Here is a 125,318-nt window from a genome sequence, read left to right on the forward strand (position 1 = left end):
AAAACTGAGTTTTATCAGCTTGATATATTTCTGGTCCAGAGGTCAGGCAACAACTTCAGTTGTTCTTTGTGTTCTCTTCCTCCTAAGTTATGTTCCCTAATGAATCTGGTGGAAGCAACACAGCTGGTCTTCACTTACATTAATAAAATGTAGTATAAAATAAAATGAAACCACCTTGTACTCAATGTATAATAATTTAACTGGTTATGAAAAAGTAGTAATTTGGAATGTATCATGAAGACTGCTGAAGTAAAAAATAAAAGTTCCCAATGAAATTTGGAGCATGGCTAAAATAGCTGGCAATTTTGCACAAGAGTGGTTTATGCAATGAATACTCTAGCATTAAACTCAACCACCTCAGATTTTCAACTGGGTCTTACTTGATTAATTTTTTATTAATTTTTATTAAACAAAGTGGAATTTTGGTCTTTTTAAAGTGAATGATGAAATAAGATACTTCCTTTTTGTTTCATGCCAGGAATAGCTTTACCCCATATCCTTAGGGATTTCTGCTGAAGATCCTGTGCTTATCAGGAGAAAGTGATGAGGTGGTGAAAAGGGACGAAGCTGAAGGGCTGAGGCTGTAGAGTCAGGTAAAATGATGCTCCATGTCACCTATCAGTGTCCAGAGCTCACTTCCTTGGATGTTAGTCTCACCAATATTCTGCTCTGCTATTTCCAGGCATTCTTAAACTTAGGACCCCTGCATGTGAGAGGAAGTGCTGCTTTGCTGCCAGTAGCAAGGGTTTTCTTACAATCCTTTGGGCTCCAGACATGCCATACCAAGGGACTCTGCAGTGATATTCATCTCCTCCTCCTGTGAAGGGTGCTCTGTATAATTGTGTAACATACTAGCTTGACTCATGTCAAGCTTTCAATTAAGTAATTTCCTATCATAGCTCTGGATTTTAGCCCTGTTGAGTAAGAGCAGCTCTGTCGGCCAAGTAATAGCAATTTATATCATGGTGGTTCAACTTTTTCTTGGCCTGGAATTTCTATTCTGTCTTCTCCAGTTTATACCCAGTCTTTGCTGATTTGAACATTACTCACAATCCTGTGTTCATCAGTCTGAAACTCACCTTTAAATCCATTGCTCCAATGCCATGGCAAGGGGTGGGAATGTTAGCCCCCATCAGTAAATGATGAGTTACTACTACTGTATGTAAATTTTATGCTATTCAGATAGCAAATGCAACAATTTGTATCACTTGTAAGATGGAGCACTGGAGTGCTGTTGTTTGTTTGTTTTTTTTTTTTTCTTTAGCCCTGTAATGACTCGTGCCTTTTTCATGCCAATAAAATTATTGCTGTTTACTCTGCAAGCCCCACAAGCTGAAAAAGTAACACTGCAAACATAGCTCTGACTCAGCCTGAGGCTTTGTGTCCATTTCCAGCAGGCTGGTAGGTTTGCACATTTCTTGCTGAGCTTTGTTTTCAACTTCTCTGAGAAAGAAAGGAACAGGGGAGGGAAAAAACATCCTAAAAATATCCTTTTCAAAGCTCTTTTACCTCAGAGTAATTTGACCCACCACATTGCCCCAGCTGAATGGGGCATGCTGATCCCATGCTGACAATGCCCTGTCAAGAGACTACAGGGATGTGACGCTGTTGGCACCAAGATGTGACACTCAGCATGCAGAAATTTCAACATTTTGCCACTTTGTCAATGTTCTCCATTCTTAACCTTAACAGAAATTTCCACCACCTCTGCTTCATCTTTGTGTAGGAGATAATAGCACAAAGAGCCAACTTGCATAATTACCATTAAATGTGAATACTCATTTATTTTGTTCTTTTAGCTTGTTCTAAAGCACTCATTAGAGGGGCTCTGTGACTCAATAAATAAGTCATAAAATCATAACCCAAAAAACTTCAATTTTTGTATGTACCTATAGAAAGTAGAAATGAAAATAAGTTGTTGTGTTACCTATATTTAATAATTTTTAAGCATCAATTGCACTAAGATGTGCAATTGATACTTTGTACATTTGTCATATTACTGTTGCAGACTCCCTTTTTTTTCCAGCTCCCTCCTACACATTTCATTATTTTAAGTCTTAAATCCTGGCAGTGAGAGTTAACTCTTTGGTACAGCTCTATTACTCCAAGGACAAACAGACCACATCCACGAAAACTGGAAAATGAGTGCAAAATAATTAGGTAGAAGAATACTATCAAAGATGAGTAAAATAATAGGGCCAAAACTTGCGTGAGTAAGCTACTACAGAATTTTTTCTGCTGTAGACAAGTCCAGAGCCAGCTGGCTCTGTCTGGTAGAATTGTAATTGTAATAGGAACCAGAATAATAATAATAACAGGGAAAAAAAAATCTTTCTGGTATAGTGGTCAAACCTCTAACTCTCTGTTTTCCCTGAGAAATTAAAGGGAATGGTGTACCTCTTTGTGCTGCTTGAGTTCAGGGAAGTAATGTCTCTGTTGTGGGGAAAATGGACCTTTTTTTCCCAAGCATATGACACAGATATTAGGGCTGGGCTTTTATTAAGTTTTCTAGTTACAGAGATTATTTTTTTAAAAATCACATGATGAATGGAAAAGTTAAACATGATAAAGAAAATATTCAACCAATGGAGCTCCATATACAACAGGCAGTATTGGATGTCTCAGTATTCCATCTTAAAATAGAGGGTCTGATAATATTCTCCTGACTGATTTCAGTAAACTTGTGGAGCTCTTGTAAGGTTGAAATAGTCATACAATTGCCATTTGGGATCAGTCTCATTGTTTCACCTCTGTGGCAGCCCTATTTTTCACATTATGTCATCTCCTTTGCCTTCTACATGGTTGGATTCTGTCATCTGTTCTTCCACCTCTCTCCTCCTGTTCTCCTCCCTTTGTCTCTTGGCGAGGCTTGTCTCCCACCCAGAATATTCTGTGATTCTATGAAACAAGCTGCTTTTATTTTTGCCATTGCCATTCCTTGTTGCATTTTGGTAGCTCTGAGCGAGATATTATTTACCTGGACAGTTAGTTTTATGTTTCCTTGGAAACAATAGCTGAAAACACAGAAGAATGTGACAAACTTACTAGTATCACTTTTACAGTATTTATATTTAAAGTAGATCTGGAAATACACCTTTACAGGAGGCAGTGTAATTAAAATTATTTCTGTTCTAATCTCCTGATTTTGGTTGGCTGTATTAAGACTCTTTCCCAGACATTGTACTGGGGAAGGCTGTGAGAAGATCAGAGTAAAGAATGATAAAACAATTCTTATCTTCACTTCCTGCACCTGCTGTTGTGCACATGTGGAATGTGTTATGGAGATTTGTTTACCAAAGGGTGATTTCTTAATTGGCCAATGGTGATGGTGTTTTAATTGAAGGACCAATTAGGTAAAACTTACTGTCTGTAAGGGTGATGGGTTTCTGATTAAGAGAAATATGCTAAAACAATTGAACATGGAGTCAATGCTAATTATTACCTGGCTGGGATGCTGTGCTACAACAAGAACCCAATAACAGGACCTTTCCAAGAGAGCCTACTCAGAGTGAGTGTTAAAACCTGAAAGTTTAAGCTTTGTCTTAAATCTTTCTGCCTTCATCCTCTGTGACCAATATAACAAGAGATCAAAGGTCTCTCAAGCTATTGTTCATGAAAAAATATAGAGAAGGTTGTGACTGCTGTTTTAGGTTGCCTACAATGAATTTCTCTTTCAAGAACAAAGAAGTATATCTTTCTACCTGGCTTAAGGTGGTGTGAGGTTTTTTGTGGTGAATTTTGGTTTAGCTTTTATTGTTGGCTTTCTCTTCCATCAGTCATTCAGGAATAGCGTGTGATGCCGTCTGTGTTCCATGGGGCAAAGAAAGCTGGGCGTGCTGTCAGTGTGGGCTAGGGTCCAGTTTGTAGTGTGCAGGGGAGATGGCATTTGTTCTGAGGTCTGCTGGGCCAGTGGATGCACATGTGCACTGCTGGGGATGGCAGCACTGGAGTCACCTCTGAGTCTCTTCTTGCCTCTTTCACGGTGGAACCTCTGGCGACTGGAGAGCAGGCTCTCAGTGCTGTAAGGGAAAACTTTGCAGCTGTATGACTATAGAAAATTGTAACCTGTTGCCCACTGAAATAATTTGCAAAGCTACTGTGATGTTATCCTGCTTTTAATAGTTGTTTTGACATAGGTATCTCTTTTGTCTTTAACTCTGAATTTTTGAAACCATTTGTGCAGAATTAGTATGTCACCTTTACCTCAGATATCCCAGTGCCAGATTACTACACTCACCTGGAAAGTGTCAGGATGTACCCTCTGATTAGTTAAACTTGATGGCTCAGAGTGCTTTAGCAAATGAAGTTTTCCTTTGGAAGTGAGTGGGAAACACACCTGAGATTTTCATTATCTGTGATATCAGATGAAAGCTCAATGCTCAAGAGTCTGGAGGTGGAAGAAGATCATGCTATGCTTGTCATCATCTTGACAAATATTCTTTGCCAAACATTTCCCAGCCCCTTATCTGGAGGTAGGAAGACAAAGACAGAATATCTCTGTTCCTGAAAATAACCAATGAAATACAATAGATTTGCACAGCTGAGCTGAACAAATGGTTTCAAAATTATATCCCTTCCAACAATGCAGGAGAAAGTGCTTTGGAAACATAGTGTGAAAATGAGTCAAATCTACATTAAGAATTTGAAGAAAAGAAAAATAAAGGGGATTATAGCCTATAGACCATTTTTTTTCTGGGACCTGATTCACTGATGAACAGAAATCTTAGTTCCATGCAGGGGTGTATTTTCTACCTTTCAATGTGAAGACTAATTATGTGTTTGTCCTGGGTAGACATTTTACAGTCAGTTTTGGAATGCTTCTGTTGGCTTTTCTGGTCAGTGTGTGTGTTTTAGTGTGATGGTTTTGTTTTTATTTTGCTTCACTTCATTTTTGTTTAACAAAAAAGCATTCTACAATTGTGCTTTCTGATGTAAATGAAAGGACTTTGTGGGGCTGGATGTGGCCTTTGCTTTTCCCCTGTTTGAGGACAAAAGCTGACCACATATATAAGGCTTTGCAATTTGCAAAATTAATATATAAAAAAAGTGATAGCAGATGTTCATCAAGATAAAATGATGCTAAGGAAAGCTGTGGGTTGAACACCAGAGCATCTAAAAATAGATATGATCAGTAGTAATGCTGTTTAAGAAACAAACAAAACAATTACATTGAATTTAATCTATCATAATTATTATATATTATAATTTTTGAATATTATCAAATTTTAAATGCTTTCTAAGTAATTGGTCTGTGGCAAGGCAAGAGTATGACAAATTGTAAAATGGCTGACTTTAAACTTTCATAAAATCATCAAAAAAACCTCAAAAAATATTACAAACCTGAAAAATAGAATGAGAAGTTCTAACTTCATAATCAACTTTTTCAGTCATACAGCCCTGGAAAAATCTTCCATGAAGTATTTCACCCTGGTTTATAATAAGCCTTTCATTTGTTCAAGTGAAAAATCATAAATGATGATGGATTATCAATTCATGGAGAAGAAGGAAGGTTCTTGGGGGATTAATTAGTAGCTAAAGTTAACCTGTGTTGCCTAAATAAGATTAACTTAGAATAAGTTATTTTCTGCTCTATTGGGATTGTCTCTAAGGAGATGGGATTGTAATAGCAAATATCACTTGCTATCATGCCTGGATGTCTGGTCAGGATATCCACTGTTCTATGCAACTTACTGGAAAATTATTCTTCCTTTTCTGGTTCAAGTTTTCTACTGAGTCGCACTGTGAAATTAATTGATAATCTCAAACTCTATTACATAGGGCTATTACCAAGTGAATTTTTTGATTGAAAGATTCAGCTGAGGCATTTGGAACACCATTAGTTCATGCTTTTGGTTGTGAAGAAATTGGTACTTGTAGTCTTAGAGGATTTTGACATGGATATACATCTTTTGCATTTTAATGACACATAAATAATGCATATGTAAAAACAACAGCAGCAATAAAACCTAAACCAATCAAACAAAACAACCCAATACCAAAGCAAACAGCAAAATAGTAACTCTGAAGGCTTCAGCTAAGTTAGTAAAAGTAAGGTCAACCTGGGCAAGTCCAGTTTGTTAAAAGCAAAAGAAACAAGATTCAGAGTTACCTGTTGTAAACCTGGTCTTTCAAATTATTTATTTGGTTCAAAAAGTAGCTCATTACTTAGCTTTCTCTTTGGCTTCCTTGATTTTTATTCCAGCTTTAGTGTGTTCTGCATGAGAATGATCTGGCCTTTTCCTCTTACTCATTTTTGTGTGTGTGTGAAGAGCAGTTAACCTTGATGAGTTATAAAACTTCCCTCCTTTGGAAAGGTGGACAGTAACTTCATGTAGATGATATTCCATTGAAATAGGAAGCACCAGACAGAATAATTCATGTGCCAAGTAGGCAGAGCAAAACTTATGTCCTTAGATGACTTTTTCCTGACTTGTCTGCTAACTGTTATTTCTGAGGAAAGGCTAATGCAGGCAAGCAGGTCTTGCTCACAGATGTGAAACTAGTTGGATTATTCCAGTCCCTCCACTGGGAGCTGTAGAATAGCAGGTTGATTGCAGGAAGAATTTTTTACCGTTCCCATTCAAGCTTTAAAATTGGCATAGAAAATACTTTAATCACCATTCCTATTCTCTAGCTCTTGTGCGTGTGTAGGGTTTTTAATTTTCATTCTTTATTTTATTTTGTGTTTTTCTCAGCAAAGACAGCAAAACAATGTTTGGGGTTTCAGAATTTAGGCACAAATGATTCTTTGTCTCTATTTAGCACTACAGGTTATAACCTGTTTACAGTTCTACAGCTGTAACAGTGAGAGGCCAGCAGTTCACATCAGATAAGAAAACAGTCTTCATAAGGGAAAAATTTGTGGAAACTCTAGGAGAAATAATTGCTAGATTGGTGTTTAAATTGGTTCCCAAAGATTCCTGGTTTGAACAAATTTACCAAGCAATCACAGATGCTGTGATTAAAAACATCAGTGGACTCTCAGTGGCAGCTCAGCAGAAGTGGGAGGAGCAGAAGTTCCACAGAGATGTGGAGTGAGATGAGATTAATATGAACTCTGGATCAACTGAGATTTAGCTTCTGTATGCAATCAAGTTTTACAGCCACTATTTGCAGTTTTACAGCCCATATGTTTATGAGCTGAAGAATTGTCAGGAGTTGAACATCTCACCTTGGCTTCACTTTGTGTTTCCCTGGCTCCCCATTTCCACCCAGTTGTATTCATTTCCCATGACCATCACACCTCTCAGCCACATCTAGCCCCTAGCAAGTCTTGCCAGTGTAATTTTTCATTGTATTTGTTGCTCTGAGTTCTTTCCATCCCATTTCTCCCGTGTTTGTTGTACTGGGAGCACTTAAATATTATCTGCTACTCTCTCTGTGAAACCTCACACCATAGAGTTCTGTTTGTGGTTGATGCCTTGCCACTCTTGGAGTAGAAATGAAAAGTAACAAAAGCAGCAAAAATGTAGTTGGATTTGAATAGAAGTTTATATTTAATGAGAACTACAGAGACAATGTAGTTAAGTGGATGTGAGAGGGGAAAAATGGGATAAAATGTCTCTTTACTGTGCCAATCATGCCCTTTCTGTCTAAACAAAATACACCAGCTCTTCCAAAATACTTGTCTCTTAGTTCTAAATTTTTAAACTACTTTTCATAGCTATGCTTTATCAGATAAATATTCTCTTTATGAGCTTTTTAGTTTTCTAATGTTATTGTTACTTTTCTGAGAATGTATTTTCTATGGTAATGTTCAAGTACTTCTGTTGAGACTGTAAAAGTAAAGCATCTCTTGCTGCTTTTCCATTTTGAACTTCGGCCTGACACAACTGTAGATTATTTCTACTTTTGTTGCTGGGAGATTTATTTCTGTTTTTCTACCCCAACTGCATAGTGCTTCACACCTCTCCAAGGCTGCAGCTCTAAAATGTGTAGATTCAACCTGGAGAAAATTTTCTCAGAGCAAGAGCAGCCTCAGGTGTGAACAAAACAAAAGGGCACACAAAATCAGAGAGATGCTCAAGCATTTATGTACACTTTGCCTGTGTTTCTTTCTGTTTTAAGCATCAGTGACCCCAGTCACTCAGGCACTGTTTGCTGAGTGAGTGTTGGTGTGTGCCACAGGTGGTACTGATATGGATTTTTTTATAATTCACTGCATCAGAGGGAAGTAAAGGCAAGATACTTGATTAGACTATGAGTATGCCTTTTTTTTTCTTTTTTTTAATCCACCTCTGTGAAGGGGAGCTGCAAAGGGAAGCACGACAGTAGACAAGGGAGATTGCCAGCTGGCTTCCACCAGTGCCCCAGACAAATTCAGCCTGGCCTTGAAGACTGAAATAACCTGCCTGCCTACTACCACTAGACTGGAACGCGAATATTTATATTAAAAGTAGGTCAAGACCTCAGTGAGGACATGAGAGAAGCTCTGCTGGCTCTGTAAATCTATTAAGTAGGCTTATATTTCTGCTTAAATAATTTTGAAATTCTAAATTAATCATGGGTATTCTGAGATTTGTTGATGAAATTTTGCTTTCCTCCTCTTGCTGTTTCTGACATCAATTATGGAATCCCAGATCAGTGTCTGGACACCTCTCTGGGAACAAAATAGGAGCTGCAGACAAGTTGTGACAGAGTTAATGACTCCTCACACAGCTGCCATTCCCCAAGGTCATTTCAATATGCTGTGTTTGACTCTGTGGTAACAAGTCAGGATTTCCAGACTAGACAGATGAACCCCAAATTTCTTCTTTTCTCTTCACCTGCCTTTTCAAGGCTCAGATTCATTTACTGTGGAACCTTTACTTGCTTGGTTCATCCCTTGTCTTTGTCTGGAGATTCTGCCATAAATTGTTATGGTACAGAAGGTGTGTTCTTACCTCCTTGGCTGCAATGCTTTAACCCTGTGCTCTGCAGAGTCCATACCACTATGGTATGCACATGGTGGACCATGGTGCATTTTAGAATAGAATTAGGCTGTGATAGAATGGGGATCTTGCACTGAGAGATGAGCAAACACATTCTCTGAATTAAAAAAAAATACAATTTTCTTTTTAAAAAAGAAAATAAAATTTAAAAGTGTATCTCCTTTATCATGCTAAACTAGTTGCCATGCCGAATAAACCTTCTTGGTAATTATTCTGGAGTAGTCATTTTGGTTTCAATCAAAGCTGTTATTCTGGGATAACTATTCTGATAAGATTCCAAGTGTAGACAAGTGTTAATAAATACAAGTCTGTCATTTTGTTCACAGAAGTTACACTTCCACAATCAGTGTTCTGTTTGCCTTCTTGGCTGCTTTTTTCCATGTCATTATTGGTGTCATCCAAAAAGGCTTTTTGTACTTAATTTGCCATGGTCTTTTGCAGACCTGTTGTGCAAATGTTATGAAAACTTCCCTCAATTTTTGGAAGGGAAAAGAGTTAAATGATAATAGTGAAACTAAAAGCAAATGAAACAAACAAAATACCCAAACACAAAGGAGTTCAGTGATATCTTCATTCCTAGAATATAGATATTCTGCGATAATTAAAATACCATCTAGAATTTGACTTACACGTAGAAAAACTATTCTTGAAGTGTTTTCTACAGCTTTAGTGATCACATAATGGCAACAGATGGTTGAGATGTTTTTTAAAAGCTCTTTTGAAACAAAAAATGTAATTTTAGTTCTGTGACTTAATTCTTCAGTATCAAGTGTAATATTTCAAATTGCTGAAAATGGACGGTTTTTCTATTTTTCCCAGTTTTTCCTTTATTGGTTTTTCCTTACATACGTGTGTTTTCCCCTTTTGAATTGTCTCCTAGAATGTAAGTTTCTAACTGCTGTCTTTCTACCTCCAGTGTGGTGTGGCTGTGGTGCAGAAAATGAAGCATTTATATTGTGACTTTAAAGAGGTGACGCAGGGAGATTGATCTGAGTGTGTGTGTGTGTGTATATATCTATATATATATTTGATATTGATCCATATTTTTGATATATTTGCCTGTTTGTTGGTATTTCCCACAAAAAAGGAAGGGGGGGAACCCTGAAATTTCTCCCTTGTTTGCTTTGCCTGCTTTTCAAGAAAGAGAGAACATAATTTGAAACCAACAGTTCTTCTAGATTAACACTTTCTTCCTTCTCATAAGAGCTGAGCCAAAGAGCCTCAGCTGAGCTTCAGAATCAGGCTGTGAGCAGAAGCAAGCATGGAGTGAAAATTCACTCTTCTTAAATAAAATCTTTCAGATGCTTTCCAAACTGTGAATGTGTTACAGGAGTTGTCAGTCTCAATATGACCATGTTTCTTTTAAACACAATCACATAAAAGTTTTACTGATCTTGGATAACATTAGGGTTTTTTTTTTTTTTGTTACTGAGTTTAAAGGAAGAAAAATCACAGCAATCACGACAAAAGAAAAAGCTCCAGAATCTTTGTTAATGAAGATGAATGTATGGATTTGCTAAAACAGCTGAATTCCAATCAAGACAGTAATCATGGTATATAAAGGGCTCTTTTTCAGGAAGCTGATTAGTCAATCAAAATGCAAGTAATTTACAATCTGCATAATATTTTGAAGTATTTGGTTTATAGATGATTCTAGCAAAGTTCCCCTAAAACATTCACCGTTTGCATTTGAAAGCATGTGGTTTGTAAAAGGATTAGTGAACCAAAGCAGTGTGACGTGATTTGTCTGGTAGAGGGCAAGCTGTTTCTTTGAGCCTTTGTGTAACTTCTGTGTGGACAGATCTTTTTAGCTCACAGGCTTGTGCCTGTTCTTTCACATAAAATTGTATTCACTGTGCTTGGAGTCCTTGGCTCACAGTGCTCCTGGGAGCCCTCAGCAGACCCAACTGGGAAATCTCTTTAGGTCCTGAGTCCATCTATGGGAATAAATTAATTTCTTTTCCAATCCTATCACCACCCCTAGGTCTGTTGTGGGATGAAGAAAAAGGCAGTTACTCAAAACAGATTTTAATCAATCTACACATGTGTCCAAAGCTGGTGTGAAAAACACATTTTATAGCATGAGGGACAATTTATGTTGTTGCATTTGCAAGAAAAGACAACTAAATCTGTGTTTGTTATGCTGGAGGAACAGGCTGCTCTGTTTTATAATAATGTGGTAGTGAAGGTGACTACCTGACAAGTGGGAGATTTGAAATAATGTTCTTCCACTGCCTGGGAGGATGCCCTAGCTTCCTGTTAGACCTGTCCTGTCTTGTACAAAAAAAAGTAAATATGCAATCAGATGGAACAAGAAAAGAATGGCTTTCCAGCCTGCCGGCAAGGATGTGCTCTTCAGCTAGGACACAGAGCTTTTATTCTCTGCTCCAGTAATTTTATTACTTATTTCATTTTTTCTCTACAGACCTTGGCTTGGGTACAGGAGAAACATTTCTCATTAAACTATATTGTGTATGTTTGGAGAAGGTAAGCAAGCATAAAGGCAAAGCTTTGATACTGAAAGGATATTTTGCCAGGACACCTCACTGCATTCCTGCAGTCAGGGCATTTCCAGGATAAGGAAGGTGTGGGGCAAAATCCAGCCAAACACAGGAAGGGACTGAGCTTGTACCTCTATCCATAATGCATGACTGCCTCACTCAGTGACCTCCATGCACCTGGGGTAGCACTGTTCCTGGTGTCCTCTCTGGAAAAAGCCTCCCCATGTGTTTGGAAAGCTTGCCACTGGCAGTGATCAGGGCAGGATTATGGTGAGCAAGGGTTGGCTGCTCCAAATTGACCACTGCCTATTTGTCTGTGGAGTAAATTAATTTATCATACAATTGGAACAGTACCAGTATAATCCCTTGTATGTTGTTCCCTACTTGCTTTATTTCACTAAATTAGGTGCACTTTGTCCCTGTGTTCTCCTGCCAGGGTCGTGACTGTGTGCAATGGGCACTTCCCTGCTGCTGCAGGGGTTTCTCCCTGTGCCTGAAAGTCAGGGTTGTCAACAAAGCCCATTTGTTTGTCTCTTGTCCTGGAAACCTGGTTTGTGCATCTCTGCAGCAGCTTGGTGGCAGGAGATGAAGTAGATTAAGTTAAACAAGCAACATAAACTGGATCAAGGCCATTATTTACCTGTATAGGCTTTGTGTTGACTTTAAAAAAGAAATAATATTTAAACTGGAGTTTAACTTGTTTAGCATGTCAGTAGTTGTAATACAAAAGACAAGTTATCTCATGTGCATTTTGTGGTTTGAAGCACATAAGTTGGAAGCTAATGAAGGGGGTGAGTTGCCAGTTTAACAGGATGGACACTAAACAAGCAGCCAGGCTGCCTCTGAGGAGCACTATCTGCTCTTGAATGCTCTCCCAAGTCCTGTGCGTAGGCACCAAATGTTCTCCTTTACATCAGCTCTATTACTCACTAGGCAATAATTTAAATGATGCATAAGTGCACATGTATATAAAACAGAAGCAAAGCATGAAAAGTAATAAAAAAATTTTTCTTCTTCAAAAATACCTCTAACATGAGCTAACTTCAGCGTTTTCAGAAGTGCCAGCTTCTCTTCATTCCATCTCATTGTACAGATCACTGCTTGAAGGCTTTTGAAAATTGGCTCTAGTGGTTCATTCTTGATGTTGTCTTCTTTCTTACTAACAATCAGTTCACATAATGCTGGAAATTACTGCCAGCAAAGTACCTGAAACCCTTGCCTACTTCTGCTGGAAAGAGAACATGATCAGACTCCCCTATACTGTGGGCAATATCAATAATTTCCATGCTGCACATGTTGTAATTATTTACTTGTGTTAGTATGGTGGAGAGAGGCACTAAAAGGAGCCAAAGTTTGGGGAAACTTATATAATCCCACTAATGAATGCTGGCATCGTGAATCAAACCCCACATTTGCCTGAGTCACCTGGGAATTTTGCCATTGAGTTCTGTCAGGCTGGAATTTCTGTCAGTACTTGAAATTAGAGAAAATTTGTTTGAGGCTTTGTTTTAGCAAAGGATCTCTTTTTATAAAATAACAAATCCTATTATAAATTCTTGTGAAGATTGGCAATTGTTATTCTAAATATAACTGATTGCTTAAACAGAAAACGCAGGCTAATGAGCAGATAAATGAGCATGAACAGTTTATTTGGACAGTGCCATCTAGTTGTTGTAAAATGTAGCGTGTTTTTCTTTAAAATGTAATTACTATTGCAAATTACAGCTCTATAAAAAAACCTTCAGTGTAATTTAAGGTTGTTCTCACCCATTATCCAAGTGCTTATTTCTCTGAAAAAAGACTATTAATGTAAAGTAATGACTGTCTTAATTAATGGAATTTGTGGACCTGGCTGTCATGTGATTTTCCTGTGGTCCTCTGCATTGGGAAGACTTTATTTACAATGTAAAAGGTAATCTATGGAAAGATCTAATGGCCTTCTGTTTTTTTTCAGCATGTCTCCCCACCTCTTTCTAAATCTCCCCAGTAATCTCTCCTCACCACAGTTTTCAGTGATAAAAATTGACCAAACCTAACTTATGTGGATATTCTTAGTATATCTGTGTCCAGACCAGTCAAGATCAATGAACAATGTAGATTTTTCAGTTGCACATTAAGAGGCCCAATATCAATGACTTCTAGGGAATTGTTTTTTTAAACTTCATTGGTATTTCATGCTACTTTGACACTTGCTTTTTTATATACCTTATTCTTGATTTGAATATTGAGCAAATATTTAATATAGTGATTACTGGCTGCCAAAGGCTGCAGTCCTCTCTATTTATAATAACTGAGCACTCATGCTTGTCTGAATATGGTGCCAAAGAAAGATTAGGAACACAACAGCTATTTATTGGGAAAGTAAGCCCTGTGCTGGTGGAACAAATATTCTGGAAAATGTCAATATTATTGAATGTATTGGAAGACTGAGGCCTCTAAATTTTGCTCACTGTTTATTTTCTATTTTCATTGTAATCGGATGCTTTCTGAACATTGCCTTATGGTTGAGACTCTTACACAGAATAAGTCTGAAATCAAGAGATTGGTATTTAGCAACATCATTAGATCATCTTCACATTCCTCACTTTCTAAAGTATCTACCTCACACTTCTATAAACCCCTTAATTAAAAAAAAAAAGGCAAAGAATAATCACCATCTATTCATCCATTGTAGCCATCCTTTTTCCCCCTACATTACAGATTGAACAATTTTTCTTGGAGTAAAAACTTCAGGTTAAAAAGTTTCAGCTATAACCTTTAGTATTCAAGGGAGTAATTGAGCAGAAAGATTTCTGGGATAATAACTGCTTAAATGAAAACTTCTTGCTCTTAAAAGCTCTTGGTGTACTGTGTGGGCTTGGAGCAGAGGACCCTGCAGTTCCCTAAGGCTGTCTCTGAGAGCAGCCAGCCATGGATGTGTCAGGAGCTCGCTTCCAGCCAGTTATAAAAGTTATGATTTGAGTATGAATATGATAGAAGGCAGACTGAAAAATGGGACTAGTGGTGAGATGAATTCAACCCTGAGTTGGAAGGAACAGCAAAGATCATAAAAGTCCAGCTTCTGGCCCTGCACAGCACAGCCCCCAGAATCATACCATACATCTGAATGTTGTCCAAAAGTTCCCTCAACTCTGGCAGACTTGGTGCTGCTCTTCCCTGTGGACCCTGTTCCAGCATCCAGCCATGCTCTGGGAAAAGAAATTTGTCATAGCATCTAATCTAAACCTCCCTTGACACATCTCACTGCTTTTATATAATGTGGGTTTGTTTGTTTGGGTATTTTGGGGATGGTGCTTTTTTTGTTGGGTTTTTTAAGGAACCTGAATCACAGTATCGTGCTGGGAAAGGAAATCCATATGCTAAGAAATTAAATCATTTTACAGCAATTTTATTCACACAGTTTAAGGTTGAAATATTCTTCCCCGAAAACAGTCAATCTCTGTTTTGCAGGGCTGTTGTGTATAAGTGATACAGGTTTCATCTCTTGCTTGGCCTTGGGGTCTTGGAGCTCAGGGCTGAAAAGGTTGTTCCTAGGACATCCCACTGAGAATCAGAGGGGAGTGCAAGAGTCAGCAGACATCCCTACATGAGACTGCTGCAGTGAGCTCTGCAGCAACAGTTATCCCTTCAGCCAAGAGAGCATCTGCACATGTGAATGACACTGGGAGAACAATGATGCTCTAATCTTTAATTCCTCCTCCCTAGGGGAAGCAGTAAATCATGAGCAATATTGTCGTGCTCACAGAACTCCTAATGAAGCTGCAAGTATGCAGACAAAACTGCTATTGCCATAGTTTGGTTTCTTTTTGGTGGTTTATTTTTACTAAGCAAGCCTCTGCCACTTCCTTTATATTCACACTATTCCTCTCCCAGTATAGAACTCTCTCTGTAATGTAATTCTACCCTTCCTGGTTCTGAAATATTGCTTTTATACGCACTTAATTTGTAGTGAGAGTTCCTGGTACTTGTTTAAGCTGCATGGTCAGAATTGAGATGTTTTGCAGGCTTTTAGAAGAGCCCAGAACTTACTGGGATGAATAAAATAATTAGTCTGCGGTAAAGCTTTAAAAGTAAGAGTAGTTTCATTGATGTTAATCAGTTGGAAGAAGTCTGGGACAAAGAATTGTTGTGCACAACTATTTTATAAGTACAAACAGTACTTTTTTAGTACAGATAGAAAAGTATAGGAGCAGTTATGGTTTGAACCAAGTCACTTCGGTGTCTACAAGATGAATATATTGCAGTATTCAGTCTTCAGTGCTTAAGAAGGTAATTGTTCCTATGCTGTAATGGCTTTTAGATAAAGCATAAATCTCCAGTGGCATTGCCCAAGAGTGTCATAACTGATTTCTCAGCTTTCTCTGATGAGATGCAGTCATAGCATCATTTAAAAAAAAATCTGAAGTATAAATTTTGTTGTGAACTAGGGGCAACCTTACGTTGAACAATGTTTTCTTCACACATCAGAATTTGCCAGCTGAAAGCTATTCACAGTGTAATTTTTTTTAGTCTTATGCAGAACTTGTATAGGAGGACATAAAAAAGAAGCTACGTTGTCATAGCTGAAGCATATGCAGAGAAATCTAGTTGCTTTACCACAACGTGCATAATAACAGCTGATGCTGCAGAGTGTGTGGGTTCCACAGAGGCATCAGTTGATAAATTCTGAATCTGATTTTCTATTTTTAGTTATTAATTGATTTATCCTACAGGGAAGTAGCGATGATGATATTTTTTCTTGCAGTTATTAAAAATACAGAAATGTCAAACTGTCTTTCAGCAGGATTCAAAACTTCTCAGTACGTTAATTTTTCATTATTGACATGAAGATTGCCAAGCTGGGGAGGGATTCAAGGTAGGGCATAACTTTTTTAGGCATTATTCTTTCCCAGAACTGTTTTTGATAAGGAACATGATAACCCAGAATATATTATAGTTCCAGGCTCTGCGTGCCTATTTCAATTTCAGATGCAGTTTCTGTTCCTAAATCATTCAGGCAATTTAAAAAATCTTATTTTCCATGAGGAATACCAAAAGAATGACTACATACAAGGCCGTGTTTCACCTGGGAGTTGAGGCTGCTTCTAAACCTTTCGAGATGAGACTAGACAAAGTGTCTGAAAAAAGGAATGTTCGAAGTATGAATAATTCATTTCTTGTTGCAAATGAATGAGCATTCATCGTTCTATTTTAATTGACAAAATTTGTTTTCAATACAAGGCACTAAGAATGTGCTTGACAAAATTTGTTCTTGGCTGCAAGGTGAGCGAGCCGTGCAGTCAGAGCTGGGTTTCTGCTGGCCCCAGTGCCCATGCTGTCAGCTGGCCCTGCAGATGGCACAGAGCTCCAGATGATGCCAGGCTGCCTTCTGAAGTGGAAAGTGTAATTGCTGTGTTAACAATGCATAATGTTGGGTTTAATGTTGCTACTAAAGCAAGGGAAGTGGAATTATGCTTCACTAAAATCTCTCTCAAGGAAAGGCAAGTTTTTAATGCAGGCAGAACAGCTTCACTGCCATCCTTAAAAACTTTCAAGTGTTTCAAAAAGTGTATTTTCTTCTTATTCCTATCCAGCAGCACAAGCAATCATGCCCAATGAACCGAAGCAGGTTCTCATCAATTCTCCAACATTTTCATTTCCTGTTTTAAGTGTCAGTTTTGCACAGAGCCATCTGAATGGCTGCTGAAGGAATAAAGGTGGCAGGGGAATGTGAAGCATGGTTCCAACTGAGACACATCCAAAACCACTTTAAACCATTCTGAAGTACTGACAGCATGACCCAAGACTGAAAAGATGACCCATGACTGCTACTAGCTTCTGTCACCCAAGGAATTTCTAAATTCTTTTCTAATCTGCTCAGCAATTTTTTAAGTCTTTACATGTAGAGCAATGCATTTCTAAGCTAATGCAGTATTTTATAACTATTTAATTTATATATAATAAAAATATAAACTATATAACTTATTTATTACTGTAATTTCTATCTTACATGTGCATATGATGAACACACATAAATAGATACATCTACATTTCAAAATCTCATGGACTTGTTTCATAAAAAAACCTAAATGTTCCTCTGAGACAGTTTTCAAATCATTATATGTTATTAAGAATATCCTCACTGAAAAAGCTTAGCAAGGTTTTTGAAAGTAAGAACTGCCTTTAGATTTTTTGGATTTTGAAGTCTTAAAAAATTTTAATGAAGTGCATATTGTGCATATGGAAAAACAAATGTATTTGGGGAAGCCTCTTGGTTTATGACATCATGTCTACATATTTTGATATTTAGGGCTTAAATAGGATAAATATTGAAAATAATAATTATCTGTCTAAGGCAGTAGTGTCTATAGCTCAGTGAAGAGAACAGTGGATAGAACCTCAGATGGCAACATCTCCTCAGTGCTAATGGAAGTAGCCCAGGCAATTCTTGGTTATTAATTTGCTAGCACTTGTTGCCTATTAGAAAAGCTGAATGCAGTTTTATGTTCCTCCTCTCCAGAAAAAGGCAGACAGGTACCTTTGAATTTACCGAAGTAGAAGGAAGATGGGCAATAATTTAAATTTCATCTACCTACTGAAAGCTCTTAACTAATGTGGATGTATGCTAAGTTAATGTGGCATGTTTGCTACATTAATAATAACTATGATGATGAACATGTTATGGAGATGGGTTTCAATAGTCAGGACTCAGCCTGATTCATGCCTTCATATCTGTGTTTGCTTGTTTTTCTGCACACAGCAGTGAGACAGGGCTGCCCAGCTGGTAACTGGCCAGCTGAGTGCCTACAGATGTGTGCAGGACTGATGCCTGAGAGCCAGCACCAAACTATGCTACCACTGAAGTTACATTTCCAAATACATGGAGTTTCTGAAAACTTTCTGGACTCATTCTACCAAGCCATGGTCCTTCATGGACTACCTGTCCTGGAGTCCAGAAGACACAGATTTTGAAAGTGACTGCACCATATGAATAACCAGGGTCAAAGTGTTGCTTCTCTTGTTTTTCTTTCAGGCGACTGAAATTGTGTGCAGTGTTTTGTTCCTAAAATAATACTTGGTGTAAATTATAAGTAATGAATCTTTACCACAGTTGTATTTTCAAGTACATAAATTCTTTACACTGACTTATGGGAACTATGCCTCTCATGGTTATGAACCTGTCTTGAACTAGACCTTGTTGGTCAGATATGTTTATCTTTTAGTGTTGTGGGTGCTTGTCCTGAAATGGCGAGCAGAAAGCTGCCTGATTTCAGGAATATCCTTAAGATTCTCTTCTTACCAGCTCCTCAATTTTATTGATTTGTGTTTGCTTTCTGAATTTTTCTCACTGCAGCACCTTCCAAAACTGTCACTATTCAGTGTGCAGGGTAAACTGCATAGACAGAACTAAAATTCTGGGCAGGAGGTGATGAGCACAACTGACCTTCAGCTTACCAGACATTTTTACAGCACTTTACTTTTTCATATGGGTTTTGGAAGTGCTTTTGGAGACTATTTTCAAGTTGAAATGGCACAATGAGAAAAAACATAAAATAATTCTGAATATTATATTTCTAATAGAGTTTTATGGCCAATTTCAAACAGTAGCTGCTCAGTGCCAGGAGCTCTATTCCTCAGCATATTGTCTATTATCTGAACTTACCACTGCCTCTAGATACATAAAAAACAGTGAGCTGTAAAGCAACCCAGTGGATATTCATGAATCATTAACAACATGAGTATGAAGAGGATACTTTAAAATTCTTATTTTGAAATGCAATGAGGGTGAACTTGGCACATCCAGGGTAACCTAACGTGGGCAGCCCGATGTATCCCACTCTTGGGGAAACACTGATTATTTTAAACTTTGAACATGCTCGGTATGTGAAAACATTTCCTCCTTTTGTCATTACTCTCTTCTTCCTCCTAGTGGCCTTTCAAACAGACCATAATCTTAAATACATCCAGAAAAAAACCCCAGAAATCTGCAAGTAGAGAGTTTGTATAGAAGATTCTACATATCTACCTAGAAGTATCTAGGCTTTGGTATAAAAGGACTAGTTTATGTTGCAGAAATAAAAATCAGTAATCACGGAAATATTTAATAACTAGTGTAGTTAAAAATAATTTATAATCCTGTTTAGTTGATTGAACAGATCAGTTTGCATTGATCCACATAATTTTTTTTCCCTTGTCCTTCTCTCAAAAAGTATTAGGGGCTGCACTTAGGAGGTTTGAAGTAAGAAGGCCCCTAATACTTGTGCTTTAAGTAGGAAATGAATTGCATTTTCAAGCCAAGCTATAAATCTTGAAACCTCAATATAAAAGCATTTATGATGTATCCATGGGGCAGAACAGATGTTGCCTTATGAGGCATGTATTGAATATCTCTGGCAGTGAGGCAGTGGCAGCATCACTCTGGCAAATGCTGCATAGCCTCAGGAGTTAATAACTATTATCAGTGCAAAGCTGAAACCCTGTACAAAGGGGCATTTTAACTTTTGCGTAATTTTCAGCACAGTTTCTAGCACAATACAAGAATGCAAAGGATAAATTCCCAAAGCCTGGCTCACTCATACGTATCTCAGGGTAATTCAGTGTTTGTCTAAACAAAAGGCTACAGGCATTAGTGACTTTTCTCTTGTGCTTCTCTCCTCTGGGTGACATCTGACAGGCTTGGGCATCATTTGCATTTAACTTCTGCAGCTGACTGAAAAACAAAACTGAAAAGAATGCCAATGCTTGTTAGTGCAATACATTTAAACCATGCTGTGTTTCCTTAGCTCTGCTGCACTTGAGCAAATTCATTTGGGATGCTTGTTTGTCAAGATCTATCCTGTGTGCCTATAAATTAGGAAGAAATGAAGATCATTGTTTTCTTTGGCCAGAAAATAATCTCTTTAGAATGTTTCATGTCCTTGTGCTCCATGTGTCAAGATCTGCAAAAATAATTGTTGTATTTTGCTTAATTATACTGAGATACTTTTGTAAATTCACCTCAATACATCTACTTCAACATTTTCAGTATTTCCAATTTGCACAAAACTCCTATTCAGATTAATTCAATAGAAACTCCTGCTGATCAGTTCAATACAAATAAGCATTTCCTTACTCATGAGAGAACTACCTATTTTTTATTTGGAATTGAATATTTGTGTGTTTATGTATATGTATTTTTCCCCAGCTGCTTCTTTGCTACTAAATCCTCTGATTTATGACAGTCTCATAATGGCTCTGTTTTCCCTACATAAAACAGAAAATGCTGTTTACTTTCATCCTTGATGACTCTTATTGAAATAAACACGTATAGACATTGCCGAAGACAAGGGAAAATGATGTTCTGTAAACGCAGTGACCCCAATAATTGCCCTAGTAGCTGACAGGCAGGCACAGTATGAAGGAAGCAGAATATGCCCTTGAATGTAATAATAACATATATTGCTAACATATTTTGAGGTCTAGTTCAAAGATCCAGTCAATCTCCAACTTTCCACTGGGTGCTGTGCTGACTAGAACAGTGCTGTATAAACCAGCACAGATGAAATGATATTCCATGTTTTCTTTGTAGAATAGGCCCTGTTCCACCTTGAATATTTTGGGAGTTCAATCATAACAGAATGTGACATTAATGAGTAGCAGGACTTTTGTCAGATACTGCTGCAAGCTGTGGAGTTTCAGAGGAATCTAAATGTGCACTCTATTTCAAAGGCTAAGAAGTGCATCAACTATGGAAGTACAGACTTAACGCTCCAGAAAACTTTTTTTTCCAAGGCCTTCAGTGGGCAAGGTAGTTAAAGATTGAGGTAGTTAAAGATTCTTTTTTTCCTCAAACAGAGAATTTTCCATTAAGCTTGGTTTTCATGTGAAAATACTAAGAAATTGTTCATTTCAATAACAGGAAGCACAGATATGTTCTTAGAAACTGGTTTTTATCACTTAATGGAAACTGTGATTCAGTGTGCTGTCAGATTAGAAGTAAAAAATGTTTTTTTCCAGACTGCACCTTCTAGAAATGCTTGTTGGCCAAACTTATCTGGAGTTAGATTTTTCCAGCTGCTTAATGTCTGTTAGAACTGTGTGTGCATGCTGTTTCCAAGATCTTAATTATTTAGTATTTTATAAGGAAGATGAGTTCTCTGGATTTCAGATCCAGTTCACTTCTAAACTGATTTGTAAACTTCTCCATGCATTCTTGACCAAGTTGCTCCATCCCAGTGTTTTGATTGTGGAGAAGGAAGTGATATGTGTTTCATTTAGAAAAGTCTCAATGCCCATGACAGATGCTGGCAGAGAAAGTGCAATTTTATTTTTTTCCACAGGTGAAATTAGTCTGTAGTCAGGGACTATGAAGATTTCAGTCTCTCTAATTAATATTGGTAATTGCATTACCCTTCATTCTCTGAAATCATACTTACTACATGCATTTTCAAAAAAAAATTTGTTTGTTATGACATTTCTAAGGCAAGATATCTCAATGCTTTCCGTTTTTCACTTCAATATCATTGATTTTTGGTCTTGTCTGTGTACAAAGTGCACTGCATATTGCTTAGAACACCCACCTGTCTTTGCAGTCTATAGATGTGTACTTTGACTGCCCCATACTATTGATACCTTATAATGAAGCTGTGTCTCCTGGAGAATGCTGTGTACAAACTGGTTAAGCAGAGCTGTGCTAAGAGCACGGTCTGAAGAGGTCACCTAATATGCTGCAAAAATCCATATATGTGCAGCTGTTTTGATAGGGATGTGATTTCATAAGCTGTCCTGCTCCCTGAGCTGAAGCAGGGGTTATCTGGCTGATGGGACTTGTGCAGGGGGACTGAGATTTACAGTGGGTGAAGGTCTGCAGAGGAACCTGCAGCGTTGTGCTGTTGAGAAAGCAAAGGCTACAGAGAACTTCTAGAAAATGTCTCATGAATAAAGGTTGCAGGAATTGATGCCGAATTTGTGCAGAGACAAAGAGGCTATTTTGGCCTATGGCACTACAGTTTTCAGACAAGTGAAAGGTAAGAAGGGATTAAACCTCTCTCTCTCTATGTACAAATAATGAGCAGGTGTTTGAATTACAGCAGGAGTAATTTTATTAGGCCCTGAGAAAAGCTCTAAGGAGCAAAAGGGAAAGTGCTTCATTTACCAGCCAAGGGAGACTGTTAAATCACAATGTCTAACATGTTCTTGAAGATCATCATCGTGCATCCATCTGGAATGGCACGGTGCTATTGATTTCTGTTTTATGACAGAGAGACAGAGTTACCTTCTGTCTCCTATGGAGGTGGAAAAAACTAGGCAGGTTAAAATTTCACAGTGAAAATAGCTGCAGTATGGTGAAAATGGAAGAAAGCAGCTATGAAGAAATGGGCAAATCTGCAAATGTGTGATGTGCTAAATCAGGAGGCCCTCGTGGCATCTGGATCTTTTTGTAAACCACACACTAGATCTGATACTGAGGCAACAAAGCAGTGAACAGAGTATTCCTGTGGACGTGCACAAATGAAACCAGGTAAAAACGCCCCAGATGTTGCAGTTATGCCAAGCAGCACACATCCTGGATTTGTATTATAGAAAAAGCCCTGCAGAGTTCCATCAGATGCCTGAAAACTTGAAGGCTGAAATGGTGGCATTTGATAATCTGCTGCAGAGCTGCATTAATTGTCTTAGCACCAAAGCTGTGGGGGGAAAAAAGGCTCAGACCTGGACCCTGGTGCAGCAGTCAGAGAAGGGCTGGCTGGGAATGGCCACAGTGCTGGTCTGGAAAAGGGAGCACAGTGACTGCAGCACATTGGACAGGCCTTTGACCAAGCTGCCAGGGTGCTGAGAAGTTGTGCGTGCAAACTGCCCAGGGAGTTGTGCTAATTACTGTGCTACATTTACTGCTACAATGATGGCCATTAATAAGGATATCCTCTGTATGCAGGCTCTTCCCTAAATACAAAAGGAAACCAACCCCCATTTTCAGGATTTCATTCCACTAGTATTCAAAAAGCAAATGATTTCTCAACTTTCAATGGCTAAATTCTTCTAAGAAAGATCAAATGCTTTGGCAGAAATGGACCTTAAAATTGGCTCAGATTTTAGTGTTCTCCCTATTGATAAATCCTGCATATGCTGCTGGAAAGGGACTTCTATAGCATAACTCTCTAGCCATGTATATCTGCTGCATCTTGAGATAAATACAGAATCTGTTTATCTATATAATAATACAGGATGACTATAAAAAAAATCTTTCTCTAATCCTCTGCTCAAAAATGCTGAACAGGTTTAAACATTCTAACAAGGATTTCATGTTGTCAATAACAAAATCAATAATAAAAAGAGATTTAGATTTTGGATAAGGACAGCCTTTCATAAGGGAACCTAATTGGCACTGGTGCTTTATCTGGAACTGGTGGAGAAGAACTAAGCAGCACAGTCTGCAGAATTTCACATATTAAAATGCCCAAATACAGATTAAACTGGGAAATCTACCAATGATTTTACTTTGCTTCAGGTAAGATTTGATCTGTGAAGATTTGCAACACAGTTGTTTCCCTGGAATTATTGTATTTTTTTGCAAGTATTATTGACCAGCTAAATATACAATGTTCACGAGACTGAATTAAGAATGTCCCAAAGAATCTTTAAGTCCTTACTTGAAACTGACAGTGAACAATGGTACGTCTCTATAGTTACCATTATCAGTAGTTAATTTTTTTCACACTTTCACTACTCATTTCCTATGATAAATCAGGAGGAAATGCACTCCAGTAACCCCCTGATGTTAATAATTGCAATGCCAGTGACAAGTTTTTATATTTGGAAAAAATTGCTGCAAGAAGAAAATGGTAATTACTGCAGAAAATCCAGAAATGCTTATACTTGATGGGCACTCTGATTTGTGAGATAACTAATTTGCTAACCACACACAATACAGCTACAGCAACTTTCTAAAATTGTTTTGTCATTGTAATTATACCTTGTGCCAGCAGTTCTAAGCAAAACTTGCTATTAGCTTAATTGAGGAAAGAAATGAAGTGAAAAAATATCTGATTTAGAGGTCCAAAAACTACTGCAGGTGCAGAGCAAACCCAGGAAATAGGTCCCTGGAGAACACCGGCATCAACTCTTGATCCTGGAGCACTAAAGATAAATACTGCCAATTACTCTGAAGTGCTTCAGGAATGGATGTACTCAATGTGTTTGCCTACTTTTGAAACAGTGGAGTGAATTCAGCTATATAATATGTTACTGAATCTTTTACCAAGTCGGTGTCCTTGTTCAGGCTTAGCTGGGAGCTGTGGGGTGCATTTACTTTGTTATGCAGCAGAGAAGGGACTGGAGCCCTGGGGCTGAGTGACAAACACAGGGGCCAGGGCTGACCCTCGTGTCTCTAGAGTCACTCTGGCAGTGCTGTGACAGCCCCTCCCTCCCACCCTCAATCCCTCCCGGAGAAAAGGCCAATACCTCAATTGGGTGCCATTATTCCTGGCGGGGTAGCTGCTGTCATGCAGAGTGTGACACTGGACCATACTGATTTATAGAGCACAAGAAAGGGAAAAAATGTTTTTTTCAGGTGTAAGTTCAGTGAGCAGAACCCCACATGATTTTACAGCAGTGCTCTCTGCACAGGATATTTCTGTCAGACTTCACCAGCAGCATCTTGCAGAGCAGCACAGTTTACAGTGCTAAAGGTCCCTCTTGTGAGCAAAGCTGCCTCCCCAGCAAGGCTCATATGGCTTGCTTTGGGCAAAAGGAACTCCTGCCCTTTACTTAGCATTATTTATAAGTTGTGGTGGGGGAAAAAGAGATTCTGCTTTTTTTAAACGTCATAAACTCTGGGGGGGTTTATTTCATTATTTTGCTGCTTATTCTTCAGTGTCTAGGGTAAAGCTGATTCTCTTGGCTTCCAGTCTGCCTGCTTATCCACTCTCACTTGAAGGAAATTAATGGGAGGTATCTTTGAAACTATGTGAATTGATCTGAGAATCAGCAACTCAAATTCAAAATATTTGTTTAGTCTTGAAAGTCATTAATTTCTCCTAGAATGCTGTCAAGATTTTTAAGCTAATGAAACATATTCTATTGTCCTGGAAAATACTGTTTTGTCTATTGAGGGAAGAAAGTGGTGATTTTTTCCCAATTTGATTGGTTTTTTTGTTATTAATTTACATTGTTAGTCAGTGTTATTAGAAAACTACAGAATAGAAGGTGAATATCCACACAGGATGAGACCTACATCTCACTGGAAAATGTTCAGATACATTTGCAGTTCTTGTTCCAGGAATTTATCAGCAGTTACCAAAATATGAAGTATTTAAAACCTTATATATGCCTGAGGGAAAGTAATTTAATCATAAACACGTGGCTTTAAGATTTGCCCTGCTGATATCTGTGACCAGGTTAAAATTAATGATGTAATCTGGCCTCAGGTAATCTGCATTTTAAATAGCTTGCTGAAACAAAATTTCCAAGGTCAAAGATGTAATGCCAGTTTCACTCACATGATTTGTCATGCTACAGTGCTACCAGAGTGAGGCTTAAAATGCTTATTAACAGTCATTATTCAGTGTGTTTAGCCGCAAGTGTGTTTATCACTTGTAGCGGTAAATTTATATTTACAGACAATTTTGGGGGACAGCTATCAGTCCCAGTGGCACAGAAAGTAATGTTTCCTATTTCAGCTGGTGGTAATAGCAAGGACCATTTCTAGTAAAATACTTTTTCTTCCCCAAGTTTTAGCAATTGTGACTTTAAGGGACTTAAATTCTTGAAAGAACTTATTTTTAACTGGGAAAATGCCATCTCTTCTTTTTACCTTTTAGTTTGACATCTGCTGTCCAAATGATGCCATAAGTAGGATTTTGGGTTAAAATATGGCCCATTCCTTGCATGAAATTGCAGGGTTTTTATCAAGGGCAACACTTGGAAAGTCAAGGGGAATAGTTAATTAGAATAATGGTTCTACCTGATTCTTAAGGATTATAGGATATGATTCTTTCTGGGCCAAATTGATAGCCTTGCCCCTTACTGATGTGTGTCTTTGCTTAAGTAAAAGCAGATGTATAAATAACTGTGAGCATACTGAAGTACAGTCTTATTCCATTAGTCATTAAGGGTATAAAACAGAAACTTTAATTGGTCTTGATTTTTTAAAAAGAAAATCTAAGTAATTAAATTTGCTATTTTAATCTTAAAATACTGCCATACATACAGAAATCTCCAACTACAGCTTAGCAATGCAGTACTGTACTCAGTACTGTGCTATACTCTGTACTCGGGTTTTGGCTGACCAATCTTAAAGGCATTAAAATACTGGATTTTACTTTTTCTTACATCATTATTAAAATGGACTATTATCTAATGCTGAGTGCTAATAGCTATTCCAGATAATTTATTGATCTGATTTCATTATTGACATGCTAGAATAGGAATTTTTTCATGCTGTGTGACTCAGCAAAATAATTTTATCTCTTCTGGAGATCAAAACTTAAAAGAACTTAGATTTACAATGGTGCAGAACTCATTCCATCTTGAAATTGTCAGGATTTATAGTGTTGTTGTTTGGTTGGTGGGGTTTTTTTCTTTTTACTAATTGCTGAAAGGAGTATGTGCTTGATTTGTTTGTTTTTTTCCTAAAAGGTTTCAAACGATTTTAAAGATGAATTTGAATTAAGTAACATCTATTTTAAAAGGGTATCTGAGCTTTTTAAAGCAGCTGTAGCTATAAAAGCATCTATAGTTCTTGAAGGTCCTGGGAATCTCTTCTGAAGCAAAGCTGTTCTCTGCACAGCCAGGAAAGCTTTGAAATTTGGAAAATATTTATAAAAGTCTCATTCAACCTCTGAATGCTAAATCTATTTCTAATTGTACTTCTTCTGCCATAAAGATACTAAATTCTTTGCTTTATTATGCATATTTATAAGCTTTGTTTAAAAAAGAAATCATAAATCAGGGATAAAGCTCCCTTTAGAATAGCAGGACAAGTGGATTAAATCTTCCACAGATGTTCAGTATATTAATAATTGTTCAACATGAGTTTCTCTATAAAATAAATATATTTCATTTTAGTAGTAATATTCTTTTCAATTTCATCGTGTACCTGGGTCCTACATGTTATCCAGACTGCATGTTCCCATACCGTGAATGTACAGAGCAGTGCCACGAAAGCCAAAGAACAAGAAGTAAAAAGTCTACCTACACCCAGAAACTTATAATGGTGTATAATCCTATGAAATTGGTGATTAATGAGTACTGGTTTAGGATACAGCATTCCAACTACTAGTGAATTTTATTTTTTATATGTTCATTTTCGAAAGCAGAAGTTTCCAAAAGCTGTTTAATGCTCTGTTTAAGAAGAATGACAAAATTTCATCTTGAAAATGAGGTGGTTAAATAGATGTTAACAAATTGATTAAACTCAATTAACAGATGGAACATGGTAGGTTAAATGGGCAGTATTTGGACTTGCAGATATGCAAGTCTTGCCTTAATTATCGGACAAGGAATGCAAGGCATTATTTTCCTTTTTTTTTGGATTATAAAAGATATATACACATATATTAATAATTGCATACAGTATATAAAAGTGTATTTGATTTAGGTTTGAGTTTTGCTTGCTTGCTTTGGTGAGAGCCACAAAACTAAGAAGGAAATCTCGGGCAGATATTTGTTAACATCAATATCTCTTTTACTCTCTGTAGAGATTTTGTCTAGCAAAGCTAAAGAGGCAAATTTTCTCTGCAATGCCAGTGACATTTCTACTGAAAGCCTTCACTTAATGAAAAGCTAATATCTCCTCCTTAGCCTTAGTAAACAAAGATGCAAATTGAATATTCTATATAAGCAGTTTAATTTAGTTAAACATTTGAAGTTGAGGTATAGCAGAATCAATAAAACATTTACTGAAATTGACCCCACTTCTATAATTGTTTTTTAGCAGTTGTGTTTTCTAGTGTTAGATTTTTCCTGATATTTTCCCAGTAGTCTTCCATCTGGGTAAAACACATTATACAAAGCCTAGTATTTTGTGTGAATTCTTCTGTAATAATAATTTACAACATATTGGTCTAGATCTTCCTGTTTTGATGCCAGTGGAAGGGTTCCATTAATTCAACTAAGATAAAATATGCCCATTTAGAAAACAACCATGTGCTGGCTTTTGAAACTTTGATGTAAAATTTTATTTAAAAAAAAAGTTAAAAATTACTTTCATAACCAATAATACATCACTACAATTCTCATATTTTTGTGGCATTAAGAATTGAATGGCCAGAGCAGCTGGGACAATTTTTTTATTTTAGCTAATCTTCCACTTTCCCTTTTATCTTGGGAGATGAGTTGGCAGTGGTGGATGTTCAGATGTTGTTTATTGAATCATTATCAGTTATGTTTATGTTGGTCACAGGTTATATATTTCTATCTGGGCATTTTAATGAGTCTTTTATAAGTATATTTAAATGGTGATCAGAGTTGCTAGCAGCATTGGTTATCCATGTTTACAAACTGCAAAGGAGCTGTCTATTAAGCAGTTTAAATGTTTGCCAGCCAAGGATGTCCAAGCGTGCACCTGGAAGCTCGGGAGAAGTGGAGCACAACCTGGTTTTGCCCTGCATAGCAGAGATGGATGAGAAAGGAGTTGAACTTCTGAAACTCCACACTGTTACTAACCCTGAGCAGTGTCACCTCTTAGCTACTGCTCAAAATAGAGCATTCAGACCTTGGGTCCCCTCCAGCCTGGAGATCTGCCAAGAAAATGTCTGTTCTGCTTTGAGCCTGTTGATAACTCCTAGTGAAAATATAAAATATTTACCTTTTCCTTTTAAAAATATAATTGAGTTTGAGAAAAAATAGCTTTGTATCTGCTAGTGGTACTTGCTGATGTTGCCCGCTTTTGTGAACAGTCTTCTAGAATTAGAACAGATTTGATAAAACCTTTAAATGGAATATAAATTGGATTCCATTGGAATCTAATTGCTCAGAATAGGAACAAAATGGTGAAATGATTTGCTTCTAATCTGGCTGAATGTCAGTGTAAAAGGAGATGTAATACTCTGTTGGAGATGCACACACATGCAAGCACATATACGTTATTTATATAAAATCTGTACGTGCATACATAGTCTGTGTTTGTCTATTTAGGTGTGTATATACACTCACTTTTTTGCTAGTATCCTTCAATGTGCCATTATAATTTTATTTTTATTGATGAACACAGATATGATGACAAGCTTGTATGTAAATTAGTTTTGGCTTTTAAAAGTTTATTGAATTTATTCAAATACTGTGTAAAAAATATTTCCAGTGCATGATAAACAATCATTACTCTTATCTCCCCATAACACAGGCATTGATGGATTTTTGATTTATGAGAAAACTTAATCCTTACTAAAATCCTTATCAGAAGCCATACTGAGTATGCAATATAATTGTGTGTGGGATTAATGTGTAGTTGTGTAATACATATTATTACATTGCTAAAATTCAAGTTTCTCAGTGTGAATCCACTACTTGGGAGTTTGAGTCCATGAATAAATGTATGTCTCTGTTATTTATGGCAAATATTTGAAGAGTGCTGGCAGGGGAGTAAGTACAAACATCAAATGACACCACTTCATCTTTGTTACTCCATAAAAGCAGATCTCATATCATGCAGTGGATGCTGTAAATGTCTCCCAGTGGCTTCCTCCACTTCCCCTCGTTTACTTATCCCCCTTGGCCTCTAGATGTTGTAAAACTGCCCATGTAAGGCCTCAGAATTTTCTGGAGGTGGCAAACTTGGTCTGTGCAGCGTGGGATGGAGAAGCTGCAGAGAATGGCAGGCTTGGGCTGCGGTGGCAGGGACAGGACCTGGACCACCCTGACCTGACCCCTTAACTGGGAAAGTGCTTCAACTCCATCTGCAGTCTGTCCACTGCAAAATAACAACAGAAATGACAGGGTTTTTTCTGCTCTGCAATAGAAGGGTTCAGCAGAAATACTTGTCTTTTTAGTAAGGGTCATAGCTAAAGTTCCTCTGAAAAGGAGAGTTAAAAGGAGCATGAGGCATAATCACTGTCACTAAGACTAAAGGTTAATTCATTACATTGAAGAGATTCGTTCATAAACAGAAAAAAGAGACACATAATTCCCCTAGATTAAGCCCTCATATACAATTCCTGTTCAACATTAAGGTTTCCACTGTCACTTTCTAATGCTTTATTAAAAATGCTCCACCTTTAGAGACTGTAAAGTTTCTTTAAAAAATTGGAAAAAATATCTGAAAATTCTTGTACAGTATCAACTGTCTTGTAAGCTCATCTTCTTGGATCCTGAGGAGTTACAAATGTTTGAATTTCTCATACATGTTTCTGGAGTCCTTTTGTTTTCTATACTTAATGACAATTTATCATGTGTCAGAACTTGACTGTTTCCTTGCTTGGCTTTGTGATTGAATTCAGCACCATAAATAAGCCTCCCTAATTCCATCTGTTTGTATTGCTCCTGCTTCCTGGTTAGATTTCATCCTTTGCAACTCAGGTGACAGACTGCAGTTATCGCCTGATCCTAAAATTCTTGTTAATCCACTCAGCTCCAGCAGAGCAGGCTTAAACTCTGTTCTGGGCAAGGCTTGTCAGAAGGGGAATTTTGCCAAAATACTTCAAGCTCCTTGGAGTATTGCTCCTGTACTTCAGGAGAAATGTTTGCAAGGAATGCCCTTGCACACTGGTGACTGCAAAGGGTTGTTCAAGATCTCATTCCTGTGGCTGCCTGTTCTGCTACTCATTGTGGCTCTCCTTGTGCCTGGATGCAGAATGGAAAATGCCAAGTGCTTCTGACACATCTGTGCACTGCTGCCTGCATCTGGCCACAGAGCCTCACCTTTCTCTCTTTTTATCTTCCACTGACAAAGCTCCTCATTAGAAGCTGTTTCCTGAGCTTCACAAATAGCACTGAAATCAGAGAGTTTCTATTAAAACAGTTCTTCCACTCCCTTTTCACGTCTTATAATTGCTTTCTTCTTTGTTACATCTCCTGTTTTAGTAATGTACATTAGTGTTTCTGTTTCATAAGGGAAATAGGTCAAAAGAACTGTGCTAAACAGGCACCCTAAATGTAAATTTTTAGAAGCAGATCTGCCTTTACCACAAATTGGCTTTTTCATTCTTCAACTGAAAACAATATTTTTCAGCAGAAAAATAACTTTGTGCTTCAGCACAGATAACTCGTTCAACCTATGGTATCGGCCAGCCTATAGATTACTACCTTAGGCTGAAAACCTACTAATCTTGCTGAAGAACTGAGACTGTGTATTATAAGACCCTTTATTTTCTCTTCACAAAGCTATTTCTGCTTGTTACAAGTTAAATGAAAAGAGCTGCATGTCTCAAATTATGCATTCCAAGAGAATTTTCAAAACACAATTAATTTTAATATTTCTCATGCAATTTTCTGTCAAAAAAAAAGATTGATGGTGCTTTGTTTCTCCTCTTTTCACTATAATTTTGACAGTGAAATATCAGTGTATATTAAGGAGTCCATTAGATACCTGATTTGAAAGAATATAATTCTTATTCAGACTATGACCAGGGAAGATGTAGCCTATCTATTTCACGTTAAATGAAGCAAATCCAAAATGTGACAATATGACAGATATATCTAAAAAAAAGAAAAGGAACCCCAATATGTTGCCATGATACATTTCTTTAAACAAAGGTTCTTAAGTATCTGTCCATTATTGCAATGCAGTTTGTAAGGCACCAACAGCTCAATTTAGACCTTTAAGTGATATTTGTAAGGGTTTTCTTATTTGGATCTCTGCTGATTAACTCTGGAGCAGAGGTAACACTTGACAGCAGCACTGACTGCCTGAGGTGTGTGACACAAAGTGTGTGTCTAAGAGCCATCACTGCAGCAAATCCTCAGCATTTATCAATTATCAGCAATGATATTAATAAATCAAATGCAAAAATACTTGAACAGCAGCTGTTGTGAATGCATTATTTTCCCTTCTCATTTTTCCTAATGCAGTGTTTGAAATCCACCAAGACCATTTGTTCAAGCTCCTCTGCAGATGTTGTGTATTCTTCCCACTTTTCTTTGCCTGAATATGAGTGTATCAGCAGCAAGATATTCTGTTTACTGTTGCCACTAGTAACCTAAGAGATTTGCAAAACCTTGTTTTCCTAGTTCCTGCTCTGTCACTACAGCAAAACCCCAAGCATGTTTTTTGCTGAGATGACAACATAATTCTTGACATGGCAAAAGCTGAGGATGCCTAAGCTATTGAACAGTCTTGACCCATCTCTGAATCTTCGTATCTACTCATCAAAATAATTAACAGGTTTTTGTCATGATCAGTGAAAATTGTCTAGATTTCAAGAGCGTTCTTGCTCAAACCTGCCAAAAAACACATATTGTGAAGAGTTTTCCCAAAATTGAAATTTCATGTCAACAAGGGATGGAGTTTAGTCCTGTTAGTATTTCCTTTAATAAAAGGAAAGCCTTGCACTGCTTTCCAGGTTAAGGACTAAGGTCCATTAATTCAGAAACAAAAAGCAGCTCATTTTCACAGTAGGGTTGGAGAGTGCCCTAAACCCCTTTTATTTGCTTTATGCTGGCCCTGGAGGCCCAAGAGAACTCCCAGCTGGGAGTGGTGGCTGCAGTCTGTAGCTCCCTGCTGGGAAAGGAACTGGGAGTGTGCTTTAAGCAGCTGTACCACAGCTACCAAGAAGTGCAGAAATGAGATAGGAGATGCTTTTCACTCTTTGAAAGATGCACAAGGGGCAACTCCAACTCTTGAAATCCTGGAAATGTTTCTTAGGCAGAAGAGTAGCACAGTAGTAGGTAAAAAATGTCCCTCTTAATTCAGTATGCATCTTTAAAGCCAGATGTATATTTCTAAACTATAATTTCACTTTCAGTTATTAAATGCAATAAAATTCTAATGACAAAGCAAAAACTCCGCTAAAAATCTTACATGAATTTGCAAAATTTAACCTCGTGGTTCCTTTTCCTTTGATTGTGAAATTAAGACATTCTTCCCATACATCTTGTAAATTCTGTAAAGCCACTTTTATTCATTGCATTTTGCAGCTATTTTCTACCAGATTTGCCCTCTTGATTTTTGCAATATGATAAGGGAGTGGCTTGCATTAGAGAAAAATTTAAACACTTTAATGGTACCAAGTAAAAAAAAAAAAAAAACTATGAAATTGTTATAGCCTAACAGTATTTCAGCTGGTTTTCAAACTGTTCAGCATTTCTGAGCTGGATGTTCTTCTTAATTTAAAAATTATATAGACTTATAAAACGTGTCTTCCCTGCACATTATTGGAATAATGTGAAATATGCTCATGGAAAAAATTAAATCATTTCCCTCAAAAATTGCCTATCTAGAGGCATAACTGGGATTTCAAATCTAAGATGTCTGATGTGGTACAGTGAAACAATGTCAGAAAATGTACATCTTGAACAGGATTTATGAAAGACAGAGAGTTTTATAAGAGATATATGAAACTTAATAAATTATTCTTCCCTATGGGCCCAGTATCATCTGTACTGGCATCATCCTATTATTATTCAGAATTGCTTGCAGTAATACCTCTGGCAAATAGATTTCGTGATGCAGCTGCAGCCTGTGTTATGTGGATAAATGGCATTTTGTTTTGTTTGCAGCCTCCCAGGTCATTTAACATGGTCCCTGAAATTTTAACAGGCAGTTGAGCAGTGGTAATAGAATAATATTTACAAATTCAGTAAGTAAACATGGTATCTCATTACATTTGATCTGTTCCTCTGTCCCAGCTCAATATTCACTGACATTGTGACTGGAAAGCAAAGAGCCTTCATCCTGGCAGATAGAATGCTGCATGCCCCCTGAGCCTTGCTCCAAAATCACTGCTTGGGTTACACTTAAAGCATCTGTTGAACAGTGATAATTGTATTTGTTATTGCTCATGTGAACGACACAATGCTTCCTTATTCATTTTAGAAACCTTTGTTTTGTTTTGTCCAGAAAAAGTTTTTCAAAATTTTCAGTAGCTTGCCAAAAATGGCTGAAATGTTCACCTTATATAAACTATGTTTAATGTTGAGGAGACAAATTGCAAGAGACTGTAACTTGACACTTATCAAAATTGTAGTTATACCAGATAACATTATATTAGCAATTCTGGGGTTCACAGGAAGTTTTACCTGACTACAAAAAGCAAAGTTCTTTGAAACATCCTCTCCCCATTTCAGTACTGATTCTGTCTTATATTTTTCTTGCTCTCTTCCTGATAGTATAGGCATAACTGTATTTTTCTCTTTGCCTGGTACATATTTGGTTTTTCTTTCAGTTTTTACCTTCACCCAAATTTCCAGTATGTGCATCTCATGTAATGCTTAGGAAACTGAGAAACTGCACATTGTATTTGTAGAAAGAGGAGCCAGTTGAACAGAATTTAGAAGGATTCCTCTCTAAATGTTTTAAAAGAAAGAACTCTTTTTTTCTAACATATGCTTTAATTTCAGCAGTTTTCTGTTTGCTCCTATAGAAATTAGCATATATGTAATTTATCTTATTTTACTGATTGCATACTAATTTTGCCTCAGATATTGGCTGACACAAAGTCTCTCTGCAGCCTTTAGCACTGAAGCAGAGGTTTGTGTTTGGCAAGTCTGAGACAGCAGCACCCTGTTGGTCCCCTCTGTGTTTCTACCAAATTCTGAGCGATGCCATTTTGCACTGTAAAGGTCAACAGCAAGAGATAATCACAGACTTCTGAGGTTTCTTATTTTCTGGTGTTTTCACCTAGAAATAGGGTAAAGCATGGAAGACTGTGGGGTTTTGGGAAAATTTCTGATGGATAAATTCTCTCTTACAGCTAGATTGTGCTGCTTCTCTGGTAATGTTACTCTGTTAACAAAATGCAGAAAAAATTGCTATAAGCCATTTAATGAAAGATTTTTTTCCTTCACTTTGCACAGTGAGCTTTTTTTAAAGTAATATGTTCACAATAAAATGGCTTTGTGCATTCTTATGAATAATTTACCACAAAATGCATACAATAGACTGGCAGTCATATCAGTACCTTCATGTAGTACAGGAGTGCAGGAAGAAACTGTTGAAGGAGAGGTAATCAAAAACTTGTTATTGTTACTGACTAATGGTAATACAATATAGTTAATGGAAAGTAACATTAAATATTTATATTATTTAAAAATTATTATCAACTGCTAAAAACTAAAGTTTTGATAGAAACATTTAGTCTTCCATCTACTTGGGCTGCAATGAAATTCTGTGACACTGCCCTACAAACTGTAGAGTAATATGAAAATACCTAAAACAAGCTTAATTTTCAGAAAGAGTCTAGTTGCAGCAGGATGGCAATTCAGCAATTCAGACTGTCTCTCCACCAAAGGAATTTTTCAATGTGAATCCAAGCTGTGAGCTATGAAGATTGCCTGTAGAGTAGATCAAATTTCTGTCACACATCTTAGAATATTTCTGCTCTTTCCTATTTTCATTCTAGAAATTGGAATATTTTACATGGTGGGTCTCTCCGTAAAGCTAAAAGGAGAGGGAGGAGTTTCCTGAATATCCTGTTTGTTCTCTAGCATGTGCAGCTTTGCTGTGCCATGTCCCTGAAGGCAAACACTCAGTGCTCCAAAGGCAGCAGAGACAGCTTTCAGCACAAGCTATTACACCTCTTTCACATAGAAGGCCAGGAAAAGAAGCTGCTGAAGCTGCAGCAGAGAAATTATAACTTACTTAGTCAAAAACAGGTTTCAGGAGGAAAAAATGAACACAATTGAGCTCTACGAAGAGAAGCCTGCATATATGTGGAGTGGCAGTGCAGAAATAACGCAAAAAACCAAGTCCTAACAGGAGCCGGTGGAAATGGAAGGCTTTGTGGATATTTTGGCCCTAAGACCAACCTTTTCTCATCTGAAATCAGCAAGGACAACTTTGAAAAGGATACTGATTCTTCTGTGTCACAGAGTGTGTATCCTACCCCCAGGCTTCTTAGAGCACTCTGCTGTGCAATGCTGAAATCAGAGGGGAGGTTCTCCGAGGCACTGACTCGTGAGAATGGGAATGCTAATAGCTGGGCATCTTTTTTAAGTGTGAGGTGCTATAATATTTGCATCAGAGTTGAATTTCTATACACAAAATAATAAAAGAGCCAATGCATCTAAAGTTGACAGTTTCTATGTTTTTGGTAGTTTTAGTGGCTATAAATACTGTTTTGGAAAATATTGTTGGGAACATCAGTTATTCTACCAATGTGGCATTTGTTTTGGTCTTTTCTGGAGACATCTGTGTATAAAAGTAGAAAGGAAAAAAATCTGTGGAAAGGGAAAAGGTGAAAATTAATTTGAAGTGTGGATGAAGCTGACCCTATGGAATAAAAAAAGCAAGCAGTAAGTAAAATGTTTAGGCAAGCTTTTCAGAGCTCATTATTTGCCTAAAGGCACTCAAGCACCTGAAAATCCCCCTAGTTAGCTCTCTACATCTTCAGGCAGATAATGACCCTGCAAAAGCAAAGCTTTTCCCACCCATACTTGTACTGCACAGTCAGCATGTGCAAAGTGCATGTGGAAGACAAGAAGTGAGATGTTCTTTTTTTTAGAGTAAATTGTGATTGACTACATTTCCTAGCAAACCTAGCGTGATATATTCTATTCAAGATCTTATCTAAGACAATGTTTTAGTGATAGATATTTGGTTTAGTATGGTTACTGAAGAGCATCAATTCATTGCACTGTGCATAATTTCACAAGTAAATGCTTGTAAAAACCACATTCAGGAAGTAGTTAAATGTTTGTCTCTTGTGAAACTTTTTGAACAGTGGTGAGGGAATAAACTCCTATTTGCTACCTATAAGTTCCTGCTGTCATAACAACTTCATGGTAGCTGCTTTGTAGCATTCTTTCTTGCATTTCAGCATTTCTAACACTCAAATTTATTCATAATTAAGTAATTTTCCCCCACTGAGCTTGCATTCTGCAGTAAGAGTAGCTCTATATCTAGGCTTTTGACAGAATGACCTGCTTTTAATTCATCCCTCTGTTATTTTCAATAGTTTAATCAATATTTTAAAAATCTGAATGGGCTTTGAATTCTGTTTTAAATAGAAAAGCTTGTCTTCTTCAATAAGGAAAAAAACCCCAAATATTAAAAAACCCACAGAAATACTACTGTTACATAAACCAGTAATATTCATCTACAAATATACCATTACTGTTTCCAGAAAGAAAATAAACTATGCTAGCTATAGGTGTTATTACTCCCAGTTTGCATGTTTCTGGTTTTCAGGCAGCTCTGGAACAACAAAATCATGGAGTATTCTGGCACAATGGGCATTTTTGTTACCTCTGTTTCAGCATATGCAAAACATTACTGAACTGAATGTGCTACTACAGAGCAAGTGGGGAAAAGAAATAATTGACATCAGAAATGTAGCAACAAGCCTAGGTTGTTCTGTAGGGTTTGTGTTTACAAAAAAATAGCAGTAAATGCCCAGAGCAGATCTGTCAAATGTTATTAAGCATCTTTATTTACTCTGTTTCTCCATGCTTGGATTTTTCCAGAGCAGTTGGCAAATGATTGATGTCTGTGCGTTGCTCATTTAGTTCAGAAGATCCAGATACACCAAAGCTCCTTGAAGTCTCATTCAAAGTTTAAGCAGAAAGCAGAACTCTCCAGCATGAGCTTTTTAAATAGCATTTTTTTTCATGTCATTCATGTGCCATTTTCTCTTTGTTATTTATTCCAAATTCCCATGCTGTGACCAGTCCTCAGCTTAGTAAATACCAGTCAGTCATGGCACCTGACATCTCCCAAAACATCTTTGTTAGAGGGTAGACTCTGAATGCCCCAACCCTGGCAGGGGATAAGACCTTGAGCACCCTGGTCTGGTGGGAGAAGTTCCTGCCTGTGGAGGGGGTGGGATAGGCTGGGACTGGATGAACTTTTAGGTCCATTCCAAATCCTTGATACTCAATGACTCCATGAACTTGGTAGAAATAATCCCATTAAAATTAAGGGCTTCTCAGCTATTCTCAAAAGTAATGTATTAAGAAAAATGAAAGCTTTCTTAGGTTTGTCTCCAGTTCTTAGATGAATTTTGACTTTACAAGGAAACCATTCTGGTCCCTCTGAGACCATTGTATTTTCCAAGCATGCTTTACAGAAACTGCACAGTTCTGCTTCAGGCATGTCACTGTTTTATAGGATATATCGGAAGCTCTTTGGAGAAAAGAATGAATTGAGCAGTGGATTTTGAACAGGGAAACTATATTACATGGGAGATTGAACAAGGTCTCGAAGATGTATGATATTTCTTGTGGCTTTAAAGTCTTTAAAGCTATAGAATGTATTTAAATGTGTGTTACAATTTAAATTTAATATTTAAAAGTGCAGTTTAACTCTGTAATGGGTGCCATGCAAAAATCATTGAGTGAATTATTTACTCATAATTATAATGTTGCAGTACATAATAGCAGCATAACATGGTACATGCCCTATGGGCTTGCTTGAATGCTTTGTGGTACTGAAGCACAGCAAAAAGGAACCATTCTCTGACAGGTAAAGCCAGGAGAAAATGACACCTCTCTGGTCGTGTTTAAACTGTATTTTGGGATAATGTAGCATGTGACCTACATCTTCATTTCACTGAGAAAATTCACAGTGATAGAAGAGGTAAGTAGTTAGTATAATGATTTTTTTGCCTTGGGGCCTCTGATAGTCATATGAATTTAAATCCATGTAGTATTTTAATCTAAGTAGATAATTAAAAGGTAAAGTATTATGGAGGCCGTAAAAAAAACCCGCTAATACTAGATTTGAATGTCAACAGGCTTAGTTTTGCAAGATAGAAATTAGTAAGTATTTTAGAAAGATCCTGTAATGGTGAAAGAATGGGTTTCTAGCTATTGAGTTTCAGGCACATGACCAAGTAGTTAAGTTCTGATTTTTGTTGCCTTGTTCCCAGATCTGTTGGTTTCTCACAGCTTTGCTTAAATTGTTGGTGTATCCACTTCATAACCAGGATAGCAAAAATTATCATAATTGTATTTTCTGCACAAAGAAATACTCGTTTTTCAGGTGAAGAATGAGCAGTCAGATAGCAAGTAGCAAGTACATTCTCAATATTTTAAATGTCAGATGCTGTCCTAAGATGACTTGGGAAGAATGTATTCTAAAATCCTTTATGCCAGCTCATAAAATGTCATTAGGAGAACAACATACTCATGTTACTGCTAGGTTTTCTGGGAATTCTATTCCAGTAATGAACACTTTAAAGTATATGAAGAGTTGTGGAACAGAAGTGTTTGACAATTCAATTAAGTGGAATACTGATCTCTAATTAGTATTTAATTAGAAACTGAATGCAGATTAGGAAAAGATTCCCAAACAATATTTGCTGCTTCCAGTAAGCCTAGTGGTTTGTGAGCTCCTTGCACCTGAAGGCAATGAAATAAAATTTTGTGTATCCCATGCAACAAGTTTGGTTTATCTCCTGAATTATCTACTATGATGTTTATTTTTGGTCATGTGAGTGGTGGTATATAGGCATTTAACACAATTTCTTAAAAGATATTCACTAAAACAAAAAAAACTCTGAGTAATTATTTTTCCCCTTCACCTGCTAAACAATAAAAGCTCATGTATAATTTATAACTATAGAGGGAGAAAACAAAACTAAATTTGAAGGTCCCCTTTCCAATTTTTTTTAAAAAAAACATAGTTTTGACTAATTCAAAACAATTCCATGGTTTATAGTAGGTAATACCTGTAACCTAAGGGTTATTTTTTTTCCCAAATTAACAGTTAGAACTCAATAGTCAAACTTCCTATTCTTTTAGAGATATTATCCTGCTCTTGCCAGTTTCCCATTAAAGAAGTGTCCATGCCTCAAAATGATTTGTGGTCAATTCATTGTCCACAATTAATCTGTGGACAATGACAAAGAAATTGTCATGAGTATAGGTAGAGATCTAAAATCTGTAGTACCTTTTTAAATTTTATGCTATTCTAAGACTGTTTCCACAGACAATATGATAAGTTCAGAAATTTGATCTCACCTGTAAAATCAGGGCTTCTGGAGAGCATATTGTGGATACTGAAACTGAACTGAAGGAAGGGAAATACTTGCTTATTTGAAATCTTTCATCATTTTCCAAGTAAATGAATACTGACACTGTTCAATATCTGCTTCATCTAGGGCAATGAATCAGTAAAGCTTTCTAGTTGGTACAGAGAAAAATTTTAACTTCATTTTGGAATCCAGTTTTTTTTTTTTTTTAATCAACACTTATATAATTTTTCAAGTGACCAGTATTTTGGCCAAGTATTTCCAGTAGGAATTGGGAACCTGAAATAGAGGTAGATTAGAAAAAAGTGCCTCAGCAGGTCCAACGGTAACTGCAACAGTGGGCAAATATAATCTCCAATTCCTTTAAGTTTTGCTCTTTTAGTATCACCGTTGAAGGAATAATCAGAGTGAGTTGAGGTGTTTTAAATCAATGTGTACTTCTGACCTCGAGTGAATTCTCTTACCTTGGAATTCTCTTTAATTATGCATTTCCTTGATTTATTCTCTTGACTTCTGTAAATACCTGCTCGATAGCTACACTGCTATTAAGCAACTTGCACATCTTATAAAACCCAGCATGTTTGCAGTTAGCTTGTTTTTGCAAATTATGATGTGTAATGGTAAAATTTATCACTTTGGTAACAGGAGGAGTTTTGTTTCTTCAGAGAGAGAAACAACTGATTGCCTGAATTTTTGAGATCAGATTCTTTTTAGTAACCTTCACCTTGTTAAACAACTAATGAAGGGAACCAGACAGAAATGACAATGTATATATAACATGTTGTTTCTATGGCTCTAAGTGCAATTAGGCATAGGGATACCTTGCCTAAGAAAGATAAACTTCATTATTAGGGGCTTTAAAAAACAAGATTAACAAAAATCTGTCAGGAACAACGCAAATAAAACTCATGCAACAGTTTCTTACTGTTGCCTGCAATTCTGTAATTCTGTGATTAAATGACTAATAGATCAATGGGAGTAACTGAAAACCTAGTTCTTCAATACACTAAAAGGTTTTGCTTTACATAACGACAAGAATACATTTTTTCTATAAATTATAGTGAAATAAATTATACTTTACTTGCAATATTAGTAACTATGTTTTTTTCTTCTTACTGCAAAGAGTACTGTAGTTCTTCATTTCTTCAAAAGCCCTAGGTTTTATGCTCTAATCAGAAGTAATAGGGACATTTGCAATTTCCTGTGGAGAAAAATCTCTAATAGTCTGTTCTGCTGACATTCTGGTGGAAAATATTCTGGCTTCATCAGATTTGTAATGCATGAAAGACATGAATTGATGCAGCCCATAACAGACAGAAGAGAAAACTGCAGGAAAGAGCAGTGTCTGATACAGTTAATGTGTGAAAGAATTTTTGGAAGTGTGTCCTCAAGGGATTGTTTTCTCCCCTCCCTTTTGGCATCACGCAGAACTGTCCCGGTGCTCTGGTTTGTGCTTGGACCAGCTCACTCAGGAGGATCTGTGGATTTGTGGCTGCTCCACTGCCTGGGACTACTGGTCAAAAGCAGAATTTCATGAGCGATGAGAAGGTCTGAGTAATGTTCTTGTTTAGCAGTTCAACTCTGCCCTTCAGTGTCCCTGTGCTCTGCAGTGCTAAATGCTGTGACTCCTGCTATGCACAAACCAGAAGAAATGGTCAGTCAGAAATAGTCTCCTTCAGTGGGTTTCTTATGTGAGGAAATTAGCAACTCTGCTTTTTTAGTGCACTGAACCACTCATTCAGAACAGCATTTACTGACAATCTCTTTGAGTCACAGCTTAACACCCTTTAATTAACATATGTAACCAAAGGTATTGTTAGCAACCATATAAAAATGTACAGCTCACTTGTTATGTAGGAATTGAGAAAAACTGAACCAATGTGGGAACCTTATAATATATAACCTTATTGTAATCCAGAGGTGACAGGGAGATCCATATCTCTCTATTACATGTAATATGATCTCTCTGGAGGGAGGGAGGGAGGAAGGAAATGGCTTCTACAGTCTTTTGAAATACAATAGGCAGTAAACCTGGATGCTGGGAATGATTCAGTGCATGTGTTAGAGTGTGTGTGTGGGAAGTCTGAAATTATGAGCAGATTGACAGTTGTATGCACAGTAATTCCCTTCTGACAGATAGCCAGAATGCTAATAGTGACAGGCATGCACGAAGAAATACGTGAAGAATGGGCCAAGAAAATATTCTTTTGCTGGATCTGATCCCTGTAACCAGGCAAGCTTTGTGAGTTACTTCCTCTATAATTAAAGCATTCACCGATTCAAATTTTTCTCCAACAGCTCTGGAATGTTTTCATTTCCTTTAAAATTAGTCTTTTTCAACATCAATTTTATGATTAATTTTTAATATATGCCCTATGAAATATATCTGGGTATGAACTTTCAAGGCTCGTGAATTGCTGGGCCAGAATTGGCAACACTAAAATAATGTTCTTTCATTTGGCCACAAAATCTTTATATCCTAGTTGTCACCCGTTTAAAGAGATGATTTAAAAGCAGTCAATTGGCCTTTAAATGCCTTCAGAGATCCCACATAATTACATAGATGCCAAGCTCTACCCACAGGCAATCTGCAAAATTTCCTAGCACTCATAAATTGCCTTCATCTAGACTAAAAAAGAAACTATTATCCTTGTTAATGAATCTGATTTCATAATGACCTGGATCTCATGATAAATAAGTATTAACTACCCTTTCTTGCTAATATTTAAAATGAGAAAATTTTTGAAATATTTAAGATCTTAATAGAATTTATCTGTTAATGTAATTTATTTGAAATGGATGCCAAATTTATATTATAAATGGCTCTTTATCATTTGGGAAGGAATTCTTGGGCAATGAGGAGGGCAGTAAAGACACATTATGCCAAGTGATTTCATTAGCTTTGTATGGAGCAGATGGGCTTTTCTATTACAGGAATATCTGTGGAGAATGTTTTGAAACCTCCTGCAAGAACACTTGCTCTAAATTTCCTATTTCTTCTTACGTGCTTTTTTGGATCAATGGGTGAGATGTTGCCAGATTTACTGTTAGTTTAGAAGCCTCTTTTATCTGCAGGGTTGATGAATGATGGTTATCACTAACAGTTTCAAGGAATTAAGTTTTTTGCTGATTAGTAAGGAGTAAAGCTCAGTCCTCATTCCCAAAGTGAGCAGGACTGAAAGAGGCAGCAGAGAAGGTATTTGGCACAGTGCCTGAGATGTGCAGAAAGTCTTCTGCACTAGTTTGTTAATATAAAAGCACTTAAACATATGTGCATTTGCAAAACCTAAATATTTTAAATCATGGCTATGGAAAGAAAGACTTCATCTAAGACCCCTATAGGTACATTTTCCACATGTTTGTGTATCTTGCTAAGAAACTGTGTAGTATAGAACAAGTACAAATCATACCATGCCTCTCTGATTTATCATTGCTGAACAAACACATTAGAGGACTGCGTATTGCCAACTGTGCCTTGGGGTTTGAGTTTTTGTTCCCAAATGATGTGGGGATTCTGGTTGGTTGGGTATTTTTACTAAAATACAGTAAGTGAACAGAAAGGGAAAACAGTCACTATATGTTTGTTCAGTTGAAAGTTTCAAGTTACTGGAAGAAATGATACAGCTAGTATATTTTTCATAAAAGTAAACCAGGATAAGATTTTTTTCAGCCCCTCAGTATTTTTAAAATATCCTTTCCTAATAATTTTTAAACATTCTCTTTTAATACTTCTACATTGTGGGAGTTATTTAGTCACCTATTCATATGTAAATTTAAAAGACCTGTGAATTATATACCCAAGATATCAATCAGTAACCCGTGGATTATGGCTTTTTTGGTAACTTTTTTCCCAAGAGCTGGATTCTCTTTGGATGTAGAGCTGTCCAACAGGCATTTCAGATTTGTCAATGTATTCTGGTTGGTTCTCAAGAGCTGTGTTAGGGCTCTGCTGATTCTCTGGTCTTTGAAGAGTTCAGATCTTGGGAAAAGTCAGAGCTGCTCCTAAGATTTCAGGGGTTTGCCTTTGTTTGGCTGGTGTTATGTTTTTTATGAATATGTGCTTGTTCCTTCCCAATAAGCAGATAACAATATTCAATTCAACCATGTGGCACATTACAGAGCACTCTTTATTCTGCTTATTCACCTCAAGTTGCCCAAACTGATCATGGCATTAAGCTAAAGGAGTTTCCTCTGTTCTAGTCTTTCACATAAGAGCTAGATGTTGAGACTTGTGATTAACCATGATTTCATCCATGAATCTCAATATCCTGTGTTACCAGGCCAAAACAAAAACTTTTTTTTCTTTTACTTCTTGGCTGTCTGCATAAGCCTTTGTATAGAGATTGACATAACTTGTGGTTTTGGGAGAAATACAAATAATTTAATTGCAACATTTCTATAACTTGTAGGAAGTAAAGCTTGGTTATGTAACCTACTTTCCACATCCCCAACCCCAGAATAAATAGAAACAATAAACATATTGTGTTTTCTGAAACTCAAGGCTTCTAATGTCCATTCCTCCAGAAACAGAGGCATTCAGGACACACAAATAAGCTCCAAGCCTTTTTCTGAGTTCACGAGGTCTCATGGGTTCCTGTAATAATACAGTGCACATGGAATTCAAGCAGGTTAAATTGTCTCCTGGAGCAGCTCTGCTCATTTCCCTGAGCTGCTGTGGCATGGGGGCACTCCTCCTTTCTGATCCTGTGGCTGCTCCAAGGCTGGTCACCCTTGGACTGGTGTTACCTGCAGGCAGCACAGGAGAACTGATAGAACTTCTAAGAGTTTTGGGTGAGTTAACATAGGAAACAGAGAGAATTGTGTGATTTAGGATTGTTTTGAAGGACTTGCCTGTGGATGATGTGTAATATAGTTACACATTAGCCCTTCTGCTGTTGTCTCCCACGTGGATCGATTGCTTGAGCTTATTCTTGTAAATAATTCTTTAAATTCAGCTTAAAATAACACTTTTGTCATTTCTTACATAAATTTATAGTTTTCTCTTTGGTTGCTGCCCCCAAAAACATCTGATTACCAGTGTTCACTGCAATCTCTGTGGGAATAAAATCACAACCAGCATTGTGCTCTGAGTTCGTTCTCTTGATTACTGTCTTTGACTTCTGATTGCAAATGAGCTTTTAACATTAAAACCATACAAAAGAAATTAGAAAAATGTCAGGGTCAGATCTACTAGTCTTTCCTGAGGGACTGCAGGATTGACAGAAATACTCAGTACAGCTGATGAAGTGAGAAAAATAATAGCTCATCTTTGAGCTCTGAGCTGTAAACCTTCAGCAGTGCTCACATTTACTAGAGTTGTTTGTTAAAGCATCTCTTATCTCTGATCTGTCTCTCAAATGCAGTTTAATCACATTTATCTACTTAATATTTTAGAAAGAGAAGTTCTGAACCTTAGGGAAAAGTGATACACTGACTTTTATTTGGCAGTTCAGTATATTGCAAAGGACATTGCATTTCATGGAAAACCAACCCAGGGACATCAACAAGTGCCTCTGAGTGTTAATTTAATGCTTCGGAGCTTCTCTGTAAGAGAAACTTTTCTAGCACAGTGTTTTGATTCATTAACAACAATTCCATGAGTGTCTCATCAAAATCCCCCTTCCCAAATTAAATTGCCTTGCAAGTCATTAACATTTTTACTTGATTTTTAAAAAGTGCTTTAAATGTATAGTGTGGTTTTCAGGTCTTGCAAATCTCTCTACTAATAATTCTCAGAAAATACTTTAAAATCTGCTGACAGAACTGGGCTTCTCTCAAAACAGTATGAAATAGCATCCCCTTCCTGCCTCCCTATCATAAAATCCATTTTGACCAGACATTTCTGAAGTTTCTATCTCTCATTCTGACCATGAATCTTTTGTCCTGATAATGTCTATTATTTTGGTTTGCCCTGAGACTAAAGTTGAATTACTATTGCCTGGGCAAATTCCTCTGGGGATGATTTAGAAATCTTCACAAAATCAAACTAATTTCAGAATGATCATTTAATTAAGCTCCTCAACATTTATTCACTTGGAATAATTCCCAGATAATAAAATATAGTGAAACAGATAATTTTGCCAGAATAGTTTTCTTTTGCTGAGTGTCAAAATATGAGTGTAGCTTCTTATTACTGGAGTATCTCTAACATGATAGTACAGATCACTGTAAATGAGCTTTGTTTTGAAAGTTCAGTGATTTACAAGCAATATTTGGGGTCAGACTTCCTGTGGAGGGCAGAGGTCTCTAAGAAAAGCAGCCTGTTGCCCGTGAAAAATATGTTCAAACTACATATGGCTCACTGTGGGTGTGTATGGGATCTGTAGGCCATGTAGTGATTCATGCTTTATATACAAGTACTAGTCATAATAACAAAGCACAAAAGGAAAACAAATTATTCAATTGCAGCCTTTTCATATTAACTTCAGTTGCCGCTGTTAACAAATGATTCAGTCTAGCAATATATATGCAAATGGAGGTGGGATTAAGGAACACATATATTGAGAAGGACTATGCTTGCTTAAGGAATTAGGCTTCAACTGAGTTTCCCAAGCATGAAGAAGATGAAGTCCAAATGATTCAGCTCCTCTTAAATTCAGGACCTCTTGGTTAAACACACCAGAGTGGATGGCAGCCTTCCTGACTCTGCACTTCCCAAGCAAGAGAGAAGCCAGCTGCTCCTCCCTTGCTGTAAATTCCTGTGTGGGAGGCAGGGGACCACCAGTAAGGGGGCAGCCCTTTCTGTGTAATGTGGGACAAACTCTATTTTTCTGGCTATTTTTTTCCCCAGCAACTGTTGCCTCTTGTGCATGCAAAAGGCTCCTCTGATTCTGCAAGTGGAGTGTGCTGGGGTAGTGCTTTGGAGGAGCTGGATTTTACTTTCTTCGCCTCTCAGGGGTTTTTGTGGCCCACGTAGCTGACAAATGCTCAGACAGGCATTCCCAGATGTGTCTTGCTTCCTTTGCCACGTGCATGGAAATATGATGTGCATAAAGACTTGGCACAGTCAGGGTAAGATCAGAAGGCAGCCAGCTGTGTTACTCAGGAGGTACCACAGCAACGCTGCAGAATTCAAATGTTTGAGCAAGCAGGAGTAATATTAAGGAATCATGGAGAAGAGCAAAAGGTAGCTCTTGTTCCTTCCTGTCAGGCTTGGCACAAATGAGTCCTTGCACTCAGAATATGGGATGGAATTGAGGGGATGAGTGGAGCAGAGCCTGCTGGTGCTGCTGGGCTGGCTGGGTGCTGCTGGGCTGGCTGGGTGCTGCTGGGCTGGCTGGGTGCTCTGCTGCTTTGCTCCAGCTGGGATGGAGCTGGGCTGGCCAAAAGCAGAGCGAGCTCTGCTCTCCTCTGCTGGCCTGAGAGGGGCCTGGGGCATTGGAGCATCCATCTGGTTTTCAGAATGAGCTTCTGGGAAAAGGGCATAACAGAGAAATCTTTGCACTTGTAGGCTGTTGTAACTTTGTGACATTCTTAAATTTATGTATGTTCTCTAATTTTTCCTTTATGGAAAAAGCAGTAAGTGCAAAGTTAGTTACTCTTACCTCTGTAAATTTCTGCCATGAGCCATTCTCTCAATTTTTGCCTCTCATTTCGAGGAGTACATTATTTTGCTATTGGTTGGGTTTTTTTCCAGTTGTGTTTCTTTGAATGAGCTATTCTAGCTTTGCAGTGAAGCTCTAATACATTGAACAAATGTATGCCCTCAGTATTGTGTGAATTTGATGAGAGTGCCTGACAAAAAACCAACCACGTCTTACATGGATTTAAGACAGGGACAATCATGTAACTCTCTGTCACTGGCTCTGCCAACCACTCACATTTTTTACTTTCCAAAGCAGCAGTTAGTAAGGTTGTCTGAACAGAGTAGGACAGAAATGGTGTATGGTATGCCTCAAATTTCTCAACATTTTAATCTATACCAGAAAAAATTGAGTTGGAAGCAGAAGTGTTCCCCTATTTTCTAAATTAAAGCTGTAGAATGTTGCATACTTGCTGTTTTAGTAGTGCACCTTCTTCAGATGGAAGCCAACAATGTGTTCTGCACTGAAAAACCATGCCTTATTCACCTTAATCACATTGCAGCAGGTTCAGATTGTGCCTGAAAATATTTTCCAATCAAAAGAGCCAGGATGATTTTTAAAAAATGCTGATATTCTTCTGAAAGCTGTCAGCATCAGAATAGCAACAGTTGGGCCCTTTCCATCTGTACTTTTTGTTGCTGGATTAATTTTAGATGTGCTGCATATGGATTATGCATAAAATGTTGCCCCCCTGCTTTTGTTGTCGCTGCAATTAACTCCACAGTAAGGAATTCTTCTGGGGATTTCATGGTCCAGCACGTGAACCCCTCTGACAGGGCTGCTGGCTCTGGGAACAGGCACGTGCTGGAAGCTAAGAAAGAAGTAGTTATAGGTGTCCTGCAAAATGCCACTCGTGGTTCGAGAGCTGCCTGTGGCAGGGAGCTGGAGAGGCACAGCACGGACTCCATCAGCTGTGGGCTCCGGGCAGAGCTGGGTGTTACAGGTGATGCGCTGGGCATCCCTTCCTCCACCTGTGGAGCTCTCGAAATTATCACACTCTGGAACTCCAATCAATTTCGATGCAAATAGCACATCTCGTTTGCTTTGTTACATTTTCCCCTTCAAATATTTTCTACTGGCATCAGGGGTACAGCAACTGGTGGCTGTATGATAAAATGTCCTCTGGGGACTGGCATCTAGTTTTTCAGTGTAGATTTCCTCTGGTTTACAGCTGCTGGTTGTTTAATCAGTAATGAGGGGTCTATTGCCATTTGCATTAGTCAGTAATTCCTGAAAATAGCTAGCACAGGGAAACAGGGCATTTGTGTTCTTTTGACTGAAAAAGTTGAAATCCTGCTTTAGAAAGAAAAGCACCCCTTGGAGATAATATTCATGTAAAGTCATGTAAGTGAAGCCAAAGAACCAAATGCAGCCTTTTTAAACTTGGAACCTTTTCTAGAACTGCACTATTCTTATAAAACATGTACCAGAATAAATATTACTGCTTTTTTTAAAGCTCTTAATTAAACTTCTCATTTCTTAAATGTTGCCCCTTTTTTAAGTGTTTTTTTACTGAATGTGACAAGAATAAATGGTTTTAAATGGTTGTTTAATTAGTGGACTAACATTAGTGTTAAAGTTTTTCTTCTGGACTGTTTTTTATTCAGCATCACATCCATTCAAGGACATTATTTTTCTCCTTTTTCTCTTTATCAGTATTATGGTGCTGCCAGTGAGCATTGGCATTTCAGCATAGATCAGTACAGCACAAAAGAATCACGAGCAAGAATTAAGTTTTAGTACAATGAAGAAAATGTTTATTGTGTGCAACTTTTTCTATGTAACTAAATTTTTTATTTCAAATCTAAATTCTAATTAAACATTGTAAATAGGAACTTAAAGCCTCCCTTGCAAGGTAACTCTGCTCTACACTGAATGATGATTAGAGGAGATACACATTAAAGTAATCTTTCTGTAGTGTTTCCTGTTAATTAATGCTAATGTGTCTCTTCAGACACTGTAGCATTACAGTTCCATTTATATGTCTTTTGGAACAATCAGGACAGGAATTAGATGGTGGAGCAAAGAGGGATCTACACAATTTTTTTCAGTGGCATTTTATTGAATAGAGAGAAAAAAAGTTGGTAGAATCAAGGTTTAGAAAAGAGAAATTTAAACATAATACATTGATGTCTTGGAGGTGTGAGTGGAATGAGAGAAAGATGATACAATCTGAATACTAGATAAAGGAAAGCAGCAGAATCTCAAGAATAGCCAGAGGGCTTGTTGAAATTATTGAGTGGAGAGTAATTTAGAAATTCCAGAATTTTATAAAATATTTGTGACAATAATGAGACTTTTCATCATCTGAATTAGTGCACTTGGATCAGAAAATGCACAGAGTTGATCATTCATTACATGCATTCTCATAAGAATTTTTTTTGTCTAAATCAGTATTCTTGACATATAAGTTAATTTCAAAGATCTAAAGGCAGATCTTTTATCTAAACTTAGTACTTACCAGTGAAATAACACTAAGACTTCTGTGAGAAGAGCAGATTGTGCCTGCAATTTACAAAATCAAACAAAAAAGTAGTTTATCTGAAATACTTTGAGGCTATTTAATTTCAGTGCATGCAAGCTGCCTTCAAATACATCTAATAGAGAAACCTTTTTGGGAATGTGCTAATAGTAATACACCAGTTTGTCACCTTTGTTAGAAACTGTTTCTTTACATAAAAATTTCCTAGGAGAAATGCAAAAATCAGATTCCCAGTCATGGCTCTGTCTCTTCCTGACAGCCAGCACTATCACTACCAAGTAATGTAATTTCCTAGTCATTCCTGCCTAAATAGCTAGATGAAAAATGGGCTTTCTGATTTTCTTTACATCTTCCTGCTTCTATATCCATTCTCAAATAGTCACAAAATATTTCAGACTATCTCTTCTATTATAATTATGCTTTTAGGATTCATGTGTATGAATAAGTTCATTTTTTAATATTGGATTTTATTTAAGTTAATATTTAAAATTACTTCAATTCTAGTTAAATTACATAGAAGACTTCAGGTTAAATAAAAAAACCTGAATAACTCTTTAAACTACAAATGGAAGGTTTTCTGAAGTGAACTGCTACACACAAAAAAGTTACAGAGAAAGAAAAATATTATTAAAAAAACTAAAGTCAAAATATTTGCTGACTTTTTTTTTCAAAGTTGCTTCTAAAAAATCCATTGATCGAGGATCAGAGCTTGAAGGGTTATATTAATGAGTTGGTTCAAACTACAAATCTGACTCCACTGTGTTTTTACGTGTGGTTTTAACTGCCAGGCCAGCTTTTAGTAAATATGATCTCAGATAAGATATCCTGTTTTTAATGTTCTCATCTGAATTCTCTGTAAAACTAAGAAAGCTTCTTTTCCTCTTTGAATCCATAGATAAAATGTGCAATTATTTGTTTCTAACCACTTCTGAAGCACTGAGGAACTGAAGGACTGAGAAAATTTTCATTCAGCTCATTCATTTACTGGTCCTGTTACCATAGGTTATTAAACAAATCAATCATAAAAGGTTGTTTTTCTTCAAATCCATTAAATTTCAGTTGCCATTCTAAAAACAGCTGGAATCTGTAGCTTGGATCTGCTAATATTCAATTAGAAATGTCATTGACCAGTTACAACACTTCAATTTTAAGATTCTGAGTACATGTGCATTAAATTATATAACTTCTTGAACATCTGCATCATATCCTTTTGGTCAGCAAAGGCAAGTATCAAATTTACTTAAAGGCTTACTTAAAGTAATCTGTGAATCTGTATATATCGACAATTTCTAATTAATGAGAATTAGTCCTTTTCAAAGACAGCAGGAAGTATAAATGTAAAGAATAAAACTGGTCTGTTAACTTTGGGTTTCTTTTTTGCTGGCTTAAATCTTGAGTAAAAAGACTTTGAAACTTTCAGTTTACCAGTATTGCACCACAGCTAAGGATTGGTCTATCTGCTGATTTTTAAAATACCTCAAAAGATAAAGTGAACTTATGAGAGTATAATTTTTTTTTTTTTTTTTTTTTTTTTTTTTTTTTTTTTTTTTTTTTGGTGCTGAATAATTATCATGGAAGACCAAGAAAGTATAGGGAAAGAAACTTTTCTGACCTTTGTGACCCTTCTGTAAGAATATACTAAAATTTACTAACTACTGGCCTGGTGTACAGAATACAGGGAGGCAGGGAGGTGTACCCAGATTCAACCTTGCAACCCACAGGATGCTTTATTAATCACAGGCTCATCAACTCGAGCAGGCTGTGGGCTAGGGGAAGATCCATATTTAAAAAAAAAATATACTCTGGCTTATCTTCCTATAGAAAAAAATAAATTAACCCTTCATCTTCTATTAAACAACAAATGGAAAAAATCTGCTTCATGGGCCCTCATGGATCCAAACTGGGCAGGCAGCAATGATCTTTGGCAGCAGCAAGAGGCAGAGCTGCTTGTTTCCACTATAATCCACAAAGGGTCAATGTCTTCCAGAGCCTTTCAAATCCAAGCAGCAAAATCTGTACTACAAATTAGAAAGGCTGAAATATTATCAAATGTCAGTTGGAGGACAGAGATACCCACATGAGTTTGTGTCCCAAGTAATCTCAGGACATTATCTCCAATAAAGTCTTAATCTTTCTCTGTGTTTTATCAGAACTAGTCAGTCTTTCCTACTACTTTGTTCACTAAATCACAGTTTAGGCTCTACAGACTGTAACATGAAGATAAGAGTTTGAAGTCTAAATGGAAAAATATTTATCTATGTGAGCTGCAGTTTATGGAACTATAGCAGATAAAGAGAAATATATTTCTGGAGCTCAAACAGGTTATTTTTCTTCTGCAATCTGATGTGCTGCTTAACCAGTAAATTAGATAGGCCAATTTATGGAAATAGAGGAAATTATAATCTATTCACCACCTCTTCTAGGTGATAATTTAACAAACAACAATTTTGCCCTGCCAATTATCTGGGATTGTTCTAAAGGGATCATTATAAAGACTAGAATGTACCTTTGTAGCAACAAAATAATTTTGAATAACATTTTAAAACTTGCTTTGATACAAAAGCTTTTATGCTCAATGATCTGAAGATCTTTCACTCAGAAAAATCATATTGGAGCAGAAGAATAAGAGACTGCACATTATAAAAGTAATATTAAATTCTCAGGTTTTCAGTGTTGTATTTTGAGGTTTTTTTGAGTGTTACATAGGCTTCGCCTGCCAAATCCAAGCTTATAGTATGTGAAATTAGTTTATTATATGCAACAGGTACTTTTTTAGCTCCAGTTGTAAAAGTGGAAGTATTTCTGCCATCTAAACTTTTGTGGATAGCTAGGAATCAGGATAAACTCATTAGGATAAATCCAAAAAACAGAGCTTGCTCAATTTCTCATGAATTCCTGCTGCCAACTGTTAGGATGCCAAATGTCCCTCATAAAGCCTCACTGAGGCAGGTAATATCACACCAGTTATGGCTGAAGAAGTGCCTCTGGTCTGAAGCCCTTCCTAGGGCAGCAGTACGTAATATTTTTCAGGATTTTCTACTTATGATTCTGTAGCATGATATAAAGCTCATATATGTGGATATAAAACTTTACCAGGAAACAGTAAACTTGAGTCCTCTTTTCTGCTTCAGGAATTTTATACAGAACTTTGACTGTACTTCTACAATGCATTCACTGGATAAAGAACTCCTTAAATGTAAATTAGCATCTGAAGTGTTAGGCTATGGAGTCATGCATTCCTTCAGTTCCATTTTGGATAAATATTGAATTGCTTTCTGCAAAGGCTTTCTGCAAAGGCTCTGTCCCTTGGAGCAGCCTGCTGATACTCTCAGTCTCCAAGTAAGGGGTTGTGGATCTGGTGCCAACCTTGGTCACAGCTTTTCCAAGTGCTAAGTGGTCTGAGCACTTTATGAGAGACAGAGATTCTGCCACAAGCATCTCTCAAAGCAGGTGAGGAGTGGCATGCAGAGCTCTGGTGCTGCTGGGTGCACACTGCACATTCCCAGGCTGTGCTGGGTTCCTGACCTGCACAGCTGATCCTATGGCTCTGCAGACCTCTGTGCCTTGCAGGAGCTCAGAGTCAGAGAAGTGGCAGTTCAAAGGTACCCATATTGTGATGGCAGCTAGGTAGGGCTTTATTGGATCACAATTCCAGAAATATTTCATTTAATCCCACAAAACTTTTGCCTCAGGATAATATTTTATTAGACATAACATATTTCTGCTCAAAAATTACTATTTATTGTCATATATGCATAAAAACAAGAGCTTTGTTTCACTTTGTTATCACATTCAAATTTGAAAACAAGCTTTACCAGTGCAAAAAGCAACAAATTTTCTACCATTTTTCTCTTTGCTTGCTTCTTGCTTTTGCTGTCCTTTTCAAGAAAATGATCACCATATCTTTGCTTTCATAATGTTTTAGATGAGAGATAAGCTTTTTGTTGGGGGTTTGTCTCTAATGACTCATCTATAAAACATGTTAATAAAATAATTCTATTTAGTTAGAATTTAGCTAGAATCTATTTAGTTAATTGCTAACCTGTTGTAAGTTGTTATCAAAATTTAGTTTCCTACCAGCAATTAATCCTCAGAAATCATATTTTATTCACTCTGTAAATCTATTGCACTGTTCATAGTCTTATTATACCTGCGACATTTTAATAACAGTGAAAATCAAGTCATCTTTCTGCTGACAGAACAAAAGCAGTAAATGTCAAACTAATGAATATAGAGTGGGCATATGTAAATGACCTAGGAGAGCAGAGAGGTTCTTAACATTTCTCATTTTAAGCATAGATCAACCTGAGTTTCACTGTGTGGAACTCTTATGTGGTTAATCTGCAGGGGCTGTAACTTGATCAGAAATCATTTTTAAAAGGGCTACACAGTCTTGTTAAAGATTAAGGAATGTTCAGTAGGTCTCAGCTGGAGAAGACTAAAGCTCACGGAGCTCTTGCTCCTCATCAGCCCGAGCTGGGGCCAGCCATGCCCTGTGGTGTGCCCGGGGCAGGGCTGTGCTGGCAGTGCCACAGCCCACCGGGCACTGCCACAGGCACGGCAGCGCTGCCGGCAGCCCCAGCTGCACATCTGCATTTGGGCACCGGCAGCCCCAGCTGCACATCTGCATTCGGGCACCGGCAAGGAGCCCCAGCTGCACATCTGCATTCGGGCACCGGCAGCCCCAGCTGCACATCTGCATTTGGGCACCGGCAGCCCCAGCTGCACATCTGCATTTGGGCACCGGCAGCCCCAGCTGCACATCTGCATTCGGGCACCGGCAGGGCCCAGCTGCACATCTGCATTCGGGCACCGGCAAGGAGCCAGACTGGGGGCACAGCTGTAACCCGCTGTTTGCTTTATCTCTGCTCTGGAGAATCACACGAACATGCTCAGTGTCCCAAATGCAGCTTTTCTCTGATGTGCTTTCCCATCACGGCTCCTGCTGCTGTTTGTGTCTTTCATCTTTCCTGAATCTGGTCATTGAAACTATAAGAGATGAGATTTGCTCAGAACAACTGAGATGTTACATGAAAAACTGATTTTTTGAGAGGTGTGTTTAACAAAATAATTCATATAGGTAGTCAACCATAGGAAAATATTCTGGCTGAAGAAACAAGTAATGATTTAACAGGTCTAAAAATAAAAAATAAAACCAAAAACACTAGCATAAATGAAATATGTTATAAAACCCCTGAATATAATTTTCTGAGGATGTCCCAAGATTGATGCCCTCTGTGCATTGAAAAGATTATCACAGATAAGGGGTTAGATTATATAATTCAAGAATTTGGACAAAATATGATGGCTAGTCTGAGCAGTCTTCTCTGCATTGAAATGCCAATAAAATTTTTCCACATTCACCCTTCCCTGAAAAGGCTTAAATAGATGAAATCAGCTTTTGTTTTGGAGCAATCAGTCTCAACCTGCTCCGTATGGCCCCTGCCAGTGCTCGTTGCAGCAGCCCTTGTGCTGAGCAACCAAACCATGCTTTCTTCAGGAGAGTCATTAAAAATCTCTCATTCTTTCCGTTCACCACTCTCCAACAAGCGTAAGTACTTTCTTCAACACTGAATTTAATACAGTAAGGATTTTCCATTAGTTGAGTTGAAAAAACGCAGACAGTTTTGTAGATGATAATGTCTTCCACGTATCTAAATTAAAATCACTTAAACAAATGGATTCTCTATTTAATGTAGCATTAGTTCAAAAAAGCACATGAAACAGGGATTAGTATTCAGTAGACTTATTTTATTGTATAAAAGTAATTACCTTTTAAATACTATCCAAATTAACATTTTAATATTCCTCTAGGCTTATACATTTTAAAAGCATAATATAACTTTGTACCTAATACAGAAGAACCCTATTTCTTTTTCTGCTAAATTAGTCTGCTGTATAAATTTGAATAATTTGCAATGTAAGTGGCAGAAATTCTTTTTCTTACAAGTAAAACTCATATTACAACAAAAGAGGCTCAATATTTTCAGCACAAGCTAATTAAAATGTGAAGAGTCTAATTTCATCATATTTGTATTTCTTGGGAAGCTACCTGGGGAAAAGAATCTCTTATGTTACCCATCTTTATATTTTACCAGACCTTTTCAAGGTAAAATATATGACCTAAAATAGAGTTCCATCTCAATCCTCTGGTGAATTTTGCGTATTAAAAGTCCCAGCTGGCTGAAATAATACATAGAATTCACATTTATCTTTTAAAATTGAGACCATCTGACTGTTTACATAGTATATGTAGATTTTTGTGCTTCCACGTAACTTTTTATCAGTGTATATTGTGATAATAAAAACTTTCTTCTTTTATCACTGAATTTATTTTTTGCTCATGTCTGAAGCAAATGAATCACTTTGTCACATTGATAAAGCCACATAATTTAGTAAGAACTTTACAGTAGAATCAAGGGGACAGCTAGGAAAAGGCTTTGCATTTGTAGAATAGAAGATTAATCTGAAAAAAAAAGGACAAAAAGGGAAATGTAGGAGAGATATAATAAAGGTGCAGTAGGCTTGTCCACCAAATACCTCAGTGGTCTGTTAACCACAAGAGTATATGGGGAAAAGACAGGATTGGGTGGATAGTGAAAGATCAAGGTGTATGCAATTTTTTAAAGTAATTTATTTTATTGAATGACAATGGTAACTGGTCAATGCAATGGTAATTACCATAAGGCAGCCCTGTGAAAATGCACACTGCTCACTGTCACATCCCAGACCAGGTTTTACGGACAGAGCTAGAGAGGCATCCTCTGCAGATCCAGGACAGGGGTTCTGAGCCTTGCTTCTGGCATCATCCACTCTGCTGCCATTATATCCACAGCCTGGGGACTTGGATGATCTCAGTGGGAGGCAGGTCTGTGTGCTGCCCTTGTAGCCCTGTTGAAAGCTCTGCTCCTTATCCCACCAGGCTGTCTCATCTCCTGACCTCTTTTGATCAGCCCTATTTCTTTCCTAATCCTCTAAAATGTGTGCATTATTTGCTGGTGTTGGGTGTGCACTTAGCCTTGGGTCTCTCTCCTGTGTGAGCTGCTGTGTGAGTTTGTGCCTTGGTGTGAGAGGTGACAGACCTGACAGTTACAGCAGGAAGGAAAAATGAGCTTCATTTCCTATTGCAAAGCACCAGAACTGTGAAGTTCCTAATGTCCGCTGTGTTGCTTATGTGTCTGAAAAACTTCTGGAAAAACAGGTAGAACAGCAACTTTATAGGTGTGTGAAGCCACAGCCTGTCCTACTGATAACCACATAATTTCTGTGAGATTCTGGGAATGTAATAGGTAGTAAAACAAATGTTTATCAGGTAATAATAGATTCACTACCTTCTTTTCATGAGGAAGTACCATCCTAAAGTACAAGGGACATGAGTGTGTGTTATATATATGTATAGATACATCTGCTTGAAACTGTAGCAGCTTAAAGCTCTTTCTGACTCCTTTACCCTCTGTTAAGTTCCTCTTAAAACACACATTTTCCCTTAAGCTTAAAATAATGACATTTAAAACGTCATAAATTTTCACAGAAAAGTATTACTGGCAGCTATTTTTTCATTTGGAAATTTTAGAAATCCTTTAAAATATTAATATAATGTATAATTTTCCATTTCACTTCAAATTAAGGTTTTGACACAGCATCATGAACAAGGAAAATGACAGTCTAACTCATCAAAGTAAAATTGCTTCATTGCCTTTGTGAAATGGACATGCAACTGAGACCATAAAGCTTGAAAATGGGTTTCAGAATATGGCCACTGCCCTCATTTTAAGGCTTGGGTTTTTTTAAAAAAAGTAAACCCCTCCCCTCCTTTTTCCCCTTTTTTCTTGTTACATTTGTGAAACTATCATCTCCCTTTCTCTCTAGGTTCAGTTATAATTTTATCTGCCATTGTAGTTTTGCCTTCAGCTGAGTTCCTCTGAATGTATTCTCATAAAATGCAACCAGAACTGGTCCACTGGCCATTGCCAATAACTGTCAGATTTCCTGTTAAATAATTCAGGCAAACCAAGTAAAAAGCACTTCTGTGTCATGCCCTTTGGAAAATAAAATAAACTGTAAGACTCCTTTTGTTTCAGGTGTAGAGTTCACAGTGAGTATTTATATCAGCAGAATACTGAAAGGAGCCTTGCTGACCTAGTGAAATGGAAATCTGCCACTCTGGTGCTCTCAGGTGACCACAGGAGTTACCTTAGGGTGTCAGGATCGTGTGTAGAGAAGGATTAGGCTCTCTGTTCTAGGTTTTACATAGGTTTAACATAGATTTGATTTGCTTCCTATGCTGATTCCTCGCCAATAAGAAATTCATTGGCCTGTTCTGGTATGTCTGACTCCTTATTTAGGCAGCTATGGTGAACTTTTACATTGATATAAACAAAGGAAATTAAAGCCCCAATGACACATATAGCCACTGGATGATTTACCAGCAGCATTTTGGTTAAATTGCAAGTAAGGGATTAAATTATCACAAATCCCACAGCTATGGAAATAAGGCAAGTGTTCATCGAGGAGTTCCTTCAAAGACTTTGGGAATGGGATATGCTTCTGCATTGTGTATTGTATAACTGTGCATAGTTTAGAAACTCTAAACATAGTTTAGAAGGGAAATGAATATGTGAGAAGCTCAAAAAAAACCCCAAAAATATTAAAAGCTATGCTTAAGGAACAATGCCTTGAATCCATTTTCCCTGGGAAAAATAGTCATTTGGTCATTTATACTATTATTTAGTATATTACCTAATTACCTATTTAGTTTTTATCAAGCCAAAAGGATCTGTTTTAATTATAACAAAATATTAGCAGAAATAACACTTCTTAAACACATTAAAAAAAAAAAAACTCTCTCTCTAACAAGCCAGTAAGACAAAAAGCCAAGTGCTGTGGAAATTCTCCAGCATTTTATACATATTTGAGTTGAAATGACAGAAATTCATAAATTGGCAGGTCATGAAAATTACATTAAAGTAGAGCAATCATATTTGTAAATTAGCTGTGGTATAATACATGTGCATTCTAATTTTGCCTCTTAACTTTCATCACTGTGTGACTGAAAGCAGATTTTTACAAAAGTTAGGGAGAACCAATGACATGTATGCTAAATAGTAACAAACATTTACTTAATACAACAGAAATATTTAACAAAAATTGGTCTTTTATTGTTGTAGTTCTCAATCCCATTGCAGGTGTACAGCATCTCTTTAACACAAGCTCTGAAAGCATCTACAGAGACAAAATTTGCCTGAAAACCTCTATTTTTAGTACAGCAAAATACATTCAGTATCACTGGCAATCCCTGAATATGAATACCAATGTTAGGATCCACAAGCATGGTAAACATACAAATGTTCTTCTAGATAGTTAAATGTGGTGGAAATCTGTACAATGCTTTATCTTTGAGTTTTAGTGGCATTCCTTCCACCCTGTGTCAAACTTATTGCTGAAATTATTTGGCTTTCTCAGGCAGAAGACTATTTTCATTTGTATGTATCAGCATTTTCCTCCGTAACAAACAAGATGTGAGTACTTCCAATAGAAATATATCTAATGTAATGTATTGAGCTCATGGAATATTTTTAGCACACTCCCATCAAAGGAGGTTGAAGTACATTTTATAAATCTATCCAGTTCTTCAGAAGCCAACTCCTCATTTTTCTTCTTCCTGGTCTGGCTGGACTTTTTCTGGCTGCTTTGAAGCACACTTGGTCATGATTCTTTTTCCCTGGAGAAATCAGAACTTCTCCTGTTGTTAAAAAAGTTAATGAATTGGATTAGAAATATCCTTTAGCACCTAAAAGCTCTGACCAAATATATCACTGAAATAAATGGAAACATTTCTCAAGAGGCAATTAGATCATGTCTATTGAGATAAATTCTCTAAAATTCCATATAAATGAGGAAGCTGGGGGGAAATGGAGCATTCTGGGGGCTTTCATATCTCTAATAGTAGAGGAGCAGACATTTTTACAGAAAAATCTGCATGTTTACTTATTTCAAATATTTTATTACATAAAAACACATCCTGGTAAAAAATTATCCAAATTAAAGAAAGGCTGGTAATCATATCCAAGTTCAAAAATAGATATAAAGGAAAGATAAAGACATTTAAAATTCTATATTTTATGCTATTCTAGACTTTCTTTTAATGCCAGAATAAAATTCTGGATTTTATATAATTTTCCTTAGAGAATGTTGTTTGTTGTTTCTCTCTTTTCTGGGCTGATAGAAGATTATTTCAGAAAGAGATATTAAAAAAATATTATAATTTAATAACTATTATTTTTTAAATGTTATTTTGCAGCATTTACTTTATGTGTAATTGAACCTCTGATTTTCCTTTCTTGTAATGACAAGTGAAAGGTCCTTAGCATGATTTTCACTTGCTGCATTTACTGCTTTCTTTGAAGACAGAAATAAAATGCATGGATTTGGCAGCTTTTGCAACCATTGTTGGGAAGCACATGTTCATTTAATTTGCCTAATTTTTGTATTTTCCTTGCAACCATCCTCAGGATGGTTGAATCCCTGTTGTTTTTACACAGACCTGGTTAGTTTAGCAAAAGATGCCAAGTTTTCTGAGGCAATAATGACTTTGTCCAGATGCATTCTTTTATATTTTTCCATGCTTCAAAAGAGATTTTTCAAAAGGGCTGAGCTAAGTATACTTCAGTGGCTTGCTTTCTCTTCTCTTGCAAAAGGTAAAAATATGTATACTGTAAACACAATTTCCTGGAACTAGCAAGACCACACAACTACTGAATTAATTAAATATTGTTGATTTTGACTGAGAAGATAGAAAAAAAAAAGGCAAAATATTTACTCTGTCTGGTATGTTGGTTTATGAAACTGGATGAACTCTTCTGGAAACTTTGCTACATTTGTGCATGATTTTTTTCTGAAGTAACTTGACTAGCTCTATGTGAAAGGTTGCAAAAGAGAGAAAGTATCATTTCAATCAGTAAAGTCACAAAGCTACACAAATCATCAAAATATTATGCTCAGCAATCACCATATATTAATATCTTTTAGATGTAGCTCAATGGGTTTTTTTTAGCTTGCAGCACTGAGAAATGAATCTGGGAATCATAAGCATCTTTTCCATTTTCAGCTAATAAAAACCATTCTGTCCTTTTGGAACTATCCCTATGTGAGAAGGGATTCAGCAAAAGAGCAGAGCAGCTGGATTTTGGGTGTGGGGAATGACAGGCCCATTTGGCAAAAATTAAGAAAGTGGATATAGAAAATACAATTCACTTCAGACTCATGCTGAACCCACACTTTAGTGGTGATAACAACCTTAGAAGATTTAAAACCATGAAGAGGGACCTAAGTTTGTATTTCTTGCAAATTGTAAAGATTACTCTTCTGATTCAATTTTTCTTTAGCTATTTTTAAATTTACTTGCTTGAGCCCTTCTCTGCAAAAAAAAAAAAAAAAAAAATCTAGTCCTCACAATCCCTACCTTGTCAATGTTTGAAATAAGAGGTCTCTTCTATTCCGGGATATTAATAATTTTGCATATTAAAACCATTTCCCAAGTCACTTAATTTTCTCCTTTCTCTTTCTCTGTGTCTTTGTGAGAACATTTTAAAAGACAAGAATTACTTCTTAAGCAAACTGTGAAGAGGATTTGATGACACATTGATCTTGCACTGTTTTTGAGAATACTGTAATTTAAATAGGCTTTTTTCCTGAAAGATTAGAAAACTTCTATGAAAATTTAATAGCTAGGGAAAGCACAAAAATCAATGGCATGGCTTCCAACACCTTCCAGTTCTGTAACTGCAGCATCTTGGTCAGTAATCCAAAAACCTAACTCAGTAATGTTCTTTTAATAATGCTGCACTATTTGGAGCAATGGCTGCCTGGAAAACTGTTTTCCTGCCAGGTATCAGGGTAAAAAGAGTGAGTGGACTTTGCCTGCATTATTTATAGTATTAATTTGGTAAATAATTGCATTCTTTGTCTCATTGCAGTAGATTTATTTGCCACTCTGAAATATCTTTCTGCAGTTGGTCCTAGCTCTGAACAGAGCATGAAAAACATTGTTTTTCTTTTTATGAAACTGAAATGTGAAGCAATAGAGGCACAATAATAAGATAATTGCCGAGTCACATGTTTTACTACTCTGCTATTTCTATTACTCCCCAGTAAGGCTGCTGCTAAACAGAGGAGTTTGGTAAGTGCCAATACTCTGTTACAGTATTAGATCTAGAGGCTGGTAGGTGGTGGGAGCTGGAAAAAGTGTCAGGAATCAGGTTCCTACCACAGTCGGGCTCCTTCTTAAAAACTGTGCTAAGTGGGCAGGGGGAGTACAATTCTCAGTTTCTCCCTCTTCACTTAGTTATGCTGGCCTGCCTGTGCTGTGCCTGGATCCTGGAGTCTTTTATTTCCATTTCTTTCACAACCCCACCTATTTGATTCAGCTTTCTGGCTTTCCTCTGGAAACACATGGAAGAGCCCACAGACCAAGAGTGCAGTCTCCTCTTGGATTTGCTACAAGCACATGTTGACATAGACTTCTCATACACCCATTTTTGTACTACCCCCTTGTCAGATCTGTAGTGAATTATCTAAGTGAAAAAAATGCTATTGCTGCAGTTAGATATTGTGATGCAGTTCAATTTATTTATCTCTTAAAAAAGGGAAATATCCTGTACACAAACCCAAACAATTATATCTTTCTTGTTCTTAAAGCCTCTTTCCGTTAGAATTCTGTCTGCAAAATGTCTCTTCTTCTCAACTTCTTTGTGTGTTTGGGAAATGGGACATTCTTCTAATCTTCTCAACTTTTATACTTTTCCCCTCAAATACAACTCCATCTAGAAACACCTTCCATTTTTCTATATTTTGATTTGGGTGTATGAAGAAACTTTGTAGTGTTTTGGTTTTTGGAGTTTTTTCCCTTCGGTTTTTCTTTTCTTTCCAAACACATCCAGAGATCAAATATGGATGTTTATCTCCAAAAACTTCAAGGATTGGTATAAACACCATAACAACTTATTCCTTCCTGAGTTTTCATTACCTGAAACAGATGGTAGAGGAAAGCTGGACTACTGCAGGATGTTTTCCCAGAGGATAGCAATTCCTTTAGTGACAGCTGGGCAAATGTCAATTTCTGACTCACAAGACACATATTGCATTTTAAAAAAACCCAAAAACATCTTATTTGGAGGAAACACAGCTTCTCAGGCTTTCCTGCAGAATAAAAATGCTGAAACTTCTGTCCAGAATTCTAAAATTTCTAAAATCACATTCAGAGCTTTATAGTTCCACTTGGAGTCTTCCTAGATACATCTATTTGTATCTTCCTATGTATGTACTTATACAGAAAAAAAAACTTACAGAAGGCCTTGAAAACTTCTCATTTATGCTGGAAACAAACAAAAAACAAAGCTACTTTGATAAGTAATAAAGAAACAGCAATAATTTCATGTTTACTATGGAAAATATGTTTGAGTTAACATGAGCTCTTCTCCATACTCCAGAGCTTGTGGATCTTCGGGGTCCAAATCTCTTCTTGTCCCTGTGCATAATATCGGAACATTTAAAAGGAATAGGACTGTCCCAGATCAATTTGAAACTTCTTTAGAAAACTGTTTTAAAGCTGGAATACAGCCTCTTATGCTACAATTCTGTTCTGGAAATGAGGCCAAAATGTACTTCCTGCGGTAGTGTATGAATGCATCTAAAATTACTTAAGCACGTTTCAGTTTCATGGCTCAGCAGATCAGTCCAGCTCCCGGCTGTGTGCCAGTGAGAGGGTCCAGAGTTTGCAGCTCCATCTGAATGCTGGGAACAAGGGTCTGGCACAGGCTGCTCCCTGCCTAGCCCAAATGAGCATCACCAAACTCACTGAAGTCATTTTGCCTTCAGACTTGAGGAAGCAGGGACAGAAGTTAGCCTAAAGTGGGATTTGATGCTGAGGCAATTTGATAATGAACATGTCTCCTCACTGATGTCCCAATATCTGAAAAAGTAGATCAAGCTCTGAAGGTTGAAGTCTTTGTTCAGTAATGTACCCTCGCTCTCTGCTCCAGCTGGAACATGGTGTGCAGTGCAAACTTGGGCCAAAGAACTCATCTTGATTTTATGAGTTGTTTTATTATTATTTTCAGTTATTATAATAGTATCTTAAAAAATCTCTGCATGTTATATTAATACATTACTAGGAATATAATAATATAATTCATAAGTTTATTATTAATTTTTAATAAAAAAATTGTTATACTATTTGGCCCTCCTACACTGACAGAAGAGATCTGTTACCAAAGTCAGGAGAAGTAGGATCATGTCTTTGGACAAACTGAAATGATGGTAGAAGAAGCTAGAACCAGAAAAAGTAAATTATCTTTATTCATACACACTGCAAGGCTTTAAATCACTTTCAGCACAAGTGATGATTAAAATCAGTTTTTAAGGATGAAGTCCAGATGTCTGTGAAGTCATAAGGTCTTATGTTTGTTTTTCCCTTACTGACTTCAGAAGAGAAAGAAGTCCCAAAAAGTAGAAGAGCTTTCAAATAGACAGTAAATTAACTACTGAAGTGGCACAAGGACCAGCCATACATCACAGAAATGACTTGTGCACAGACAGTCTCCATCTAGATCAGAGAAGTGCCCAGCTGAGAAAGCCAAGAGAATTAAAGAAGGAAGAGATGGACAAAGACCAGACAGATCCCGAAATCAAGTGTAATCAGAGACATGTGTTATGTTAGAAATACAGTACAAGATTACCTGGTGTGATTTGCACAGCAGCACTGCAGCTAGCTGTGCTGCATGGCTGTATGAAGCAGTAGATGCTGATCTGTATGACTTTACTCAAACTTTTAATCACATTGAAAGTGTAACATTCTTTCAGCACCAGAGTTGTTGTGCAAAGGCAACATAGTTCATTTCCAGGCAATCCAGTAAATTAATGTTTAATGAACATATGGGGTTTTATAATAAAGAATATTTCTAAGGAATAGAAGTTCTTTGATTTAGCTTCTTCTTTAATGATTTATTTTTGTAATACTGAAGTGGAAGGAAATTAACTTTTCATTCTCAGGTCTTTAATACAGCAAAGAATCTCTAGGACACAAGGTGCATCCAACATCAGAGCTACTAAACATTTTTTGGGCCAAACAGTTTAGGCCAACTTTACCTTTTCCTCACTAACAGCTCAAATATCCTGCACTCCATCCCAATTTCATCCTTGTTTATATTCCTCTTACACCCAAATTCTTTAGATGGTGGTGTTGCTTTTCCAGGCTGATTAGGACTGGTGGGCTCTACCTTGTTTCCAGATGACTGCACTAACAGTGCTCAGCTGGTTCTTCCTACACTTCTTTCAAACCTGTGGGGAAAAAGCCAATGTGATAAAACAACAAATGATCACAGGAGAGGATGAGTGACCTTACAGAACAAATTCTGGCTTTTCTGCAAGCTTCAGAGCCTCGTGCATGCCCGCGGCCGAGAGTTTGCGGTTGATATTCCTGTATCTGCACTGCAGCAGGTTGCGATAGGTTGTCCTCAGGTCCCGGTTGAAGAAGGCGTATATAAAAGGGTTAATGAGAGAGTTTGCATAGCCCAGCCAGAGAAATGTTCTCTCCACCCAGAGTGGGATGCAGCTGCAGGCTGTACCACAGATGAAGGGCCTTGCAGTTGAGAGGAGGAAAAAAGGCAGCCAGCAGACTGTGAAAGCCCCAACAATAATCCCAAGGGTGGTGGCAGCTTTCTGTTCTCTTTTAAAGATGGAAATGTTTTTCTTGTCATGCTTTAGGAGTCGTGAAAAATTAGTACATTCTTCAGATTCCTTGTGCAGTTTTACAAGTCCATTCACAGAAATCCCTTCCATTTCTTCCAGACGGGGAAAACCGGTAAACTTGTGCTTAGCAGCACTCCTCCTGGCAGCTTTATAAATCTGGTAGTACATGAAAAGCATCACTGACATTGGAATATAAAATGCAACTGCTGTGGAGTAAATGGTGTAGCCAAAGTCTTGACTGATGAGACAAACCTTTTCATCGTTTACGTTCTGGGCCCAGCCGAAGAGCGGGGGGATGGTGATGGAGGCAGATAAAAGCCAGACACACAGGATCATTTTGGCCATGCACTTCCCATTCTGCCTTACAGGGTATGTAAGAGGTCTTGTTATTCCCAGGTACCTGGAAGGATAACACAGAGTTACTACAGGGGGTGGGGGTTAACCTCTAGAAGTTATTCACTTACTCTGCCCTAGACCAAAATCTTTGGCTAACTTTTGCATTTCATAATTTTCAGTCTTCTCTGCATGTACTTCCAACCTGTAAATTCATGTGTCTTTCATGTTAAAATTTATAGTGTTAGTATTCTATACAGAAGGTCTTTTACTCCAGAAGGAAATCTCCCATTGGCCATAACAAGCTGTGATTTCTATGAATTTGTCCAATCTTCATGCACAGAAAGCATATTTCAGCTTTTAAGGGAATTCTGAAACCTAAATTTTATTCTTCTACCTTAAGAAATCTTGGAGTATAAAAGAATGCTCATTCCACAAAGTTTATCACTTTTTGTATTGAGTGGATGGTTATAACAAGCAAGCATTCATCTTCACTCTTCTGATGTAGTCAACAATTAGGAAGAGCCCTGCCACTAATCTGAAGTGATCTGAAGTGAGTTGTCTTCCTTTCCTTCATGTTTCAGGCAGGAATAACAAGCTGTGAACTTATACCATGAGTAGACTATTTCAGTACTAAAATAATTCTTTTTATCATCACTTAATTAGAAAGAAAATACATTTATTCAATTTCCAAATTTTTACTGAACAAAGTAAAAATCTGTCTCAGTTCAAGAAGACCTGGGGAAGAAAAGACAGTTTTACAGAAAATAAAAATGCTTATAATTTTTTCATTTAGAAAAAAAAAATTAGGTCTGGTGACAACTTTTATATTTCCTAACTTTTAAATTAAGTACCTTTTTCTTACAAAAGTATTACTATGGCTCTACATAGCTGGGTAAGAATATCCTAAGTTTGAACTTACTTTAAACTATAGAAAATTTCTGTATTTCCTTTCTAAAAAGGGGAATTGTCTCTTATATGGATTAATATGCCTTTATTTAGACCTAAAATTTTTAGTTTTTAATTTTGGCTTCTGCTTAACTGGAACTTACCTATGAGTTACTGTTAACTTCTCAAATCATTCTTTTTCTCTTCCTCCAAAAGAATTTAGAGAAAATCAGTGTTATTTGTTTTGTTACTTGTAAAAGAAATTATTTCAAACCAAGTTCCTGAATAATGTTTTGGTTTCCAGAGCTACAAGTGTTTACTCATATAGTGAAAGTTCTGGAGGGTTGCTAACAAGAACTATAGCAATGTGATTTAAAATATTTTTGAGGAGCCTGTTTTCTCTGTCTATTCACTGAGCAGAAGAAACATGAGATTTGCCTGGCTCTGTGGAATATATTGTTGATTTTACTGCAGTGCAGGAAACCATGGCCAGTGCTCTTGCTTTATACAAGAACCTGGATATGCTAGAGTTATGGAAGTAAAAGAAACATCATTTATTGATCTGTTCTCATGAGTACCAACAATCCTGCTCAACCATGTCGTTGGTTTTAGATTGCTGTAGTGACAAGCGTTACACGAAGGACAGACTGGTTTACTATGCCCTATTCTTGACAGGATGCACAAGTAAACCACAGTATGTCAGTATTTTGCCAGTGAATCTGTGCCTGGAGGGGCCATGAACTAAGAATCCTTACTGGAATTGTCTGGGATCAGAGCAGTGAAATCCATGGACCAACAGGGCTGCTTCTTGAGCCCCTCACCATCACCACTAGAATATGGTCACTGGCCCAGCAGCCACGGGCATCATGCAGAGACCATGGACATTTCTGTGTTATAGCACCCTGGCCAAAACCATTTTCACTCCCAAGGAGCCAAGGGTTTTCCAAGGTGCAACAAGATATGAAAAAGAGTTTAACAAATTAAAGTATACATCACACTGCTTTAAGCAATGCAACTGAAGCAAGAGTGAGCTCTCAGCTGCAGACTTTTGGGGACAAGACTGGCCTACCCTTAAAATTTGTCTAAGAATAGTCCAATTTAGGTACAAAACAGCAAATCCTTTGTGTGCAAAGTCTTCTTGTAATTTAAAATATGTTTTTAAAAAAATCCTTACCTGCCTTCCTGAAGTTTGCACTCCTATAGCTCTTACCCAACTGGTCACTAAAAATAACACACTTTTAGGGTGAACTTTATTATGTAGCTAAAAAAGTTAAGATGGGTTTCTGTAAAAATCAAATCTGTGGGCTGCATATTCTAAGTGCCTACTGATGCATTCTCATGCACCAGAATATAACAAAAAGGATTCATGAAAGCATAAGTATAGTGAAAAGAATGAAAATTCATTAGTTTTGCCCTGGCATCACTTTTTTTGGAGTGTATCTTTTCTTCAGAAATGCTATTTGAAATTAAAATATGTTAATTAACATAAAAATACACCAGCATTGCTTCTGCCTTATTCATTTTGCTAAATGTAGTATGATAGGGTAAGAAGTTAGCAGGCACAAATGAAGGAATGTTATCTTTTAATCTCTCTATATGAAATCCATTACCCTTGAAAACTCATTTGCAACGTCAAAATAATGTAAATCACTACTTTTGTCTAATACACTAGAGAGTGTTCAGGGCTTCATAGATTCATGAAATTCAAAAATATTGTGTCAAATTCAGTAGGAAAATATAATTTTTAATGCTTAATCTTGAACTAGTACTTCAATAATAAAAAACCAAGGTAAATCAGCTGAACTTAACATATTCAAGCGTAAGTAACACCTTGAGGTCTTAATACTGGGAAAGAATGAAGAGTCCCTAAAAAGCCCATTTCATGTGTCTCAGCTATCCCCCACATGAAGGAAGTGTCTCAGACTTGTTATTCTGAGATTTGTTTCTTTCACATGCCACAGATGTTCATTTTGATCTTGGTGGAGAAGAAACTGCGCCTGGGTTCTCACTTTTAAAAGAAGGGCAATGCTATTTTGTATTCTTCCTGCTCTGAATTTCTTGACTCAATGGTTCTGCCAGACAGGGCATCTCTCCATGTTACACCCAGCACAGTGAGGTCTGTATCTAGGTTACTCCTCAAAGGCAGATGAATGGCCTTTATTTCTTCTAAATTGGTCATGGCATTTTCCATTCAGCACTGCCTGATGCTGCATGCAGAACACTGAAGTGCAGGCTGCTCTTCCAGCCCTACAAGAGGCAACATGCACAGCAGACACGTTTTGTTGCCACTCCAAGGATGCTGGGTGAGTGGGAAACACTGAGAAGGAAAAATATGACACTACTGTCTAATGGATACAGCAAAAAAGGATGATGTGAACACTTTCCCACTACATCACATATGTAGAAAACAGACCCTTGTTTGGAGAACTCAAAGTAAACAGTAGAGACCAAAAAGATGGCAAATGGTGAAGGACAGAGTAAACTTCTTGTTAAATGTATGTGCATAAATACATGAGCACATCCCTGCTCTGGGTTGGTTTTTTTACGATTTCCTCAGTGTCTCTTAGTCCCCACTGGGGGTTCTGCTGCAATCCCATTCAGGTGTGAGGCATACATTGTGTGCTCAGCTCTGGGGAGGAAAAATCACCCCATCCTCTTTCTGGGGCTCTGTTCAAACCTGGGAGGGGGTAAAGAATTGCCTCCTTTCACCATTGTATGCAATGGCCATTTGCCATACATGATGAACACCAACAATGGAAAAGGTAAATGAACAAATCCTTTCCTTTTTCTTTACAAAAATCTGAATCCCTGTGACATAGAATTCTTCCCTACTATCTCTAAATGCATTTAGAGACATTTAATGACAATCAAATGTCACACACAATTTAATGTAAAACCATTATAACCATATAGGTCTGCTCCTGAGACAATTCAGTTTGTGGGTTTTTCCATTCTGGCTTTTCTGCTATCAATTCATTACAAGGACCAGTTTTTATCCTACAGGGCTAAAAAAAAATCCCTATGATCACATAGGCAGATGGCTTTTGTCCTTACACCTTTTGAAACATCCAGGAAACAACCTGAGACTTAACAGCTACATTGACTTAAACAATAGAAAGAAAATAGTAACAGGATGGTCCAATTTGTGATCATGTGTCCTAAATCTTTCTTTCCTAGCTCCATTATATGACTAAAAGATAAAGAAAAAGAGTAAAAGGACTTGCCTTTCACTATGAGCAAAGTCATACAGCAATAGAAAACCATACAGTTAAAAGAATTAAATAATTTTGAAGCTTCCTGCCAAATTCAATAATTGTTACACCAACATCACTTATGCAACTGTTCTACCCACATGTAATTCCTTTGTTTCTTGTCTCCATGTACTTTATAGGCAGATAGAATTCCATTCTAGTTAGTCCACGTTTATGTCTCAGAATTCACTGACTTGCTCTAACAGATTCCAGAATCAAATCAGATCTTTCACTGCCTCACTAGGCTTTTATGAAGCAGATTGGATTGCAATGGAATAAGACTAGAAACATTATACTGGATATGATACAGATGTGTATTACAGCTATTTCTACCAGGAATCACAAAATATTTTGTTATCACTTACCATTTTATTAGAAGTTGTGTTTAATATGAGGTTCTTTCAGTTCTGCTGTTGTATTTTAGGAGTCATAAAACTACTTTATTCCAAAGACACAAGAATACTTCCTCCTTTGCTGCTCTGTTTCTCTAGCACAGAAGCTTTCTGTCTTCAGTATGTATCTCCATGCAGGATGTAACAATTACCTTGTTAACTATTCTACAGCAGTACTTTACCTTTCTGCAATACAGACTGGCCTCATAATCACATCATGATCACTGCCAGTTCATTTCCTAGGAAGAGGAGGATATTTCAGAAGCAGGAAAACACTTTTCTCCTTAGCAAAAGTGCTCAAAATTACTAATTTCTATGCATATATCAAACTTTTCAGAATATTAATTGGGTCACTTTAAAACTTAAACAAAACATCATGCAATGGTAGATTGCGACAGCAGAACTAGCAAAATCAAAATACTACTCAGTGGAGAGATAAATACTTTGATTAGTTTTATGTTCTTTGTAGCTCGATGTTTCATCTTTCCTATGCCGTGAATTAGTACACAGTTTATAAAAGTCTTAGAGTGGTCAGCTTCCACATCTTAATTGCTAGAAATCCTAGAAAGCGCTACTTCATCCTTCTCAGCTGATGGTGAATAAACAAATATAAAATATCCTAAATGTATGTTTTGATACCTATTCTTCTAGATGCTTATGCTTCACATTTAATAAAATTTCAACATTATTATAATTTAAGTGGTAATTTGTTAAGTTTACTTTTTGAAAGAATGGGAATTAAATACTTGTTTTGCTTTCAGTAAGGTTAACACTTTACATTATTCCCCTTTTTCTTCCTAATTCCCCTTTTTCCTCTCCCTTCTTACTTCCCTCCTTTCTTCTTTTTCTTCTCAAGGGTAACACTTTAAATTATTCCCCTTTCTCATCTTAATTTCTTCTTAATGAAATGTATTTTCTTAAATTCTTTTTATAATAGGATGACCTTCATTTCCACTGCTATAGTGTGCACATATTTAATTTATTCTACATAGTAAATGTTCTGACTTGATTTTTCTTTTTCTCAAAAATCTTTGTAGGGGGTTAGTTTTGATGAATTCAAGAAGTGTAGGCTTTCCTAGCAGTGGGGGAGGATTAAGTCAATCAAAATTAAATATCTTGATTCTAAAGGAATGTAATTTGCATAGAAGAAGGTTGTGTTCTCCTCTCTTACATTTCTTTTAGTTTCTCAGTACTTTCCTGGGCTTTCTTCCTTTCATATTGTTTAGCCTTACAACTTCATATTTTTCTTATTTATTTTAGCTCATTTTTCATAGTTTTATTTCACTCATTTTTATTTCACCTTCTTGCTGTCTTATTTCTCTTTCTTTGTTAGCTCTGTATTTTTCCTTTTTCATTTTTGTCTACTAGTCTTAGACATCCACCCCACAGGTAGGGGGATGCATTCTGTTCTCTTTCTAAGAAATACATTATACAATACTGCCAGAACATCTTTCCATTCAACTTCTATTACCGTACTTGTAATTCTGAAACCACATTACTCCTTATTTTCAGACCTTGGCAAATTTCTTTCACCTGCCCTGACCCTTTGCCTTTCATTTGCACCCTGCACACCTGTCAAAGCATTTATCACCTGTCACATCTTGTTCCCAGTTTCATAACAAACCAGTTCTTTAGCCATTCATTTTCCACTGCAAATTATACACTGCTTGGAAGGAAAGGTTCCAAAATGTAGTTGCTGATGTTTACCTTGCAGCACTGCCTAAATGTTAGATAATATGCATTTCCTACCCAATATTTTGCAATTACCCTTATAAATATTCTAAATTATAGACTAAATGCATTCATTAACTCTCTTTGAAGAAAATTGTACCTGTATATTTTCCTTTTTCTACCATCACCAGTGACATTAATGTAGGAGATGTAAGGAGGGAGGTGGATTTCAGCCTGTTTAATCCTTCATCAGCCTCCTAGAAACCAGATCTATTTGAAAACTGGAAAGGTTTTGGACACAAATTATTTAGAATTACATTGCATTCTGTAATGAGAGACTTACTTTTTTTTTTTTTTTTTCCAAAATGTCTGAACTCCAGCTTTGTGGGTTTCATCATCACTTGTTTCCTGTGTACAAGTGTGGTTTGCTTACTGAGTGCAACAGGATTAATTATACACAGAGCTCAAAAGTGCTTTTCACCCCACTTCTTGATAGATAATTTGTAACACTTCAAAAACTCTCCAAATCCGAGCAAGTCACACATAGCAAGAATCATTTTTCTTTACAGTGTGCGACAATGTGGAAGGATGAGGGAAAATAAAAAATAGCTTCATGCTTTTCTAAAAGAAAATGCGGAAGCATGTCAGGGACATACTACCCACTTCTACCTTTTCACACACACACACCCCCTCCCAGATTTGCAAGCTCCTTTCTTTTACACAGATATATTTATTTTTGTGGAAGTAGTGGGAAGAGGTCAAAATGTTTTTCCTAATTCCTTTTCTAAGTAAAAGTTATATTAGTCAAAATATAGAATAAAGTATGTTTTACAATACATACTAGTAACACTTTAGGAATATTCCCTAGAGAAAGATTTCTCAGGGTTTTTAAGAAATATCTAATTTACTGAAAATTTCTTAATGAAATTCATCATAGTATACACACAAGCTGCTTCACAAGTGCAGAAACTTGTGAATACAGGTTCATACCCTGTGGTATCATTCAGAGTAGTTGTTAAGTCATTTTATCAATCAGGGAGAAAAAGGAAACTTGAAACATCTTTAAAGATGGCAGTTTTTTGCTATCTTCAATATGGGGATTTATATCAGAAAACACTACTTCTATCACAATTCACATTTCAACTTATTCCACATTGAAAACCTTTTTATTATCCCAAAATATTGTAGATCCATAGAAACAAATGCAGTGCATTTGCATCATGTCAACTATAATACCTGAGTTACATCTAATTACATGAGTTTTTTACAATAATTTTTATCCTTATGTGTATGATGCAGTATTTCATTTTATTAAGTTATTACAACATGCCTGGCCTCTTTTTGAGAAGGCAGAGAAGATATTTAATTAATGTTCTGGTATTATCTGGGAGACTAAGATAAGAACAACTCTGTTCTAGAAAAATAACCAAAGAGGTATTGCATTCTTGTTTGTTTCTGTCTGGCTGTGATACAATGTTCATCAGCAACTGAATACACAGGAAAATGGGTCGGAAAAAGCTAGGAAAGAGGTTTTATCTCATATGGCCTGTTGTATGTGTTGGGAGAGCTGGGTAATTCTGAAAAGGGAAAATGAATCTGAGTAAATGATGTGGCATGGCTGGAGGGAGGTGGTGCTGTCAGTGAACCTGAGGAGCAGCACAGTCCAAAAGCTGCTGGGGAAGGATGAGGCTGGGCTTGAAATTTTGCTTAATAGTGTTACAGGGGACTTAAAGATCCCTTTAAAGATCTGGTTTCTTGAAGCACCAGCTCAGATGAAATCTACTCTTTTCAACAGAGGCAGTTTCTGAACAAACAAAAACAAAAATGGAAAAGAGCATGTTTTGCAGAAAGGAACTGGAAAATTGTCATTTTCCTTTTATGTTCTCCCCATCTCAACACTCTTGTCCCTCACACCCAGGGGAATTGTCAGAGAATGTGTGGAGGGTCGATTACAGAGTTATGAAAAACTGTCATTTGTTTTTTAATAAATCAGACTACCATAAAGGAGAAATGGCTAGGGTGATTTTCTTCAACTTCACTACATGAGTCACACTTAGATTTGATACTAAACATCAGCTTAAAAGGAATTATTTTGAAAGTTATAATAGTGTTTCAAAATGAAAGCCTCCCACAACTTTAACTAGAAAATCATGACTGATGTCTTCAGTAAAATTAAATTAAACATTTCAGAAATTTCCATAGTATAAGTGATGAATGAAATGAAAAACCACAGCCTACTGAACTGCTAATACCACTATATTAAAACAAAGTATCCTCAGGGAATAGCTATTTCAATGTGCTGATATCACATCCCTTCTCTTCCTTCCTTGAATACAAACAGTTTAAACATAATATCTCCAGATAAAGCACTTAAGGAACAACCCCCTCTAGAATACTTCTTCCCTCCTCCCCCTTCTTTCTTTTCCTCTCTCTGAAGAGACAGGAAAAATGCTGGAAAGACCAGGTCCAAATTCTTCTCTTTGCTTCTTCATGACAGTAATTTTGCAAGAGCCCTAAGGAACACTTGTACAGTAATTATGGGTGAATCTCAGTACAGACCCAGCCTATTTGAACATTTCTGGTTTTGTCCATAGTTGTATTGGCCTGAAGGCAGATCTGAATTTCTTTTTTTAATTACACAAAAGTTTTGCTGTGTTCCACTGGATAAGGTATGTGAAGATTATAAATGTTAACCTCAAGCTTTACTTGTTTGCCCAAGCTTGACCATATAAATAAAATGTTTTAGATACACAGAAAAATCCAAGTCTAAAGTAAGTCTAATTAAGAATATTCTTTCAAAAACTTTGGGATATACAAAGTGTCTTGTATAGTGTTTATCTGTCTGTTTTTTAAAAATGCACACTGGAGTTGCTTCCCCTACAGTCGTAAAATCATTTCTCACTTCCTAGTACAAATAAGTCTTAACACAGGAACAATCATAGCCAGGTTTGGAAGCAGAGGCTGTGGGCTGGAGAGAGCACAGCATGAGGGGAAGCTATCAAGGAAGGAAGGCAGGAGGTCAGATCAAATTGTGAGTCTACAATTCAGGAACCTTTTAGAAAACTACTGCTCACAGTCCTTTCCAGTGACTTATCATTAATAAGATGATTCCTCCTCTGTAACTTATATAAACAGTGATTTTGTGTAATGTCTTGATATTTTAGCAGTATATTTTCTGCTCAGTATGTGGTACAGAATGAGGCTATCATGTCCTATCATTTTTCATGCCAATGAATGTAAAGCTTACTGTAGCTACCACACTTCTCAACTGTATGTCATTTATTTCCTTAGCACTCATTTTAACTAATATATTCATTTACAGCATGCTTAAACACCCAGTCTCGAGCTCTCCCTTCACGTGTAATTCTCCTGCCTACTGTCATTTTCCTCACAAAATGTCTCATTAAGTGATATTTTGGAATTCAGTATCAAAAAAAAAAAAATTGGTTAGGTTGAGCTCTCCTATATAAATGGGAAATATAAATTTTTCAGGAATTTAATATTACTTTATAAATATTTCTTCCCTTTGCAGTCATTCAGAATCCCTAAATACAGAGACCCAGGTGCCCTTTAACTGAAGGAGAAGGTTAAAGGAGAGAAAGATGTAGTGATGAGAAGTAACTGCAGCAAAACCTAAACTGCAGTCAGTAAAAATGCATGTTCAGGCCTTTTTCAACCTCGGTATTTAGTCATTCATTTGCCATAATATTTATTCATTTTTGCCAGCAGCCTTTGGAATGAAGAAAGTAATGACCAAATGGACACTATTTCTTTCTAGCTAGCAAATCCCCCACTGTAATGACCATGGAATCTCCTGGGTCTTGCTCAGACCTGCCAGGCTGTGCTTCTACACAGGTGGTTTTTACCAGCCTGCCTCAGTAACATTTAATTCAGCTCCAGAAATCTATACTCCATTTAAGATGTCACCAGGTCTACCCTTGCAATGGTAGCTGCAAGTAAGCCTAGAGGTCACTAGACAGGAAACCTGGGGAAAGATTAGCCAGGACAGTGTGTCCTCTCTGAACAGGCCTGCCTACAACAAATTCCCACTACAGTGTATTCTTTTTATCAGCAACATCCTTCATATTTTTCCTTCTTTTTAAAATCATGCAAAACTTGCAACACTAAATATTTTTAAAATATAGAACACGTTTCAATACAAACTGCTACTACCAACTTAACAAGCATGAAAATATAGTACATCCAATCTACAAAATTAAACTCTTGCTTTATTCTTGTCAAAAAAGTTGCTGGCTCTCTTCCTCTGGGCTTTCTATATGGAATGACAAAATTTGAGGACAGATTCAGGTATTGATTTTTCACAAATATGCATTTTTCCAGCTCAGTGTGTGATTGTGTGGTCACAATACTTCATAACACCTTTTCGTGTTCCTTAGAATTACACATTTATGCTAAAACAGAAATACAGCTAATGATAGATCATCTCCTCCTCCAAAACCTTTAAAGATAGCAGGATATAAAGATTATCAAGGATCTCAGAGCTCTCTTTTATATTCATTTCACAGATGCTACACCACACAAGTGGGATCAGCAGAAAGCAGCCCTTCTTCCCACCTCTCAGTGAGTATGTCTTTCCTTTGATTTTTTTCTTCCCTCAGCAACAAGTTGGCAACTCTAAGGTTCTTCTGAGATACAGTGGCATCAACTCTGTGTGCATAAAAAGTAAAATATCTAAGGTTTATTTCTGTGACTACAGCTTCCAATAATAACAGCTTTCATTGCCAGGCAGAAAACCTCAAAGATTAATTTGAATTTAAGAGCAAAACGTTGGCATCAGTGTGGGCTGCATCACCACAGCTAGACATCTCAGGTAGCTCACTTCAAGCTGCAGGTGTTTGAGAAATTTGACAAGGTCCTCCCTTTATTTCAACAGTAGCAGTACAGCTTTGTGTTAAATAACAGGTTTTTGAAATGTTAAGCTCCTTCTTGTGTTGTTTAATTTATGTCCCACAATGGTATATTATTTTCATTTTTTTTAAATACTATTGTGTTCTGTTAATGACCATATTAATTTTGCAAAAATAGCTTTTTCATATGGGACAATACACTCTTGAGACACAACAATCACTATTGTTGCTAAAACTGCTTGTGATAAGAAGTGGATCTTCAAATGCAGATATTTAGGGTAAAAAGGAAACTGCAGTACTTAACAATTCAAAATTAAGTCTTTTGAGCCAAAGCTGTACCACTTTTAGCATCAAAGCATCTTATTAGACTATTAAAGGAAAGCTTTGCATCTTGTCAGCAGTTCTTTGGGTCATGGGTATAAATATTTCCAAGTAATTTGTGGCCAGACAACAAACTCTTTGTTCAGGGATTTAATATTTCAACTATTTGCTAAATGTCCTCTTGCTACAGAAAATAAACAAAATGTAACAACCCACACTGAGAACTGCTTACAGAAAATTACTCAGGCAAATTGTACTATATATCTGAAATATTTCATGACAATCATAACATCCTTTCATGGTTTATATTCAAGATGACAGGTTGTAAATTCTGCAATAAGTTTAGATAATAGCACATACCTCTGCTATCTGTACTTATGCCTTCCATTTTTACCTTCTCATATTTACACTGATTGACAATTTCTGAACTAACACCTGTTATCAGAGTAAATCTTCTAGGCCCTATCTTTTACTTTGATTTAAAAATTCCTGTATTTTCTCACATGGGAATAGTCCTCTAGTGAACAGATGCTGCTGCCACAGACTTGGAATTTTTCCAGTTACCTTTTGAGTCCCTCTCTAGAGATCTGCAAACCATACGTTAAAATGCATTGTCCCCAGTCTCCAACACATCTCATGGAAAGCAAACATTTAAATAGATTATTTATAAGGTACTTAAAACTCTTTATTGGTCGCAGCAATTTAATTTGCAATAGGCCATATTTCTGATTACAGATACTTCTATGGTTGACTAGAAATTATTATTCAAATGCCACCAAGGGCATCAGTATTATTCAGTGGCAGTGAAGGTGTCACAGCTCCATGCCAGGTTACTGGGAAGAGACCTCATAATGTGTTTGCCTGGATCTCCAATTACAGTCTTTTCCTAAAAGACTGGAGAGTTTTCAACCAAAAAATCAAAAGTAAAAGTTTTGTACATAAGTCTGCCTCAAAAATAGTGTTTTTGCAGACAAGTCTTTGCTGCAAGTTCTGATTTTACCCAGTTTGGTGAATGTCTGAGATACAATAAACTCTGTCCATTCTCCCTTGGTCCCTGACCAGCTTTTCCACCACTATTAATACGTGGCAAGCTGCTGCTTGCCCCTCAACCTGCCACACCTTGCAGGACAAATAATTTCCAATGTGAGAAAAATGTTACTTTTCATATGAGTCTGCTTCTACTTCCCACAATCTCCTTAAGAGACATAAGAACTGTACAAAAAACTGGTTTTTGTCAGATTACAAACTTTCCTTGTGATTATACGTTAAATTTCTACAAGCTAAAAAACTTGGGTTTAGGTGTTTAACTGTACCAAAATCCCACCCTTTTCCTTGGTATAGCTCAGGAAAAAAGTCTGCTGCCAATTTTCTCTTCAAGACACAATGTACCTCTAAGAATAGATCTCACCCCAGTTTTCCTTAACTTAAAAAAGCTACTTTTGTAATATGCCTCTTGGCTTTGTGTTTTGGTTTGTTTTTTAAACAATTATGACAATTAGCAGTGAAATAGCTATCAGTGCTGAAATAAACCCCTTTCAGTGGTGTCTTGTGCTAGCTCCCATTCGATAGACAGAATATGCTCAGTACTGATTTCCATGCACATCTCTGTTCTGCACTATTAGAGAATTCATTCTTGTCTGTGCACTACCCAAAAGCCATGTTTATTGTTAGAAGTGAATCACCACCAGATTTGCATACATTATAATATGTCCAGAACCACACAGATGTATCAGATAATCTAGATTTCTATACAAAGCCTTGAAAAAACAGCAAGGTACAAAAATAAAATCAACGATGCTCACTCTCTAATTTTGCTCTATTCAAACAGAATAAAAACAAATTTTCACTATGACATATTTAATCCTGGGATGTTTGAAAAATAAAATTTGCAGTAAGAGATTGTTTTAAAAAAATCAGCTGTTTTTTGCCTCTTTTCAGTATATATAGGAATATATATATATATATATATATATATATATATATATATATATACACTATTCAATCTTTTAGATATAGTTGGCTATTCAGTACAAGAAAAACTGAAACTTGTAAGCTTTCCAGGTGAAAGAAATTATCCTCACCTTACAGACAGCAGTGACCATTAGAACAGAACTGCAGTGAGCACTGTTTCATGCTACTTGTGATTTGGGCATGCAGACACCAGAACTTGTGATTTTGCTTCCCAGTCTTTCTTCTGACAGCTGCACCTCAGCAGACTCAATTATTTCTCAAGCTCTTTATTTTCATACAAGACCTACAATGGCCAGCTTTCTTCAGACTTTCTGGTCCACAGAGGAAGGACCAGATCTGTCTGTTATATATTGAGAGAAAGAAAAAAAAGAGGTGTTTGTAGCTGACAGAGAGTGCCATATTTACCAACTGCAGATGAAGAAAGTTTTAAAATTTGCCACAAATATTTCCAATTAAATATTTCAAACTCAACAACAATACCAAATATAATACTGTGTTTCTTTAAAAGGAATAAGATATATTATATAATTTTCAGGGAGCTTTAGAAATTGTTTTCAGAGAAAATTAATTCAGGAAAGTGAAAATATTCCCTGATTATTTTCTGTTCTTCTAGACTTTTGTGTGAGCATGCTACTACTGGTATAGCAATCTTGTTTCAGTGTACAAAACTACAAAAGCTCTGATGTTTCATTCTATGATACTCATCTAGTTCAAGAGGAAATATATTATGATACCAGTGTAATCAGTGTACACTACACATCATGCCAGTATGATACGCATTTGCATTTTTTTTAGTTATGTATTTTTGAAAGCTCCCTTCAAAAACAAAGAAAAGTGTTTCTAGAATTGCATTTTTGTTGTGAATCTTGAAGCAAATCCAACCTTACTTATAGAAATTATTTTTGTTACCTTGACAGGAAAGAAATCACTTTTTGAATGTCTCCAGAGTGCCCTGCTTGGCAAAAATGTGAATTAATGTTCCCTTACCTCTGACTTATCAGGCTCCTTTGAAATGTCTGGATGAACCCCCAAGAATTAGAGACCCCAAAATCACTTCTGAAAACTCATCCAATCTTAAACCCTGGTAGGAGCAAACAGAAGATAGTTTCAAATGTGGGGGGGGAAATGCACCATCCAGTTTCAAGAAAAGGCATTCAGGTAAATGTGGCTTAATCTCAAATCTCCTGCTACTCACTGAACTATCAGTCCCATTCATGCACCCTGAAAAATTGCCAATTGCAGTCCCCTCTGCACTGCCACCTCTGGGGTATCTTGGATCTCCACACTTTGGGACTCCCTTGCAGTAACATTGCTTAAATGCATCCAGTACAGAACAGCAAGAACCAACCTAGAGATTTTTTTTCTATAACATCTTTTTGCTTCTCAAACTTTGTCAGCCTCTAATGTGCAGACACAAGACACACCCAGAAAACTTCAGATCTAATGCCTTTTTCCTCTGCAAAAGGACAAAACTTCCACTCGTTTTGACATTAAAACCTTTTTCCTGTATCAAGTTTTCACAAAATAGTCGATCTGATTTAAAAAATATCTTTGTTTTTGTTAATTCACCTGCTTATTATGCATCTGGCAGTATGTTCATGAAGCATAATTTCTCTGCGGAAACATAATAAAACAATACTTGTGGCTAAACCCTGCTTACTCTGTAAGTAACTGCATCTCTTTCCTGTGCCTGTGACACAGGAAACAATACCCAAGGATGTCACAGAAAGGTACCTAAAGAAATGGGATCATGTTAATGCAACAAACCCAGATTATTTTACTCTTTTGGAGTGGGTTCTCAGTGACAGATAAACATTGCACTGCCTTATTACTACTTAATGCATCCCACTTGCAATTGAACTTCTTCATCTCTGAATTTTGGACCAAAAATTTATATTGTACCTTTTTTACACATAAATAATGAGATGGAGATTGCATAAGTGTTCAGTAATAAATTATCTGCAAAAAAAGAAATTACATCAGCTTAAGGAACATTTATTAAACAGACTGCATTAGAAAAACTACATAGAAAGGAGTAAGACCAAATCTGTTCTTTTTCACTTTAGTTTATCAATTCTGTGTCTTTCATAAGCTAGAAAAGTTATTACAGGATCAAAAAGAGTACTGTTATTTATCAGGCTAAACAATGAAAAAAAATGGCTCTTGTGAGGGTGGCTGTTGTTAGCAATTAGCTGCCATACTGATCTCAAAACTTTCTTCTGCAATATAGACCTTAACTACAATAACTTCATCACACACTTTTCCTATAGTTCCTTTTAGGTTCCTATAGTTCCTTTTAGGTTTTTCCTCATTTCTCAGTTATTTCTGTGTAAATATATATATATATATATAAAACAAAATCTCAAGAGTGGCACTACTGGTGGCTATCTTTATTCTAGATCCAAAATATATTACAGAGAGGATTTTTTTCATAGCTATTTCTGCATATATATTCTACATGGATTTTGTGAATGATCTGAGCGGGGTTGGCAGAACAGACTGCTGCCTTTTCCATCCATGGCACTGAGGCAGAAAAAGTCTTCATACCAAACAGGAATCTACACAGGACTGCTAGCTACCATTAGGTTTAGCAAACTGCTAACAGTTTTCAGGTCATATTATCAGCTTGGGATGTAGGTAGAATTTAGACATCTAGATTCTGTTGAAAGTGCCAAATATTTATTTAAGTTTTGTTCCAAATTCTTCCTCTGAGCAAATTTGAGGTCTGTGCAATTCCTAGACATGGAATGAGGACTCAAGAAGCCAGTGAATTTTGGGACTGACACATTCTAAGGAGAAGCATAAGTACTCATACTTGGAGCATGGCAACACAGGCAGGGAGAGGGAGCTGATCTTTGTACATAAAAATCTCAGGATCAACAAAAAGGGTCACTTATTTGCATAGAAATTCTAAATCCTCATCAATTTAATGGAAGCCTGGAATACTCGTGAATTTTTGGCCAAGATACAGACTGGAAAAGTTCCCAAAACAGTGTTTCATTACTTGTGTGGGTGTAGGGAAAGTGTTATAATGCTTCAACTGTAGTTGAGTAGTTATGTTTCTTTATCACTTTCTAAGCCAAAGAACTATTTTTAAATTGAATTAAAAATTGCTACTTATGCAGTTATCTTGTGGATACTCTCCAAAACAGCATTTCTGTAGCTATCTTGGGTCAGAATAGCATGATGAATCAGCATGAAAACACCACCAGTTCAAACACAATTAATTCTCTTCATTCCCCACCAAGATGTGGTTTGTATCCATCCCTCATATTTTACTCATAATGTTTTCTCACTCTTAAATGTAATGAATGCAAAGGGATTGTGATGTGATATAATCTGTTTGATTCAGAACCAGAAAAGTGGAGCCTTAAGAGCAAAAGAAAAAATATCCCAACACACTAATAAGAAATTCTTAATGAAGAACTCATTCTGTTCAATTATCCTGCAAAAGTCTCTGTAGCTCCTACCTTTCTATAGAGTTAATAATCATATCATGGATGGAGAGACTAGCAAAAGTGATCACTGACTGAGTATTAAGTTGTCTTGCCTGTTTAATCCTTAAAAAAATTAAAGAGGCATAAATACTCTTGTCTTTCCATCATATCTGTTTTAGTTCTGAGACACCTGCCTGTAAGCAGATAGCCTTCCTCCAAAGTGAGGTCTTAAATAAAAGAGATATCTAAAATATATGTTCATCTCAGCTCCCCCGACAAAGATTTGTAAAGGTTTTTATTTTGTGAAACAAATCTCCACAAATTTAGATTTCTGTGGATAATAAAACGACCTTTCCAACCTAGCTGCTTCCTTGTGCACCCTGTCCAAAGTTAGATATCCCCATGATAGCACACTAACATCTCCTTTGCACCCTTATAGTTTGCACAACTTAGAACAGAAGCAACTTAAAACATACAAGAAGTGCTTGGTGTGTCTAACTAGGAAAAAAATACAAGGTTTTCCAACAGAATGAAACCAGCCCATTTGTATACTCTATGCTAATATGCTTCTTCCTGAAGCTGATATATTCAGATAAAAACAACATCCACCACTAAGGGCTGTGCAGCAAAATCTCTCTGTGAGCAATAGGCTCGCCAGCTGCTGGCATTTCATTGCTCTCAGTGGCATAAGCTGAATAGCACATATTTGTGCAAGGGAAACAAATCAAAAAGCCTTTTCAATTTACTCATTTTATCCTTCCTGATAGCTCCTCAGAGCTCTGTTTTACTAACTAAATTATTTATTTAAGAAAAGGTATTATTTCTCTTTACAAACCTGGCCTAACAGTTTGTAATAAATTTGGTTCTTTAAGATTAATTCAATAGTAATATTATTTCAACTATTTACCTGATTCTCATATCTGCTTCAGGAAGAGTCTATAGATTTAACAAATTTTAAAATAGCAAATTTATTTGCTGTCTCTACACTGCTTGTGACAGCCTCATCTTTTACTTCAGGAGATATGTTGCTGGATCACAGCAAAAGTTTCCTACAGTGCCCTAAAAAGACAGGTGACAGTGCAATTCCTAATTATATTTCAAAATTGTTTCTTTGTCCTGCCTTAACCCTTCTTCCTAGAGAAATGTCTCCCCATGTAACCTCAAGATCTTCAAGATTTAAGTACATCTAAATGCCTCTGAGGATAGTGGCCAACTTGAAGGACAGTGAAGTTCATTCACATTCTCTGCTTCTGGAATTTCTGATTGAAATTTCCTGGTCCTGTATTTGCATTAGTTGCCCTGAGATAGTCAGAGTAGTAAGGGAGGTATCATTGGTAATCTTCTCCTCCTACATAACAGAAAACATAGAAGTGGTTTCACCAAAGCCTTGTGAAAATGGTCTGACCCTCTAATGCACTGTATGCATTGTAATTTTCAGCTTCTGTAATACAAACAAAACTTAAACTGGAGGGATGTGTTTTCAGAGATAAATTTTCCTCAGTGATCAGTCAAGGATTTCCTAACTATATATGTGTAAGAACAACTGCAGATATGACAGCACTACTACCACCAATGCAAGACTGGCAACACTTCATCATTCACATTTGATTTTCATACTGCCTCCCTGCTTTGCATATTTTCTAGATATGCACTATTCAAAGATTTCTTAATATCCAAAACTAATATTTGTCTGGCTTAGCAGTATTATAGCAGTATAAGAGTAATTATTTTTAAATAGGATTACGAATCATGGGGATTTTTTAATTCTTTATTTCCGAGTAGTAGAGAGATTTTGTTAATGAATTGCTGGCTTGTCTCCTTTTATTTATGATACCAAATATCTCAAGTATATAATGGATTTGGGTGATAGAGGTTAAGCATCATAAGTCACAGAATTTTAATTTCAAGTAGGCAGTACACAATAGTATAATGAATTATGAAGAGATGGTGCTCAATAAACGTTCAGTGAAAGAAGTGAGAACACAAAGACAAGAGAATAATTCTAGTTTAAATCAGCACTAGCTGGTGAAAATCAGTCATTTACAAGAGGTTATATTCTTTCTCAATACAGAGATATAGCTCTTGTTAGTATTTTAGGGGGAGAGGGGAGTGGAAGGAGAACTGAGAGAACAAGAGATGCAGGCATCAATGTGAGCAGTTCAGTCAAAGCCCCTGTTCAGCACACACCAGTGACCTCAAATGTTAAACTAAGAAATAGAAAAGAGCAAAAGCCCAGTGCTACAATGTGAATCATCACACATCCTTAAGAAAGCTTAATTATGTTAACCTGTTTTCAAAAGGTTGGTAGAAATTGAAATGGAGATCTCAGAGATGGACAAAAGAACAATCAAAGAATAGACATACTTTATGGGGAGAGAGCATAAAAATGAAATCACCTAACTTACAAATAGAATAGAAAAGCAGAGAATAACATTGGGAAGGTAGATAAGCCTATTCATATTCTCTTGCAATATAGGAATTAAGTTTAAAAATTAACTTAGATAAATTAAGAATAAACAAATGTCAATGTAACTGCAATTAATAATAATAAAAAAAAAAACAACATCAAAAACACAGATCGTTAGATAATGTCAAATTGGATTTCATTGCTACAATATGCTTTGCAGCATTCAGCTAACTGCTGGCCAATATAGAAGTCACAAAACAAAGAGTACTAGAACAGAGGATGATCGCACAGAAATTCAAGTTCTGAAATTAGTACAAACTGTGATGATCCCTGATACAAAACAACCTCCATTTACTGTAAGACTCTCTTTTGAAAGATTGTTGCTGTGCAGAAACCTAATACAGAGCTTTTCTTAAAACTTTCTGATGTAAACAGTCAAGGCTGCTGTTAACTATCAGAGTTGGTAAATTACTTCTAAAATCTAGTTACAAGATTCTTAAATTTCAGCCAATTGTGTGAAGTTTTAATGAAAAATTACTTTCTAGCTGTTAAAATTCTTGGCATAGAATTTAGGCTGTGGAAAAGGGAAGCGATAGGCTGTAACTTACTTTAGAATAGAACCTGCATGGAAAAAAGGAATCTGACAGTCTTCTTTGTAGAGGGCTGACACAGGCAAATGTGGGCTCTTTGGTGTGGTTTTTACATCAGAACTGAACACCTAAGGTGTACACACATTCTACAGTGTGTGAACACCTTCCTTTGCCCCAGTGATTGCATCCTTTGGAAGCAGCTAAATGCCAATGAGCATAACTTGGTTTTTGAGACAGCAGGTGCAAATTTTTAAAAAACAAACGTTTGAAAGTAATTGTTTTCTTTCAAACAAAACATAATTTGTCGACAATGAAATTGAGCTATTCTGGGATTGTCCTAGAATAAAGATAAAACCTTAGGAAGCTATAATTATTGCACCTTCTCTAGTCTGTTAAAACTCCACTGAATCCAGTGAGGTTGCACTGTCACTTGGAAAGTATCAACTCAAGTCTACCTGTGGGATAAAGCAGTTTAAAGACATATGTTCCAAATTTTAAAGTAGCTGGAAATGCCCTATTTACTTGCATAGAGCCATGGTAAATGTTGACCGTTTAGGTCCGGTTTTGCTTTGACACCCTGGCTCCCGAGTGGCAGCAAGGAAGTTACCCAGAGGGACGGCCAGGCACCTGGGCTGGCATACGGGCGGCAGCTCACCCTGCTCCGGCGGGCTCCTTCGAACAGAGCGGCTGCGGGCTGGCACGGGCCTCGCTCCCTGCTCTGAGCACGGCTCATTTCCAAGGGCCCCGGAGGAGGAGGCAGGAGGGACCGCTCGGTGCGGGTCCCCGCGCCGGGGCTGCGGACAGCGGCGGGCCGGTGCCCGGAGCGGCGGCACGGCAGGGCAGGGCTCGGGGCGCCGGGCTCTCTCACCTGTCGATACTTATCACACAGAGGGTCAGGATGGAGGCCGTGCAGCACATGACGTCCATGGCGATGAAGACGTTGCAGAAGAGGCGCCCGAAGATCCACTCCCCGCCGATGAGGTCGGTGACGCTGACGAAGGGCATGACGGCCAGGGCCACCGAGAGATCGGCCAGGGCCAGCGAGACGATGAGATAGTTGGAGGGCTGCCGCAGCTTCTTCACGAAGCAGACGGAGATCACCACCAGGCAGTTGCCGGCGATGGTCAGCAGGGTGATGAGGCAGAGCACGGCGCCGATGAGAACTTTCTCCGCGCTGCCGTAGCTGAGGATCTGCTCCCCGCACTGGGAGTCGTTGGCGGGGAGGGGGCTCGCCGTGGGCAGCGCCGACGGGGGGGGCGACGGGCCGAGCTTGGCCAGGCTGCGCGGGGGCCAGGAGCCCGCGATCATCCTGCCGCCGCCCAGCGCCCGCGGCTCCTCCAGCGCCAGGGGCCGCAGGTTACCGTAGAGGTGGCTGCCGTTGAGGGCGAGCACCATGGTGGCGTGAGCAGCCCATGAAGCCTCGCCGCCCGTTCTCCGGCTGTCCCCGGCGCCGGGATGCTCGGGCTCCTCCTCGGGCGCCCGGCGCCGCCCGCCCCCTCGCAGCCGGCCGAGCGGCCCGCGGGGGCCCGGCCTTCAACTTCCCCCGGGGCAGCCGGGCTCGCCCGCGGCGCATCCCGGGCGGCCGCGGGGCGGGCACGGCGCTATCGCCCCCGGCCCGCGGGCGGAGGGGCGGGCGCGGGTGGCGGCCGCTCCCTCCCACCCGCGCCCATCGCCCGCTCCCACCCGCGGCTGCTTTCCCGAGGCGACAGGCGACGGGATGGGAACCGCTCCGCCCCCCTCTCCCTCCTGCCCTCTGAGCTGCAGGTGGGGGTGCGCCCCTTCCCCGCGGTCCGGGCAGCCGCTTCCTCCTGTGGCTTCTCCTGCGCGGCCGCCCCAAGCGAGGGGCGCTCTGGGAACCCCCTGCACGTGTGTAAACGTGTGTCTATGTATATGTGTATGTATGTATATGTGTGTATATGTACGCAGGTCTCACCCGGGAAGCTGCGGGCGAGTGGCCGCGGCTGGCGCAGAGGCGACCGCAGGCGGAGGTGCCGCGGCCGGAGCCTCTCGGTTTGCCGGCTCCGGCACAGCCCTGGGGCGCGTCCTGTGTATGTACCCACTTCTCTGTGTACCCAAGCTTGTAGATTCTTCTTCATAATAAGTTGATGTAAATACTATCACCTATATTTTCTCTTTTATTCATTTTTTATACCCTGATTTTGAATTTACTCAGTGTTCCATGTGTACAGTAAAGCTCAATGAACAACTCCTATTGCTTGAATTACCTGCTTTTCCTGTAGGCTCCCTGGACTCTTAGCCAATTTCTGTGACTCACTAGCTTTCTCAATTCTTTAAGTCCCATTCTTTCCTCCCAGTAGGGTGAAAACTGTTTGAATTGTGAGTTACCCATGGGATGCCAGCAGAAGATCACATCCCTTGATATAGTAGCATGCCAAACAGTAAGGACAAAAAAGAAGAAAGACCTGCTCCTGAGTGTCCCTCACATTTTCAACATGAGACATAAGCCAGAGGAACTAGAGAAGGAGAGGAAATAAAAAGCGTTGGCCCCAGATGTATCAATAACCATGAGGTTAAAATGAGGGGAGATCTTGCAACAACATAGAAAGTTTCATTTAAGTATGCACAGGACAGGGAAGAACTGTTTGTGTGGCTCAGTAGTAAGAAAGGCTGCAGGACGGTTGCACATTATACTGACTTTAAAATATGCTTTGAAGACAAACCTAGTAAGTATCCAGTTATTGGGGAAAAAAAAACCAAACAAAATCCTCAACTGACAATCCTAGAGACTAGTGAAACACAAATCCATAGCAACTGAGGCTTCCATACTTGACTCACAGAACACAGATTGAGCACAGGCAGAGCCTCCTGTAGTCAGAAATGCAGGGTTTGGTAGTTCAGTTGCTGCCCTTCCCTACCACCCCCACATTTGATTTGACTACAATAATAAAATAAGCAATGATAAGGATGAAATCTTGTTGGGCAGGTCTTTGACCATTACCAAGTTGGAAGCATCTTCTTGTTTAGTCAAGTGTTTCCCTACACTTTGTTAGTTGCTCGACAAAAATCACGACAAAAGCAACGAAATCACAAAATAAAAATAACTGCTAACCACCCATAATGTGTTCATCAACCTTGAGCCTCAGGTGAGTTACCCCACCAGGTGATAAATGAAGTCTTTTGTCCTCAGTTAAGTAAATATTAGGAAGAAAAAGGCCTTTAGAAAAGGCAAGGACATATCTAAATTAAAACATTAAGGCAAAACTTGTAGAGAGAATGTTTCCTTATTGGTTGAACATATTTTTTCAAAAATAGCATTTGAAGAACAGCTAAGGAGTTAGGAACTTAGTAAATTTTGTTCAAAATAGATTCTTATCACAAAGGCTGATAAAATTGTACAGTTTAATACTCCTAGTAAAAGCAATTTTTCAGTTGCTTAAAATGTCACTAAGGCAGAGCAAATTATAATCTGGTGCTTCCTGCAAATGAGTTAACACAGTTCATTAAATCAGTCATTCTTCTCCACAGCTTTTCAATACCCTTCTGGGACGTGATTCTCTAAATGTTCTCAGTGGATGATACACAGGATCATTTGGTAGGGTACGGATGACTCCTACCCACTCGAACCCAAAAGTAGGACTGAATTGTATCTTTTGTTCTGTATCTTAAATTCCCTTACAGTCCATTCCAAGTTAATCACCTGATTTCTTTCCTACTCAAAGGCCATGTTACCACTCTTTGATTTGCTGTTGTAATCTTACCTTTGAAGAAACAAACCAATTTAAGTCAATTTATGTATCATTATAGAAAGGGATTTATGTACTACTGCAGAGAAGATGTGAAAAACCCTGCCAAGACAAAGCAGCTGACACCTTACTAAAATATGTTCCTTGAAAGCTTTTTACTAGGACACACCTAAAATAACTTCCAGTTTCCCAGGCTGGGCTGAATCCAGTGAGGTGCTTTCCGTGAGGGTTTAGAGGGTTTCACATGGCCAAGTGTCCAGAAAGGCAAAGAGAATCCATCATTCCATGAGATGACATCCAGTCTAGGCACTTAAAATAACAACACATGAAAGTGGGACTTCGTCTTTCCAAGGGTACATCCCACTTTTGTTTTCAGTGATCATATTTAAAAATTCTAATAATGTTGTTTCAGATAGAATACAGAAGTGAAACAAATGTCCAATTAGGTGTCAAGAATAACAAGCTGACATTTGTTCTCTACCCAAGAAATTGCTTTTTAACCTTCCATTAGGCTTCAAAAAATACAATCAAATCATTTTTCTGGTTGAGCTTAGTAGAATCCTGTCTTATGAGTAATTTAGGCTCTCTATGCATAAAAGCCTCTTAATATTTCCATATACCTCCAATTCTGTGCCAAGTTTTTTTTCTGCACTTAGTAAAGTTAAACTATTTTGTTAATATTTGATAGTGTACTTTATTTGCAAATCTCACCTTTGGTATTTTATTATTGCTATGTAGAAAATATTCAGATTATAAAAAGAAAAAAATGCAAGAGAACCTTTTATTTTCATTTTTCCCTCTCCCAAAGTAGTTAATTCCTCTGTTTAATTTTTCCCCTCCTCCAGAAACAGTGCTAATCACATAACATCTTCAGCATTTGTTATTGATACTAAGTGTATACTATTGCAGTGGGTATTGCTATCAATTCTTTGCTGCCATGTTAGTGAGATAAGGTAAGACAGGTCATTAGGGCTAGGCAAGGAAATACAGTTTCCCAAACACATTTTGATTTAGTGGGGCCAGACTGTATCTGTCAAAGTGTTTATGTTGAAAAATCTTGCATTAAATCCTGGATCCTTCATCCCTCCCTGGAGGATCTGATGCTAGCACAGACAGCAGGTCTGTGCTAACGTGGAGGATCCTGACTGAAATGGGTCAAGGAATGCAGTACAAGAGCTTCAGCACCAGAGGAGAAAACGCTGACAGCCCAGCATGGTAACACCTTCCTTCACGCAGCTGCCTCTAGAAAACAATAGCTCTGCTCATCTTAGCTGGAAAAGCTGAGGTACTGCTATGTTCCCCTTCTTAAACCATCCAGTATTGTACATATGGCAGGAAGGTAACATGAGTATGCAATGCAATAAATAAACAGATCAGAATTTTTTTTTGTTCTTTTTTATCATCCCCTCTTTTGTCCTTCCTTGCCTGAGAGAGCTTATCTCCTCAAGCTGTTGTTTTAATTTGTCTGTCATATCTTTTCTTTTCTTTTCTTTTCTTTTCTTTTCTTTTCTTTTCTTTTCTTTTCTTTTCTTTTCTTTTCTTTTCTTTTCTTTTCTTTTCTTTTCTTTTCTTTTCTTTTCTTTTCTTTTCTTTTCCTTTTCTTTGCTTTCTAGAGGTATTACTGAAACCTTGATTTTTATTCCCAGCATGTACTGTTTAGCAAATAACACTTGTCTAATTTCTAGAAAATAGTTGCAGCTGCACTTTTCTGCCTTTTCTTGTCTTTGTGAAGATAAATCATCATCACTCTGTGGCAGTAAAACAGAGAGGTAACTATTCCCGTATTTGGCCATTTCTTACCATTGTCAAAATAAATACTTTCATCTGTGCAACTTAAATATGAAATTATGTCTGTCCTTTTCTGGAACCAGCAAATCCTAACAATGACAAACTGGCATCTGAAAAGAAAATGAACAATTAAGATGACATTTATGCTTAAAATTCTGTATCACTCAAAATGAGAGCTCCCAACTCTGAAAACTCCATCTTATCTTTACAGTGGAGATTATGAGGTTATGATGAAAGTGGCTGTGACACTCATGCTACTGAGGTAGATAGTAATAAATAAAATCTTATAGTTGCTGAGGTAGGTAGTAATAAATAAAATCTTAGCACCCAAAAAGTGCCAAATGCAGAACTAAAGCAAAAACACCCTAACAGTTGCTACCAGGGGCTGCCCATGGAAAACCTATTAGAAGAATTGTGATGGTCTCTGCATTAAAATTTACTGAAAGGACAGTCTTGAGGTCTAAGTGTATTGAGAAAGAAACACTTGGAATGAGGAGATAAGTTTTCACCAAGGAGAACTTAATGACAACAATGAAACAAAGCATGTTAGAAGCTTGCAGCTTAACAGTGAGTACCATAAGGAAATTCTCCCCAAATCACTGGGTCTGACGTATGTAAAAGCAGTAATAGCTAAATAATAACATGGAAAATAAGACTGTGCACTGTTCTAAGTACAATTTGTGATACCTGGTGCTAAAAGTTCTTCGTACTTGGATTCTTACACCATTACAGAAAATAGGGTTCTGTAGATCTTCTGCATGAAGATCTGTTTAAATGTCCTCCATTTTAAGAACCTCAAAGAAGGGTTTCTTTTGCTTGTATACTGCCAAACACAAAGGCTGCTTAATCTTTGGTATTTCTGAACACTGTTGCAGTAGGGCCATTCAGAAATAACTGAATGGATTCTGGATTGCTTTTTACATTCATTAAGACAAATCAACTCAAATCAAACACTGAAAACCTAGAATAATATCTTGAGCTGTTCTGTTTTCACACACATTGAAGAAAGACCTTGGCAATACCATTCAGGCTGTGCTGCTTGTTCAGTTGGCTGGCAGAGGAGCAGTATTGGCTGATGTGGTGTCACAGGCAAACACCTTACAGATGTAGATGGACTAAAACAGAGCTTCTTTACTGAAATATCTTGATCTAATATGGTCAAGAAAACAATGTTGCCATAGATGTGGTATGAACAATGACAGCTTACCAGCTGGGGGTTTTTACCCCTTTCAGAGTGATGTGGATTTTTCCTGCCATACAGATGTGGGAGCTGCTTTCTGCTGACCCTCAAAGCTGCTTCAACTCCTAGTCCAGTGTCTGCAGCCACAAGTAGCTTCTCTGCTACCATCATCCCAGGTATTTGCAACTCATCACACAGGAAGTCCAGAAACACGCCGAGAAAGCACTGTTGTTTCTCAGCCATACTTTGTTAACCATGATGTCTTTGGTAGAAATGAATCCCAGGTCCCCACAATTCCCATGGACACAGCTTGCACAAGCTGCATCAAGGTCAGACCCTATAAGGAGGGATGTTCACGCTTTGGCAGCAGCCTTGGCCTTGGTTAGAAGCATTTTTACCTTATTAAGAATTCAGGGCTCCAGATACTCCACAGACGTCCCCTGGTGAGCATTTAGCTCAACTTGAGGACAGAAAAAGGGAAAGACCCCCTGGTCTGGCCACCTGAACTTGGACAGGAATTGCAAACCTGCTATCTTTAGCGGCTGCTCTAAGTCACCAAAAACCGCCTACTGAGAATTTCTATTTGTATTTTACATATTCTGTGCCATTTGCCAGCATTAGAACAATATTAGTACTTTTTGTGGCAGTGCTACACAGTGAACTTTTATCTGATTCATCGGTCTGTGAGAATTCATCTGTCCTCTTCGGCGTCAGGGGTATTTTGACATGGCAGCTCGGGGCTTTGTAGGAAAGAGAATAGCTATGAAACTATACATAGAAAAGATTGGCTATGATTTTTATTGGCAACGCTCAGACAGAGCTGAAGCAGTTTCACAGGGGATAAACCCGGCACTGGAGCAGGGTTACCGCTCCACCTGGCGGGCACCCGGCGCCTCAGGGGCGCCGGGCCTCGGCCGGCGGCGGAGAGCGGCGGGCCCGGGGGATGCAGAGCCGTGATGTCTCTCACAGCCCGGCTGCGCTGCTGGGAACGAACCACGGGAGATCTCCAGGGCCTAAGGCACCACCCCACAGCCTTTCCCACCCACCGCAGTCCCGTGGCGAGGCAGCAGGGCTGTGTGGGGCGCGGCACAGCGGGACTACAGGGCCCAGGCTGCCGCGGGCGGGCGGCAGGGGCGGGGCCGCCGTGCGCCGCTCCGCGCCGGGCTGGGCCCGCCCGCCGCCCGCCAGCATGGCCGGCTTCGCCGACCTGAACCTGCCGCAGGGAGCGGACAAGAAGTGCCTGCAGAGCCTGCTGGAGGCCGCGGCGCACCGTGAGTCCCGGTGGGGCTGGGCTGGGAGCGCGGGCCGGCCCCGGCCAGAGGCGGCGGGACGCGAGCGGCGGCGGCTTCCCCGGCTCGGCAGGCGCAGCCGGAGCCTGCGGGCTGGGTGGGCACAGATCCCCGGGATGAGCCTTCCCTTCCCTCCGGGCAGGCCGGCATCGCCACCCGCCCCGGCGCCGCTGCGCTCCGTGCGCTCCGCCCGCGGCTCTGCCAGCGCAGTGCCCGGGCCGGGTCTGCCCGGGTCGGGTCTGCCCGGGCCGGGTCTGCCCGGGGCCGGGTCTGCCCGGGGCCGGGGTCTGCCCGGGGCCGGGTCTGCCCGGGTCGGGGTCTGCCCGGGGATCTGGTCTGCCCGGGTCGGGGTCTGCCCGAGACAGGGTCTGCCCGGGTCGGGGTCTGCCCGGGTCGGGGTCTGCCCGGGGATCTGGTCTGCCCGGGTCGGGGTCTGCCCGGGTCGGGGTCTGCCCGGGGCCGGGTCTGCCCGGGTCGGGGTCTGCCCGGGGCCGGGTCTGCCCGGGGCCGGGTCTGCCCGGGGCCGGGTCTGCCCGGGGATCTGGTCTGCCCGGGGATCTGGTCTGCCCGGGGATCTGGTCTGCCCGGGGCCGGGTCTGCCCGGGGATCTGGTCTGCCCGGGGATCTGGTCTGCCCGGGGATCTGGTCTGCCCGGGGTCGGGTCTGCCCGGGGATCTGGTCTGCCCGGGCCGGGTCTGCCCGGGCCGGGTCTGCCCGGGGCCGGGTCTGCCCGGGCCGGGTCTGCCCGGGGATCTGGTCTGCCCGGGGCTGGGACTGCCCGGGGCTGGGTCTGCCCGGGTCGGGGTTTGCCTGGGCCGGGGTCGCTGGGGAAGCTCCTGATGCGCCTTGCAGCTCTGCCTCTCCCTGTGTATCCCAGCGTAACAGCTGTTTTTTCCCCAACGTGGACCAGTGTTTCCGCCTGCAGTTTCTAGGGCTCGGCTCTTTCCCTGCAGAGCTGTTGTCAGCCACGTGCTGCCTGTGCGGGGTTTGGGCGGCTGGTTTAAACGCCCCTGGCGTCTCTTCCTCAGAGCCCTTTGAGCGGTACCTTCTCCTCCGTGTAGTCGGCATCGTTTTGAATTGCTCGCTTTGCCTTCTCCGACAGCTGTATCTCTGCCGGCTCTGCGTTGTCTGCAGTTTTAACAGCTGTGCTGAGTATACTTAGCAGTTTTCCATAGAGAAAGTCATAAACAGGGCCAAACTAAGCTAGACCTTTGGGGACACCAAGCCCATGTATTTGTGTTCATAAAGCTCTGCGATTGAGTAAGAGTAGAAAGGCCTGGACTAGGCTAAAAACCAAATAGATTTTTTTTTTCTGTTTTAAAGTATTTTTTTGGGTGAACCAGTCTTTTTAAAAAATACTGTGAAATCTAAACATGCACATGGTTATTAACCTTAAGACATTTAAGTAATGACTATTTTACGGTTTTCTCATTGGATTTATTGTCTTTTTGTTTACTTGACAAAATATTCTTACTATGTGTTTTTCAGTGGGGTATTCTGCAGTTGCACTTAATCATGTCATCGACTTTAAAGAAAAGAAACAGGTAATTTTTCTTGGGGTTATTTGGTCTTACTGTCTTTTCCTTAGTAAACCTGCTTCGTTACTGCATGTTTCCAGATAGCTTTAGCTACAGAATGCACATCTAGACACAAGTACAAATCTCTGTATTTGTAACAAAACTCCCATTTTATATTGCAGTAAAACTGCCTTTGGATTAATTTTTAATCTGCTTCATGTACTGTCCCACAAAAATAGTTTTCTTAGTGTGGTGAATTTCTTAAGATTGGAACACAGTTTTTGTTTACATGTAAACCTAACCCATAACAGTTTTAATAACTTTATTTTCTTCTCTTTCAAGGAAATCATCAAGCCAGTATCCCCTTCAGAGTTGTTTCCATCTTTACCTATTGTACAAGTATGTCTAGTTGCATTCTCTATATATACTGTTATTCTGAATTACCCTTTTTTACCTTTGTGTGTTTGTATATGTGATTTTGCGTATGAGGTGTTAATCAAAAAAGAAAAATTTGTCCATTGTTTCATGGTTAAACCTCCAAGCATAGGAAGAATAGTTAGCTCACATCAGGGTAAGCTCTATTCATTATTTTAGAAATTATTAAAGAAATTTCTTTGTGTGAATTTTGAATCTGCTAGTAATTGAATAATTACAGTACAGTTCTTGAAATTTAAGTTTTGGAAATAACTTTGTGGTTTCAATGGAGCAAAATTTGGATATAAAAAAGTACAATAATATGTTTTGAATCACTGACATTCATTAATTCAGGAACTGCTTTTACTTGCTGTTGTGGCCTGCCTGAGGAATCACAACAGTAGTAAAACATACTCAATTTTTCTGCATAGTTGTTTGTCTTTTTTCTTTCCTTTTCTATTTATCCTTCTCCAGAGAAACACAGTAAGTCATTCTTTGTAAGGACAGGTATAATATCAAAGAGATATATCAAGACACCATTTTCTTTTTATAGCAGACTGGTGGAAATTACCACAAATTTTTGCTTTGGATTATTAATTTTTTTTTATATTATCCTTTTTTTCTGTAGGGAACATCTAAAAGAATTAAAGTCTTGACCCGCTTAACACTTGTTGTTTCTGATCCTTCCCACTGTAATCTCTTGGTAAGTATACTCAGCAGTCAATTTTGCAACTTCTATTTCTTTATGAATGAATGAAACTTTGGAAATTCTATGGGGATAACATCCTGGAATTTATAGGGCACTCAGCAGTGATTTCTGAGATTGCATCTTTAACAAATAATGTGATCATGAGGAGATGCAGGCTTACAAGACTGTATATGGCTTCTGTTGATCATTTTCAGTATGGAACAACAGTTCTGTTCCTTGGTTTCCGGACTTCTGTGCATAAAGTAGAAGACCATGAGCAACCCTTGTGTCTGGTTATGTTTTTATGCGACAAGATCAAAGCAAAAAGTATGTCTTAGTAAATTGGTGGGACAAGCCTCAAGCTGAGAATGAATTACTTCATTGTAGAACCTGCTGTGTAATTGGATGATTATTAGCTTTGTTTACATACTTGACAGGGAAAAAGGATTTTTCTTCTCATTGTTTTGGTTGTAATCATTGTGTATGGCTTTGACATCTGTCAAAATTCAAAGTAGTAATTATTTGCTCCTTTTATAGAGATCAACATCTGCAAATATAAGGTTGTATGACATCATAGCAGTATTTCCAAAAACTGAGAAACTGTTCCATGTAAGTACAATCATCTCATCAGTAGCCTTTAGTGCCTTGTGCTAATTTAAACACATGCTTTTTTTTGATTTTATTTCCCATTTTATAAAGACCCGATGGAGTTAATCAAACATTACAGGCTGCCTGGTCAGTTGATAGGCTGAGGGTTTGAGAGGATTTGCAGGAGGCTGCAGGACCCTGAGGTGACAGGTTAAAGTCTGAAACATCTACCTTGTCTGCCTGATGAAGGGACTTGTATGCCTTGCATTGTGGTTGCCGTTATGTGCCTTGTACTCAAGTGAGGAAAGAAAACATCCTTTTTTCCCTCCAATATATGTGTACTATCATAATGTAGAAAACTTATGTCTTCAGCTTTAACTTCTCATACTCCTGAGAACTTCCCTAAAATGCATTTGTGACCTTCTGTTAGAACTAATTATTCCTGGTCTCAAAAATGCTAGGGAGGATTTTAAAGTGGAACTAATGTGGTTCTGTGGGTTGCATGATAGCTGTTCACCTCCATTTCCTTCATATTTTTATTTAAATTGTTCTCAAATACTTGATAACAGTTCATGTCAATGTTCTGATTGTGTGGAGCACCTTGAAGCAAGTTATGTTTTTGTTAGAATTTTTCTTACAAAACCCAAAACTGTGGTCTGACCTGTTGTAAGCTCTTAAGTATTAGCATTACATCTGAATTGGGTGAGTAGGTGGAAGTGTTCCATCTCTCTTAGCCTTGGCAGGCATGCAGTTTAAAGCAGCGTGAAGGAGGGACAGGGACAGCAAAAAAAAAAAAAAAAAAAAAAAAAAAAAAAAAAAAAGTGAGTTTATTCGAAGAATTTGCTTTCAAAGGGAGCTTCTCAGTTTAAAACTGAGTCTGGTGGTTGTTTTTTTAAAATAAGTTAAAGCCACACTGCTGAGTACCTGTTTTGCCACATTAAAATTGTATTATTCTTTGTATTATTCTGTTTTGTATTTCTACATTATTTCCCCTTCTATTTAAAGTCTTGTCCAAGTAAACTACAAGAAGCTGTAAAAGAATATGAACTTTAAAGAATTTTTCAGCAGAATTCAAGCATTAATTATAATGAGTTACAGCAAAATGAAACTAATTTCTGAATTTTATTTCCCTTGAAAGATTTTAGGACTCTTTGAGGTGTGACAGAGGCAAACGGTTTAAAATATTTTTTGCTCCACTCTCCACCTCTTTCTTTTGATCTCTGGCAATAGTATAAAATCTCACTTCTCAAGTGAGCTCAATCAGTTTATCATGTGCTCAAATAAGCACCTGAAACTAGGTGATGAGCCAGGGTGTGCTGTGTTGTTTTTTTGGGAAAGGAGTATTCTCTCACTTAAGGGTTATTATTGTTTATTATCAGCCATACCATGCCTCCTGCTGCAGTTGCACATCCAGCTGTGGTGGCATTTAAACTGGCATTAACAGCCACTCCTTTCTGCAGGTCTCTGTCTGCTTTGCTGCTGGGGCTGTTTGCTTGCTTGGCAGCTTGCTTTGAGGAGCCTGCTTTTGGCTGAGCAGTAACCAGAGTTTTTGCCAAGTTGTTTTGCAGGCAGATCCCCTTTCCCAGAGTGATTGAGCAGGCAGCCACGTGGAGAGTTGTGCCAGCTCAGGGTGGGTGGCTACGCTCCAGCAGGCCAGTGCAGACAGTGCCTGGTTAAGCTGACACTCTGGCAGGTGATGGACAGGGTGTGAGGAAAGAAGCAGGATTGGCAGTGAGATTATCTTCATTGCTTCCATGCTGGCAGCACTTTGAGCTGGGAATGGAACCCAGGTGTGTTTCTTTTAAACTGCGTGAGGTGAAAGACTTCATCCTTCACATTCAGGGCAGGTTTGTATGGCTGCCTTTTGTTTAGAGATTTTACAGTGTTTTGCTGTGGAGAGCTGATTCAGTTTCACAGAAGTATCACACAGGTGAAAGGAACTTTACAGAGGGGGTTTCAGCACGTACACTTTGGCTCTTAAAACTCATGGATATTTCATTATTAAGAATAAAGCCTTCGAGAGTGGGTCTTGCATGACAAATTAACTTCCTGTTGGCTTTTGGTAGTTCAGCATTACCTCAAGAGTATCATCTTTCTTGCCAGCAATTTGGCACTTGTGTTTTCTCCATTGAACAAGATTTTTCATATTTTTGTGAAAAAATTACATGACCATTGGAGATGTGCTCCAATTTTAGCATGGCTTGAAATAAATCTGTGCCCTTTTGTCACAAGCCAGGGAAGCTTTTGTGACTGAGTGTGGTAGTGATGTGTACTGAAAGATGTGCTCAAATGCTTTGAATAATATATATCCTTAAGGGGATGAGGAAGCCATGTTTGCCAATTGTTGAATGGACTTCTTGTTTAAGTCTCCCAAAAAGATTGTTTTGGCCTGCACCAGGAATGGCCACCACCAGGTAATAGGGTCTGTACCTGCTGCTTTTCAAAAATTTTGCTTTCTAAGATTGCTGATTGTTTTAATGATATTAGTTAGTTCTGTCTGCTGTTCACAAGCGCTTAGCACATCACTAGTATCTAAAAAATACCTACATGTGTACCTCTGAAGATGTAGTGAAAAGTCAAATTTCAATGTTTATTTCCTAAAATGTTTGCCAATCTTGCTTCAGAGCATCCAGACAGTGGCAGATGTACTTATTCATGGCTGGTTGGAGTTTTCCCAGCAGATGGGGCTCTTGCCCACAGTGCTGCCAGTCAGCTGCTGGGCTGTGCCACTTTGCTGCATGTAATTTTCTGTATGTAGTTGTTGCACTTCAGATCTTTTCAGCAGGCAGGGTAACCTTAGCTTGATGCATATTTGATTTGTCTGGGAGCCAAAAGCTAGGCTGAACATTAAGAGTTCTTGGAGAAATATGCTCTCCAGTTTTTCATACAGTGTATATATGAGGAATATGATTCACAGTTTGTTTTTCCTTGGTGGTATTTTCTGAAATGTTCATGTCACTGGAATCCTGTAGATATCCTGGCTTTTGAGTCACCCCTTGTCCCACTGTGCTTAATTTGCAAAATGGTAAAGAGTTTTCCAGTGTTTCTGGAACTGATTAGAAAGGCTTGATTTCTCATCTCATAGGGCAACTTGCATGTGTCTGATGTCTATTCTTGCTTTCCTTAATTTTTGGCATAATCTCTTCCTGAGTTTTTTATGACCTCACTGACATTTCCTAGGGCATGATTCTGAGCTATTTGTTCTGTGCATGTTCCCATACATCACGTCTATGTATTAGTTTGTACCTCATGTAAGAAAAGGAGAGAAGCTGACTGTAGTAGGGCTGAACTTCCTCTTGCAGGTCTAATTCTATGCCATAGATTCCACAGGCAGCCCATGTCCTGCCTAATGGGGGATAAAGGTAGGGCATGAAAAAAAAGTTTAGTCTGAATGTCCTGGCAGAGACAACTTCAAAAGCCTTGTGGTTTGCCTGCATGTGTACTGTGGCTGTCTTGTCTAGGAGAGAGTGCTGTCAACAGCTAAGAAACATTGCTAAAGCTGGACCTCTGTTCTCACCTCCATCCAAATTCCATGTGAACAAACTGGTAAAAGACCAGTTTGCCAGGCAGTGTGTGCCTTGTGTTAGAGCAGCCCTTGCCCCTGGGGCTCCTCACAGCCACCACTGCTTCTGTGCTGGTGGGAGGAGGGATGAATGGTTGGCACCTGGCCCAGGTGTATTTGGAGGTGTTGCTGCCAGGTTTCTGAGTGCAGAGAGTTCCCCTACACACACACAAAAAAAAAAATCCTTTTCAACTTCTTCATCCTATCTTACCTTCTTTGCTACAGCTCTGCTTACAGATGTTAATCTGGCCCTGTGTAATCATCCTTGGAGAGAAGGCATATATAATTCCTACCTTGGGTGCATGAGATTAATGTAAATCAAAGATTCCCTTTTAGGTCCCCTTAATTTTCCCTGTACCTCAGTGTGAAGAGCCTCTGCCCCTTGTTCACTTCCTCCATCTCTTAATAGAACCTGTAAATTGTGTTGTGAATTCAAAGCTAAATTCTTAAACTGTAGCCTTCAGTGCTGTCTCCAGACTCTGCCAGAGGTGTGGCTGTCAGGAGGAGCTGTACTCAGCCAGGAAAGGGAGGCTCTGAGGATTGGTCTCCAGTATACGGCATGCAGCACCAATAGTCACATTCTGCTTTTTTTCTTTCTTTTCTCTATTGCTTCTGGTAAAAGTAATTAATCCTGAAACCTAACAGGTGCTGCAGTGGAAGCAGACCATGATGGGGTGTGGGGCAGATCCTGGGCTCTTCCCTTTCTAAACTGAGGTTGCTCTTTATTATCTGTGAGTTCTTTTGTCAAAAGCCAGCATTGTGTCTGCATGTCCTCTGTCAGATAAAAACAAAGAAGTAGTGCTTTGGGGTTGACCATTATTTTATTGGAAAATTAGTTCTGTAAGAAAAGGAAGACTTAGATTTTAAGTCTCAAATGCTGCTGTTGTATTGGCATACCTGCAAGGCATAGTGCCTCTTAATTTAAAAACTGATCTCACCATGGAGAGGCATTTGTTGCATTAAGAAATTAAGGGAAATATTAGTGTACCTCAAGTTGGTTATGCATTTTTTGGCATATCTAATAATCTGTTCCTATTTCTTTGCTGTAGATTGCTTGCACAACACTAGATGTGGATCTGGTCTGTATAAATGTAACAGAAAAGTTGCCATTCTACTTCCGAAGGCCCCCTGTGAATATGGTAAATTTACATCTAAATTGTATTCTTGCTGTTAGACTGACATTTAATACAAAATTTGAATCAAATTCCCTACTGCTTTCCACCCACCATTCCTATCCAAGTGGTTCTTTTATTTTCTTGCATAATGTATAGTTTTGTTTCAAATGTCCTTCACTTCAGGGCCTCCACTGCAGCACTTAATACACAGTGATGCATGTTCTTTCTTTTTCTTCTCCTGTCCCACACTTAAGAAGGCAGAAGTGGTGTTCCCAAGGAATGGAAACTGAGCCTTAAGGCCACTGTGCTGCTAAGCAGGGAGATACAGTGTGATTGCTGACAAATATGCTTCCCAAACCAGAAATGGTACAGCTGTGTCAAAACAGATAAACAGCCCTTTGATTTAAAAGACAGGAAATGTGAATGGCAGTGTTCATTTAGAAGAAGGATGTTTTGTTGGTTACTTGAAAGATAACTGTATTGAATCCACAGTTGGACAAAAGAATGTCTTGGTAAATGAACCAAAATCAGCATTGCTAAATATGTGCTGTGGGACCCAAGATGGCTATCAGTGTGGATCAAATATAGTTCTGCCTGCTGTTGGTAGTTTGCCAGAAAGTTTAATCTACACATACTCTTACAGGAACTTGTTTTCTTGTCTGAATATATGTAAAGGTTTGTTCCACATGGCCATTCTTGGCTGATAAAGAACTTAGTTCTCAAAAATTTAAATTTGGAATTGGCTAGCAATCCTAGTTCCTTTTCTTATAAAGTTTGACCTAGAATAAAAATTCATATAATTAATTCTGAGACAGAATAAAAATAATACATTGGCATTTATGGTAAACTGAGGTTTTCAACATTCCGCTTGGAATAACAATTTTGTATGAAACACTGTATGAAGGTACCTAGCTGCCTAAAACTGCAGCAGCTGTCCCAGGTAAGGAGCTGTGTGGCTCTTAGAGCTCTGTGCTGGGAGACATTTTCCTTGCAAGCTACTTCTTATATTCTACATTCCCAGCATCAATTATTCTGTCTGTTGGACTGGTCTGTGCATCCTGGGGCAGTCAGTTCTGGTTATTATGATGTCAGACAGATTGGCAGGCAGCTGAAGTGGTAGGGATGAGGTTAAAAATCACCTTGACTGGAAATTGGTGTATTGGCATCACCTGTTTGGTTTTGATAAATTCAGGCTTCTCTTGTTTGCAGCTATCAGGTCAGTTCTGTGCTATTGTGCTTGCATACAGAGGGTGTATGGGTTCATGGGTGGGAGCTAGATTAATTGCTACTGTATTCAGTGGACTCTCTTACAGTATTACCATTGCAGCATATTTTAATAATATTTGTGTAAATAGAGAGTATAATTTCAGGCAAATGCAGGATTGCCATGGAAGAAAGAGCTCCTGGCTTACACTGTGTCTTTATCAAAAGCACACTGTGTGCAAGTTGCTTAACCTTTCTGTGTTTGCAAAAACAAGAATACTAGGCTTTTGGTGAGGTGTCTTTGAAACCTCTTCTGTGATTCACTGTTATTTAACATTGTCACAAGCACCAGAGTATGCTGTGAGACAGGAGAAGAAGGGTCCTCATTGCTGCTTTTGTGCAAGGAGGAATTCTTCATCTGCAATACATGGCTGCTGAGGGAAGTGGTGAACTTTCTTACAGCAGGGTGTGGGAATAGGGGAATCAGGTCCTCAAAGTTTCAAAGACAGCAGATAACCAGCAATGGTTATCTGTCTCCTCAACTCGTTATAGTATGTATATATTAGTGATAGCAAATTACAGCAAATAAGTGGTTGGTATTTGTTTGTTAAACCTTGTTTATCTGTCATCCAAGATTTATGCACATGTATCTGGTGTACAGTGAAGCCTTCCCCCACTCTCTTTTCATGCTATGATGTGTTCTTACTGGAACAATTCTGCCTTATTTTTTTATATTTGACACAGTTAAACTGAGAATAAGCTGCATCAGTAACAGACAGCAGTTGTTAGATCGTTAGGCTCCCCTCCTTTTGATTTTTGATCACTGTCTTTCATGTGAAGGCAATAGATCGAGGCATTTACTTTGAACTTCTTTACACGCCTGCCATCAAAGACTCTACTATGAGAAGATACACAATTTCAAATGCCATCAGCCTGATGCAGATCTGCAAAGGAAAGGTAAGCTCTCAAAATGAAAACAAGGTAATTAAATCAGTTCAAATTTTTCTGGAGTTGTACAGACTGAGCCATTTTAAATGAGTTTGATGCTGGGACATCTGAAGCTGTAACTAAATCTTGGCCTACTAACACAAGGACACAATCATTGTAGCTCCAGATACTTCCAGTCCTGCTCCACTGCATGCTTTCTTCTTAAGCTGTCAAGCTGTTAGATTCTTTTTCCAGAACAACCCATGTGTTGTTATGGTATGCAATTCCCAAAACAAAGGTGGGAATGGATGGAGGGAGATTAAAGTGCCAGACATCTAAGGTTTGCACTAGAACTGGAATTCTTGTATTTCTTTAAAATCCTTCATTTCATATTTCTCATCGACCAAAAGCTCTTTGACTGTCTACTTTGAATATGGGGGCTAGAAAACAATAAGAAAAAAAGTAGAAACCTTGTTTTGTTAACAAGTAAATCCTCTGTGTCCAAAATAGACCAAACAGTGAGGTGGCTGTCAGCCAAGGCTTTGCTTCAGTCAGATGAACTGCATTCTTCCATGATACTGAAACCCAAGGAAGAAGTAACTTTGAGATGCCTGTAACCCATTGCTTTCATAACTTACCTCCTCCCAGGCTACCACATTAAGCTGTCTGTTATGCTGTGTCCTCTCAGGCCATGCTTTTTAATAGGGGGTCATATCAAATTTAACAGAAATTGTAGTTCCCCCTACTGTATTGTAAATGGCCTCTGCTGCATGTAGCTAGTCCATAGAAGCTGGATTTGGAAAATGTGAAGTGGGATGTGGAGCTTGGAGGATAAATTAAAAGTAGATCCATCATTACCTCAGTTCTCCTCAAGCATGGCAGCTTTTATAGAACAGCAGGGTGGCCCAAACAGATTCATTGCCTTGGTGCTACAGAAGAGGTAAGTGTTTGCACAGCCTCTCCTGAGAAGCCCTGCTCTGGCACTTAATGACATGAAGTACTGACTTGGACATGACTTCTGTGCACACCAGACCACTTTCCTTGGAATTCCCTTTTTGATACTGCTCCTCGTTCCTCTGTGCAGTTCAGGATGTGCTTCTCACGTGGTTGTTGATGAACTGGAGAGTTCCAGCTGAGTTGATGTCATGGATAGGGCAAGCGAGATGTTCAGGCACTCAGTCTGTGCACGGTGCCCTTTCATTCTGCATCTGTCAGCCTAGGGTTTCCTCTGTGACTGGAAGGTAAATCAGCTGGAGCTGCATGTGACAAGCTGTTGTTGGGCACTGGAAGAGGACTGCTAGCTTGTCTTTGTTCTTTGCCTCCAGACTCAGTAAATTGTGGACCAACAGAGATCTTATTGGCCCATACTGAGAGTTTGCCTCTGTCAGTGAGGTAGAGGCCCTTGTTTAAATGAACCATGGGATGGCTGGTCCATAGGCTGCTTCTTTTGGCCCCTGGCATGCAACACTCATGTTCTGTAACATGTAGTTGCTGAACCTGTAGTAGCTTTTGGATCCTTTTATTCCTCCTCTATTATGGCAGGGCAGAGAAACCTTCAGAAATTTACTTGTGTTCTCAGAGCTGGCATTGAGCAGTGTCTATGAAACATTAAAATGTGCAGGGAATGAAGGAGAAACTCCTCTGCCTTGCCCACAGAAGGTGTTTATAGCCACAGTCCCTCACTGCCTGTGTTTTGGTAACTGAGTTGGAGGCTGCCTGGAGCAGTGTACTGAACAGCTGCTGTCTCCTTTACCTGGGGAGATAGTGTTTTGCCTTTTAGATTTCCCTTCAGCTCTTGCCTTGGATTTGCCTTTGCCTACTGCTCCTTCAATTGCCAGCTTATCTGCTCTTGTCTTCTTCCTCCATCTTACCCCTGCCGTGGTGAAAGCCAGGCAGAGCGTATCTCCAATGCACAGCAGTGATCCACAATCCTGTGCTGGCTTGAGATGTCTCATACAGCTGCTCTGGGAGCTTCTCTGGGCTTGGGTGACAGGCATTAGTTGCTACAGTTTGGGGCAGGAGACTTGAATTTTCCCAGCAAACTCTTGCAGTCAGCACCACTTAGGCTCAAATGCACCTTTGGGATTCATAGTGTAGTTGTTTTAAAGGTGAACTATTCAGAAAAAAAAATGTCCTAGGCTCCATCAGGATGTGTGCTGCTCAGTCACTTTGATGTGCATATTGCTTCTGCTTCTGGCTTTCCTAATGGTGAGGCAGAGTCATCTGTGCCATCCTCTTCTCCTCAGCACATGAGGAAACCTTGGGCACAGTGTGAACATGCAGTCAGTTTTACAAAGGTCTTTCAGCTGTTGAGATCTAGCTGGACACGACATTTTCTTCCAGTGCCTGCCCAGCTTTTTGTGCTGAGGAGGTGGTAGGGGAAGCAGAGCAGTGTGGGGAAGGGATCTAAAGCCCCACCCTGAAACCAGAGATGGTGTGATGTGTTGGTGGTACTGATGTCATCGAGGGAAAGTCTGTCTCTGCCTCAGCACAATTCTAATTCTCACCCACTCAAGCAGGAATTCCCAAGGCCTTTTATTCAGTATAATAAAAGGTGCAAGGAGATTTTGCTGCTGCAGTTACCACCTGAGCTAAACAGGCTCCCCCTAGGTGAGCATCCTTGCAGCTTAGCATCAGAGAGCTCTGGGAGCTGAGCTGTGGGATCTGCCAGCCCCAGTGTAGTCACATACCTGTTCTGCAGAAACCTTTTGGGAGAGAAGGGAGTGATTTTCATAGGGGTGTCAGTGTTGAGGGAAATGAGTGTGTGGTACAAAGTGACAGCCACTGCCTAAGTGTAGATACATTTCCTGAACCAGTATGGGTATGGTCAAGGCTAACCTGAGTGCTTAGCATTGAGTGGTACTGCAGCAGTATAGGCTGAAAATCTGGGAGCACCAAACTGTCTGAAGGCACAGTTGCCTTCTGTAAGCTGCTTGGGATCTTGGATTCCTGAATCCATTTCTGTTACAGCTTAGGGTGAGTTGTTGTTTATGTGGCTCCTTTTTCAGCTGGTGTAAATAAAGGGGACACTTCTTAACACAGTGCCTGCAGCTCTGCATTTTTTCTTTACCCTTAAGGGCACTTTGAAGTCCACTATGAGAGATACAGGTTGATAGGTTACTGCTTAATGCCATCACTCTGGACACTTATACTGCTTAGCCTATCCCTCTAAAATGTGATGTGCTTACTAATCTCCTATCTGGCTGTGAGATGTTTGTAATTGCAAGGGAGGGCTTGTGCTTGTGCCCTGTCTGTGTAGGGGACAGGGCAGTAACTAAGTTTATCATGTCCCCAAATTAAGATTCCCAGCCTGACTGAGTTCATCTGAGGGCATCAGATACTCTGATGTTTAATTTGGCTCTGAGCCTGAACTTAGCTAATGCTCAAGAACTTTTTGCATCTTGCTGGTTTTTTTTCGTTTATTGATGCTGTCTGACAGATGACTGTTCTCTTTTGTTTTCCAGAACATAGTTATATCTAGTGCAGCTGAAAGAGTAAGTCCCAGATTTTTTTTTTTTTAAAGTCAGAACAATTTGAATATTTATCTGTGGTTGAAAATGCATCTTTAATTACACATTAAACATATAAAAAATTTAAGCTTAAATATGGTTGCTCTTACCAAAGAATTGTATTGTGGGTTTTGGGACTTTTTTTAGTTGGTTGTTTTTTGTTTTGTTGGTTTTGGGGGGATTTTTTGCTGCTGCTGTGGTATTTTCTGTGACAGTTTTCTCCCAGATGGAGACTGTTTGCCAAAATAGTGGTATTTGTTTGATTTACTATTATCTTCAGTACCTTGCTATTATATAGCATTTAATCTTGCCTATCTGATAGCCTTGCCCTGCCTGTTTATACTGTCAGCTTGACAGCAAAGACATTCACATATCCAAACTTCTTTGTTTTGTTTTAGCCTCTAGAGCTCCGAGGTCCTTACGATGTGGCTAATCTGTATCCTTTCCCAAAGTCAAAGGCAGCAGTTAGTAGTAACATTGGAAAGTTTAAAGTGCTTATGAAACTCTTTTCATCCTCTATAGTCCTTGAACTTTGTACAGTGGTACTTGTTGGTGACCTATACAATGAATCAGGGCTCTGAGTGTGTGTGGAAGGAGTAACAGATCTTGGTCATGGGCTGGTATGAGAAGTCATTGTAACTAATAATGTGTGTGTTCAGGTACATTAATGTTGTGTGGGTGTAAATGGAGAAATTAATAAAACCGATAAAAATCTAAGGACACTATGAACCAAATGAGAAATTATTATTTAGTATCTCCATAGTGTCACAGTTTTTGTAACAGAAGCTATAAATTGTTTTTATGTAAAATTAGAAGTTCTAATCTGAGCAGTAACTATTTCTGTTCTGGATTTTCCAGTCCTTAGTTACACATGTAATGTTAAATAAGTAGTTGTTCTAGAAACAAAGGGAGAGTGTCTTTTCTTCCCTCCTTTTGGGAGTTCAGATGCAATTATATTACTTTCCCCACCCCAGAAGCACATATTTCACCTGTCCCTGGAAGGGAAAGGAGCGTTCTGAGGCGTGAGAGCCATGTGGGAGGCTGTGTGGCCTGGAAGGATTTTATGCACAACGTTTTCTTCCCTCTTAAAATGAGCAGTCAGGATCAACCCAAATTAACATAGCTAAGGTGGTGTCATCCCTGCTAAAGGTAGCTGGAAACTTCAGCATAATGCTTTTCTGTCAGACAGTGCCCTGTTCCCAAAACTGAAATTTTCTGTGGGGTGATTTCTTTTCTGAATTATGCATATCTAAAATGTTTCTGTGTTGACAGACTTTTATTTTCAAAAGTACAGCTTCTTATCTGGAAAGAAGCAACATTGCCAGAAGCTTTCCAGGAGGGCTGCTGGGGAACTGCAGCCAGGAGAATTGGGTGCCTCATTTCTCTGCTTCTGGGTAACCTTATGCAAAATGTCACTTTGAGTTACAGCTTTGCTAATTCCCAGTTATTTGTAGAGTAAGCAAACCTACCGTGCAGAGAGCCTTTCCCGTTGTGTGTGTTGCTTCCTGTGTGTTTTGATCCTGAGCAGCAGTGACAGAGGTTTGCTGTTTGGCCTGTCAGAAGGCGAAGCAAAGGCAGCTGTGTCCACCAACTGCAGAGCCACCATGCTACATGGAGGTGAGCACTTGTAAGCTCCTCTGGGTAACATGTGCATTTGTTAAACTAAGTTCTTGTTGATGCATATTCTCTGAGACCTTACAGAGCAAGTCAGATCAGGGTTTTACTTCTTTGTCCAATGCATGAAGAGGAGCTTGTGTGGCAAGGCTGTTTTATTATCCTTTGTTGCCATGCTGGCAAATCAGTGGCTGAACTGATGGTGCTGTCTGTGCTGGAGGACTCGTGCAACCACATTAATGAGTCATAAATGGTGGAACCAAAATAGGGACCTGCTGCTGTTCTTCATAGTTAAACTATCCCTTTTCAGAAAGGTTTGAGTGCTGATCTTGGTGACACTGACAAGAATGAAGTAATTGACATAAAAAAAATGGGTATGCATGTGTTTTTGCATACTATGCACTTGCCTTTTGCTTTCTGCATGTGTGCACAAGCAACCTTAGTCATGTCCCTTTCTGATGCATTAATACATGGATTATTTCTGACTCGCTCTTCAATGTGGATCATTTCAAACTCATGGTAAAATCAACAGGTTCTCCTCCAGCCTGCTGCTCATCTACATAGTGATACAGAGTTTATCAAATTTATGTAGGATTTCTCAAGCCTGTCATTTATCTTATCTGTGAAATTAAATAGCAAGTATCATTTCCCTTGTCCCAGAGGGGATACTAACCCAGAGTAAGTCAATATATTTTGTCAAGATTCCTGCAGAACCTCTCTGCTAATAGAGTAGCAGTAGGGAATCTCTTCTAACTCAAATTTTGCAGAGAAGCTTCCCACCAGTAATTACAAAATTGGATTGGGCTCACTAGGCTATTTGACCAGTATTTCATTATAATGTTGAGAGTTTGGTAAATAAAATTCTTGAATACCATAAAATACTTCCTTGGTATGTAGGGGATCCCCTGCCAATACAGTTGTGCCCACATAGTCTAAGAATCCTGGGGTATGTGAATGCATTTTTTAGTATTTTTTTAGGAACAGTATGTTTGGCTAGAAATACTTTTGACAGTGCTTCAAGAATGTGTCCTGTGATTATTGAACTGACTAAGCCTGTTTTCCTATGGTTTTGTGTCTCTGCAGCTCCTCAGGCCCTGCAGACCTTGGTTTTCCTTGGTTTGCTATAATTCTACACCCACTATTTTATTTCCTCCGGTAGTTTCTCCACTCTGTAATGCAGTGCATCCTAAGCTCCTGCCCTTGCAGCTTGCTTCCCTGCTGTGTGTGCTGACTGGCTGGTTGCTCAACATGCCCAGCTGTGGTTTGGGGCATGGACAACTGAACTGAATATGCCTTAAATGCATTTTATTTCAGTATTTGAGTACTGGTACTGCAGCTTCTGCTTGTGTATTCCAGAAACTCGAAAGAGTGCCTGTGGTGTTGTGTACACGGTGAAGAAGCCTCGCAAGGTTGAGGAGGAAGAAACAGCAGTGCCAGCCTGCAAAAAAGCTAAGACTCAAGCTTGAGGACTGAACAAGTTGTCAACAGAAGGCTTCATCTCTTCTTTATCCAGGGTTGAGTCTTCCTCCAACCTCCAGCCAACCTAATTTTTCCCTTACTACCTTGCTCAGCCTGCAGATTAATTATTCTCCCAGCATTCAAGTGAGGAAAACTGTGTGGATGAGACTGTTGAATAGTATTCACCACATCTGATAGGTCATGCTGGACTTCTGGCCAAGGGCAGGACACTGACTCTTCACCCTACCTTAGGTATCCTAGAGTTAATGAAAACTCAACAGAACATTTCTAACACGGAAATTTTCATTTGTACATGTGCATTCCTTTTTTATTAAAAATATGTCTAAGAACACATGCCTTCATAGTCTAGCTCTTCTGGTTTCTCAAGTTTAAAACACATCTCTGTACAACTGCAAGCCAGTAGATAAAGTTTACCTTCAAGTGGCCTGTGAAGAAGAAAAATAATAGAGTTTTTTTAAAAATTCCTTCCTATTCAGTTTTGTGATCAATGGGTATAATGAAGATCTCAGGATTTGTCAGGAGGTATCTTGGATTTGGGTTACAGTAGGAGTAACTGACCTGATTTGTCAGATGCATATCCCAAAGGCCATCTGTGTCCTCAGCACTTAGAATCAAACAGTACCATTAGATGTTTGCCAGAGGCGGGCAGGAAGAGCCCGGGGTTACACTGAATGTGTGCTCAGCAGGGGAGTTTGCAGTGTTGGAGCTGTCTCACCTAGGTCACCTCACACATCTTTACTGGACCATTTCCTTCTTTACTTCCTGCTCTGGAATTGTTATCTGTGCACATGGTCATTTTGCTGTCTCTTGCTTTTCTGTTTTCCTTCCTTTTAATGGCTCAGTAAACCTAATCTGGCTGCCAAATAACCAGTCAAACAGATATAACCAGCAGAGCATTTTCAGAGCTCTTCCTAGTGTTGCCTGAATTTTTTTTTTTTTTTTCATTAAATGAGTGGAAAATTACATAAGCTACTGTACTGCGATACTGTTGAGCCGTTTTTACTGTGATTGTTCTTTACTGGTGCCTAACAGCAAGTTGAAAAGTGGACGTTATAACATGTAAAATATATTGCAGAAATCTGGCAGTGGGTCATTTCTAGCTCTTGTTAACTGGACTGAGCAGAATACATGAAGTTCTCATAGATTTAACAGTTCCATATAATTCTGGTATAAGTCACAACAGCTTTTCCTTCATTCAACAAATATGAAATATGTTTCCTGTATGTTGCTACTGGTTAACTTTGTGACTTGAGTCCATTTTATTATAGGTATTGGGAATTTTTTATACATGTGTGTGTATATACATATATATATATATATATATATATGCATAAAGTAGTTTGCAATTTATGGACTTGCCTCTAAAATGCTCTAACCAGAGAAGAAGCACAAAGTGTTTGGTGCAGTTTTCTGAATGGCATGTTAATCCTGCCTTGGCCAGAGAATAACCTACCTTGAGCTTGGCAAAAGTTCTTTGGTAACTAACTTACGGAAGGAAGCTTTGAATGCTTGAGATCCTTCTTGTTACTTGTTTGGCTTTAAAAAATTTAACTCTTCATCTTTGCCCTTTATTAGATACAGTGCTTTAGGAGCTGATTGAAAGGTTTCTTCTCCCCCAGTTTCCTGAAGCACACTGGCCACTGGGGTGCCTGAATGATTGAACAGTCTGAGTTAGCCAGCACTGATGTCATTCTGTTTCCTGACAGGCTTGCTGCCACTGTCCAGGCAATTGGGCAGAAACAAGCAGGGAAGTCGTGGCTTGCAGGGAAGAGCAGCCAGTGGAGGCGAGCTGTAATTTCTGTGGAGGAGGATGTGTGCACAGATCAGACCTGTGGCTGGCAAGGTGCACTTGTGTGAGGAGAGTCTCATCTGTCGGAAGCTATTGGCCTCAGTCTAGGAGAGCTGCCTGCAGACAGAATAGGTGGTTCTTTGGCTTGCTCCGCTGGGTTTTGTGTAAATTCATTCCAAAATTGTTATGCCAGGAAAAATTATTCATTGCTGCCCACTTCTGACTCCACCTCAGGATATTGCCCAGGACATTGCTTTGGCCAGACTATAAAGCCAGCTGACATGGGTTGGTGAAGGAGTATGAGAGCCTCTGGCATATTTGTCTGTCAGGCCACCCACTGGATAATCAGGAATTTAATTGAATGCAGCATCTAAATACCCTTCTACCTGCTCTCTCCCACCTGGAGTGCTGTGTCCAACTCTGGGGTCCTCAGCACAGGAAGAACATGGAGCTGTTGGAGTGTCTCCAGAGAAGGCCATAAAGCTGGGAAGAAAGAAGGAGCACTTCTGTGTGAAGTGCTGAGAGAGCTGGGGTTGTTCAGCCTGGGGAATAGAAGGCTCCAGTGCCACCTTATTGGGGCCTTTCAGTGTTTAAAGAAAGATTCAGTGTTTAAGAAAGATTCTCCAGAGTATTCACCACAGTCTGTTGTAACAGGACAAGAGGTAGTGGGTTTAAACTAAAAAGGGTGGATTTAGTTAGGATCCAAGGAAGTATTTGACAATGAGGGTGGTGAAACACCAGCACAGGTTGCCCAGAGAGGTGGTAAATGTCCTATCCCTGGAAACATTCAAGGCCAGGTGGGACAGGGCTCTGAGCAACTTGTTCTTGTTGAAAAGGTTCTGCTCATTGCAGAGGGATTGGAATAGATGAGCTTTAAAGGTCTCTTCCAGCCCAAACTGTTCTGTGATTCTATGAAATGGGACATCATGCCCTGGCTGGCAGCACAGAAGGTTGTCCTGCTTCTAAAGCAAAGGGAGAAGTGTCTACCTTTCCTAACAGGATTTAGAATCTCTCTTGGCTTGGATAACTGGAGCTGTCTCGTGCTCCACATTGTAATGACTAAGAAATGAAATTTTTAAAATCAAACTCAGTAATGGAACTCTAACTTTGCTTTACTAACTAATTGAAATACTGTCTTTCTGCTCTCATATGTGCCTCTATTTAACAAAATAAGTGAGATGGGGTTTATTTAACAGTGGCAGGGAGGTAGCATAAGGGATGGCTGCTCTTCTTTTTTTTAATTTTTAAGAATTTTATAGCAGACGCGATGTGAACTTCTTTTAAAGAGACAAAATTACTCCATGCATGTTCACCACTCCATCATTCACTCCAGTAAGTAAAAAGAACCACTCAATTAATTTAATCTGAAATGGATCAGTTCAAAATGTACAGAAAAAGCAGTACAAATTTACAAATATACATAATCTGATTTTGCATTCTTCTGTCATCATACTTTGTAGTAGCCTAGTTTTAAAAAAATTCACTTCCCTGAAAACGGTCTCCTCGCACCTTCACAACATTATATCTGAATCCTTCAGTCCAGAGGGGTACGTGGTGGTTGGAGCTCTGTCCTCGAGCTCGTTATCAACCACGATTGCCAAACCCTGTGTAAACACCATTGCTCAACTGCTTCATTAAATCCACTTGGCACCTCAGCATACCTTCTTCCAATGCTCTTCCACATACCGCCACTCAATTCACAGGTTATTTTAATAGTGAGACAAGGCAACAGTTGCAAGTATTTGCTATTTAGAGCTATTGGAAGGCTTGAGAAAAGTTGCTAATATAGTTGAAAATTCTGCCATTTAAGACAGAATTTATGATGCTGGCAAAAATTGCATTTAGAGCAATTGCATCTATTAAAAAAAAGCTTAAATAATGAACATAATTTAAAATTATTTTTAAATAAATAAATAATAAATATAAATAAATAAAGCCATTTTAGAGCTAGTGGAATTGTAACACTCAACCTGTCTTCTAAAATAATTTCTTTGCAGATGTCTTGCAGTTTTCAGTGAAGGCACCTCAAATAATCCAGTGCCATAAATATTTTCAATAGATGTTCAAGGACTTTTTCATCCAGGTTTGTGGGAAGCATTTCAAAGCAGCAAAAAGAGCGTGGTCTGGTTTCTGTCGTCAGAATTTACCTAGATGGGCACTCTTTTTGGAATTGTCTTTCAGGCTGTTGAATATCTCTTTGGTGCCATTCTGCCACTGAAGAACAAGATCCATAGGGGTTTTCCCTTCCTGGTTAAAAGAAACAGAGGAATATTTAATTTCATCCAGTGATGACTAAGTCATTGTTTTTTTCCTAAATACCTGTTCAGTGCACCTGCATGACGTGAATCCCTTCTGCACACACAGGCTTAGACTTATTCTTGCACCCCTGGGGTCAGAGTATTTTTGCTGTACAGATCTAGTCCCAGTCCTGGTCAGACCCATGATGAAAACTGCCTGGGTTTCAGTGGGTTTAAGCAAATGCTGTGACCAGCAGAACATGCAGGTCTTCCTTTTGTTCTTGTTTCGAGTGATTAGAAATATATTTAGGTGCAATCTCAGTAAGACAGTCTTCCATTTAATGCAGAATTCAGGTAAGAGTTTAATTACAGTATGAGCCACAGGAATTAAGTAGGACCAAGTTTTGTGTGCAAACAAAATCTGGGACGGCAAGTCTCTGTCCTTTGGGGCTGTACCTTCCACAGCTGTCATACTCTGATGAGGGATAATGCCAGGAGTGGCCACACTTCAGGGAGGTGGGCAGATAGTAGGGAGTACAGAGTGCTCCAGTGACTTTTCCTCCTTGTCCCCTGGGGTTTTGTCTGATTGTCAGTCAAAAACATTGACTGGCAATGGTAAAACCCATGCTACTGCTGCTAGGTTTGGATTTGGGAGAAGAGGTCTGTTAAGTGCTGTATTTTAACAAGTGGTCACAGAGCTCGAGCAGTGCTGCTGCTGCAGTGGCTCTGGGCACAGCCAGGTGTGGGACTTGTCTGTGCTCAGCCACAGGGATTTGTTGTTAGCAGCCGGGCTAACAGCCACTCCTCCAGCTGTAGTGCTGGGGCTGGCCCTCACCGGTGGACTTAGCAAAAAGATTTCTCTTACCAGCTAAGGTCTTTGTTGTCTCAGTGGTGGTTGAAGCCCAGGAGCTGTGCAGAGTAAGTGTCCTGTCTATTACATCTTTTCATTATATGAGTAATTAACAAGTCATAGAAAGGTGTGATGTTGTCTAAATAGCAGATAGTGGGTTCTGGTTTTAAAAGAGGTACTGGCTTTTCCTATTTTCCCTGACCTTCCCCAAGTTACCCCTTCCCTGTCTCAGCTCTGCTTTCATTAGCTCTGAAGTGTTCTAATTAAGCCCAGCTCGAAACCTTGCTCTGGTGGGAAACTGACTTTAAAGCTTTTTAAAATTACTTGGATTTTGTGCTATTACTCACGCAGTTCTTTAGAGTCAGATCTGCCCCGTGCAGGATCAGAAGCCTGATGATTTTGTAGCGGTTCAGCCTCACGGCGTCGTGCATTGGCGTGTCCCCCTCCTAGAGACGCGGAGCCGGCGTCAGTCCCGGCGCTGCTGCCGGGCCGGGCCGGGCCGGGCCGGGCCGGAGGAGCTGGAGGGCAGGGGTGCTGCTGCTTACCCGGTCTCTGGCGTTGAGATCTGCCTCGCAGGCGATGAGATGCTCCCCGCAGTCGTAGCGACCTGTTCGCACAGCCACGTGCAAGGGCGTGCTGAGCAGCTGAGGGTCAGGGCAGGAGATGGTCAGTGGCATGGAACGGGTGAAAGCTGCTTTAAAATCAGCTGCCAGAGATTATCTACTGGGAGCAAGGGTCAGCTTTTTGCCACAAATTTAAAAAGCTACAGAGCTCCAGAAGCACGTACCTTGTCTCTTGCATTTATGTTTATCCCTTTGTCCAGTAAGAATTTCAGAACATCCAGATTTCCACCCCGGCATGCCCAGTGCAGAGCTGTAGAATGAAGCTGTAATAGGAAAACGAAATTAAAAGTATTTTAATACATCATTATATTAAAAAATGACTATTTTAACCAGAGTTATAAATTAATCCAAATTAATTTTATGCGATTTAACCTTTAGCACTTCACTGTGATCACACAGTGAAGTGCTCTAGGTTAAAAAAAAAATTCTAGTAACAGCTTTTCTTATTTTGCCCTAATTTCTGCAGCGCTGTGAATTTCTCACTCTTCACATTCATTGTATGGTACTCCTAAAGACAGAGATCTTGGCAATACTGCTGTGAAAGAGGATGTGTTTTGTCTATTCCTTGATCTTAGAAGTTACCTTTAGCCAGGTATGTGCTAGTTAATGTTTTTCATTTAATGCCCTTTTGGTTCTAAAATGCATAGAAAATTAAGCTCAAGGGAAATAATAGTTCTCTTTAAAAAACAAACAAATCCCCAAGTTATGCAAGTCCACAAAGTGAATTTAAACCCTTCTCCTCTACAGGATCCAGCATCTGCCCTGAGCTGTGCGGGAAGGAGTGCCTTGATGCTCGCCCTCTGCCTGTCGCTCCTCCTGTTCCTCGCTCCGAGAGCCCCGCCGGGCTCGCAGGGGAGCGGCGCTGGCCAGAGCCGGCGGGGGAGCTGCGGGAGCTGCGGGTGCTCGGGACCCTCGGCCGGCATTGCGGAGGGGCAGGGGGCTCTCCCGGACACAGCCTTGAGATCCTGGTGCGGTGCTGACCCGGGGACAGCGCTGGCAGCACTGCCGCCAGGCTGAGGCGGCCGCCTGGCCTCACTCTCCCTCCTTTCCCCAGGCTTTCTTGCTTGTGCCACCCTGCCACAGCGCTTCCTGTGTTTCCCAACAACCGCTCCGGCACAGGGAGGCAGGCACTCCCTCCTGAAACCTCTTCTCAACAATGTTGTTTTAAAGATAAATTTCAAAGACATCGCAAGGCCTTTTAGTACTCCTCCTCTGTGAGAAGCACTTCTATAAATGGTTCTCCTGGCACATATAAGGCAGTGAGCAGCTTTGGAAAGAGGTGTGAGTGGATGTGCATACCATGTCTTTCTGTTCAAGTTTGGCTCCAGCTTCCACCAGCTTTTTCACCACCTCTAGATGTCCTTCAGAGCATGCCCTGTGCAGCGCAGTGCGTTTGAACTGGCAATTGAAACAGTGCAAAGTTAGATATTACATATGGCACAAAACATCTTTAAATCTCTTCTCCTGCCCTCCCTAGGATGATGGCAAATACATACTCCTTGCTGGTTCCTTTTAGAGAGCTAATACTTTTGAGACCTGAAATATGCTAAATTTTAGTAGCAACCTAATAGCTGAGAGCTGCCTACCCAGCATTTTAAAGGATGGGAGAAGTATCTGCAGTATGGCATCCAGATTTAAAATGATGCCTGTTGAGTTCCCCATCCAACATGCTACACTGTGTCTTGAAAATACAGCTCATGCATTATGGAGTATGAGGGCAGCCACTTATTTCTGTTGTTCTGCAGAAAAATTTCTTATCTCTTTTTCCATAGCATTGGAAGCACCTTTTACAGAAAATCAGGTTCTCCTGGGCACCAACAGCCTTCTTTTAAATATAAAGGTCCTTTTTGAGGTAATACAACTTTGAAGGGTCTCAGTGGCCACTAGAAAATTTGATGTACAAAACTTACGGCATTTATTTACTTTCCCCCACCCCTTTTTGCCTCTCATGAGGGTGGAATCTACAAAACCTCATGGTAAAAGTTATTTTTGTTCTCTTCTGTAGCAGGTTTTGCATTAGGAAGCAGACTGTACCTTATCACAGACATTTGGATCCCCTTTGTCTGACAGGTATTTTTCAATTACTGGCAACTTATTCTCCAGTGCAGCTTTGAAGAATGTGGGAATATCCACGGGTCCTGTCTGAAGGAAAGAATATAGAGAACATAAATGTGTGTGGCACAAACCCTGATTAATACTTTCCCAGAATAAGCTACTTGGAAGTAACTTACAATAACTTCTGGTTCAGGTTTCTTTAAAACAGGCACTTTCACTTTCTTGCATCTTTTCTTCTTCTTCAGCTCAATAATTTTTTCAAGATCCTCCAAATTTTCAAGTTTTGACCTGGCCTCTAATTTCTTCTTCTTCAGCTGGAACAAATCAGGGAAAACAGCAAGTTGAGCTGTGTGACCACCTCTCCCTTTCAGAGTGCCAGGACAGCAATGTGATACTATTCAGCTGAATTCAACTAAGACTGGATGAACTTAGAAATAAATAGTTTAATTTTTTTTTCAGATAGGGTTTCTCTAGACCTGCTTATAAAAAGCATCTGGGCATGAAATCAGTGTGGGGTACTGCTGACACCAAGGGCAGGTGTGTTGCCTGAACTGAGCTGCCATTAGGTGTTCTTGGCTTCAGGACAGTCACAAATGGGTTAACTCAGGGTGAATACAGATGACAGATTCTGTCCCATTGTGTGATTAAGGGTGAATACACTGGTGACACCCTGTCAGATGGTATATCGTTTTGTCAACTGAATTCTTACTCAAGTTATTTCCACCTTTTCTTTTTATTGTTCTCTGCATGTGTGGTTTGGTCTGCAGGTCATTGGTCTAATAGAAAATAATTATGTTGAAGTTTAAGAAGTAGTTTTTATTCTAGTGTTTCTGAGACTGACTTTCTTCCTCTTCATGTTTTAGAAAAAATCTTATTTCCCCTGCTACTTAAAGTTGATAATTTCCAAATCACTTTAAATTTTTAGGCCAGTTGATTGCTTATTCATTAAAAAAAAAAAGATATTACAGCTACTGTGTTATGTGTTATTGGGGGGAAAGAACATCAGTACTTAAGGATCTAGGGAGAATTGTCATGCTCCAGGAATTGAAATTAGTACTTTTCTGTAGACTAGTATGAGTTTCATTTGTAGCTGTTCTTCCCAAATGTGCTAGTAAATGTAATGCCTTGTTTTCATAAAAAGAACATTTTCATGTTAATTAAGGCTTCTGGCTTCAGAAATGCACTCTTACATCTTTTGTGGGTTAGTGATTTTTGGTAGCAGTCATTAGGTGTGCAAGCTGAAGGTGTCTCCCTGGCTCTGACTGCTCCCCCTGCACTGACAGCTAGCAGCAGCTGAGCCTGGGCAGAGGAGGTCTCAGGGGTTCAGGCAGGCAGTATGGGGTGGTTTAGGTTCTGCCTCAATGTGTTACTGCCTGCACCCACAGGCTACAGAGGTGAGCACACCTCCGTGGTCTCCAGTGGGCTTTAGACCAGCCTTCTTTCATGGTAGTTTCCCAAGGGTTTTTCTAGCTCACCATGTATTTCTAACTTAGAGAGTGGCAGAACTTCAAGGACTGCAGCAGGAAATGCATACATGATGATAAAAATCCAAGCAGAAAACCCAAGAGCCTACCTCTGCATCGAGTTTTCTCTCCTTCTCATAAGCCAGATCACCTCGGGCCAGTGAGTGCTCAGGGATTGTCTTTAGGTCCTCCTGCTTCTCTAATCTTACTGCAGCTTCGTACTCTCCGTTTTTGAAGTCCTCAGGGAGGAAGCTGCCAGTCTCTTTATCATCCACCTTCTTCCCAGTCACCTGTAAAGGCAAACATGATATAATATAATCCATGCATTCCTGACTGCAGCAGCCACCACCTGGAAACATGGATTGCCTCGGCTGATTGCAGCTCATTCCTGCCCTCTCTCAGTGTGTGACAGCCAGGACAGGCCGTTCTGCCTGTGCTTGGTTAGCTGGGGATGCAGCTGGTTGGGACATATCTCCCATGCACTTAAATCGGGTTGCTGAGGGATTTCAAGGCTGGTTTTATCCATTGCTGTCAGTACCAAAGTCCCACTCATAGCAGAATGGCAGAAGCTATGTGGTGCTGTGCAGCAGCACAGCTTTCAATAGTTTTCAGAAATATTTCTGATGCCAATTAAGTGTGTATGAAGAGATGACTTGTTAAACTTAGTAGAGGCAGATGTGTATTTTGAGAGTGGTTCATGTGGCCTAGACTTTCTGTTTGATTTTATTTGTTTAGAGTCTAATGCAGAAGAAACTGTGAGAACCTTGCCAAAGATTTTAAGACAGCATTAATTACTTAGGCAGCTGTATCTTAAGCAAACCATCTGGGAAAATAAGTGCAGTGTTTTACTGAATCTTTCCCATTTTCCCAGTTTCTCCATCAGATCAGACATTCTTAGTCTGAATCCTGCAGTGGAATGTCCCATTATTTGTGGTCTAGACCTAATTTTTCAAAGACTTTTACATCATGAACAGAGGTGGCTGTAGGAACGGTTAGTTTATTATTAGAAAACAATACTATTATTAAGCTGCTAATTTAGTGTTATAAAATACTGTAGTTTCCAAGCACTATTATGTTGTCCCAGTCACTTGTTATATAGGAATTACTTTGTGAGATCATAAAATTACTGGCTTCTAAAAATATATATGAATTAAAACCAAGGACAGAGTCAAATAAATAGCTACATTTTGGTTGATCTTTGCCTGGTAAACTATGCTGTGATGCCAAATCCAAACAGCTGTATAGTTATATCTGTGATGAGACCCTTTCCCAAAGAAAACTTAAAATTATAATATAATATAATATAATATAATATAATATAATATAATATAATATAATATAATATAATATAATATAATATAATATAATATAATATAATATAATATAATATAATATAATATACATTATATGAGGGTTTGCACCTAGACCACAGCAGTCTAACTTGCTAAATCAGTGATCCACAAAGGTCTTCTTTCTGTGCCTGGTCCAATGGCAGTCTAGAAAATAATGAATTGTGAGTAAATGAAGGAAGGTTGCACCTACCAGCTCTTCTACTTTCATCATCATCGTCATATTTGCTGGTGATCGAAGGCTGTGCTCCTGTATGGCTGGAACCTCCCAGGGCTCAGGCCAGCTCTGCAGGAACCACCACGCTCACTGCACTTATATATCTTTGGGAGAACTGTGCTTGAATGAGATAATCTTCCAACCTGGGAATCCGAGTATGCCCCTTGTGCTTGCCAGCTGAGAGGTGGCTCAGGCTCATTCCAGACACGTTAATGAGCCAGATCTGGTGTCGAGGCAGCGAGGGGCGTCAGCTGGGCCAGGAAGGGGGAGAGCCCCACAGCCCCACCACAGTATGGGAATCAGAATGAAATGTGAGCTCATCATTCCTTTGGCAATGACTGCACTGCTCAGCAATGCCAGACATTCTGTGCTCCCAGTGCCCACTAGGACAGCTGTGTGTTGATGCAGCATTATAACTTCATCTTCTTCTTTCTTTTTTTTTTTTTTAATTGACATTCAGATGTCTGTAAGACACTGTAAAGGGTAAATGGCTTATGTACAATGCTTATAGCAATATCTTCCTGCTAAATGGACTATTACCTCTGAAGTCTCAAAAAGCCATTATTTTCATTGCTATTTATTCTTGGATGATAAACACTTTTAGGGGAAAGGCTTTTTCTCATCATGATGACAGTCTTCTATATTTGTTGGAAGGAATTCTCTGAAGGGATTACTATACCAGAATGATGTCTCTGGTGCTAAAAGGGCCTATGACATGATGAGCTACAATCAGTGTAAGATATCAAAACAGTAAGATTTGCATTTTTTTGGACCCTTGTCAATTATTATAAGCCAAATAATGAATTATGTTTATGCAAAGAAAAAAAAAGATGAAGGGGGGAAAACGTAATACTGTTTTCTCGGGCAATATTTTCCTTCTGGATATGGAGAGAATAGACGTCCAGAAGTGATTGTTTATTTTTTAGGATAAGATGAGATACAGACGGATATATGCAGATGATGTGTGTGTTTTGGGGGAAAAGGGCTATTGAATCCTTTGGGAAAGCTTTTCTTATGCTATGAATCAAAGCAGTCTGGAATCAGGAGAATGATCACCAGCAGAAAGCAGCTTTATAGGAGGAAGAGGCACTAATCTTTGCATTCAAAGAGTGTGAGTAAATGCCAAGACACATCGGTTCTGCGACAGTGCAATGCCTGGAAGTGCTGTCCGGTGAGGCACGCAGGTCACCTGGCTGAAATGAATACAGCAGCTCAGGTGCTCCAAGCACAACATGTACACAAGTGCTTCACCAAATGGAGACCTAGCTCGGGTGTTGTTTATACCATCAGCATCATTAGCATGCTGCATTCCTGACACTGACCTTTCAAGGTGTCTCTCCTCTGAACTATCCCCCAGTAATCCGAGTACATCCAAACTTGTCTTCTGGTGCCCATCATACCTATGCCCTCCCTTTCCCTGAAATGAAGCTGGACATCAGGTGGTTCCTTTACCACTCAGAATATATATGACATTAGAGAATGAGTCCCAGAACTAAAATAGAGTATGTGCTAGCAACACAACCTTTCAGAACATTTTTTTCTAAACTTAAGTACAGCAACGCTATCATTACCCCCCAGTGGTATGTTCTGAATCTCACTGCCAGGCTTTTTTTCACTGCAGTTTTGTACTCCTGGTAAATGTCTCTGTGACAAGAGGCAGCTCTGGCATTTTCTTGTGTTCTAACAGTTTACCTCAATCTGATCAGTTCTCTGATTTTTACTTGGGAGATTGTCTTGAAATCCACAACTCTAACAGGATGGCTGGATAGAATGCTTCCTGTTTAGTGAAAACAGATGACAGCAGAGACCTGATGCAGAAAAAAAATGTAGAGGTTTGCTTTTAGAACAGAAATTGTTTAAGGAACTGTGAACTTCCTCTGGACTCATTTTTTTGAAGCTTACTTTTCCCTTTTTTTGCTTGCCTTCTTTTTCTTTTTTTTTTAACAGCCTGAGATATAAAACTGACTCAGCAAATGTGGAAGCTTCCTTAATGTGGAAGCTTTAAGGGGATAGATCTTCCTTTGCAAATGGTACATAAATCCAGAGCTAGAGTAGCTTTACAGGAAACCTCAGTGCTCTGAGGGGAAACAGAAACCAATTCTCACAAGTGCTGCCAAAACACCACTGTTTATTCATCTTTAAAGCAACCCATCCATGATGACTAAAAGAATAATAAAAAATAGAATATTCCTTGATTATCCAAACTTTCTATTTTGAAATAGTGGCACCCAGAAACCCACTTTAACCAAAGCCTGGGATCTAAATTAACCTAACAGTAATTGCTTTTAAGCTAAATGTCATGTAAACAAAGGCAACACGATTGAAATAGCAGAAATGCACCAGTTTGTATCAGCTAAGACTCTTGGCTTATCACTATTGCTTCATATTGGAGGGGGAAGTAGTATAATGAGCTTGTAACCTTGTACTGGACAGTAACCACTCAATCACCTTTCATCAAGTGATTTCTCGTTAAGGTGGTAATAGCAGATGGTCAGTGGGTGATGTGTAACAGGAATCTAAAAAACTCTTGCCACTCCACTGAAGGATAAGGGCAGAGAAATCATCTGCAAGGTGTGAGGCAACTGGATATTGTCACAAAACTCCTCCACAGAGAAAACACGAAAGGACAGTAGGCTCATCATGACAGGCAGAGAACTGTGGCACACCCTGTTCCCTGCTACCAAAATTGAACTGACAAGAGTAAAGAATGTTTGTCATTAATTTCTCTAAGTGATTAATGCTAGTGTGAAAGTATCATGTATGATAAAAATGTTATTGCCACCTCCTGTCAAGTGTGCCACGGTCGTGTGTTCAGTGGTGTCACTGCTCATCTGTCTTGCATTTTCCAGCACTCTGCCCTTGGCTCTGTCCATGCACCCATAGGTGCTGCCCTTGGATGCCACTGTGCCTGGCTGCCTGTTGTCCTTTCCCTGCTGCTAAGTAAGTAAGGTATGAGAAAATCACTTGCTGAGGAGTGCTTATGCACCTAAGAGGTTATTGAGCCAGCAAACTGTTCCATATGTGTGCAAAGATAAATTCTTAACCAAGGTACACAGAAGCAGCAACCACAGGTTACTCCTCCTGGTTTAGTGATATGTTAGTGTGCAATGGCTTGTTTATTTTGCAGTGTGTGTGTGCACCCAGCACACTTTATATATCCACATGAAACAGCAGTATGTAACTGCATATTGCAAGAAATGCATTTATTTTCTCATCTTTCTTTTAGCTGTTTTTTTTTCATAAAAGGCAGGAAACACTTTTATTTGTCTAACATATTCTCTTCAATACTTTTGTCAAGAAGTTAACTGATTTGGGAATAAGTTAACTATGATTTTACATCATTGTTTGGACACGTGATGAAAATACTAAACGATGTTGAACCAGGAACTGATCCATGTGGGAATCTGCTAGAAATAGTTCCTCTCATTACTCTCACCACTTTGCAATCTGTCAGTGAGCCAACTTTTAGTTCTTCCAAAGTGCATCCTTTTAATTCCATACAATGCATGCTTTTTAATCATACCAACATATGCAATAAAATGAAATGCCTTTGGCAAGACCCAAGTAAACTGCATTAACGTGAATGCTACTCTCAAACAGACCTTTAATTCTGCAAAAAGACACTTTTTAAAAAAGGTTTTCTTTGCACCTAGCCCTACAGATTGGCATCCATTTCGTGTAACTTGTCTGATTCTGTCTTGATAAAGCTTTGGTTAGCTCTTCGCCCTGTTTTCCCAGAACTAAGTCATGTCAGTCAGCCTGTTGTTA

At 38.8% G+C, this 125,318-nt stretch overlaps 3 protein-coding genes across 4 annotated transcripts; 1 reads left to right on the forward strand and 2 right to left on the reverse strand.

Moving 5' to 3' along the window:
- Positions 1–56,244: 56,244 nt before the first annotated feature.
- HTR7 (5-hydroxytryptamine receptor 7) lies at positions 56,245–87,908 on the reverse strand. Of its 2 annotated transcripts, none has more exons than XM_021539443.3 (3): positions 87,259–87,908; positions 65,915–66,661; positions 56,245–60,256 (listed from the first exon to the last, which is right to left on the reverse strand). In XM_021539443.3, exons 1-3 carry the CDS (start codon positions 87,783–87,785, stop codon positions 60,220–60,222), a joined length of 1,311 nt encoding a protein of 436 aa, XP_021395118.1. In that variant the 5' UTR covers positions 87,786–87,908; the 3' UTR covers positions 56,245–60,219. The 2 variants fall into 2 exon arrangements, with proteins under 2 accessions (XP_021395118.1, XP_077640759.1); XM_077784633.1 differs by having other exon boundaries at positions 65,910–66,661.
- Positions 87,909–94,210: 6,302 nt separating this feature from the next.
- Positions 94,211–111,300, forward strand: RPP30 (ribonuclease P/MRP subunit p30). Its single transcript, XM_021539461.2, has 11 exons — positions 94,211–94,333; positions 95,840–95,895; positions 96,211–96,267; positions 96,911–96,985; positions 97,508–97,579; positions 102,170–102,259; positions 104,279–104,395; positions 107,830–107,859; positions 108,273–108,310; positions 109,412–109,491; positions 110,845–111,300. Exons 1-11 carry the CDS (start codon positions 94,252–94,254, stop codon positions 110,952–110,954), a joined length of 807 nt encoding a protein of 268 aa, XP_021395136.2. The 5' UTR covers positions 94,211–94,251; the 3' UTR covers positions 110,955–111,300.
- A 2,801-nt stretch (positions 111,301–114,101) lies between these two features.
- On the reverse strand, positions 114,102–121,604 carry ANKRD1 (ankyrin repeat domain 1). Its single transcript, XM_021540137.2, has 9 exons — positions 121,527–121,604; positions 120,095–120,274; positions 118,698–118,835; positions 118,501–118,608; positions 117,766–117,864; positions 116,631–116,729; positions 116,389–116,487; positions 116,191–116,289; positions 114,102–115,003 (listed from the first exon to the last, which is right to left on the reverse strand). Exons 1-9 carry the CDS (start codon positions 121,554–121,556, stop codon positions 114,893–114,895), a joined length of 963 nt encoding a protein of 320 aa, XP_021395812.1. The 5' UTR covers positions 121,557–121,604; the 3' UTR covers positions 114,102–114,892.
- Between the last annotated feature and the right edge of the window lie 3,714 nt (positions 121,605–125,318).

Source organism: Lonchura striata, chromosome 7 (assembly GCF_046129695.1).
Source record: "Lonchura striata isolate bLonStr1 chromosome 7, bLonStr1.mat, whole genome shotgun sequence".
Lineage (NCBI taxonomy): Eukaryota > Metazoa > Chordata > Aves > Passeriformes > Estrildidae > Lonchura > Lonchura striata.

Coding starts and splice junctions, on each gene's coding strand:
- HTR7 (XM_021539443.3), bottom strand. CDS start 87,785: ATGGTGCTCGCCCTCAACGGCAGCCACCTCTACGGTAACCTGCGGCCC. Junction 66,662..87,258: donor TGTGTGATAAGTATCGACAG/GTGAGAGAGCCC, acceptor TTATCCTTCCAG/GTACCTGGGAATAACAAGAC. Junction 60,257..65,914: donor GAAAAGCCAGAATTTGTTCT/GTAAGGTCACTC, acceptor TTTTAACAACAG/GAGAAGTTCTGATTTCTCCA.
- RPP30 (XM_021539461.2), top strand. CDS start 94,252: ATGGCCGGCTTCGCCGACCTGAACCTGCCGCAGGGAGCGGACAAGAAG. Junction 94,334..95,839: donor GCTGGAGGCCGCGGCGCACC/GTGAGTCCCGGT, acceptor TGTGTTTTTCAG/TGGGGTATTCTGCAGTTGCA. Junction 96,268..96,910: donor CATCTTTACCTATTGTACAA/GTATGTCTAGTT, acceptor TTTTTTCTGTAG/GGAACATCTAAAAGAATTAA.
- ANKRD1 (XM_021540137.2), bottom strand. CDS start 121,556: ATGACGATGATGATGAAAGTAGAAGAGCTG. Junction 118,836..120,094: donor AGAGAAAACTCGATGCAGAG/GTAGGCTCTTGG, acceptor GATTTGTTCCAG/CTGAAGAAGAAGAAATTAGA. Junction 116,488..116,630: donor ACATAAATGCAAGAGACAAG/GTACGTGCTTCT, acceptor CCTGACCCTCAG/CTGCTCAGCACGCCCTTGCA.